The 144,179-nt window shown below is 41.4% G+C and overlaps 1 protein-coding gene and 1 long non-coding RNA gene across 6 annotated transcripts in view; both read left to right on the forward strand.

Annotated features, from left to right (window-relative positions):
• The first annotated feature begins 19,864 nt into the window (after nucleotides 1-19,864).
• NDFIP2 (Nedd4 family interacting protein 2) lies at nucleotides 19,865-86,825 on the forward strand. Of its 5 annotated transcripts, none has more exons than XM_067563286.1 (9): nucleotides 19,870-20,065; nucleotides 36,189-36,345; nucleotides 44,202-44,329; nucleotides 50,528-50,587; nucleotides 56,691-56,778; nucleotides 74,157-74,281; nucleotides 78,736-78,802; nucleotides 83,799-83,904; nucleotides 84,948-86,825. In XM_067563286.1, the coding sequence occupies exons 1-8, from the start codon at nucleotides 20,030-20,032 to the stop codon at nucleotides 83,900-83,902; spliced, it is 765 nt and encodes a 254-aa protein (XP_067419387.1). In that variant the 5' UTR covers nucleotides 19,870-20,029; the 3' UTR covers nucleotides 83,903-83,904; nucleotides 84,948-86,825. The 5 variants fall into 5 exon arrangements, with proteins under 5 accessions (XP_067419390.1, XP_067419387.1, XP_067419386.1 ...); XM_067563285.1 differs by having other exon boundaries at nucleotides 19,872-20,065; nucleotides 44,196-44,329; XM_067563288.1 differs by lacking the exon at nucleotides 50,528-50,587 and having other exon boundaries at nucleotides 19,873-20,065.
• Nucleotides 86,826-142,080: 55,255 nt separating this feature from the next.
• LOC137162887 (uncharacterized) overlaps nucleotides 142,081-144,179 on the forward strand; it is a 22,882-nt gene continuing 20,783 nt past the window's right edge. The window contains exon 1 of the long non-coding RNA XR_010922549.1: nucleotides 142,081-142,926. This is a non-coding gene — a long non-coding RNA (uncharacterized lncRNA). The remainder of the gene's footprint in view (nucleotides 142,927-144,179) is intronic.

Here is a 144,179-nt window from a genome sequence, read left to right on the forward strand (position 1 = left end):
AGTGTCCCTATGGGTGCTCCACTGTAGGTGTATCTTCATTTCTGCACTGTTGATTGGAGAACTTCAGTAGCAGTGTCCGTTGGGCCTGAACATGTGCTGTCATTCCTCGTGCTGCACCACGCGGCTAGCCCGCACGTGCAGGCTAACCGTCCTCAGTTCCTTCTCAGTCACTGCTGGCTAAGGCTGTCGTTAGTGGATCGTTAACTCTCCCTTTCATTTGTTAAAGTTTAGCTTTTAGAAACCTTATAGCTTTTTTTCTAACTCTTTCTTTGGCCATGTGTAGCCGGGAGGTGTGGCCTCCCGCGGAGATTGACGGCAAGGGACGTCCTCTGGGGGACGGAGCCTGGGAATATGACAACACCTGACTGGAAGCAGGAAGGCAGGGCAGGAGGTATAAGAGGCAGGCCTTCCCGCTCAGTCAGGGAAAGGCGACCAAGGGAGAAGGATGTCTCTCCCTGGATGCTGGGGCCTGAACCTGCACCCGACCATTACCTGGACAAGAAGCTGCCAGAGCTGCCTCTGCCTGGGACCCGGAGAACCTGAAGGAGCTTCCTGAGCCTGGTAAGCCAGAGGAGACCCCTGGATCCTGCAACCTGGAAGAGCTACCTGAGTTGCCAACCCCCTATGGGCCAGAGGAGGCCCCAGGACCCCGCAACCTGGAGGAGCTGCCCACTGCAGATGAGTCCGAAGAGTCGGAAGAATTCCCAGACCTGCCGTCGAGTGACTAGGCTGAGGGCTTCTGGAACTTCCCTCGGGCAGAGTACCCCGAGGAATCGTCACTGCCAGGGCCCTGGGCTGGGACACAGTGGAGTCGGGTGAGCCTGCATCCCTCTCCCCCATTACTACCCTGACCTAGGGGTGATCACCCGCTGAGGGCCAGAGCCCGGTCCCTGCTGTCTGCCCTGCCCTGCCTAACAGCCAGGGCTTTGGGACTGCTTGCTCACCCCTCGGGGGGATAGAGACTGTTTTCACCATTGCCTGCCCGCCCTGTCTGAGGGCTAGGCCTGAGACTATTACCCTGCCCTGCCAAGGCTAGAGACTGTTTTCCCCACGGCCTTCTCGCCCTGCTGAGGGCCGGGCCTTGGACTATTTCCTCGCCCTCTGAGGAGCTAGATACTGTTCCCATTGGCAGGCCCTCCCTGCCTAAGGGCTGGGCCTCAGAGCTGCCTACTCGCCCTACGAAGGTCTTGAGACTGTTCCCATTTGCCAGCCTGCCCTGCCTAAGGGTTGGGGCCTTGAACTGCGTGCTCGCCCTACTAAAGGGCCAGAGACTACTTCCCCGTTTGTTTGGCTCACCCATCTAAGGGCCAGGGCTGAAACTGGGGCTCACCCTGCTAAGGGCAGGAGGCAGCCCCTTTTATTTTGGACTCCCCACAGGGTGCAGGCACTGGGAGGTGTGGCCTCCCTCGGAGATTGACAGCGAGGGAGAGCCTGCCTCGAGGGCACCGAGCATCACCCAAGAGCCTCCCCGGCGTGCTGCTTCTAATTGGACACAGCATTGCTGGCTTCAGAACCTCAAGAAATGGAGGAGGAGGAGGAGGGAGACACAGAGGAGACACCTCCACAGAAGAGGAGGTAACACCATAACTTCTTCTTCACTGGATGAAGCGGTCATGCCAATACACCTTCTTTGGCAGATGATTTATGCTTGTTCCAGGAGCTGGCAAAAAGAGTGACAGACATCCTCCACATACCATTGGAGGAGGTTAAAGACACGCACCAACAGCTCATAGATATCCTCCATGCTTCATCCGCTTCCCAAATTGCTCTCCCAATTAACGAGGTTATCCTAGACCCAGCTAGAATGGTGTGGCAAACCCCGACTTTGGTGGCTATGACGTACAAACTGGCAGACTAAAAATATTATGTCCCCACAGAGGATTCAGAGTTCCTATTCACCCACCTGTTCCGACAGGTTAGTGATTCCCCAGAGTCAATAATGAGTCGGAACATGGCATCACGAACAGGATCCTCAAGTGTCAATAATTATGGTTGCCCGTGGAAAAATGTCACGGAGGAGGCTAATGAGGAACACCAACACAAACACCTCCAGTTTCACCTCCTTACCAGTAAAGACCAACAACACACCCTTGAATGGGTGTGTTCCATTGGTAGGGGGCAAGCTTGTAGGTCCTATACGGTCCCCTTAACAGTATCGGATGCCGGGTGCTTAATGTCTTCTCACCTGTAGCTCCGGGCAACGCCCGCTGACAGCAGCCTCCAGCCCAAATGCTCCTCCACGGGCAAGAGAGCTGCCGACTCTGACCCCGAAAAACTATGGGCACACTGCTCCAGAGTGTTAAAAACTTGCAGGGGCAGCCCATCCAAATTGGACCCAAGCCCCCAAGTCTATCCCGGGTCCCCCGGGCACTCCCTCCTTGTGCAGTTAACCACGGCCATGGAGGACATTAAAACAACGAGAAAGCTAAGACCAGAAATCTATAAGCCCGAGGATGTAGCCTCGGTACTAAATCAAACCTTAGTGCGGACGCTGGACAAATTAACTGTAGTTCACAGGGCCCTTGTAACTGCGGTCCGCGAAACTCCCCCGTCTACCAACGGGTCCCCACCCACCTCTAATGGCACTGTGGAGGCGGGCCCGATTAACTCCACACACCCCCATCAGAGTTGGCACTGAGAAACCCCATATCGGATTCCACTAAGCCCCCACCCTATGAGGACCCATCATTAAACCCCCAGTTTAAAGGGTCCCCATCACCCGAAGTACCCTCATTGTACCCATCCCTCCTGGAGAAACCTCACCCATCTGCCCCAATGCCTACGGTTGAGGCATTACCAGTAGTGGTCACACGAAGTAAAACAGATGCCCAAGGGAATACAACCCCGGTTACTGAGGCGCCTACCCGAACCAAACCTGAATTAAAAGAATTCATGCGTGATACGGGCCGCGGACCGGACGAACCGCCACTGGTTTGGTTGGGACGCCTCATCCTGGAAAATGGGCAAGACTGGGTCGACCAATCAGAGGCGACTGTCATAGCCCGCATCGCCAATTGGTCCTGAGGGTTCCCAGGACATAACGTCACCACTAACAGCGTCTGGGCGTTATCCACCCTGGCCGTCGCGTTTTTACACCTTTACATGACAGTCCGAGTCCTTCACATCCCATCAGGAAGCATAAAACCCCCCCAAGATTTAATCTATGCTATCGCTGGGGCCTCCGTCACGGTGTGGGACCCGCACAATCACCCAATAGGCCTAACCCCAGTCCAGGCGGCATCATTCCATTCTTGTATGTTACCGACACCACCCTAATCCCCATCAATGAAGGAGCTATCGACATGGCCTTGGAGGAGTGCAACCTAGTTGACACCGGCGCATTGTTATGGTTGTGGGGATTTAATGGACGCCCTGTCAGCCAATTATACGAGGCCGTAGACCGCGTTAAGTGGCCCACATCCCCCAAACAGGCACTGGTGACCGAGCTGCAGCTGCCCCTTTTAAACCCCCCACCCCTACCCGGCAAACCGCAATTTCCCGAACGGACTAAGGCCGAGCGGACCATGTTCGGGTTCCTCCTCAATCAAGGTCTAATCAAAGAAGCCCTCTGAAAAATGTCAGACGAGCAACAAAAAGGGTTGGCCCTCAAACTAGGGTGGACTGACCGGTCTAATCAATCAGGGGACCAGTCAAAAAATGAGCAACGGCCGAGTGTCTGGCGGACCACACGCAGTCCTCTCACGACACTCGGCCATATGCCACCCTTAAGGATGTCAATGGGCAACCGATTCAATTCCGACTGGACACCGGAGCCCAGGTGTCCATCGTGACCCCTCAAATTCCGCACACTCCTACCAAAACTGCCATGTATGTACAAGGACTCAATAGTGTTGAGTCCCGCGCCCTTGTCCGGGTAAGGCTCACCTACGGCCACTTCACCGCGGTCATCAAGGCCCTTCTGGGTAGTCAAAATCTCCTTGGGTCGATGAAATTCGGTTATTTAGACTGGCGGACAAGGTGCGCAGCGTTCTCCCCGTGATAAAAGTATTTAATAATCCACCCCATTCCCCGCAGTTAACATCTACCATCCCTTGGAAGTTCCAATCCATTCCCACGCCTGCAGCCGGTCAACAGGCAATTCAACTTATTGCATCTCTCCTAGACCAAAGTAAAATTGAGCGCACTAGCGCAAGCACCTATTTGTCTAGCGCTTGGCGGGGGTCCCTAAGCCCCATGCACCCGACAAGTATCGCATGGTTATCGATTATTGGCAAGCCAACCTGCGCATACAATCGCTAGCCTTTGTGGCCCAATGGGAAATCCCCCAAATCGAATGCGCCCTGTCCAATATTACCAACCAGTGGGGCTGCACACTGGACCTCAAAGATATGTTATACCAAATCCCAATCATGGATCAGACGGGGGTTTCAACTTTGCATTCGAAGGGGCCCAGTACCGATGGTGGGTTTGCCCCCAAGGGTACAAAAATTCCCCGGCCTGTGCTACCGAGGCGCTAAAACGCACGCTGGAAAAAGTCCCCCTCCCCCCCAAGGCTCAGCTCATTCACTATGTGGATGGCATCCTAATCTGCAGGCCAGATTCTGGTACAGTCCACCAAGCTACCCAGGCCACCCTGAACCAGTTGGCCAAGGACGGGTGGGACATCAATACTGAAAAAAGCACTCTCGTTCCCTCTACCTCATATTGCTTCCTGGGACTTCAGGTCCAAAGAAATAGTGTAAGCCATATAGTACCGGTCTCCATTTCCACCTGGATTGACCAGACGCCCACTTCCAAACGGCATGTCCAACAAATCCTAGGCACCCTCAACTATCATTGCCAATTTATTCCAGCCTCACTAGTACCTAGTCTGGCGATTCTACAACAGTGCGTAACCCGCTGAAAGGGGACAGATCTTTGGACCCCCGAGGCAGCTGGCGCCCTTCGGGAATTCGTCACCTGGTTCCAATCTCACCCTAGTTTGGCACACTGGGACCCTAATTCCCCTTTGCACATAACAATTTTTGTTTGGGAATCCCACATAGGATACACCGTATCACAAAAGGGCCAAGCTGTGTTTAATTGGTCACATAAGTTACATGGGCCGGAACACCGCTATGGAGCTGTAGGTAAAATGCTCCTGGCGGTAGAGGCCGCCAGGCAATGGGATAAGCCCTCGGCAGGAGACCTACAAGGCCCTCATGCGGGCCTTATCCCCTGGCTTACGTTCACCCCGGCCGCGCAGTTCGGGGGGGTTTCCGCCACCTGGGAAAAACTAGTTTATGTGGTACAGAAAACATTCCGAAATTGGTCATTTAAATCTACACCCGCCCAACAGCCTCCCTCCGCCCCGCTGGCGGAGGAAAGTAAGTTTTTACCATGGATTGTATCCGACTGGGGGAACATCCCCCACGCCCAGAGCAGGAATGTTGTGCTCCAAATGTTCTACATTCCAAGCGGAGGCTCTGCCTTCAACAGCCTCGGCTCAATTGGCCGAGGCCATGGGGGTCCACCTGGTGACCCAGCACCTGTCCCGGTCCCACAAAACCAGTCAAGTGGTTCTGGGGATCGACTCCAGTTACTGTTTAGCCATCCTTACTGGGGGAGGCAAACCCACGGCGCATGTCGCAGTATGGGAACAAATCACCATTCTTACCCAAGGGACTAAGCATCCCTGGTTCGTCACTTATTGCCCCTCCCACCGGCCAGGTTCTAACCCGCTACATTCCGAGTGGGACCAACGCCTCCGCGACCATGTTTTTCCCGAAGTCGCAATGGTAAGTGACGCCCATGAACCTTCCCCCTCAGGCTTCTTTGCCCTATGGCTGCATACGGAATGGGGTCATCTTCCCCCACGAGCCATGCATAATGTTCTCACAGCACATGGCCAGCGGTCTTCAAACGTATCCCTCAAACAATGTATCCACAGTGCGCGGGCCTGCTTTAATTGTAACCAGGCTCGAGCCATGAATCAGGCACGCCATGAATGCGGGGCTTTTCATCCCAAGCATTTTGTCTCCGGCCCCACCTGGCAAGTTGATCTAATCGGACCCCTCCCCGGGTCTAAATCTCACCCTAAGGGCATCGTTGTCGTGGACCTCGGAACACGCCAGGTGTGGTGCCAGCCATTAAAAACCTCCACTGCCAGGGTCGTAGCCTCCGCCCTCTTGTCCCTTGCTGCAACCTGGGGGCTCCCTCAAGAGGTTCAGACTGACGGTGGGCCCCCGTTTATTGGAAAAGTTATTGAAGCCGTAATCTTATCCTGGGGGGCCTCCCTCCATGTACACCTCTAATACCATCCCAAAAGCAATGGGGTTGTGGAACGCAAAATCGGAACCCTCAAATCCCTCCTTCGGTCCACCATAGGGGCGGGGATTATAAAGGGTGGGAAAATCACCTTCCCAAAATTCTAATCACAATGAACCAAGCCTATTCACGATGGCCACACCTGACCCCCTTGCCTCAGGACCCATGGAAGCCGGCGTTCGCCCCAGGGCAAAAAGTGTGCCTCAGCCTCCCGGAACCCTATTCCCGGAAAAATTCAACGCTCCGGAAAATACCCCAACACTTACCTGGTTCGGTTGGGTGATACCCCGGCAACCCTACTAACCCACCATAACTGGCTCAATGTTCGTTCATAATCGGCGCTCCGCACGGGGGCATCCGAGCCATGTATATCTATTTTGTCTTACAGGAAATCGTTCCAGTCGCATGGCTAGTTCAAGTCCCCCGTCAAAATCCCCTCCAAGCCTGGGAGGAAGCCTTTGTACGGCAGGAGGTCCTCGCTGGAAATCTCACCCACGTGCCTCCAGAATATGAATGTATTGTCTGTTTGGCCCCCATGGCACTGCGTGGCAGCATCCCCTTTTAATGGAAGTTTCACCCCTTTGATCTTTCAACCACTCTGTCTAGCAACCTATGTACCACCAGCCCTTTGGCTCAGGAGTTCGCCTGTGTTTCTGCTGTCACTAATGGTATGCCACCCACTGTTGTGGAAGATCATCTCCCCCGCGCCCCCTGCATCGCCTTCCTGGGCAAATTTCCTCCCACCTCCGTGGGACTCTATCCCAATTGTACCTCTTTGCTCATTGGGCCGAGTCCGTTCTCCCGTTCCACCGCATCATATAACCAATCGTATACCAATTTCCTTAATAGCACCCTCCCTCTTCTCCCCCGTAATATCACCATAGATCCGTTTTATATCAACCCCGATAACCCCCCCCCCCGATGGATGCAAGAGCGTTTTGGTAATTCAAATGCAACACCCCATCCCTTACCCCTCCGGGCCGTGGCAGTGTCTTCCCTCACTTGGGTAAATGGTTGGAATCCTGTCCTATTACAATTATATCCCCAATTGTTAGTGTTTCTGTCCACCTCATCACAGTCCCTTGCTTTACCCCCCGGAACCGTTTGGGTCTCTGGGGACAATGTCGCCCCCCCCCCCCACCTTCCCTGTTACCCTTCAGGTGTGTGCGCCATAGGCCGGTTGCAAATCTCAGGCGGTGAGCTCTATTCCCACCCTCCACACCTGTTTGGGTCCTACCATTATTTAACCAAACATGACGAACAACGTGACACAAAGTCTGGTTGGGCTCGGTTTACATCCTCAGTCGAAACTACATTCTGGGGATACGTCCAATTTAATCCCGTTAGTTATTCTCTCACTTTAGGGCAAATTCAAGCCCTGTCTTTGTCTTTGGAATGTCTCACCAATCTCACGGCTCAAGGGTTCTCCCAGACAGAAACATCCTTAACCATCCTCGCAAACTATGCTGAACAAAATCGCCTCATGTAACAAACTTTGCTTCAAAAAGACTTTCGTCTGGCCCTGGAAGAATTAGATCCTCGTTTTGCCGGCCAGTGTTGTCTGCGCCTCAAACCCGGGTGGAACAATCTAACTCACGTCATTAATGACCTCACGTCCCTGTCAACAGAAGTTCGTGAGGATCGGGAACGCTGGGACTGGTGGCAAATCAGCCTCACGTCACTGGGACTTGGGTCGTGGGCTGCTGCAATTAGGCATTGGTTGTTCATCGGGTTATTAATATTAGTTGTGTTCGTAATCGGTATTACCCTGGTCAAACATATCATTTCCAAAAGAGTCTCGGCATTGCCTGTCCAGGTCAAATATGTACCTCTGCCGGTTGAGGACGAGACACAGCCCAACGTACCTGCTTGCCTACTGCCCAACTCGGCCTAGCCGCTTCGTGCCCGGTTACCCTCTCCCCCCTTTGTCCCTTCCTTCTCCCTCCCTCTCATTACCCTGGGGGGTCTGTGGGACTGCTGGGCCCGGTGGGTGCTCGGGTTGGCCACGGGGGCATGTCGCTGCACCAAATCTGCCATGACCACCCCTCGCCCACCCCCCTACCCATTCGGTGCTAACAGTCAGCCCGCGACCTGACCTTATTAGGGTATGCCAGCGCAATCGGCTGTGCCTTCAGCTCCCACATATTATATGGGAAATGAAACTTAAGTGACCATTATATGGGAAATGAAACTTAACATCAACTAGGAAATGAAACCTATTGCAAGTATCCCCCAGCCACTCTGGTGCTGGCATGAAGCCCATAAAAGGGGTCTTATCCAAGCCCCTGGTTGAGAGCTTCCCAATCCACCAGCCTGATCACCTGGTCCGGACTCTCCTGCTCCCGTGTCCCCGCCGAGCGCGAATCGCCTTTTTGCCGGCCGAGTTCGAGTTCTTGCGTTTACTATGCTGTGTGTCCTTCTCGTCTGGATGGTAAGCTAACTGTGCAGTTAACTGTCTGTGTAAAATCATTCTGTGTCTTGCAGTTAATAGTCCGTTTATAATCACTTTATGTCTTATAATTAATTGTCTGTGTCATATTCTATTATATTAGTCTATATCTTATAGTTAATTGTTTGTTTAAATGTGTATAAATAGTTAAAAATCTATATTATTCCCGTTGTTTTATAATAAACTTCATTTATTCCCTAACTGACTCATTATTGACTCTGGGGGATCACTAACCTGTCGGAACACCACCCACAGCCCAATTCCATCGTGGTGGACTCTGTGAACTCTGACAGCATCAATCCAGGACAGCGCCTTCATCTGTTTGGTAGGAGGCATACTCCTTGGCCACCTTACAATTTTCGAATTGTACACCTTTCGAATTGCAGATGGGTCCTATAGATCATCAGTTCCGGATATTCCATCCACTTCACCTCCCTACCCCTCCAAAACACCCTTCCCCATCTCTCTTCAGGGACCCGTCTCACGAGAGTCTACTATGACAGGAGATAGATCGCCTCCTTCAGTTAGGAGCCATAGAACCAGTACCTCAACATCTACAAGGCAAGGGGTTCTACTCTCATTACTTCCTAATACCCAAAAGGATGGAGACCCATTCTAGACCTTAAAGCTCTCAAGTTCAAGATGGTCACCTCATCAATGATCATTCCTGTGACCCATCCGTGCCTAGGGTAGCCACCTGAAAATGCCAAGGTCAGGGTAGGCTGTAAAAGGAGAGCAGATTCTCCCAGCACTGGTGGGTGACACTGAAGTCAGACTTCCCAACCAGCTACAAACAGTGCTTCTGATTCCCCACACTGGTTATCAAGAAGCCAAAATAAAAATATACACAGTCCCCTTTTCTGCATTTCAGTCTCTGGCTCCCAATCAGCCAGTAGGTCCAGTAAAGAGACCAGTTATTTAAAACTTATGCTCCTTACGAAAAAGGTTTCTCCTGACCTCAAAGGGTCAGCCACAGTACCAATATAAGTTTGGATATTACCCAAAATACCACGCTGCCAGCCAATCCTTTAGTAACTAAAACTAAAGGTTTATTATAAAAAGAAAGAAACAAACTAGAAGGGAAATGTTAAAGGATTAAAGCAATCAGACACATATAAATTGATTCGAAAGTCCATATATATCAGGTTTCTAGTAGAATTGTGGAGTTTGCAGGCTTGTATAGTCCCTCTGGTATACATCCAGTACCTGGATGAGTCTCAGTCTTTTCTTTCACAGCTTCAGTTCAGTTGTAGGTGAGTTGATCCAGAGGTAGGCGGTAGGCTGGAAACTGAAGACTGAAGACAAAATGGATGTGGTGCAGCTGCCTTTTATGTCCTTTGGCCTTTGCCATGCTGCTTGTGGAAATTTGCAGGAATAAGATGGAGTCCAGAGTCACATGAGTGACTGGTAACTCATCAGGTATATCCCTGGCTTCTCCCCCTGGCCCATTGTACTTGTGAATTTCCTTAATGGGCCATTAAGCAGGTGCTTGTGCTGCAGCCATTCTGCCTGGGGTGTCATCCAGACACAGCACAATTTGAAATACAGATATATCAACCATATCCATAACTTCCATTACACATATAACACATGAACATAAACGTTATCATCTTACTTAGCACATTATAACCTTTCTAACAGTACCTGACACGGCATATCTCATATGAATTATTATGATTTTGACATAGTGATGTTAAATAATATAATAAATCCCCACCCCCACCCCAATCCAGCCAGCGTGACAATTCTATCATTGGAACAGGAAGATTGGTTTTTGACTCTCGACCTATAGGACATCTACTTTCACATTTCAACACTACCGGCTCACAGACATTTTCTCAGGTTCACTCAGGGACATGATCACTATCAATACAGAGCCCTCCCTGTCAGACTTTCATTGGCCCTGAGAGTATTTTCCAAAGTTCTCTCAGTGGTGGCCACCCATTTACAATCACAAGGGATAATGATCTACCCTTACCTGGATGAAGAGCCTGATTACTTCAGGAGGCTCATTGAGCCACCGGGGTCATGATACACTTGTTCACGGAACTGAGCATACAGAATTCCCAGAAGTTGACCCTCGCACCAGTGCAACACCTGGAATTCATAGGGACCAACCTAACATGGTACAGGTCAAAGCCTTCCTACCTCAAGACAGGATTCTATCCCTGGTCTCATTTATAGACACAGATCAATGCAGCCCTCAAGTGCCAGCCAGAATCTGCCTCCAACACCTGGGGCATATGGCAGCAAGCACAGTGGTGATTACACACCCCAGACTCTACATGTGATGCCTACAGCTGTGGTTCAGTTTGATTTATGGACCAAACAGAGACTGTCTGGACAAACGGCTGTCACTATCCACAAGGATCAAGAACTCCCTAGACTGATCATAGAATCCATCCAATGCATGAAAAGGATCCCCTTTCTACTGGTGCCACCTTCGTCGCTCCTTGCAACCAACACATCCCTCACAGAATGGGGCATGCATTTAAAGGGTCTCCCAACATAAGGCAAATGGTCAACTGCAGAGATATCCCTACACATCAATCTCCTCAAACTGAGAGTGGTCAGGAATGCCTGCCTCCATTTCCTCCCACTGATAGCAGGGTCACTTGCAACAATCCTAAAAGACCACATGCAAGTATTATATCAACTGTCAGGGAGAGGCCAGATTACCGTCCCTATGCACGGATGCGATGAAACTTTGGAACTGGTGCATCTCTCACAGCATCACCTTATCTGCGGCTTACCTCCCGGGCATGCAAAACTTGATAGTGGACAAGCTCAGCTGCAAATTCCAACACAACCATGAGTGGGAAATGCACCTTGTTCACATGGTTCAATTGTTCGCCAATTACTAGAACAAGAAGTGTTCATGATACTGTTCCAGGGTAGGGATTGGACAGCACTCTCTGGGCAATGCCCTCCTCCTCCCATGGGACAAGGACCTTCTTTACACCTTCCCTCCATTTCCTCTTCTGCTGAAGTTCCTGCTAAAGATAAAGAGGGACGGAGCTTATGTAATTTTGATTGCTCCCACCTGGCCGAGACATACCTGGTAATCTTACCTGTTACAACTCATGATGTTCCCACCAATCTTCCTTCCGCCTATTCCATACCTTCTGTCTTAGGACAAAGGGCATACTATATTTCCCAATTTGGGGATCCTCCACCTCAGCATGGCTCCTACATGGTTGCAGCACCTAGAAAGCTCAGGTCAAAGGACGTGCAAGAGGTTCTACTACCCAGTAGAAAGTCCTCCACACGACTCACTTAACTGCAGAAATGGTCCAGGTTCCAGATTTGATGCACTTCCCAACAAATCTCTCCAGTGTCAGCAACTCTTCCACAAATTCTGGACTATGCTTTGACCCTTTAAAAATCAGGGTTATCCCGGAGCTGTCTCAGAGTCCACCTAATAGCTTTCGCACCATTTCACCAACCCATAGAGGGGTACTCAGTATTGTCTCACCTGGCCACTACAAGGTTCCTTAAGGCAATAACAAACCTCTTCCCTCAACCTCTGCTTTCTACCCCTCGTGGGACCTAAACCTAATGCTGAAAGGGCTGACCAGAGCCCTCTTTGAACCTATGGCCACCTATTTGCTAGCATACCTATCGACAATAACCCACTAATAGGGAACGTGAGCTGGGTTTAGACCGTCGTGAGACAGGTTAGTTTTACCCTACTGATGATGTGTTGTTGCAATAGTAATCCTGCTCAGTACGAGTGGTTTTTCTGATAACAATACCTCAGCTATAAGAACAGGGGAAATAGCAGCTCTGATGGCTCATCCTCCATATACAGTGTTCTTAATAAGGTTGCACTCAGGCCACATCCAAGGTTCATTCCTAAAGTGACCTCCTTGTTTCACATGAATCAATCTATTCATCTTCCTGCTTTCTACCCCAAGCCTTACCGAGACAATAGGGAGGCCATACTACATATCCTAGATGTTAGGAGAGTTCTTGCATTCTACCTTGATAGGACAAAAGCCTTCAGGAAGTCCCCTAGACTATTACTCGCTATGGCAGAAAGGTCCAAGGGCTCAGTGATATCAGTGCAAAGACTCTCCAAGCAGGTCTCGAATTGCATCAGACAGTGCTACCACATTCATTAAATGACCCCTCCAGACTCGATCTGTACACATTCCACGAGACTGATATCATCTGTCACCTTCTTTAAGGATGTCCCCATCTCAGAGATCTGCAGAGTGGCGACATGGTCGTCAGTCCACACCTTCGCAGAACATTATGTGATCACAGGGGACTCTGCCTCTGATGCCATCTTTGGCTCCACAGTACAATCATCTATGACTAATCTGACTGTGAAGTTCCAGCCCTACAAGTGGGGTACTGCTCAGGAGCACCCATAGGGACACTACTTGAAGAAGAAGTTTCTTACCTTGTGCAGTAACAATGGTTTTTCGAGATGTGTCCCCTTATGGGTGCTCCACTACCCGCCCTACTCCCTTCTACTTCGGAGTTCTTGCTATGACTCTGCAGTAGAGAAGGAGGGCTCATGGCACAGCACGAGGGGAGATAGCACGTGAGTGGGCCCAACGGACACTGCTACCAAAGTTTTACAATCAACAGCACAGGAATGCAGACACAGTGGAGCACACACAGAGACCCACATCTCGAAGAATCATCGTTACTGCACAGGGTGACTAACTTCTTCCTCCCATGAGTCATCAGTAAGGTTTGAATTCTCAGGAACTTTGGCATTGCTGCACAGGGCTAAAAGAGTAATGCCATTAGGATTTGACCCAAAGCCCTTTGAAGTGAATGGGAGTCTCTCACTCCATCCAATTTATATCACCTAAACTTAACTGTGTGCCCTAAAAGTGAAAAAATATATGCAAATAGCTTCTAATTAGCCCTTTCCCTATCTTCCTTAGCTTAGGGTGTCACACATTTTAATATATATTTTATACTGTGTTGTATGCATCTAAACTTTTTATATATTACTTTTGAATTTCCCCATTAAACACTCCCAGGTTCTGGTCCAGTGTTCCCTCTTCCCTACAAAACTAAAATAAGAATACTAAAAGTCATTTCTCAGCAAAGCCAACACAACAAAGCCTCAATTGATCCTGTAAGTGGCTCTGCTTGAGTGGATCCTTACACCACACAGAGCTCCATTAAAGTCATAGAAAAGCTCCATGGAAGCAGTCTGCAGAATGGGCCCCATATTTGGAGTTTCTAGGCCATGCAGCTTTGAAGATAGAAGGAAGCCAAAAAAAAAAAAGTCATAAAATATGTCAAAAGTGAAGTTCAGATACAATTTTCAAAACATCAACTTAAAACTTGTCTTCTGATTTTTTTTTCCAGATATCCCAGAAGAATTCCTCACTGGGGTAATATGTAAAAGTGAATATTTCAGGAAGAGTGCTTTCTTTTTGAGAAGATGAGGGAGGCAAATCAGTCCTATATTGGGAAGCTTGCTCTGACATTTTCCATTGCATGGCTACTGATGTTCCATAATAAATTTAAAATACTTTTAAATTAAGCAAAACAGCGAGAGTCCTGTGGCACCTTAAAAACTAACAAATTTATTTGGGCATAAGCTTTTATGGGCAGAAACCCACTTCATTGGATTCATGAAGTGGAAACTTCAGTTCAGTAGGTATATATACAAATGCAAGGATGGGTGAGTTACATCACAGTGAGGAGGGCAAGTATTAACGACATAAATTCAGTCAGGGTAGATGAGGCCATTCACAACAGTTGATGAGAAGGTGTGAATGTCAAAAGAAGGAACATTATTTTTTGTAGCGGGCTAGCCACTCCCAGTCTATATTCAGACCTAGTCTTATAGTGTCAAGTTTGCATATGAGTTCCAGCTGGGCAGTTTTGTGCTGGAGTTTGTTTTTGAAGTTTTTTTGTTGAAGTATGGCAACTTTCACATCTGTTACTGAGTGTCCAGGGAGATTGAAGTGCTGTCCTACTGGGGTTTTTGAATGTTACCATTCCTGATGTCTGATCTATGTCCATTTATTCTTCTGCATAGAGACAGTTCAGTTTGACCAATGTACATGACAGAGGGGCATTGTTGGCACATGATGATGTATAACACATTAATAGATGTGCAGGTGAATGAGCTCTTGATGGTGTGGCTGATGTAGTTAGGACCTATGATGGTGTCACTTGAGTAGATATGCGGGCAGAGTTGGCAACGGGGTTTGTTGCAAGAATACGTTCTGGGTTAGCGTTTCTGTTGTATGGTGTGCAGTTGCTGGTGACTATTTGCTTCAGGTTGGGGGGCTGTCTGTAAGCGAGAACTGGCCTGCCTACCAGGGTTGTGAGAGTGAGAGTAAGCAAAATATTTTAAAATAAATATAAATACCCACCAAGTTAAAGTCTGATATCTTCCAGCCCAAACATTCTAGGTCTGTAAGCATATGTTTGTAGGATAAGTATAAAATTTAGGAATTGAATTTAGCTTAAGTTTGGTTATGGAAATATATACATGTTGTAAAGAAAGGCCTTGACTAGCAAGTAGAAGGAAGGCCTTGAAAATAAGTGATAAATAAAGTAGGGAGGATGTCTGGTTCAAAGAATAACTAATGAAATAAGGGGAAGTTTCTAAAAAGAAGGACTCGATCTGATAGATGGTTCTCAATAAGAAAAAAATAATCTCTCTTAAAGGAAACCAACATAACCCTTTCCACCCCACACACCAGTGTTATCTCCTATGTGAACCCAGGTGCAACAAAAAAGCTGTTGATCAGCAGGAAGGACATGAAGAAAAAAGAAGGAAAGGCTTTGGGAAGAAAGGAGGTTGTAAATCGGATCTGGATTAAGATGGGAAATAAGAGTGATCTGTCTCAAATTGGTGTTTAACTGAAGCCAGTAATTGGCAATGACATCACTTGTTTGTTAAAGGGTATAAAAAGTAAACTGTTAAAGGGTTCATTGCTAATACCTGCCTGATCACATTGGAGCTAACCAGTGTGGGTCTAAGTCCCTGGGTTTAGCCATTTGTAAGTATCTTGATCAAATGCTTATAAATGTTTTATTACTATTTGGATGTAGTAAATTGCTTACTAGTTAGGCTTTTTAAGAATGTTTAGAGCAACTGCATAAAGTACCATATTACCTTTTAATTGAATAAAGAAATGTATGGTTAAATTGGTGTTTGGTGATTTCCCCTATTAATAATTTCAGATATTAATTCCAACAATGTTACATATCCCACTGGAAAGCTGGTAAAACTCCTCTTTCCATGAAGCTTGCTTCTGATAGCACAGAGGCAAGAGATATTGAACCTTAAACCTAAACTGACTATCCCTTCCCTGTGACATTTGGTATTGTAGTTCAGTGATTTGACAGTCATTCAGTAAAAATACATATGGTATTCTATATATGCTATTTATAAAATCAGTAATAAACCTTTCTCTTAGGCTAGAGTAGTTAAACACAGAAACCCTCATTACACATGGAATTGAAGAGGAAGGAGCAGAAAATCCTGACAGGAAAATAAGTTCATTAGCTAATTTCTAAACTATATTCCAGTCCCAACTTCATTTTTGTTCTGTTAAGGCTCCTGATGGATGACAAAATTCCTGAATGAGGAATATAACAACTACCACAAACAATAGAATAGGTAGTAATGACTTGATGTGACAAAGTAAAAGGAATTTATTTAGGCACAGGTTCTCAGCCTGGGAATCACAATCACCCTTTCTTTTCATCATGGCTGGATGGGAAAATGGTCTCAAAATATCTTCAAACATGCAGTTGTCATAGTATGGAAGAAGTTGAAAACCACTGCTTTATGGTGAGATTTTTAAAGGCATGAAGGGCAGTTATGTCACTGATTAAAAGTCAGTGGGAACTGAGCACCTGTCATGTGTCTTTTAAAATCTCCCACTTAAAATATTAACTTATGCACTAAGTATTAATGAGGGACCGTCCCTATTATTCTTAAACTCTATCCCTCTGGAGTCCTCAGCCCAGTGCATAATACTAAAATTCAAAGGGAAGTCCCCACTTTTTTCTATTAATGTCTCGATATCTATCTTTCCAATCTTGGTAGCTAAAAATTTGGCTTTCAGTAATTTAAGTTTCATGATTAAGGTCAGCAAATGGCTGTAATTAAAAACAGTGAATTTATACAGCTGGGCCTACACCATAAAAATTAATCATATTTGCCAAGATCTGTCCAAGGCCTAATTTTCCATTGCCTACACTTTGTGTAATCATTTACCCATGTGGGAAAAGGTGTGCAAATGTTGTGCTATGTGTGAATGGACAATTCTGTTAGGGTGGTGTTGTACAGGTGTGAATGACTACACAAGGCCCAGGAGTCCATCTACATGAGAGCTAGGATGTGAAACACTTTCCAGCGAACTCCAACTCCCCCTCACTCTGTTCAGTATCAAGTGCTTAGCTGGTGGAGGTAACCTGGCAAAACTGTACTGAAGCCAAACAGGGGTGTCAGGGAATGCAAATTCTGTTAGGGTTGCCACCACTGAGGAACAAAAATACTAGGATATCCAGACTGATCCTGAGCCCATAAAACTAAACAGCTGGCAGTGTGTCCTGAATACCCTTACAGATTTCAAAGGCCATTCCCTCAAAAAAAGGGATAAGCCGTGGAAAGCCTGATGAAGCTGGAACCCTAGTTAAGAAGGAGGTGCCAGATGTGTGTGACTGTACTGAAAGGGACTGGAGATGGTTGGGCCATAGGATAAGTCTCAGCATGCCAACTCCCATGACTGCCAGTACACCACATGTGCTTGCAATCTTGCAATTTTTATCATGACTCTCATGATAATTGGTGTTTTTCTTAAAGCCCCAGTACCTGGAGTATCATGAATAAGTGAAATCTCAGATTTCATTTTTTTAAAATAATATGTTTCTAGCCCTCATGATTGCAGGGAAAAATATGAATCAATCCCGGTATAAACCAAAGGCTTAGAAACTACAAGGCAAGTGTGTATGTGATGGGGGGCTGGGCTGTGAAGAGCACAGGTGTGTGTGTATGTCTGGTGCTGATCTATGTGAGAGGTATAGATGTGTGTGTGTGGGGGGAGCTGGGTTGAGGGGCACAGATACATCTGTAGGGAGCTGGTCTGTCTGAGGGTCACAGGTATGTTGTGTGTAAAGGGCTGGGGCACTGATGTGTGTGTAAGTGTGTGTGTGTGTAAAGTGCTGTGAGGGGCACTGATGTATGTGTCTGTGTGTAGGGGACTGGCTTTGGTTAGGGGCACAGAGCGGTGCATATGCGTGAACAGGTGTGTATCGGGAGGTGGCTTGGGGGCCAACAGTGTGTGTGTAAGGGGCTGAGAGGGGTACAGGGATGTGTGTGAAAGGGGCTGGTAGGGGCACAGGGGTGTGTGTGTGTGTGAAAGGCCGGGAGAGGAATGGGTGTGTGCGAGAGGGGCTGGGAGAGTGACACACTGTACCTCAAAATGACACCCTGTACCCACATATTCACAACTGTTATATGATTATGATATGTTTTGTACAAAGTATGCCTTGTGAGGTATCAATTGAGAAATCATGATCTGTTGAACATTGCTGTCCCGTTGAATTATGTGTATTACCATTGTAGGTGAAGTTCTGAATTTTGGCCATCTGTTTGTTACTGAAATATGTTATGAGTCTGGGAGACACCCACAGGTAGCCTTTCAGTGGCAACAAAGGAGCAAATAACACCCCCAAGGCAGATTTACATCAGGATTACATAGAGCTAGCAATGTACTGATGGTCCATTAAGGAGAATCTACTCTCCCAGTGGGCCCCTCCTGAAGACTCCTGAGAGAGCAGGAACACAATGGAGGCTGTCTAACCCATGTGACCCAGCAAGGATATTTCTAGCATCTGGAAGAGAATATAAAATAAGGGGCAAGAACATCATCATTTCTCCTCTATCCTTCATCATCTCAACACCTAGAAGCAAGATCGTTTGGGAAACAAAGGGAAGCCTCCTTGGACTGGAGAGAAGGGATGGTCTTAAGTAGGCTTTCTAGTAAGTATGAACTGTGAACTGAATTCTGCATATAACATCCAGTGGTTGGGTGAGAAAAACTGCTTGATTCAAATCTTGCTTACTCTACTAGTTTAGGATTTAGACTGATTTTATCTTTAATTTCTTAAGTAACCAACTGTGACCTCTATGCCTAACACTTATAATCACTTACCTATCTTTCTGTAGTTGATACACTTATTTTAATGTTTTATCTTTACCAGTGAGGTTTTCTAAAGTGTTTGGGGAATCTGTTCAGATTACAAAGGCTGAGGCATGTCCACCAGCCTTTCAATATCATAAGCAGTGTAAAACTGTACATTTCTGGGGTGCAAGTCTGGGGGGATTTGCTGCTGAGAGGTAAGAGCCTACATGTAACTTTGTGTGTGCCCATTCACATGGTACTAATGGCTGTGTGACAGCAAAGCCAGAAAGGGTTTCCCGTTCATCAGCAGGGCAGGGTGAGAGGTACCCTGAGCCAGAGAGTACACAGCTGTCCCATGGTTCAGGTTGTAAGGGGGGGTGGGTCGTAACAATAAGGAGACAAAATAACAAGTGTGAAAAATCCAGACAAGGGGTCGGGGGGGGGGGGGGTAATAAGTGCCTATATGAGAAAAAGTCCTAAATATCAGGACTGTTCCTAGTAAAATCAGGACACCTGATCACCCCGGGGTGTAAGAGAAGGGCAGGCAGGGATACAAGGGGTATGTGGGGGACAAGGTCAGGGCATAGGCCCTGAGAAGCAAGGGTGAATGGGTGTGTATGTGAGGCCAGGGGACTGTGTATGTGTGTGGGGCACACGGGCGTGAGGTAGGTGGGGTACAGAGGCAAGTGTGTGAGAGGCCGCTGGAAGAGTACAGGGCGTGGGCGTGTGTGTGACGGAGGGGAGGGGCACGAGGCAGGCGAGGTGAGTGTTGCGCAGGGGCTGAACTGCGACGTGCAGCCTCCTGTATTATGTGCGTCAGTCACTAGGAGTAGGAGTGGGGGCGGCGGCGGCGCCTTCGTGCCCCTCCCTTCCCTTCCCTTCCCTCTCCTCCGCAGGGAGGCCGCTGCGGCGCCCCGCCCAGGCCGGAAGGTGGGCGGGTCTGAGGCAGGGGGCGGGGCGGGGCAGGGTGGTGACGAAGCGAAGCCGCCGGCTGGCACTGGCCGGTCTCGGGTTCTCGTAGGCAGCCGCATCCGGACGGGGCGGGGCCGCGGGCGGCGGAGGAGGAAGGAAGGGCCCGGCCGCTGCGCCAGCGCCAGCCAGGGACCCGGGGCGGCAGCCGGCCGTGAGGGGAGAGCGAGCGCGGAGGAGCCGGGGTTTGGCCGCGCCTGTCTGTCCGCAGGCGGCCGGGATGGATCACCACCAGCCCGCCAGCCGCTACCAAGTGGTGAGTGTCCGGCCCGCCTCTCTCCTCCTAGGCGGCTCTGCGCGGGGGGAGCGCGCCGCGGCCGCTTCCTGGCTGCGGGGCCGCCAGGCTCTGCCCGGTGAGACTGGTCCGGAGCTTCCCTGTCCTGGAGGTGGGGGGCCGGGGGCGCTGCCACTGAGGAGCCGGCCTGGGTCAGTTTAGTTATTCTGTTGTTGTGTGGCCGTGTCTCCCCGCCGGGGCGCTGCCGCGGGAGCCCGGCTTGTCTCCGGGTCGGGGGTGGTTCATTCACGACTTCCGCGGGGTTGGAGGCTTGGAGGCCTCGGCGAAATGGCTTAACCTTGATCCGCTTGCCCCGGCCGAGTGACTTGGCACGTAGGTCGCCGTCGCCCAACTGAACCTCCCTGCTCCTCGGTCCTAAATGACCTTATTTTTGGAGAGCTGGGGGAAGGTGACTTGACTTGGCTGCTTCTGAAAGTTAAATCACAGGCCGATGTCTCCAGTCATGGCTCGACAAAGGTTTGTCCAAAGGGGCGTCTGCCCAGCCTTGTCAACGTAGAAGGGAAATGAGAGGGAGGGGGGAATTTCCCCAACCCTCCTTTCTTAATATGTGAGCTGACGTGAGACTGTGTTTCCTTCCTTAACTTGTTTTCTGGGGAATCTGTAGTTGTTTGGGGATATAATTTGGTATATATAGTCTCACTGAGAGAGTTATTCTACGGATTTTCAAAGAACCCTGTTCAGTTGCTTCTAAATTAAATGTCCAATTCTTACTGTATTGCTACTCCCCTCCGCCAAAACAGTGCATCCAGAGTCAAATCTGACAGTCGCTCCATCGTGAATTGATTGTGTTGTTTCTCTCTAGTCACAGTACCTATATTTAACATCACATAAATTACAGCTCTAAGATGTAGACTGAGCAATAGTCACAAGAATGTGTTAGACTCAGCCTGAAGTTTTAGCCTTACCCGTCAACTTCTTGTTTTTGTGGCTTTTAATCCTATTTTTAAAGGAACATAATGTTAAAAAGGTTAATCTGTGTGACTAGTCATAATTTGCAATAATGAAATATAATTTTAACTACCTTTCACTGGTTATCCAAACTGGGAAGTAAATAACAAAAACAAACTAGTCAGTTTCACTTACGTTTAGTCCATTTCCTAGTTTTTCTGGATTTCAAGACCTAACCTATTTCAAATTCTACTGCATTGTTTACAATCCAAAATATAACAGATATTTGTATTCAGGTAGATTTTTTTTTTAGAATAACTCTGAAAACATTATTTGTTCAGAACCCAAAATGGGGTAGATGTTAATTCATCCGTTGATGGATGATGTGTGCCTTTCATTTGTTACTTGAGCGTTTAACTTGCGGACAGTGTTGGATCCCTATCTACTTTTGGATGATCACACTGCAGCAGTGTCTTGAAACACTTATGCCAACTGCACTTTTGCCAGTAGTCTATTTCTTTTTGACATAGACCTTGCTTCTGTGATCTGTGCCTTTGACACATTGAGACTGGATTATTGCAGTAAGTTCCAGAGCAACATCTGAAATCTTTCTAAAAAATTTGAAATGGTCCAATTGTGGCAGCTTGCTTGCTTAAATAGTTCCTCTTGGTTGCAGCATATGCTAATGATGCTCTGGTTTGCACTGGCTGCTGCTTGGTTTTCAGGTGGAATTCAAGTTTTTATTTTTGAGCTATAGAACACAGAATTATTTTGGACCTACCTGAGAAACTGCCTCTCTCTTTGCTGTATTACCACAGTTGCAATGCATATGAGGAGAGATTAAAAAGACTGGGAGTATTTTTCTTGGAAAAGAGATGGCTGAAGGGGGATATGATATGATGTGGAGAAAGTGAAATTATTTACCTGTTCACATAACACAAGCACCAGGGGTCACCTGATGAAATTAATAGGCAGCAGGTTTAAAACAAACAAATGCACCGTCAACCTGTGGAATTCATTGCTAGGGGATGTTCTGAAGGCCAAAACTATAACTGGATTCAAAAAAGAATGAGATAAGTACATGGGGGATAGGTTCATGAATGGCTATTAGCGAAGATGTTCAGGGATGCAGCCCCATGCTCTGAGTCTCCCTAAACTTTGGACTCCTGATGGTTCTGTTCATTCCCTTTGACTCATCTAGCATTGGCCTTTGTGAGAAGGCTGGATACTTGGCTAGATGGACCATTGCTTTGACCCAGTATGGCCATTCATATGTTCAACAGAGGCCTTGCATCTTGATCCTCATTATTATAAAAAGGGGAAAGGGCTGCTGGTAGAGCATTCTCCATATGGATCCCTTCCCCCTGGAATACTCCATTGCTCCAAGGCCAGAAATAACTCTCTGGGCATATTGTAAAGCCGATCTGAGTAGAATTGACAGAAGGTGGAAGTTGTTGGAAGTGTAATTTATGTGGTAGGAGTTTGAAGTTGTATTAGTTTGTTTGACTGATGTATGTTTCATGGAAGGAAGAAGTGCTGCTGTTTTGCTCAACTTTTGTTTTATATGTCCCTTTGATGTTGTGTTTAAAATATGAGGAAGATGCCCAAAATTGTGGATGTGTGCTCTTTGGGGAGGGGTTTTTACGAGTGAAATTGAAATAAATGTAAGATGTAGTTCAAATAGTTCACTACATAAACTGACTGCATAAAGGTTAATGTGACATAATTTTGTAATTATAGTAATGTTTTCTGTTAACTTTTAAACTTTTTTTTTTTTTTACATTTAAAGTAGGATGCTCTGAACTTGGACTAGGTCACAGTGAGAATAATATGCTTAATATGCAGTATACCCCAACAGGAGCTCATTTTGGTTTTATAAGCTTCTCACTCCTTATTTCTAAACTCATTAAATCCAACCAGTATCATGACTGTATTTTGTGTATTTTTTTCTTTTATTCTGGTATGTGAATAGCAAACATGAATTTCTTTTCTCCCCCTCCTTTGTGCCTTCACTCCCAACTCTTTGAGCTGTTTTCTGCCCAACTCTTCCTCTTGCTGTGACTCCACGATATCTTTTCTAGTAAATTCCTGGGGAGAATGATTTAATTCTGACATTAATTAACTGAATAATAGTAATAATACTTAAATGGCTTTAGAGGAAATACATCATGAACTGCCTGTAAAGTTTTTTTTAAAGTAATTTTTGTTCAGTTTAATGAACACTAAGTTAAAGTGGACAACAATTTTTAACTCAACACAAACTGTTCTGTGTAAGAACTTTAACTCAATATTTGCTTGCTTTATTTCTTTGTCAGAAAAAACTTATTGAAGGGTAAACATATTAAAAGAACAACTTTCTCTGCCATTTTTGGCTAAAAATCACAGATACATTTTGAAAATGTTTTAAAAATGCAGCTTTTTTTTTTTTTTTTAATGGTTGTGTGTGGAGGGAAAGGGGAAGTTGCAAGCTTAGAACCATCAGCGGATCAGCGCATTATGTAACTATATCTGTCCTAGGACCTGTGATTGGTACTGCTCTCTACACCTACTTTTTCTGTGCAACTAAGTGTTGGGTAGGATTTTGTCATCCTCTCCTTAAGGGATATGACATCAGAGGTAAATCAGCCATTTGTCACTCTTTTCTCATCCTTTCCTCTTCTCCCCTTGGTAACTTGTAAACTGCTGTCCTGTTGGTTCACGTGCTTTACAATTCTAAAATCTCATTATACTCATGAACAGTGCTGCTATGCCCTTTTCTGTTTCATCTTTGTCTTCTTTTTCCTGATCTGTTTGTTGTTAGGGTTGCTGTCTCAAGTCAATTACCTAATGGAATTGTAACAAAAAAGAGAAATTTTTTTCAGTAATCAATTTCTCCGCAACTTATTTTTATGCTCTTTTACTTCTTTAATTTGGATACTATTATCCATGTATCGTAAATGTTTTAATTTTTTTATTCAAGCATGCCTGCAGAAAAATATGATCTGAATTACATTTTTGTCCCTATCAGAGCAGAACAGTAGAACTGGAGTACTAATGACAAATATATAGAAACTGGTAAACAGTCGAGTGTTTATTTTCAGGATAGCTTTTATGTTTGTGCCTTTTTCTAGGAAATTTGATTTGCGTTACTAACGAATTCCAGGGTAAAGTTTTCAGAAGCAACTGACTGATTTAGGTATCTAAGTGCTTAAGTCACTGAGGAATCTTTAAAAAATTTTACCAGTAGCACTTGACTTAAGTCCTTGGTTATCTTTGGGCAAGCAATGTTTTATCCCTACTGAAGAGTTGCCCTGAGAGCCAGAGCTAGGTTATTGTGGGGCCCAAAGCAAAGTAATATGTGGTTCAATCTGCCTTCCTCTTCAGCTATGAATAAATCCACCATGTTCACATACACAGTTATACCACCGGCAACCGCCTGTCTGCCCATGAGTACCCTCAGTAAGTTCTGAGGTTCATTGATCCCTGATGAACATGCCTTTCCACTTCCAACACACAGTGGGAAGCCAGGAGATGTAACCAAAGCATAACTCTCTAATAGGGTGGTCCATCTCTGAGTCACATAATTCCGCATATGGGAATTAGGGATGATGCTCTGGCTGTTAGGTCAGACATATGTGATGTGAGGCTCTCCAGGATGCTGTGCAGGCTGTGTTTTACTTTAGTGGTAGACACATTCATCAATCTACAGTTTCTAAATAACTTATCTATCTTGATGAAGCTCATTGTATAAATGTAAGATCATTGTTCCGCAAGGTACGTGCATTTGGACCTCTTGACATTCCAGCAGATGCAGGTGTGATTTAGAAAACGTAACCATGTTCATGAAGCGTTAAAAATAAAAAATGGTTAAGTAAATATTCTTGTTTCGTTCACTTTACATGCAGTTATAAATTGTGATGGGCAGTTATTTGTGACACCCATCTAAGCAAACTTTCAACCTTTTTCACACACTAAATTTACTCAGTCATTTTTTCCATTCTCTGAAGTTGTCCATCTTTCTGTACCATTACAGTGTATTAAGTGGTTGTAGGGTTTTAGGTTTATGAAACATGAATCCAGTGCAAAATCTGGTTATATTTGCAACTAATTAAAAATGCTACACGCTAGAAATAATAAAATACATCAGTCAATTAAGCCTCTTTAGCCATCAGTATTAATGCACTCAGATGAAAATCAGCTTACTCAGGAAACTTACTAGGAAAAAGCCTTAGTCAAATCTCCTCTCTTCTCCTTTCCCTCCCGCTCCCCATGGTACTAAGCCTAAAATGTGATGGCTAAAGAAAGAGATTGGTTTTACATTTTTATTGCTTTATGATCTATAAAGAGAGACAGGTTATTTTTACATCAGAAATACAGATCCTGTCAACATTGGAGAACCTTCTGATGGCCAGTATCACTGAAGAGATCAAGCTAATTATATAATGAAATGCCACTGTTTTCCATTGAAGCAATTGTGGTGCTGCATCATAAATTGAAGATAGTGTTTTGCTTTTAAAAATCTGTTTTTTAAATAATGAAACATTGCCATATCCCAGTAACATCCCTTACTGTCTTCACTGTAATGCCTAAGACAGTCATACTGACACTTTTAATTTGTATAAATCCACTGTCCATTGAAGATGAAATTATCTTCAATTCAGTGGACTTGTGTAAGATTCTCTGCCCCACTTCAGCTCCATCTTAAGGGCTTAAATAGCACAGAAGAACTTGCATATTGAGTAAAGTTGCACCCACAAAGAATAGGCCTCTTTCTCACTAGCTTTGTCTTGAATTTAGTATTAAAAATGGGAAATACATAATATAACTTTTTAAAAACTCTTAGAATGAGAAAATAAATTGATGTAATTATGAATGGACAATACTTTCAGCTGCAGGTAAAAGCATTTTTTGTTTGACCCGCGCAAAGTTTCTCAAACAGTTGTACCTAATCAGTTCCCCCTCGCCCCCAACTGAAAAAGGCCTTCTTACTAGTGAATGGAGGAAGATACCTGTCAAATTTCCTCTTGTTATAACCTCAGATATGGTGCTGTTTTTAATCTTTTCGTGTGACAGCAGATTATTAACACAGCTTTGGCAGTCATTAGTATATTTAATAATTGGCATGTTCACTTCCCAAAAGTAAGTACTCTCTTTTGATAAATCCATGCCTAAATGATACCTTTATCAGGAAAAGATAAATAGATGGGACTAAGGAGGTATTGTTCAATCACTTCTTTAACGTTCAGAGCCTGTCATCACATTCTGAAATTCATTTTTTCAGGGCAGTGAAATGTTAATATTTTGACACCTTAAGGAATTGATTGGAGCAATTATACTCGTATGAAAGAAATCCCAAGCTTGCTTGATCAAGTTCACCTTTTTTCCAGCCTGTTATTACATTTATTGAAAACTGTCTTTGTTTTGGATCCACTTTAAGCTCTAAAACATTCAAGTTACTTCCTATAGTTGGATGTCATTCCATGTTGAATTAATGGTTACTCCTATAGATGCAGTCTCTCTAGTGTACTGTTCTCCAAATGTCTTGAATGGTGGGCTGACTGTAGTGTTGTGTACTCTAGTACTATAGTTCTTAGCATAAAATTACTCACCAATTTTTTTATCTCAGATTTCCAATATGCTCTCCAGTGTCTCAACACTTCACTAAATGAGAACATGATGGAATGTGGAATCACTTCTCAAATGTAACTTAATAATTTTAAACAAAGCCTTTTCTGAACTGATAGAAATGATCTAATGATATGTGACTTTTAAAATTAATGTCAAACATTTATTGTGTAGGCATTATTAAAGTCTGTGTGCTTCCAGCATTATTGATTGACACAGTTAGGCTAAACACACCTCTGACCCCTCCTAGTCTCTTTGAATGCACATCCTCAGGCTGCTAGCTGTCATCTTTGTTAGGATAGAATCATGTGAGTCCTCCACTCCCCCACTGGGTCCTGGGTTGCAGTCCCTTAGGTATCAGTTGTGATTACCCCAGCTGGTCTGACACATGCTCAGCACCTAAAATCTGTTTCCTTTGGCAGCAGTGATAGTGGTAACTAGTGACCCAAACAGCCTTCATAGCAAAATTTACTTAGAACAAAAATACCTCAGCAAAAACATTTTAAAACAATAAACACTCTGTATGCATGCTTGCTTCTTTCTAAGCCTTAGAAAGCATGCACATAGATTGCCAGTTGCCAGGGGCTGTCCAGGAAATTGACAATGAGCTCAGATAGCCACATGTCCAGCAGAAGTGTAAACAAGTCTGGGCCTTCCCCAGTTCCAGAGACATGTGGCCCTCTGAGCTCACTAACAAGGTCCTGGACAGCCCCTGGCAATTGGCAATCAACCCATCTCTTGTCAGAGGCTTTTAACTCCTTCAATATCCTTTTGATCTCCAGGATCCCGGCCTGGCAAAAATAAGGCTTGTTTATTTGCTGGAGACAGGACAGAAGATTGTCGAAGACAGTAGTTTCATCTGTTGTCTTTCACCTATGTGCTGTTATATTTTTATCTGGGGAGCAATTGGGTTGCCTCCATAAATAGTCTGCATTGCATTCAAGCATTATAGGTGAATAATAAACATTGTGACAGTAGGATAAGTTAGTCTGTTTCAGTAACTAGGTTATATACCAGATATTAGACTATTAAAAAGCATCTCTACATCAATTACACTTTTATTTTAAGGAGGAATCTCATCTTTGACTCTCTGTCACATATAAACATTCTGATCTAGGAAAGGACTGTACTTGATGCAGGTCATACACTGCATGTAGCTTTCTGAGTCAGGTAACTGCAGTCAGCTACCTATTACTGATAAAGATTGAGCTGAGAAACACAGGTAATTGAAAAGTCAGAAAATTCAGTGGTGGAAGCCAATTCAGTTTGTCTTCCCTTAAGCAATAGCTTTATACAATTATTTCTATGTACATCAGCAAGCATGCAAAATTAAGCCAGCTTCAAGAAGATTCCTTTTCTATAAGTAGTTTTCATTTCTAAATTAGTATGTTAAATAGTAGAATTTCAGATTTAAATTTATAAATTAGCATGTGGTTTAAGCTGCTATACATATTAAATTTAAAAACAATCAAAGTAAATTTTTATTCCATATGTAACTTATATCTAATACCCTCCTTATTACCTGATACACTGAAACATTTACAGGCCATTTTATAAAAACAGTTTCTCCTCCCCATTAGTTTGGGTATGTAAAGACGAGCAAAAAGTTGAGCTGTGTGCATGCATGTAAGAGGTGTGCTTTATATATAAACACGTGATAGCAGTAAGCTGGAGTTGGAAGTAGCAGGAAGTTCTGCTTAGGGAACCTAGCCATCAGACAGCAAAGATAAACCATTGACAAGCGTAAGTAGGATTTGTTACAAATGTCACTTTTGCTTAGTAAGGGCCAAATCCTGCTTGGTTTACTTATGTGGGCAATCCTGTTGACAATTAGCATTAAATACAGTACATCAGAAATGATGCACAATTATTTTATTCATTTAAATTGCAAGGATCTTGACTGCATAGATATTTTTCATCCTGGCCCATAGGCACAGTTCTTGGGCTAACTAGGAGGGTCAGTAAAATTTTATGGCTCTGGTATTATATACAAATCCATTTGGCTGGCTAGAACACAATTTTTTTTTTCACAAAAACAGAATTTGTAAGCTTTTACATTAGTTTCCATTCTGATGAGGAAATTTTGAGAGATCTTGTGCCTTTCCAGAGTAACCAGTAGCCTTCTGGTTAGGGCTGTTATTTGAGATATGGAAGATTCAGTTACAGGTTTCTGCTCCAAATGGATGGAAAAGGTTATAATGTATATGTACAGACTTAAGCATTTTTAAATGTTCATAACACTTTAAAATAATAAACCAACTTTAAGCAGACTTGAATTATTTCTCCATCCTAGGTGAGGAGTATGAAATAAATCAAATTTGACATTTAATATCATCCTTCATTGTCCTAAGCAAAAAGTCACCTAGAAAATGTGGGAAAGTCTCCTGTGTGGTGGTTTCTCCTGGATTTTGTAACTCAGAGTATTTAAATATTTTGCTGAAACTTGCCAAATACATGTCACTTTTTGGCTGAGATGAAACACTGAAAACTTCAGCCCAAATTAATTTGGATTGGGGGGGGGGGGGGAGAGAATAAGTCAAGCTAAAATAGAAGCTGGAGCTCAACATTAACTATAGAGTTCAGTACAGTGAAGCTTGTACAGGCATATCTTGATGCTTGCAAATTCCACTTCTTCAAAATTGTGTTTAGTCCAAAGTATCTTGTGTGTTCCCCAGTCTTATAAGTTACCATATCCCCCTGATTTCATAAAAGTTCTGGTTTTCCCCCCCCCCCTCCCCCCGCCCCTCAGAGTTTGATTTCACAAAAGTTTACTTGTAATAGCCTAAGAGAAACTTTGAACCCTGGCACCATAGAAATGCTTATTGGCAAACATAATTAATTCTTTATGTGGAACTCCTGCATCTAAAATTAGTAGGTATTTAGAATTATATTTCTTAATTTTATCCAGATTTTCTACCTGCCAAAGGTATATGCCATCATTGAGTTCCAAATGGGTGGTAAATTGTGTTAACTGGCAAACGTCAAATGCTTTTTTTAAAAAGCAGGCTTGTTTTAACTGCACACATTTTTAATTGCAGCATAACTCCACTTGATCGTGCACAAACTTACCAGAAATATTTCTTCAACAGTTAAAATATGACAAATTTTGGCACAAACAGCCTTTTTTACATAAATGATTAAAAATAGTGGTTTACTATTTGACTCTGACAGCTTTGATTTATACTAAGGATCATGGGAATTAATATGCAATAGAGAATACTTATGGGTCTCTGAAAATTATATATGAATTACAATTTCTTGATAAATAACCATATTTTGATGTTTGATACTTGAAAATTGGAATTTTGATGCAATCCAGAGTTAAAATTGACTAATTGTAATGCTTAGGGAAGAGACATGTCTGAGTAAAGTGAAGGAGAGAAAAAGGAACAGTTAGAAAAAAGGAGAAAAATAATGGTAATTAAAGATATTTGCCCTTGTAATTCAGACTAGAAATATTGTTTTCTGAATAGAGCCAATTTAAATATTGATATGCAGTGGAAGTATTTGTGGGGAGGAGTAAGTAACCTTAAGGTAAGAGTGGAAAAGGAACTTTTTACATGACCTTTACTTCTGAATATTGACTTCCCTCCTCCCCCTTTATGGATGGGTTACTCTCCTGATTTGTCAAACTTCTAAAAATGAAGCCTGGTATAAATTAAATTTATATGAGCCATATGGACATTAAGGTCTCCTTACTTGGTATGTCTGAAATTTATTTTCATGATCTCTCTCTTTATCCAAATATTAATACTGTCCTAAAAATCCAGTGTGTATCACAATGAGACCTCTGAGTTGTTTTTATGAAACTTACTTAATGGAAGTCTAATTTCAGCATAAAAACCCTTCTGTTGCAACATATTTCCAACAATATTCATTACAATATCCCTTTAGAGTCTCTAGAACAGACATTTTTCATCCAGAGGTTCTGGATTTCCACGGCATCTAGTACATACTTAGCTGACAAGTTTGGTATTTCTACATAACTGTGGAATGCCAGCGCTGGCCTTCCGTTCTGTTCCCTTGATTGTGTAGATATTGTACCTATGATGGTAAAATGTTGCTGGCTACTACTGATACTCCAGCAGAGCGGTATCTAAAAAACAAATGGTCAGCAGAGGTATATCAAATCCAGATATGTGTAATGGTGGACACTTGTGGAAGGAGGGTGGGGGAACTTGCATCAACCATTTGAGCTAACAGTTGTGCTCCCAAAACCAAAAGATTGTGCATCAGTTTTACACATCTTAATATGCTTTTCAATGTTTTATTCAGTAATTTTGTTGCATGATACATATACACAAGCAGTAAATGCACCAAGTTGATAGGAGCCAGTGGGCTCTTGTGAGCTGTTTTTTGTTTTTGGTTTTTTTTTTGTTTTGGGTTTTTTTAATACTTGTTCTATAGCTAAAACATTTCAACATCTTTGATTAGTGTATTAGTAGGGAATTAATGCTTTGGAAAGGTCCAAGACCAACATCCCTGGATACTAAATTCTTCTCTGTAGCCACAGAACAAATACAAAAATGTAGGAATTGCCATAGTAGAACAGAGTGGGGGTCTTGCATAGTAGCCAGTACTAGATATTTCAGAAGAAGGTGCATTGCTCAGTTGTGAAATAAACTACCAATGGGGGAGATTGCTTCCTAACTCTTGTCAGTTAAGGTTTGTCTACACTGCAGCTGGGAGGGTATTTCCCAGCGTAGGCAGACTGACGTGCTAGCTCTGCTCCAGCTAGTATTCTGAATACAGCATTGTGGCCACTGTGGTACAAGTGGCAGCTCAGGCAAGCTATCTGGGTACAAACTCACCTGATGTCATAGGTATGTACTCAGGTGGTTAGCTGCCGCTGCTGTGGCCGCCCTGCTATTTTTAGCACACTAGCTTGAGTGTGTCTGTCCATGCTGGAAAGCACCCTCCTAGTTGTTGTATTGATGTACCCTTCGTGCTTGAAACCATGGTGCTGCGTGGTATCATAGAAGAAAAAGGCAGTGCTTGATGGGAGGTAGGAATCAAGGTCCTCGTCAAGTTCTCATGGGAGTCTGCAAGGAAAAATGAGTCTGCAGGACAGATGAACCCTATTCTGTAGCGGCTGGTCTGGTTGATGATGGCAGCTGTTGCTGTGGAGATTCATAGATTTCAAGACCAGAAGGGACAATTATGATCTGTTCTAACCTCATGTATAACACAGGCCATAGTTCAAATAGGAAGTAATTCAAGAAGTTCTAAAACACATTTTTTGAAAACAAATCCAGTCTTGATTTAAAAGTTGTCAGTGATGGAGAATTTGTAAATTGTTTGTGGTTAGCTACCCTCACTGTTAAAAATGTACATCTTATTTCTGGTCTCGGTTTGTGAAGCTTCAACTTCCAGCCATTAAATCTTACATAAACCTTTGTCTGCTAGATGGAAAAAGCCTAAAAAAGACTCTCCAAAAGACTGGTTTGTGTTGGCTATCCTGAAAGAGAATTATTTTTTATAAAGCAATTGCTTTGTGAAGGTCTTTGGAACTGGTATATGGCACGCTATCTCTTAGACATTTTTTATTTAATGTAACTGAATATTCTCTTTAGCTATATCTTATTTCTAATTGTATTTAATAGCTCATTGTGACCCAAATGCACTGGAGGATGACAAATCTAGTTTCAGGTCACTGTTTCATGAGATTAGCCAAGGTGGTAAAATACAACACTACATTATGGCAACAGCAAAAAACTGCTGTTTAAAATCATGTAAGAAGCAGATAGTTTGAGGAAAGGGTTGACAAGTGACAACCACATCCTGTATGGCTTCGTGATTAGTTATGAAGATAGCAAAAGTATGCTAAGTGACTGGACACCAATAAATGTCAATGACCAGATTTATCTCTGTAGTAACTACCAGATCCAGTGGAGTAACACCAGGGATGAACTGGACCCCATGTGTCACAGCATATGTCCGGTTCTCTCGCTGTATAATTACTTGGCATTTTTTGGCTGTCATGGGGTATAACCGTGATTAAAAAGATTAGCAAAATGTCACCACTTTCTCAGTAAACCGAGAATTCGACACATTTGAATGAGCTCCTTATTCAACTGCATTGTTGTTCTTTCAGCAGTCAGTCAGCATTACAACAGAGGAGAGGCAGGCTCAACTTACTCAAGTAATGAGATTTATGCAAAACACACAAAACCTTCTGAAGGTAAATGAAAGGTATTGACAGAGTATAAAGTATAGATTTTTGTTTCACATTATATAGAAGTAGAAATATAATAGGCGAAGCAGGCCACCTGCAGCCATTTCCTTTTCTTCCTTCACCCCTGCCCTGAAGATTTCTGCAGGAGTAAGCAGATGCTAGCTCCATGTTTTTCTTGTGTTCTATTTGAAATCATAAATCATTTGACATCACATCTAGTTGCTGTGGAAATGATTGATTGTGACTCAAATAGAAAATGAGGACTTCAGTTAGGAATGATTTAGTTGGGGTTGGTCCTGCTTTGTGCAGGGGGTTGGACTAGATGACTTCCTGAGGTCCCTTCCAACCCTAGTCTTCTATGATTCTATGAACGAATTGTAGATTCTGCCACTGAAAAACAGCCTGTTCTGGAATTGAGTATGGCAGATCATTTTAAATTGTCTGAAGCACAAATCCTTTATAGTATAACTTAAAATTATTCACAAAAAAAGAAACTACTTGTGTGTGGAAAAAATTGTGTATGACAGAAATTAATGATTTGGTCTTTAATGTTCGTTCTCCAGTGATCTCCATATGTCTCTAGACCTTAGGTTTAGCAGTGATTCTTCTGAAATCAAACTCAAGATCCATTTAAAAATCCAAAGAATTAATTTAGTCCATATAACGTGACCTTGATGCCTCCTGAACATGCTGTTTATGGCAGTTTTGAAAAGGCGATGGGAAATCGTGCATCATATACTCATGCAAAAACAGTTTAAGGGGAATCTAAATCTGCTGAAAAAGAAGCATGCTCTTCTTTAACAGTCAGCAAGATATCGTGATAAGCACAAGTGTGTGACTTCCCATAGAATGTATGTTAACTGCTATCAAGCACATTGATTTTTGCTGGAGATGGCAAACTGAATTAAGGTTAGGAAAACAAAAACAAAAAATTCTGTTATCTGCAGCATTTAACAAACAGAAAATTGTAGGCATGAAAAGAGAGGAATATGCCACTTTTTAACCTGTACTTAAAATGCATGAAAGAAATCTGGTAATTAGAGAGTTTGTTCCCTAACAAATTTATTTAATTAGTTCTAGGAGACTCCTTGACACAAAATTGTTAGCGTAGAAAGCAATGCACTTTTTATGATTTGGGTGGAGGGAAATAAACAGAATCTGCTTTCTCTTAATGAAATGGCATAAATCAGATTACTATTTAAAACCGTATCCTGATGTATTTTTTGAAAGTGTTAATATTAATATTAAATATCAATTTACCAGAATGTAGTGGCTTAAGCATCATAGGAATTGATATACCATATCAAATCAGTTAGTCCAGGAGGGCCTGTCTCTGCCAGTGATAGCATCTTTCTGACTTTCTTCTCTTAGAGCTGTTTCCAATATGACACTCAAATATTTCTTCTGACAAATTCTAGTTAATTCAGAACCCAGAAGTTTGTATTAGTGCAATCTGTTGGTTTTTGTTGCACTTTACTTTGGTTGTCATAATCACATTTTCAGTTTGCTGCTTATATGCCTAAATTGTTAGGTCATTCTGAAGTTCTGCAAAATTTTCTCTAATCTTCACTAAACTAAGTAATTTTGTGTCATCTGCATATTTTTCACCTTACTATTCATTCACCCACTCTCCTGGATCAGTAATAAGATACTACAGGTCCTGTAATATATCCTTGTGGTACTCCCGTATTAACCCTTGGTCATAATGAAAGTTGATCACTTATTCCTACTCATTTTCTGTTTTACCCACTTCCTAATCAGTGATGGAATTTTTACCTCTCATTTGATGCATACATAGTTCCTTGAATAACATCTTGTGAAGGATTTTTGGCCTAGACTTTTTTATTTTTTTTATTTTTTTGAAAGTCCAAATAAAGTCTATCTTATGAAACATTTAAAGAATTCTAGTAGATTAAAGAGAAACCAGTTTTCCTTTACGGAAACCATGCTAGCTTGTTCTTGTCATATTTTTCAAGGTGTTCTATAATTGTCTTGGTAACTGTCACTTCAAACAATGTACCTGCTACTGAACTAAGTTTTATTAGTCTGTAATTCCCACACTACCTCCTAGTGCTTTAAAAAAAAAAAAAAAAAAAGGTAGAAACCAGTACAATATTTGTAACTCTTCAGTCCTCTCTGGTATATTGGGTAATCTGTTTTATTTTTAAAGTTCCTCCAGAATGTTTGCCATCTGCTTGGGGACTTTGGTCCCCTTGGGTAATTTGTTCAACAACCTCCCCAATTGATATGTCAATCTCCAACAGCACTTTTACTCTTAAGAAATAAAGATGGACTGAGATATATCACCAGTATCTCTTATGGTGAAGGCTGATGTAAAGAAATAACTTTTCTGTAATGTCTTTATCCTCAACTCTGTTAATCCAAAGAAACCTCCAGTTTTCTTCATATGCTTTGCTTTTGACATATTTAAATAATTTCATGTTATGTTTTTTAGCTTTTTGCTCTTCAAATATTAGCTCTCCTAATTTCCAGTTTAGTTTCTATCTGCCATAGTTTGTGCCCGTTTCTGTTGTATTCGCTAGATTGGATTTTCATTTTCTGAAATAACCGGAAGGATTTTCTCTGCTTAACAGTGTTACCGCTGCATCATGGCCAAATAAGGTTTTGTTTGATTTAGATCAATATACTTGCCTATCCAAATTCTTCTCTTATAGATCACTTACTTGTATACTTAACTGTAAAATATCTCTAAGACACAAGCTTAAAAAAAAGAAATCCTTTCAATACCATAACTGATTATTATAAAAGTAAGTGGGAAAGAGATTATTGGTAGAGGCAGGGGTTTTAGCAAGAATATTGACTGTCTCAGAATTTGAATTGAGAAGACCATAAAGCACAATATGCATGGATATAAATCCCAAGTAATAAGTAGATAAACAGAATAGGGTGTATTACTTGCCTTTGGATTAATAGAGAGATTAAGAGTGGTTCACCTATTTTGTTTTTAAATGGATTAATTTTGTTCATCTACATACACATGGTTATCATGTATTGGTTAAAAATTATTTAAGATTATAAACCACTTTGGACTTTAGTATTTAGTGAAACCTATCTTAAGCATCAGAAATGAGTTCAATAGCAGAGGAGGTTTTAAAATAGAATGGAATTGTACTGAGCACCTTGAGGTACTTTTGAAGTGGTTGCTTAAGAAAGGTTGGCTGTTTAGAAATATTTCAATAAAAGTTTGTTTATTAAATCTTAACTGTTGGGTATATTAGCTTAGTCCCTGAATGTATTATCAGAAGCTTTAAATTATTCTAGTAACCTAAAAATAGTGCTAAATTTCTATTCTCTTGTAACATCTAAAGGGGTTACTGTCAACATTTAACTTCTATGTAAAGAATTCTCTGAATGCATTTTTGAAATTTTTGGGTGTGTTTTTTTTCTTTTTTGAAGCTTCACAATGAGGATGATCCTCCAGAGTCATCGACTGTTGAGCAGCCATCCACTTCTGCAGAAACTGCACAAAATTCTCAACCAGCAGCTTTATCTGAAGCAGATGTTTCTCCTCCACCTTATTGTAGTATTGCTGTAGAAGCAGCTGCAGCCTCAGGTATTTTTCTTTTATATAACCGCTCTAAGTAGTATTACTGCTGGAGAGGTCCATATGTCTTGAATCAGCTACAGAATCAGGGTAGTATGATGCCATCATTTTTTTTTCCCCCCCCTGCTTACTGTTCTCTGGTTAAAGGTGACCCACAGATGTATTTTTCTCTTTTGTGTGTCTCTTTAACCAAAACCCAGACAATGTTTAGAATTGTGCTGACTGCCCCAAATTACCAGACTCATGCACATAACATATTATTAGCTCAACATATCCTTTAATTTTTGAAGTTCTGTGTACTTTAACTCCACAGTCCTTTTTTGGCTCTTATTCAAAGTAGTGCCCTGATCCTGTATACATTTCCCAGATGAATAAATGTCGGCATGTATGAAGTATTTGCAAGGTAAACCCCTCTCCTGGCATCTTTAATCAGCAGCAGAATCCTGTTATATGCTGATGATAGAGTATAAAGGGAAGACAAGTACTAAATTCTTTTTAATATTGCGTGGTTTTGCAATTTATAATTTTCTGCACTTTGGTGTATAAATAGTAATTAAATATTCTAAAACAAGTTTTATTCACATTGGTATTGAAAATATATTGTGTTTATTTAAAAAAAAAAAAAAAAAAAAAAAAAAAGTAAAGTAGCAAATTGAAACATTCTAAGAACAAGTCAATTGTCTTGCCCTTGTGGACTAGCTGCAATTTTCAGCAGGGCTCTGCAATTGATGAAATATGACATGACCAGGATAGGTCTCAATTCATTTTTTAATATTAAGAACCTGACACTTTTCTTTTAGGACAGGGATAGTCAATAGATATACCAAATACAGACCAGCAAATGCCTTTCAGTGGACTGCATGTGCTGAAGCTGAGCTGGAGCCATGCCAGTCCCCCCAGCAGGGGGTGGGCGGCTGAGCTGCACTGCGGGGCACAGTGTGTCTTTTGATGGCTGCTTGTGCAGCCTCAGCCCCACCAGCAGCAGCTCAGGGATGAATGGGATGGGGGGTGGCAAGCGGTGACATTTGGGGGGCGGGGTGTCTCCATGTGCAGCCTGTCTCCCCACTACACCCTGCCTTCCAATCAGGGAGCAACGTGGTGTCGTGCTCACTTTGCAGCCCAATCAGAGGGCAATGCTGTCCGGGCCCAAATTCAAACTCTTCTCTGCCTGTCCTGGAGACAGCAGGGCTGGGACAGGAGCTGTGACCTGTGGGCCTCAACCCTTACCAGGCAACTCAGCTGGTAAGTGCCTGGCCAGGTCCTGCAGCATCCGCTTGTGCTGGGGCACTGAGTGCTGCAGCACATCCCTCCCTGGATCCCCCACTTGGCCTCATGCCCCCACTCCTGAGCGGTCCCGGCAGTCCACCCTGGCCTCGTGTCCCATCCCCCATCCTTCGTGGCCAGTCCTCCCTGCCCCTACTAGCCTCGTTTGCTCCCCAGCCCGCCTCCAGTGACCCACTTCAGCCACATCCCGCTCTCTCCCCAGGGCTGGTATCTGGAGTCTTCTCAGTCCTTCCTGCTACCTGCAGTCTTTTGTCTGGATGGGGAGCTGGCGGACGATCGGGGAGCTGACGGTGGGGGGGACAATTGGGGGAATAGGGGAGGGGAACTGGGGGTGGTCTGAACCGGGACTATACCTCGTCCAAGAAATTTCAACCTTTACAAAAAATACACTGCCTCCGTTTTACAATGTTTCTTTGCACCCCTGTTCCACCATTAGATAGATACAATAATTTGCATATGAGCGAAACACTTGCATTTACTTTTCAGCAGAATGTAATCTTCGTTCCAAAACCTTTTGCCCTTTTGCAGTATCTAGGTAAAACTGTAATTTCATTACAACTTCAAGTGCTTGATCATGTCAATCCAAGTAGGTGAGTGCACACTGCATGCACATCTCTGGAAGGTTTTTCCCGTAGTGGTATCCGTAGGGTCGGCTCTGGCGCCCCGTAGAGTCATGCCTTCATGCTTCATGGTGCTGTATTAGGACTCTGCCAACTCTCCGCCTCTTCAGTTCCTTCTTACTGCCCGTGACAGTCGCTGGAACATCAATCTTCTCTTGCTTGGCAAGTGTCTTCCTAGTGGTTGTTGAATTGATACTTGTAAATATTCAAATAGTTTGAGTTAGTTTATAGTTTTAGTTAGTCTAGTTAAATAGGATCCCACTTACTGGGATCATCTCCCTTTCCCTGGGGATGGGGCATGCCTCATTCCCCCCAGCTTTAAACTATGTGGGGCTTGCAGAAAGCCCATGCCCAGGAGCAATCCCCACTTGTCTTAAGTGTCTCAGGGAGTCCCATCAGAGGGATGGCTGCAAGATCTGCAGGGGTTTCTGCCTGAGGACAAAGAAGGAGAGGACCAGAGATTGAAGTTCATCCTAATGGATGCTGCTCTCTGGCCCTCAGCACCAAGCCCAGCTGAGCTTCATAAGAACTTCGTAAGAGAGATGGCACCTAGGAAGGACTCTGTCTCTAGAGACCCCCTGGCATTGTCACAGATCACCAGCACTGAAGGACAGCACAGATGCATCACCGCTTGCATTCCCCTGTACCACATAGAAGCAGAGGAAGATGATGGGGCACTCGTCAACACCCAAAACAATGGGGCATAAGGGCTTGAGTGGAGTGCGATCTGTGTCTGGCCACCATTGACCGCGGTACCCTCGACTCTGGCCCCAGGAAGGGGTCTGTCGAGTGTGGTGCCTTTGGACTCCCTGCCCAGGGAGACACGCAAAGAGGATCCACAGCTCTCCTCCATGCTGGAGACCTTTGAAATGGTCACAGAACTGATAGAGAACATGGCACCGCTGTCCCCTCCCAGGTGTGAGCATGCTCTGGACACCAGGCCAGCGGTGCCGAAGAAGCAACCGGGGCCCTCCAAGGGAAAGCCAGCCATGATCGCCATCTCCCCAGCACCACTCTCTTGCACCGACAGGAACCGGTGCAGAACTCTGAAGCGGAGTCTAGATCCTCTAAGTGAAGCCAGCACTGGTCAGAGAGGTGACACCAGAGGATTGAGACTTGGGCAGTCCTTCCCTATGCCTTGGCCGCCATAGTGACAAATGCCCAGCTCAGTGACCTTTTTGGACCTCTCAGGCTTTCCATCAGGCCCAGGGGTTGCAATCGGGACGGTTGCTATCGCTCACCTCCAGAACCAGATGTCACCTAGCTCCATCAGAGGACATGCTACCATTTGGTACCAAAACCGGCAACGAATACAACGTTGCACCTGGCACCAAGTGCAGCGTTCATCCCAGCACTGAGTTGGAAGAACTGGCATCATGGGACCTTCTGGGAGCAGAAGGTCAAGAGACTGCCCTGAATAGAGCGTCATTGTCTTCGTCCCCAAATGAAGCAGTTGTGGGATCCACAGTGGCACCAATAGGTACTATTTTAACTCTTAGGGGGTCTATGTCAAAGTTCTCAAGAGTCTATACCATCTGACTTCATGGCGGAGTTCACACCCCTGATAGAGGAAGGCAAGGCGGTTGCAAGGGCCTCACTTTAGGCGGTGCCGGATGTTGTGGATGCCGAAGCTTGCACCAGATCATTGGTGGTAGTGATGTGTCGGAGCTCATGGCTACAAGCCTTGGGCCTCCCACATGAGGTCCAGCAGACAATCCAGGACCTTCCTTTCGAAGGCCAAGCACTGGTCTCTGAGCAGACATATTCAAAAGTGCACAGTCTTAAGGACACTTGGGCCACTTTAAAGTCCTTAGGCCTCCACACTCCAGTACCGCAAAGGAGGCATTTCAGTCCTCAACTCCTACCTCAGTTCTACCAGTCCCAACTCAGACAGGAGTACAACTGTAGAAGAGGTAGGAATTATAGGAGGAAACTCTGTCAACATTCTACCAGACAAGGCCCTGGAGCAGAAAGACAATCCTCTGGTCCCCAAATGCAACTTTTGAGGGTGCACCTGAAGACGGCGTACCGATTCAGATTCTTCACCCCTATTCTTTCCAGACAGGTTGTCTGGACCCAGATCATGTTGGATTGTTGGGTGCTATGCACGGTAGAACTGGGCTACTCCCTTCAATTCAGTTCCCCACCACCACCCTCCACATCCCTTTTCAGGGACCATTCTCACAAGCAACTTCTAATCCAAGACATGTAGATGCTCCTAAAGTTAGGAGCGGCGGAGGAGGTTCTTCAGGAGCTAAGGAGTAAGGGGTTCTTCTCTCGCTACTTCCTAATCCTGAAAGCCACAGGTGGACTCAAGCCCATTCTGGACTTACGAAACCTCAGCAGATTCATGAAGCTGAGGTTCCGCATGGTCTCTTTGACCTCCATTATTCCTTACTTGGATCCAGGGATTGGTAAGCCACCCTTGACTTGAAGGACACGTATTTTCACATGTCGATCATTCCATGTCATAGAAGATTTCTCCAGTTCATAGTCAACCAGACCACTACCAGTTCCTCGTACTTCCATTCGTCTTTTCTGTGGCTCCTCAAGTGTTTACCAAGTGTATGGTGGTTGTCGCCCCATTCCTGAAAAAGCGGAAGGTGCAAGTCTGTTTGTATCTCAATGACTGGTTGATCAAAGGTCACACCAAGGCGTGGGTGGAAATAGACGTAAAATTGATAAGGTCAACTTTTGCCAAGTTGGGTCTCCTGGTCAATGTGCAGAAATCAACCTTAGCTCCCACTGAGAGGATAGTGTTCATAGGAGCAGTGATAGATTCAAACCAGGCCAGAGCTCTTCTTCTGGAATCTTGATTCCGGACTATATGCTCTGTCATGGAAGAGTTGAAACGATACCCCACCCCCATGGCCTGAAACTGATGGGACACTTAGCAGCATGCATGTATGTCGTTCTGCATGCCAGGCTATGTCTCACACTGAGACTAGCCAAGTGCAGTGGTCTATCAACCATCCTGAGACCACATGGACAGGGAGGTCTTGCTCCCCCCTTCTGTGTCAGAAACCCTCCACTGGTGGCTCAATTCAGTCAGCTGTGCAGCAATCGCCTTCTCCACACCTTACCCCTCACTGTCCCTGGTCACCAACACCTCTGCGATGGGCTGGGGAGCTCATCTAGGAGGACTCAGGACCCCTGGTCCCAAGCAGAGCTCTTATTCCACAGCAATGTGAGAGAACTGGTGGTAGTTTTGGCCTATCAGACCTTCCAAGCCCACCTGGAAGGCAAATGTGTATCAGTCATGACACAGTATGATAGTGATGTTCTATATTAACAGACAGGGTGGAGCATGCTTCTCTCTCCTGTGCCAGGAAGCCCTCGAACTGTGGGACTCCTGCATAGCCCTCTCGATTCACCTCGAGGCATCCTACCTGCCTGGGTCACAGAACAAGTGAGTGGATCACCTCAGCAGGTCTTTCTTCAACCACCAATGGTCTCTCTGCCCGGATGTGGTGAATGACATCTTCCAATAGTGGGGAGTTCCCCACGTAGACTTGTTTGCGAGGAGAGGCAACATGAAGCGTAAGCAGTTCTGCTGCTTCCAGAATCACAGCCGAGGATCAATCAAGGACGCATTCCTCATCCCTTGGACAGGCCATTTGGTGGAAACGCATAGAACAGTCTCACTCATTCACAAGGTCCTGCTGAAGATTAGGAAGGAAAGGTCCTTCCTAATCCCTGTAGTCCCTGGTGTGAACATGGCCGCACCATCACTGGTACACCATCTCCTCAGTCTCAGTGGAAACTCGGATCAGTCTACCACTGGTTTCAGGACACAGCCACCTTCATCACTCCAAACTAGAGTTTCTTCTCATGGCATGGAAGTTCCATGGCTAAACCCTCTGAAACTAGAATGCTCAGAACGAGTCAGAAATCCTCCTTGGCAGCAGAAAACCTTCCACCAGGGCAGCTTACCTAGCTAAGTGGAAGAGGTTCTTCATCTGGTCAATGCAGGAGGATACTCAGCCCGCACTGTCATCAGTGCCTCTCACCTTGAGATAACAGATAATCCAAACAGCAGGGGCTGTGGATGATGTCAGTCAGGGTCCACATGGCCGCCATCTCCACATTTTCATCCCTGGGTTGCAGGCTGTTTTGGTCTTCGCCAACCTCATGGTGGTGTGTTTTTTCTTAAAGGTCTAGAAAGCTTATACCCACAAATGTGTTAATGGGATGTCAGCCTTGTACCATCAGGATTGATGGGTCCTCCGTTTGAACCTCTAGCAATATGCTCCCTTCTCTATCCATCCTGGAAGAGGTAGCCTTTCTAGTGGCCATAACTTCAGCCAGCAGAGTCTCAGAACTCAGGGCCCTCATGTCTGAGCCTCCTTATACGGTTTTCTTCAAAGACAAGGTTCAGCTGCCCCCTCATCCAGATTTCCTTCCAGGTGATGTCACGATTCCACTCAAACCAGAACATATTCCTTTTGGTTTTCTACACAAAGCCACACACTAACAGCCAAGAGCAGAAGCTGCGTTCTCTGGATGTTAGATGGGCCTTGGCTTTTTATATCAAGTGGACTAAATCGTTTAGAAAAAACATGTAGCTCTTCATAGCAATAGCAGGCAGGAGGAAAGGCTTTCTGGTGTCATCACGAAGAATCTCTTCATGGATCACGTCATGAATCATGACGTGTTACGACTTGGCAAAAATACCAGCCCCAGCACTGACCGCTCACTCCATGAGGGCACAGGAATCCTCGGTAGCATTCCTCACTCAGATACCGATCCAAGACATTTGTAGAGCCAGTTCACACTTTTGCGGCACACTATACTATTACTCAGCAAGCCAGAGATGAGGCTGCAGTTGGTAGGGTGGTACTGCAATCTGCAGGTCATTGAACTCTGACCCCTCCCCTTGTGGATCTGCTTAGGAGTTGCCTACTTGGAATCGACATGAGCAAGCCCTTAAGAAAAAGTAACTATTGTTCTTGGAGATGTGTTGCTCATGACCTTTCTAAGACCCACCTGTGTACCCCTCTGTCAGAGCCAGCCAGAAAGAAGTAATTGAAGAGGCAGGGGGTTGGCAGGGCCCTATATATGATGCCATGAATGTGACTCCAGGGGGCTCTAGAGCTGACCACACAGACACCACAAGGGGGAAAAGCATTCCAGCGACTACATGCAGCACGTGCATACCTACTTGGAATGGACATGAGCAACACATCTCGAAGAACAGTATGGGAAGTTAATAACCAATTTTTGGGGGTGTTTTGAGTTGCAGCCCGGGGCATCTTTAAATTGTGATTTGCCCTTTCCTGTTTTTAAAAAATAAATAAAAATCCCAGAAAACTTCAGTGTCTGTAAACATAGGTCAAGTTGCTGTAGAACAGACTGAAATTAATGACTGCACAATTTAAATGTCATTAGTCCTAGGTGTTTTAGAATCATAAGATTAGGGTTGGAAGGGACCTCACAAGGTCATCTAGTCCAACCTTCTGCTCAAAGCAGGACCGACCCCAACTAAATTATCCCAGCCAGGGCTTTGTCAAGCTGCACCTTAAAAACCTCTAAGGATGAAGATTCCACCACTTCCCTAGGTAACCTATTCCAGTTCTTCACCACCCTCCTGATGAAAAAGCTTTTCCTAATATCCAACCTAGACCTCCCCCACTGCAACTTGAGACCATTGCTTCTAGTTCTGTCATCTACTATCATTGAGAAGAGCTTCGTTCCTTCCTCCCTGGAAATCCCTTTCAGGTAGTTAAAGGCTGCTCTCAAATTCCCCCTCATTCTTCTCTTCTGCAGACTGAACAAGCCTAGTTCCATCAGCCTTTCCTCATAAGTCCTGTGCTCCAACCCCCTAATCATTTTTGTTGCCCTCCTCTGGATTCTGTCTGTTACTTTAGTGAACATTCTTTTTTGAGATTACTGTAGTCTATGGTTCTTGATTTTTCTGGGATACAAAGCATAAATTTCATTTTTTGTTTTCAACAGAAACAGAAACACACAATGAATTTTACCCTGTACCACCTCCATATAGTGTAGCTACCTCTCTTCCTACTTATGATGAAGCAGAGAAAGCCAAAGCTGCAGCAATGGCAGCTGCTGCAGCAGAAGCTGCCCAAAGGGTAAGTGAAATATCTGTGTAAAAATCTTATGGGGAATCTGTAAATGAGGTTGACTTTAATAATGTACAGTACTCTCAAGTAGCATCAAAGAATTTAGGCCCATACCTGGACCTTTTTATAATCGTTGTTATGCAGTGATGTCTTTTGGCTGCTAAATAGTTTGTACAATTTAGTTAGATATTTGCAAGGCATTCTGAAGATGTGAAGTGCTATAGAACTGTAGAGCATTTCTTTGAAGTACAGCTGTTTGCTAAACTCTTTAAAAAGCCACATTCTCTGTTAGATTTGACAATGTTGCTATTACATATCTTGGGTGGGGGGGTGGGGGAGGAAGCAGGTTCATTAAGAGTTAACCATTCCAATTCCTGGGATTGTGCTGATGTTATGAATAGTTTCTGATGGTAGCAAAGAGGTAACTAAGTCAGAGGTATGTTGCTTTTTATTGCTGACAAAGAAAAAAAGTTGACAAATAAAACAGGAGGAAACTGAAATATTTTGGATCTTTTAGCATGTTAAGGATGATGATGCCCCACTTTTTATGTTGTATAAATCTTTTATTATTCAAGTATTTTAATACTCCTAGAACTCTTGTCTATTTGACTATATGCCAGCTGAACTGACAATGCTATGTTTAAATTCTGATTTTTAGAGTGCTCAGAAATGTTAATTCTTAAACTACCACAAACTCAACAATTGAGAACTAAAAGTTGTAGTAGCAAATCACTAATTCCTCCTTCAAAAAAGGTAGATACCACAGGCCCCCCCTCCCCCACCTCCGCTGCCCCTCTTTTATATTGTGGAAAGTATTATGGAATGTAGACTGCTTTATGGTCTGATCCTTCTTTAACTGAAGTCAGTGGAAATTTTATTATAATCTTCAGTGGGACCAAGGTCAGGTGAAGGTGCTGTTAATGTGCATTTAGAATCCTGGCTACTTGAATGCATTCAACAATAAGTTAAGCAACTAAATGTTGGCAAATGTAAGCTCAATTGCCCCTGCAGTTTTCTGCCCACAATTAATTGTAGGGCAAAATTATGCTGAAGTTTTGAAAGCTGAGTTGGGGCCCAGGTGAAATTGAGGGCTTGTTCTTCAGTATTTTGGGGAATTTTATCTGAAGAATTTTTCTATTAACTCACTTCATATCAGAAGATAGGAATTCACTTAAAGTTCTTTTTGCAGGCAAGACTGGTAGCATTGCCTCCTGTTAAGGTTGCCTGACATTTATTATTCTAAGAACTTGTTTTCAGTTGCTTATAACTTTGACCAGGGTAACCACTTGTGTTGAAATTTTACATTCTGTTGTCTGCCTTGAACCGAATGTTTTAGAACTTCACTCAAAATGGTTGACATAGCCTTGCTCTCAAAGACAATTCAAAGTGCTAAACTAGCCCATGTTTAAAAGTTCTGGTGACCTTTTTTTTTTTTTTTTTTTTTTGAACAGCTCTAGTACTTTAGGGCAGGGGGTGGCCTTTGTGTAAGGGATGTGCCTCTTGCTGTCCCTATGAAAAATCTGTCTAAATTTGACCAAGTTATAAGCCTTTGAAAAAATGCAGTTTGCACGTGCTCAATAGCAATTTCAAATTTTAGCAGCTAAAATCTAATGATGATGAGGTCCTTGATGAGCATACTTGAGCCCCTCATCTCCTAGTGCTGACCACACTGCACGTGTGCCATTCCTATAGAGCAACTGAGCATGTTCCCTCAGGGGTAAAGCTGGACTTTACCTGTGATGAGTGCTGTCAACTGCTCTAGGCTAGAGTGGGACCAAGCACTGGACCTGAGAGCAGGGAACCTGTGCTCTCAAATTCTGGCACTCAGGCAGCATGGAGGAGGAAGCAGTTTGATTAAAAAGCTGGGAAGGGCAGAGAGCCTGATGAGACAGGCAGGGACTGAAGGTTTGTGTAGAGAGAGACTTGGATTGGCTGATCAAGAAAACTTTGAGGCAGGTGTGGGGGAGGTATGACAAATGTGGTTGAGTGGGGATGCTGGTAATGGGATCTGGAGTGAGAAAGCAGGCTGGAACTGGGTGGACAAGAAGATGGTGAGGGGGATGGGGAACTGGTTTCTTGGGGCTGGGGAGTACAGCTAGATCACACAAGCAGTTTCAGGGAGGTGGGGGAAGATTGCGACAGGCTGGGCGAGGAGATGGGAATTCGAGACCAGTGCAGAGGGAGAATAGGGACAGGGTAGGAGACAGATCTGATAAGGATCTGGGTTGGGGCAGTGGCTAACTGGGGTAAACTGGACATAGATTAGGACAAAATACCAGGGATGGGAGACTGGGCAAGAGGAGGGGTTCAGAGTGGGGAAGAAGGGGGTGGATGAGGAGTGCAGTGAAGGAGAATGGAGTTGGGAGGGGGAGTAGGTTTGTAAAAGAGAGAGTGGACAAGGAGCTGGGAGGGGGAATTGGGGCTAGTTGGGCAAGGAGACATTCTGGAAGAAGGAGCCATAGGTGGGGAAGAGACAGGACTGAGATAATGGAGTTGGAAGCAACTGGACAGAAGAAGTCAAGCTTCTGAGGAAATAAGCAGAAATCTGTGCCCATGAAAGCACACTCCCCTTCAGAGCCTGAAACGGAACCCCAGTTTGCAGAGTCTCACCATTCCTTTACTGTTAAAGATCTGTGAAATCCACTGGTCAATCCTCTCTAGTGCTGATCCGCAAAGCAAGTGACAACCTGTTACTGCTATCGGTTACTTCATTAGCAAAATTGGCAGAAGTCTTTGTTGGATCTGAAGTTTTCAACCCTGCTGATGACCCCTGTATGTATTTGTGATGCAATTTGTCTGCTTTTTAAAAAACCTAGGAAATTACACAAAAAAAGCCCCCTACATTAAAAGAACATTATTAAGATTGCAGAGGATTGCAAAGTCAAGAGCACAAGTTAGGAAATGGCAGAATTAAATTACCTGTGCAATCTTAGTTTGTGGCCGTCTTGTGCTTATGTGTTCTGATAGTCTTTAATTATATCATCACGCACTGTTTTGTTTCCCTCAAGACCTCTTCCTTATTCAGTAGAAAGGATGGATGTAAAAAGTGATCCAAATAATTATAGGTCTGTTACTTTGACCTCAGTAGTATGCAAGGTTTTGGAAAAAATTTGGAAAGAGAAAATAGTTAAGAACATCAAGGTTAACGGTAATTGGGACAAAATAGTTTTACAAAAGGTAGATTGTGCCAGATCAAGCTGATCTCCTTTTTTTGAGACATAACATATTTTTATTTATTTATTTATTTATTTTTTAGACAAAGAGAATGTAGTGGATCTAATTTACCTAGATTTCAGTAAGGCATTTGCTATGGTTCCACATGGAGAATTATTAGTTAAATTGAAAAGTTGGGGGATTAATATGAAAACTGGAAGGTGGATAAGGAACTCATTAAAAGGGAGACTACAGTGGGTCATACTGAAAGGTGAACTGTCAGATTGGAGGGAGGTTCTCAAGGGATCGGTCTTGGGACCAATCTTATTTAACCTTTTCGTTACTGACTAACGCACAGTGGGACTGTACTAATAAAGTTTGTGGATGATACAAAGTTGAGAGGTATTGCCAATACAGAGAAGGATCAGAATATCCTACAGGAAGATCTGGACGATCTTGTAAACTGGAGTAATAGAAATAGGATGAAATTTAATAGTGGGAAGTGTAAGGTCATGCATTTAGGGACTAATAACAAGAATTTTTGCTATAAGCTGGGGATATATCAGTTGGAAGTGACAGGAGTAGAAGAACCTGGGCGTATTGGTTGATCATAGGATGACTGAGCTGCCAATGTGATGTGGCTGTGAAAAAACCTAATACAGTCCTAGGAGGCATCAGACGAGGTATTTCCAGTAGAGATAGGGAGGTGTTAGTACCATTATACAAGGTGCTGGTGGTAAGACCTCATCTGGAATACTGTGTGCAGTTCTCGTCCCCCATGTTTAAGAAAGACTTAATTCAAACTGGAACAGATGTGGGGAAGGGCTACTAGGATTATTTGAGGAATGGGAAACCTGCCTTATGAGAGGAGACTCAAAGAGCTTGGCTTGTTTAGCCTAACCAAAAGAAGGCTGAGGGGAGATATGGTTGCTCTCCATAAATGCATTAGAGGGATAAAAACCAGGGAGTGAGAGGAGTTATTTAAGTTCAGCACCAACGTGGACACAAGAACAAATGGATATAAACTGGCCATCAAGAAGTTTAGGCTTGAAATTAGATGAAGGTTTCTAACCATCTGAGGAGCAAAGTTCTGGAACAGTCTTTCAACAAAAGTAGTGGAGGTAAGAAATCTTGCTGGCTTCAAGACTGCGCTTGATAAGTTTTTATGGAGGAGATGTTATGATGAGGCAGCCTAATTTGGCAATAACTGACCTTTGACTTCTGGCTGTAAATATGCCCAATGGCCTGTAATGGGTTGTTAGATGGAGTGGATTCTGAGTTATTACAGAGAATTCTTTCTTGAGTGTCTGGCTGGTGAGTCTTGTCCATATGTTCAGGGTTTAGCTGATTGCCGTATTCAGGGTTGGGAAGGAATTTCCTCCGGGGCAGATCAGCATAGACGCTGTGGGTTTTTCACCTTCTTCTGCAGCATGGGGCACAGCTCACTTGCTGGTGGATTCTCTGTACCTTAGTCTTTAAACCATGATTAGATGACTTCAACAACTCAGTCATAGTTTTAGGGGTCTATTACAGGAGTGGGTGGGTGAGGTTCTATGGCCTACATTGTGCAGGTCAGACTAGATGATCATAATGATCCCTTCTGACCTTAATAGTCTGAGTCTATCCTGAGGATGAATCAGTGTGTAGTAAAGGATGCTGTCGGTCACCTGCCTCCTTTGTTGCAGAAAGCGGAATGTGCGTAGGAATGAGGCAGGAAGCAAAAGGAGGGTCTCATGATTAAGGCAGGTGTGTGCTGCCATGGAGAATTAGATTTTATCTCTGCCTCTGCCACAGAGTTCCTGTGTGGTGCTAAACAAGTCACTTCTGCTATACTTTTCACAGATGGTCAGTAATTCTGTTCCTCACTTTCTGGGTGTCCAGCTTGAGCCTGAGATCTGATTTGCAGAAGTACTGAGCACTTGCAGCTGAAGTACTTTGAACATACAAAACTTCTTTATATTGCTAAATACTCTGAAAATTCAGGTCCTCGTGTTGAGATTGGGCATGGAAAATTAGTGGATCCTTCTGACCTTCATTTCTCTGTGCCTCAGTTTCTTATTTGTAAAAAGGGGATACTACCTCCTTGCCTCACAGGGGGTTGTGTTCTGAAGATGCATTCATTCATGTTTGTGAAGCACTCATGTATGATAGTGATAAGCACCGTAGAGAACCCCATGAGGAAATTGTCTTCACAGCAGGGGTTGACTGGGGTACAGCAAATAAGGTCTAGGGCCACACACTGAACAATGAGGGGGAAAACATAACGTTGATTGGCTGTTTGAGACAGGGTGGCTTGCCCTTTGTGTGGAGAGCTTGGGACCAAGCTAGCCCTGATTACAGAATTAGCTGCACTTCAGGGGAATCTTCAGGGGAATCTGGCAATTTGCAGTAAAGATCAGAAGATGATTTCAGTAACAATCACTTCACATGCTGTAGTGAACTGCAGATTGAAAAGCTCCTGCAGGGAAGACCCGGAGATCAGGGGGAGCTGCTCCAACTAGGGAAGAGTGGGAATAGCCTGCTAAGGCAGGAAGGGCTCTGCCAAGACTAGAGGAGTCTGGGCTGTACGTGGCTGGAGTGAGGACTTCTGTGTTTTGGTTTTGAACTTTAATCAGACTGGAAAAACCCTGTGTGAAGTTTATTTGGAGATTTAAGAAGGGAAACTGAGATGTGACCGTCTGCATACAGTCCTGAGGCCTCCAGCAGGCACTGTGAGGCAGCTACTTGTCTACAGTACACCGCTCATTAAGTCAGCACCATCCATTATGTGCAGTGAATGAGGCAGAGGTCCTGTGGGGGAAAAATTGTATGATCATGTGTAACTGAAGACTATCATAATACATATGCACAAAGAGGCTGAATTAAGGTTGCACTGGCACAGGTTTTCATTATACATTTTCCTTTTTAAATTCTAACCTAAGTGTCATTTAAAAGATCATTTAAATGGAAACAGTATTTAAAATAGTTAAATGCTTTGTTTGTCTGTAATAAATGGCTTTCACTTAACTCTTCTTTAGTTCTTTGTCTTATGTTTTTTCTGTTTTACATGCTTAGCACGGCCAGTTTAGGGATTCTAGGAGTCTGTTTGATGAAATATTCCTCAGTCCACCAGAGGTATGGTACAGTTCTATGTAGTTTAGACATTGCTGTGAACTTTCCTGCTGGTAAACACTGTTGGGTTCCTCTTACCCACTTCAGAATTATTTTATCACCATTGAAATCTCAGAATTGTTGCATATGCTAAAAATGTGCCATTTGAGAATTGTGCTAATATTTACATCAACCCTTTTTTCAGGGGATTATAAATCCAATTTTTAAAAAGTTATTCTGCAAACCACTTGCATTGTATAGAATTGCACCAGTTAAACTGTCAAATGGGTTCTTTAAGACTCAGCTGTCTTAATTGACTAGCCAATTTTTCTCAGGGTAGACCCTACATGCCAAGTTTCAGTTATGAGACAGTTATAAACCCCTGAAAAATGTTCATAAAGGAGGTGATGACAAAACCTTGATCATAGTGGCAGTAACAGGTGTCACTCTAATTAAAGATGCTGGCAAGTTAGTGTCTTTGTTTACAGGATATGTGACTGTACATGTAGTACTTACCCAGATTAATTTATTTTACATCTTTAAATGTTGTAATCCTGTAGTTCTGGTTTTAGAAAACAAATCAGTTTGAGTCATAAGTATATCATAAGATCTGTGACAATTTAAAAAAAAATGTATGAATCTTTCGGGCAGCATAATCCACAATATAAACGATATAATAAAAAGGGCTAAGTGCTTTAGAGGCATCAAGGACATACAGTTGTGAAACAGACCTGTCTTTAATTTTTATAGAATGGTATTGAATCAACATTATGCATAGTAGCAGTTACCATCTATTTTTAAAAAAAATTATGAAAAGATATTAAGCAATATCTGGCAGTGTGGCTCCTGGGGAATTTGTTCAGTTCTGGTCACCATATGATTAAAAAATTCAAAGACTCCACTAAAAACACGGCTGAGGAGCTGGAGATATTTACTTTTGAGGAAAGACTGGAATGTCTAAAACAAAACCATACGAACCAAGATAATGTTCTGTAGAGGACAAACCTGCATTAGTGGGGGCATGGACCACTGGCCTTAAGTGTTTTCCATCTGTCATTTCTATGACGATAAAACCTTATGCTGCCAAATGGCTCCTATAACCTGGGTCTGCTTGGGTTACTTGAAAACTTTATTTGCAGCTATAACCACTTGATTTAAGGTTGGTATCAAAGTTCCTAATTTTTAAGGTTATTGAATTTAATATGTAAATATCATGACAGAGTTAATACCGCTTTGTCTTGTATTGCATTATTCATACAATAAGAGACCTCAAATTTTACAAAATAGATTCAAAATTATTAGAACAATGTATGTGAATTGTGGGAGCTAGACATGTAAAGATAACATTTTAAACTCAGATTTCATAGATCTAGGAAGAATTTTATTATTTAATTTTAATGTTTTTTAATAAAAACACTGACAACTCCTTTTTGCTGTTCAAAATGTTTTAATACATCTGTGTAGATACACCATGGTGCATTATGATTAAATAATGAATGTAGAGCTGTCAAACAATTAAAAAAAAAACAAAAAAACCCTCAATCATGATTAATCAGTTTAATCCCATTGTTAATAGAATGCCAATTTAAATTTATTATAAATATTTTTGATGTTTTCTACGTTTTCAAATATATTGATTTCAATTACAACACAGAATACAAAGTGTACAGGCAAATATAAGGCCCATCTTCAAAAAAGGGAAGAAGGAGCAACCTGGGAATTACAGACAGGTCAGCCTCACCTCAGTCCCCGGAAAAATCATAGAGCAAGTTTTCAAAGAATCCATTTTGAGGCACTTGGAAGAGAGAGGTGATCAGGAACAGTCAACATGGGTTCACCAAGGGCAAGTCATACCTAACCAACCTGATTGCCTTTTATGATGAGGTCACTGGCTCTGTGGATGTGGGGAAACAGTGGATGTGATATACCTTGATTTTAGCAAAGCTTTTAATATGGTCTCCCACAGTATTCTTGCCAGCAAGTTAAAGAAGTATGAGTTGGATGAATGCACTATAAGATAGAAAGCTGGCTAGATCATCGGGCTTGGTGCAGCTTGATAAAACCCTGGCTGGGATGATTTAGTTGGGGTTGGTCCCGCTTTGAGCAGAAGGTTGGACTAGAGGACTTTCTGAGGTCCCTTCCAACCGTAATATTTTATGATTCTACAGTGCTCACTTTATATTATTTTATTACAAATATTTGCACTGTAAAAAAGATAAACAAAAGAAATAGTATTTTTCAGTTCATCTCATACAAATCCACTCAGTCCTACTTCTTCAGTCAAACTCTAAGACAAACAAGTTTGTTTTCATTTGTGGGCAATAATGCTGCCCACTTATTTATGATGTCACCTGAAAGTGAGAGCATGTGTTTGGATAGTACTGTTGTAGCCGGCATTGCATGGTATTTGTGTGAGATGGGCTCAGCATTCATATTCTCCTTCATCCTTTGACTTGTAGGCTCTAAACTTTTACTTTGTTTTTGAGTGCAGTTATGTAAAAATAATTCTACATTTGTAAGTTGCACTTTCAATATAGATTGCACTACAGTACTTGTAAGAGGTGAATTAAAAAATACTCCTTTTTTATATTGTAATAAAAATAAAGTGAGCACTGTACACTTTGTATTGTGTTTGTAATTGAAATCAGTGTATTTGAAAACCTAGAAAAAAAGTGAAACGTTTAATACATTTAAATTTGTATTTTGTTTAACAGCACAATTAAAATTGTGACTAATTGCAACTTTTTAATATAATTTGTGTTAATTGCCTGCATTAATTGCAATTGACAGCTCTAGAAGAATGTGATTCTTTCCACCTTTTCAGCATTATAAATAAATCAACATTAACATTTTTAATTTAAATAGAGAAGAATTATCTTTTGTGCTGTCAAAGGCTGACAAAGTAAACCATGGCACATGACTCTGAGAAATGTGCACATTGAATGTAAACTTTTGTGTAATGTAACTTCAAAAACATGAATTAATTTTTTAGCTATAACAGCAGTTGGGCAAAATTTTCAAAGCTATTTAGGTGCCTAAAGATGCACATAGGCCCCTAGGCTGCCCATTTGGGCACATTTGGCATTTACAGAGGTACTACACCTGCCTAAATTCCCTAAGTGCCTAATTTTCAAAGCTAACACTACAGCTTCCTCTGTGCCCAGCAACATTTTCAAAGCATAGTGATTTCTCTGCACCCAGGGATATTTTTACCATGAATTTTAAAAAGTGGCTGAGAGCCACTTAGTAGCCATTTTAAGGCACTGTGCAGGGTGAAGCTGAGCACCTTTGTAAATTTGTTCCAGTTGTCTATCCTTTCTTTTGTAAAAATAAGTTACTTGATAAAAATGAGTGCTCCTGGGCCTCCTGTTACCAGGAGATGCATTAATCAGATGCCTCATCTACGGAACATGTAGTGTTACTTTAACATACTTTTTAAAAATATATGCTTTTGATATCATGAAAGATACAAAGCAAAGGTTAGAACAGAATCTGCGAAGTATTTTGATCATACCTGATAAAATATTAGTTCATTTGTACAACACCAAGTTTATATTTGCTGTGGATAAAAACAGTAAATAAGCAAGTAAATATGAATCTTGCTAGTTTGGTATTGTATGTCTCTATTCCCCTTAATGTAGATGAACTAAAATATTAATATTTTATATTAATATTAATATAAGATGAAGACTGATAGGGAGAGACTCTTTAAGAGCTACAGGAATTTATATTTTCTTTCCTGATCTTTGCTATTTTCATTGAGGAAGCCTGTCTTGCCACTGTTAAATAACTGCATCATCTTTTTTAGTTTCATATCACCTTTTGTGCCCATAGCTTTAATGCAAGTCTACCTAATTATTTTCAAACCTTCTATTAAAATCCCTCTGATCAGTTAATACACATTTTACATGTATGGATAAGAATTTTATTGTGTGAAAGTTGCTGTTTCTGGGTTAGCATTTGAGATGGGGCCTGGAATAAGATCAAATAACAATGAAAGGCTCAGTGTTTGGGTGTCCAAAGTCACATGAGGTTGCTTTAAAATATGTGTATTTTCTTTTTATTTTGAAGAGGACTGTTAGTATACTATCTTTTGCTCAGTTACAACTTTGCATTTTTTGCCATGTAAGTTCATAATTATCAAATGTAATGAATATATTTTTCCTCTGCATTTATCATAACACATACAAGTCTGTGTAGACAAGACAAATGCCAAATCATGTGTATATATCTTGTCTCCTATCAAAACAAAGATTGAGACGAGGCATTTAAAAAAAAAAAAACTGTTAGGGATTTCAGTGTGTTAACATGAATGAGGAACTTTGTGGATCATTATTTTGTAAGTGTTGCCTTGTACGTGGCTTGACTTCTTAAAGAAGTTGGAAAATGAACTGACATACTTACAACCGTAACCCAGTTCTCAGGGTGTTAGTGGTCTGCTAGGGCCAAATTTTAAAGCCGAACTTGGATTCCTCACCCCTCTCTGTCCCCCTGCTGAAAATGTCAGCGCCACCACCTTGTCCTTTGGGCTTAGCGTGGTGGAGGCTTTCTGTGTCCGTGATCTGTCTCTAGCTGCCTCCTGCCCATGGAGTTGTGCGGTAGCAGCTGCATGCCTCATTCCTGCCCATCCACACCTCTCTGCACTTATATGGGCGGTGGAGTGAGAGGCACTGAGACTCATCAGCACACACATTCCTCAGTGTGCATCCTCAACCCTAACATTTGTAATTGGTTCCTGTTGCGTGCAAGTTGGGTTGCAAAACTCTAGGTTGTGTCCCCTGGTGACATCATGTTAGCACAGCTTTTGCTTTGATTCTTTATTTTGAAACATACCAGTATATGTGATATTGTCTAGGATGGCAATGGTTACTGTAACAGGAGCTCATTTTGTGCTCATGACTGTAGTTCATGCTAGAATTTTCATTGTGTGCTATACTAAACTGACTTTGTTTATTTCAAATACTTAAGCTCCAGCTTTTAAGCTTCTAAATTTACCTTACTTTAGTGTTACATAGCATTTTACACTATGAAGTAAGTTGTCCCCCTGTGCCCCCCGCAGCTGTAGACTGTATCAAGATATTACTTTAAAAAGATTAATTAAAATACTTCCTTGCGTCTTGCATATAAATAAATACCTTAATACGTATTATGTCTTAAGTTTTTCTAGGTCACACAACCTATAGAAATACAAACTTGTTGCTAATGCTGGGATCTGAGGCTCCAATAGACCCTTAAAATCTAGTCTTCACCAACAATATATAAGCGTGATTGAACTGTAGTTACTTGAAAACTATTTAGAAATAGGGAGCTAAAATGGCAGTCACAGCTATGGGAGTGTTTAAATGTCTCTATAGTAGACCTCCCTGTATATAGTTTGTGAAGTATGTTGTGATGAAAGATGACATTTTACTTAAAACAGAAAAACCCCAAAAACCTCAGTCAATTTTGTGGCTCTGAAAATTTGAGTTCTTGAACATCAATTTAAAAAAAAAAAAAAAAGTAAAGTATTTTTAACATGGTAAATATTAGTCAACATACAAAATGTGAATTTCTTGGTAATTTAGTGATCTCCTCTCAAGTTGGAAGAGAAGTATTATCTGTAACATGAGCATAAATAACACAGTGAAAATGGACATTAGGCATTGTTTATATATTTGATTGGCAAGTACACTGCAAATACTTTTTTCCATTTACAGTGAATACATGAATAGGGTATGTTAAAATACATTGGGCTAAATTCATCACTAGTATAACTCTACTATTGAAGAAAGGGAGTTGCATTGAGGATGGTTTTTTTCTGCTAGGTGATGAACATACATTTATGTCTCAAATAATGGTCTTAGTTCAATTTAAATTGAATATACCACTTTAAATGTACGTATTCCAGTTTCTTTCTCCAAAGTTTATTGAAGAGTTTCAAATATAACTGGGCTTTATCATAGTAAATCACACTTCATTTGTATATAGTTTAATAGATTTAATAGTGTTTTGCTTTTTTTGAGGTTCATTTATGTAGATGGCAGTCTGACATGTTTTTAAAAATACAATTAACAGTTTAAATATACAAGAAAATACATTTGGCCTAAAATTAACTTTCCACTAAAATATCACCAACCTATAAATCCAGGAAGAAGAATATCCACCTCGGGATGACTTCAGTGATGCAGATCAACTTAGAGTGGGCAATGATGGCATCTTCATGTTGGCATTTTTCAGTAAGTTATTTTCACATCCCAGATCTTTGAGGTGTATAGTTTTTCTATTGAAACAGCAAAATATGAATGATAGCCGCAGTAAATTGCATGAACACACTGTAACAAATGGAATCTTTTTACTTGTATACAGATATAAAAAAGTACCTGTTATTCAGAAAAGCAAGTATGTTGTGTGGGGTTTTTTTAGTCACTTCTGAGAATGATGTTAAAACTAACTTACACCTGTCACAGATAAGTCTGAACAACTCCTCAGTTGATAGCCTCAGGCATATCAAGATTATACAGTGGCCCACTTAATAAAGTTTTAACACTTGCAGAACTGCTAACTTGAATTAAAAAATCTAGATGGCAGAAATCGGACTACTCTTCTTCCTGAATATTTACCTGTGATACTTACATGGGTGGCCTGCTGGACTAAATAGCTATGGAGGGATTTGTTCAGCCCTACATAGTATTAATTTTTTTCAGGTTGAACTAACTTAGGTATGTAAAATATAATTTTAAATTATGATGATCAGTTAATAATGTAAAAGCACTCTGTCTCCAGATAATCTTTTGATTGCCACCAACACTGACTTAGTACTTACATTCACTTAAACTGTGTGTTGTGCACCATTTCTTTTCTATCAGATATGTACTATGTATTAAGTAAATCTGTTTGTTGTTCTAATATAAATTACATATTGAAAGACTTTAATTGCCTCTTTTCCAATGTTTATGAATCCAAGCTGTTTTCCATTCTTTCCAAGGTAATTTATATCATGGAGGTAGCATTGACAGCTCGTCCTCATCACTCGAAAGTGACAGGGCAGTGATTTTTTTTTTTTTCATACATCAAGCTTAAAGGAATTTACTGCTAAATAATTCCTGTTTCCATTAATCAGATTAGATAATCTTTGGTTTTGAATTGGATTCCTATTAAAAATTATATCTTCCACAGTTTCTTGATTTGACTGGAAGATGAAAGCTACCAAGTTTTCCAAGTCCTTCTAGCTGTCATTTAAACATATTGTATCCAATTCAGGGGTTTCCAGTTTGGGATAACAAAGCTTTTGTGTGCATAAACCATATAGTTTTAAAATGTGATCCATGCTTACTCAACGTTGCTTTCTACCAGAGGGTGTAATAGACATTTTTTGAGTCTGCTGCAGCCTTTGAGTAAACCGACTTGGGTCTTTAGGGGTATGTTTTAGGGGGAGACAGACTTGTACTAGCTCTGCTCGAGCCAGTGTGCTAAAAATGTGTAGCTATTGTGACTTGGACTAACCACCCGACCTCACCACTCCTCCCAAGTCCACCAAACTCCTTTGTGACTAGCTTAAGCGGCCCTTGTTGTAATCCAGTTCAAACTGCTATTTTTACTGCACTAGCTTGAGCAGAGTTAGCTCAAGTCTGTGAAGGCACACTCCCAGCTCAAATTTCTGTATGGGCTATGACTTGTAACACGCGTTGGGATGGGTTGTGGGGATTGAACCAGTGACCTCTGGATCTAAAAGCATGAACTTCTTCTGTCTGAGCTAAAAGATCCAGACCTGTTAGCTCAAAGCCAGTAGTAGTTTCATAAATAGAGGCACACAAAGACAGCATGGGTTATTCAAAGCAAAGATTTAGGGCCTCCTACATCTGGTTACCCAAAAGTCCATGCTTTGAAACTTCTTAATCAACTTCAGACATGCAAAATTATTCTGCTTTTGATAAATTGTCTCTAAATGTTTCCAAGGAGGCTAAGACTTACCATACAAAGAAGCAAGCATTTCTCTCTTCGCTTTTACATATTTAGACTATATTTTTGTCACAAGTCTAGGTACCTACTGCATTATTCAGAAAATGTACTTTCTGCTCAACTTGGTTCCTTCATTTTAAGAGACAGGCACGCTAGGAGCTTGTTTTTCAAAATCCGGCATATTGCAACAATTTTCACGCAGGTGTGTGCCTGCTTTGTGTATTCATTTACAGCAGTTGTGTGTACAAGTCAGGTAACACTATGCATAAGTGTATTTGTATGCACAAATATTTGACTTGCACATGAAACCTCAATAATGCCTCATACATATTCATATAAAGTGCAGAACCAGGGTGTTCAGCTCTGAGTACTTCCTTGCTAGAAAGTTGAGGAGCTAAAGGAATTAAGTGGGTAAGGGGGAATATAAATCTACAAAAATGAGAAGTTTAAACACCCACATGGAGGAGGAAAATGATTTAAAGTTTTACAAGTAGTTACTTTAAGGAGGAATAGGGTGAAATAAAGAAAGGTGTACTTCAGGATGGAAATTAAAAAACGAACACCTTCCAGATGGTGATATCTGTGAGAGCTTGGAAGAGTGCCCCAAGAGTTGACATACCATTGCTTGTGGTATGTAAAAATAGATGGTGCTGATTTGTTCCCTACAGTACGTTTTCTTGTGGTTTTGACCTAACAGGGACATGTAGGAGAACTCATTTTCTGTGACTACATCTGCACTACACACCACTAGCAGTGGTGTGTAGGGTATGTTTTGGTACACACCACAGTGAAAGTAGGTTGCATCCACTCTGTGCTGTGAAGCAACACATTTCTGTGAAAGGCTTTGACAGGGAAGTCAGCAAGGAAAGGCTTGGCAGTGAGGAGCTGTTTGAACCTTTCCCTGCTGCCGGAACTTTTCCCTGCGGCAGGGAAAGACTGCAGTAGTGGGGAAACTACACTGCTAAAAATAACAGCTGGGAAGTCACTGGTTGGGTGAGTAGGGTACATACCCACAGGGTTCAGGTGTGTCCCTACTCCACTCACCTAAGCAATTCCTCACCATCTGTGCTGCTATTGATACTGATATTGCTAGGGGTCGTATAGTGCATGTGTGCTCTTTACACCATTGAAGGAGTGTGTGGTATAGATGGACCTTATGACTAACTTCCAGCATTACATTATGATTTTGAAACCAGACTTGTCACTTTTGGTTTTAATTGTGTAAAACGGCAAAGGAATTTGTTCATTATCTAAACTTGTTTTAACCTGAATGAGAGATAATAAAAAACTTTTATTGTCAAGCTGCTATTTAGAATCAGCAAAAACGAGAGTTCTGTGATACTTTAAAGACTAACAAATTTAATATTTGCAGGCATAAGCTTTCGAGAGACTTCAGCTCTCTTTTTCAGATGCAGTTTTCTGTATTACTGCATCTGAAGAAGAGAGCTGAAGTCTCTCGAAAGCTTATGCCTGCAAATATTAAATTTGTTAGTCTTTAAAGTGCCACAGAACTCTAGTTGTTTTTGCTGTATACAGACTAACACGGCTACCCCGCTGGAACTATTTAGAATCAGTTTATGATCTGTAGCTACCATCTAGTGGTAAATCTCTGAATTGCATTGAAAGTCATGTTTCAAGCCATCTAGTGGCCATGTCTGTATTTTAGAAACTGAGAAAAAACCCTCAGTGTTAGTATATTAAATACATTCCATATGATCTGGAGTTCTATATAAGCAACTTGTTTCCTCGTTGAAATATAAATACAGCATGTGCTGGACATTTGTCCACACATCATCTTCAGCACAGGTAGTCCTTCTAGTAAACCAATTATTGTTAAAACCTGCTAAGGCAATTTGGCAGATCCCCTCTACTGGATCCCACAACAGATAAGAGAGCAGAGAAAGTGCCACGTTCCGGCTAGTCGCAGTGGTTCTCAAACTTTTCGTATTGGTGACCCTTTCATACAGCAAGCCTTTGAGTGTTACTCTCCCCTCTTAGAAATTAAAAGGACTTTTTTTATATTTAACACTGTGAAATGCTAAATTTAAACTCTGTTGCTTAAATTTGCTCCTGGCCTTCATGGGCACCTCACTCCCTCTTCACCTCAATCCCTCTACAGTGCCGCCTTCGCCCCTAACCCCTGCACACCTCCCCCTCCTGCACCCACATGGGGAAACTGACCTGCATGCACGGAGTGGCTGATATTGCTGCTTGCCCTCTCCGAACACTGCTCCTCTGTGCAGCCCTAAGAGGCTGTGAGGTGGGTGGGAGCGAGGAACAATGTCATGGCTCCTTGCATCAAGGTTACTTTCCCCGCATGGGTTGCGTAAGGCAAGGGCAGAGAGCATCAGCTCCTGATGCTTGCCTCACATCAGCACCAGGTGGGGAAATTAACCTGGATGTAGGGAGCCCTGGCATTGCTTCTCACTTCCCCCCCACCCTCCCCTTCACAGCCCCCTAGGGGGCTGTGGATGAACCTGGGGGGGGGAGGGGGGTTGAGAGATCAGTATCTTCCCATTCTGCCCCAAACACCTTAGTTCTGGATTAAGTAAATGACTACAATAGGCAATACCATTTCAAGGCTATCCCAAATAATAAAGACCACAAGTGCTTACATCTCTTTGGTTGCCAAAGTGAGTTGTCTACCACACTGCAATATAGAATTGCTAATTACCAAGTGATTTTGGCAAAATATTAGCTATTCAAAATTTAATTCTTTATTGAACACCTCCCACAAGAACAGAGGCCCTCATCACAGAGGGATAGCTTCTTGCGAGGACACTTTTGCAAGCTTCTCTTGATTCTGTGAACAGCAGCCCACTCTGTCTTCACAGATGTAGTTCTGTCATGTCATGGCTGCAGTCCTCAGGATTTCCACACGAGGCCCAGAACACTGTAGAGGACCTCCCCTGTGATGGTCTTAAATTATTCGAGACCCCAATGATTCTTTTCATTTGTTGAAGGAATAGAGGGCCACTCATCAATTGCTGGGCATATATATGCCTGTAAATTAAATTTAGTTCGTTTCAGACAGCTCAGTTTCCCATCTGTATAATAGAGTGCTGGAGCCACCTAAAATGAAATCCAGAATGCAAAAGGGAAAGTTCTCAACCATTGCACTTGGATTAATGCAGCAGCCTTCATCTACAAAGTGTTCATTTTGACCTCAAACATCCTTGTTATCTGGATCTGATGCTGTATGTCCCTGTCCCCTCAATCCTATCACTTTTGGGCATCATCTCTCCCATTTCTGTAGCTCATGGGAGCAAATTATCTCCACTAAATGGGTCTTGGAGGTTATAAGTTATAACAACATTGTGTTCTTCCATCCATTTTTCACTCCGTGCCTCTCCCCCACTCACCCCCATCCCTTTTCAGTGACCCACTTTGAGCTGCTCCTGCAATGAGGTTCTCTCCCTCTTCAGCTTAAGAGCAGTGGAACCAGTTCCCACTTAATACACAGGAAGTGGATTTTACTCCTGGTGCTTTCTTGTTCCCAAAAGAAAGGAGGCTGGAGATCAATTCTAGATCTCTGGTACAGAAATTCAAGATTGTAATGCTGGTAGCTATTATTTCATCCCTGGATCCAGAGAGACTGTTTTGCGATCCTCAGTGTTCAAGTACATTCCTCTTACAAGAGATTTCTATGCTTGTTGTAGGTCAGGACCACTATCCGTATAGGCTCCTCTTTTGTATTCCCTAGTGTCCCTGCACAGCTTCTCCAATGGGGAGTAATATTCTTCCACCATCTTGATGATTGGTTTTGAAAAGAGAGTTCCTCCATTGACATTCAGACAATGATAAAGAAGGCTGAGCTCAGGAAGAGACATAGTACTTCTACTCAGTACTTCAAAATCCTTCTCTTCTGCTATGGATAGCGTTTATAAGAGCTACTCGCAATGCCACGGCATCTAGAGCCTACCTGTAAGGATCCCAAAACAAACAGTCAAGACTAAGGGTCCGAGCAGGGGCAAACCTGAGATGGGGAGTAGTATGGGAATTCATAGTCAGGTTCTAGGCCAGGTTCAATACGAAGAATCAATCAGATTTCAGGGTCCGAGTCAGCAGGCAAAGTCCAAATGAAGCTGAGATCGAAGCCAGGCATTCAGGAGCAGGAAATGGTCCTTCGACACATTCTTTGACACACTTAATCGCACCAGTCCAAATGAGCCCATGGTTTGCTGCCAGATCATGTCTGCAATGCCTCAGATACATGGCAGCATGTTACATGCCTGTCACGTTGCATGCCTGTTTACATTTACACTGCTTTCAAGCCTGACTCAGGGCAGTGTGTACTCTCAACAGACAGTTGGAACAAGTTACTCTGTTCTTACCCATGTGCTAATTTCCTTCCACTGGTGGAAGAATCTGAACAAGGGGTATGCTCAGGAGTTCCCTTCAGATCCTCTCTCCCCCCTTCACAATAGTTTTGGGTGCATCATTCCTAGGATGGGGAGCTCAGCTACAGGACCCTACTGTCTAGGGCACATGAGTCCATCCAGGAATCTGTCCTACATATCAACTTTCTGGAGCTCATGGCCATGAGATACTTACCATCATTTCCTCCCCATGACAGAAGGTCAATCTCCAGTTCAGAAAATAGTTTATTGGCATGGTCCTGAACTCAACTGCTAAGCTTTCTTACCTCAGGCGAGGTTTCATACAATTCAAAGCTTCATTCTAGACTTAAAGGCTCATCCTCCCATCTCTGTGAGAAACTGTTCCAGACTACAGAGTAGCATAGTCCAGTGTGCCAAACTGCATTTCAGATTTCTGCAGCGCTGGTTGGCTAAGTTTACCTTTGCATCACATAGACAAGTTAGTGCACATTTCAGACCGGAATTTATCCTCCCTAGATTGGAGGACGGCTCCAGCCCATGTCTGCAAGTAACTTCCCTTTATCCTGTCTCAACAGTCTCTTACCTTAGTCACAGGTGTCTCAGACCTGGAATGGGGAGTTCACTTGTGACCCCTGCAGATGCAAGGTTTCTGGTCTCCACAAGATTCCAGACTACACGTAAATATCAGGGAGTTGTGAGCTATCTGATTAGTTTGCATCGTGTTTCTTCTGTGCATCAGGGAAGAGACACGTTGGTGCGGATTGACAATGCCATAACTATAGTTTATATAAACAGACGTGTGGACCAGGCCACCTGCCACTACTTTGCTCCAAAGCTATTGTCTTTGGAACTTCTGCATTGGCAGCTCTATGCTCCTAGGGGCTCAGAGTAGTCTTACAGATTGCCTGAGTAGGTTGTTTATCAATCACCACAGGTGATTCCTCTGCCCAGAAATAGCAAGTTCCGTTTTTCGACTCTGGAGAACTCCCAAAGTGGATCTGTTTACAATAAGACAACAGAAAATGTCACCAGTTTTGCTTCCAGGCAGATTCATTAATGGATGCTTTTCCATTGTCGTGGTCAGAGGATTTACTGTATGCTTCCTCCCTCCCCCGCATCCCACTCTGCGCACAATCCTGTGCAAGGTCAAGCAGGACAAGGCCCATCTTATACTGATCACCCTGGTATGGCCCCATCAACACGGTTTTTCAGAACTCTTGGACTTTTCCAGCAGCCTCCCACTGTCACTCCTGCTTCATGCTGACTTGATTTTCACAGAATCATGGTCATCACCTCCACCCCAATTATCAGGCCATTTACTTGACTGCGTGGAATCTTAAAGTTTAACATTAGCAGAGGAGTCCTGCTCTAGAGAAGTTTAGGATGTGCTGCTGAATAATAGAAAATCAACTAGAACTACTTACCTGGCTGAGTGGAAAAGGTTTTCAGTCTGGTCCAATTCAGCACATGCTGAACGATCTTCTGTCTCTAAAACGTGAAGGATTGGTAGTTAGCTTGATCAAAGTGCATCTAGTGGCTATATCAGCATTTCATCTACCTGTTGGTAACCTCTTTTCCAAGTTGGTGGCTATAAAATTTGTAGAGTTTAGACAGACTATTTCCATAGGAACAGAACCCTATTCCTTTGTGGAACCTGAATCTAGTCTTAATAAAGCTGATGGGTTCCCCCCTTTTGAGCCTCTAGGAACCTCTGTTGCATCTTTTGATGAAGGTGACGTTTTTAATAGCCTTTATGTTGACCAGGAGAGTGATGGAGTTGAGGATTCTAGTATCCGATCCTGCCATGTATCATTTTCTATGTAGACAAAGTATCTTTGTCATTGTTCAAGATTTCTTATGAAAGTGGTCTTCAATTTTCATATTAACTAAGCAATCTTCTTAATGACCTTATTCTCAAAGTCTTATGATGAGGAGGAGAAACTGCACACTCTAGATGTTCAAAGAGCTTTAACGTTTTGTCTGGAATGGACTAAACCTTTCAGATCTTTAACTCAATTGTTCATTGCGTTTGTAGGCAGAATGCAGGGCAGTTCTGTTTCCACTCAAAGTATTTCTTCTTGGATATCCAATTGAATTTGCCCGTTACCAGTTGGCTAATGTGAAGCTGCCTGATAGCATTGTGTCATTTGACTAGGTCCCAAGCAAGTTCCATGGCTTTTCTCGCCAGCGTTCTCATATTGGACATTGGCAAAATGGCATCCTTGTCATCATGTCATGTGTTTTGCCTTTCACTACGCTACCTCTCAACTATCTCAAGACTATGCTGAATTTGGACAAGTGGTTCTCCAGTCCCTGTTAAAATGGATGCAGAACCCACCTCCAGTTGGGACTGCTTGTGAGCTCCCTATAATGGAATGGACTTGTTCAGTCACTCAACCTGTTACTAACTTTTCCGTAACTGGTCTTTGAGAGATATCGAATATGTCCATTTCACAGCCTGCCCTTCTTCCCGTTTCTATTGGAGTCTTCCACTAGGAAGGAAGTTGGGAGAGAGCGGAAGGGGGGATGGTCTGTCCTTTATGCTTGAGGTCTGTGTGTAAGGCAGCAGAGGGTGCTCAAGCCACCCCAGGAGATAGGGCTAAAGGAAAAACTCTGAGAATTGTGCACTGGGGTATGCACACACTTACAGTGGAATGGATATCTTGAGCAACAGTTATGGATAGATAAGTAACTTTTGTTTTTCAAGGGAAACCAGTCTGATACTTTTTCTTCCCAATTTCTCTGATGCTGCTGAAGTTGCTTAGGAAGACTGTTGTCCTAACTTGGCTCCCTAAGTTCTCTAGTAGTAATGAGAAGGAGTGGTTGGGAATCGGAGTAGTGATGTATTTTCATGTGCTTATTTCTCCTTGAGCAATTCTATAAAGTCTCTTCATACAGCAAGTATTTCTGTGTATACTTCAGTATCCTATACAAAAGAGTAAAATGAAAATAAAAAATCATGAAAAATTGTTGATATCTTTTTTTCTCTTGGCTGCTGGATGTGATCCCTTGTCTTTTGCCTGGGCCATGGCTCATAGGCTAATGCATCACTATTTAACCTCACCATATGGCTCACTTCCAATGTAAATGTCTACTAATGTACTATTTCAAAGAAAAATGGAGCTATATTGCACTGTTGGGATATTTTTACATCTTTCACATCTTTCTGTGAGAATCCTCTTGTTAGGATGGTTCGGTATTGTACTACTACAATTTCATGAGCCTTAGCTTGGAATTGAGCACTAATATATCTAGTGTTCAATAGGAAATAGAGTGGAGTATTTTCATTTTCAGATCCAAAGACTGCAGTAGGTTTTAATTTTGTAGGAGCTTTTAGTGAGAATTCTAGTTGGTACTTAGATCTTCATCTTTAGAACAGGTATCATTCAAAAATGTAAACAGTGTCGAAAGGTGTTTTTTTGTTTTTTTTTTTGGGCAGGGGGGAATGGCTTTAAAAGTGCTGCAGAGCACTTTTACTGAAGTAAAATATTACTTAAAGTAATAGTTTAAGGCCAGGAGGGCCCACTAGATCATCTAGTCTGATCTCCTGTATATTACAGGCCACCAAAATCACCCTGCACCCACACCCTAAACCCAACAGACAAAACTAGACCACAGTGTTACAGCCCAAAGGAAACTACAATATTGTGTGCTCAAAGAGATTAGGCGTGACCACGGTGCACCAATGCCTGAGGACCCTGCAATGGCAAAGTGAGGTATACCCAGATGATTGGGGTGAGCAACTTGAATTCCATGCTGCAATAAGGTGAAAACCCTCCAAGGTCTCTGACCGGGGGGGGAGGGGAGAAATGCCTTCAACCCACATAGGGTGATCAGTTAGACCATGAGCATGTAGGCAAGAACTTGAGGCAGGGGGGAAAAAGGGGGAATTGGTGCCACTTCAGAGCACTGACCCATCCTATCCAGTGTCCTCTCTCTAGCTGTTGTAACCTCTGATGCTTCAGAGCAAGGAGACCAAAACAAACTAACAAAAAACAGACTACACTGGCAGTGGGGGTGAGAATCCCTTCCTCACCTCTGCAGCTGACTGCCTGAAGCATGAGATTTTAGGGATATTGAGTGGAAGGAACCTCCCAGCACTGCTGAGCCCTGAACCACATAATCAAAAGCAAACCAGTGATGTGATCCTGCTCATAAATCATTTATTCTCTCTTAAAACTAATTAAGTTGTTTGTTACCATAGCTCCTAGTGGGAGGCTGTTCCAGAACTTCATTCTTCTGATGGTTAGAAAACTCCTCCTAATTTCTAGTCTGAATTTGTTCATAGACAGTTTACTCATTTGTTCTTGGGCCAACATGGTCCTTTAGCTTAAATAGCTCTTCACCCTCCTTGGTGTTTACCACCCTGATATATTACAGAGTGATCGTACCCCTTCTTAGCCTTCATTTTGCTAGGCTAAACAAGCCACGCTCTTCTAGTCTCCTCTCATAAGAGAGACCATTCTAGTAGCTCTCCTCTTCCCATGTTGCTGTTTCAATTCCTGTTTCTTGAAGATGGGTGCTCAGAATTGTACAGAGTATTCCAAATGAGGTTTCACTAATGTGTTATAGAAAGTCATTAATATTGCTCTCTCTCTCAACTGATGAGACCCTAAATGCACAATCTTGCACTTTGTGCTATTGAATTTCAGCTCATCTCTGTTACTCCAATCTTCATGGTCTTCCACTTTGTATGATATTCCAATACTCTGTATCAACAATGCCTTCCAACTTTGTACCATCTGCAAATATCATTAGGACATTCCTACTTTGGGACAGGTCATGAATAAATATTAAATCAGATCGGGCCAAGACTAATCCTTAAGGAATTTCATTAGTCACCTGCCTGCAGTCTGATAGTTCACCTTTCAGCACAACTCTTTGCCTTCTTTCTTTAAGCAGCAACTTACCCACCTTACTGTTCTTGTACTAAACCCCATTTTTTCTAATTTAATTAATTTCCCGTGTGTACTGTCAAATGCTTCACTGAAGTCTCAGTAGATCCAATATACTTAGTTTTTTTTAAGATGTGAGAAATCATCTTCTCAGAGGGGAATCAGGTTAGTTTGGCAAGCTCTACCTTTTCCATTTGCCTCCATGAATTTAATTTTCTTTCCTTCACCATTTGTTCTAAAGCCTTGCATACTACTGAGGTCAGACTTAGCAGATCTGTAATTGCCCAGATCACTTTTTTCCCTTTCTTAAATATAGGTACAACATTAGTACAATATAACTGGAGAATAATACCCCTCAGTAGATAGAATTATTAAAAATCCTTGCTAACGTACTAGCAATGTCATGTGCCAGTTCTTTCAGTGTTCTGGGCTGTAAATTATCATCTTCCTCTCTGACTTCAGTGCATTAAGCAGTTTTTTGAATTTTTCTTCCACATCGGATGTGATCATTTCCATTTCTATACACACATTTCCATCAGCCATCCTGTCTTCATATCCATGTTCTGTCTTACAATTGTTGAAAACAGAGGCAAAGTATTTTGAAACTCTTCCCAATCCACATTGCAAGAAGCCCAACCACATCCATCCATCCATCCTCTTTAAAATAAGTAAGATTTTGTTATAAATGATTTCTTTGGCAAGAGCTAATTCAACTTGATTTTTGGCAGTTCTCATTTCATTCCTATGTTTTCTAACCTCTATGATATAGCTTTCTTTATTGATCAGTCCTTTTTTTCCATTCGCAATAGGCTGTCTGCTTACTCCCAGTATCCTTTTTTTAGTTGGATCTGGAGTAGAGGTTCTCAACCTATTTATCGTTGTGGGTCTCATATACAGCTCTGTGTTGTGTGCTGCATCCACACAATATATATACTACCTTCATTGCCCTGAGGATGTCATATAGGCTGCAGCTGTGTGCTGACTGGGCTGCAAGTGGACTCCAGGCTGCACGTTGAGAACCACTGGTCTGGAGCCTTTTCCCTACAAGTTTTTGCCTCTTAATTACAGTAGAAATTGAAGATAGGTTTTATATACGTGTCATGGTGTCTAGTATAGGGATCACAACTGAGTGCCAAACTCAGGTCAGACTGTCAGAAAACAGGGCAGACACCCCAAACTAGTGGTATATTCTATAATTAGATTTTACCAAACTAATAACAAGCGTGCACTCCTGGATTACTATATTATTCTTACCATGGAGCCACAGATGGTCTCCTTAGGCTCTCTAGCACATCTTGCCACTCAGACAAACTGGACTTTGTGATTAAAGGTTATTAAAACCAAAAATCACCTCACAATAGATTCTGCCAACCCCATAGGGTTGGTCCACTTATCCTTTGTCAATGGATGCTCTGAATCTCTCACCAAAAACAATGCTGACAGCCAATTTCCTTAGTAAAGAAAAGATTTATTAGCTAAGAAGAAGAAATGAGTTATTGAGAGGTTATATCAGGTAAAATATATAACAGGTGAGTCAGAGTTTGTAAGTCCAATTGATAAAGATGAAGTTTCTACTAGTTTCCATAAATCTCTCAGGATTGCACAAAATGGCTTTGGGGACCTCTGTCTTATGTATCTGGAATGCTCCCTCATAGCATCCGGGTGGATCAGAGATGCAGAATCACTCCCAGGGTTGTTCTTAATAGCTGAAAAGAGTCTGGCAAGCGTTTCCATGACAGAATGGGTCTGTAGATTCCCCATTGTTGAACATATGATGACCACACTTTGACGTCAACATCTTCATTCATTTACATTTCCAAGGCTCCAATCTCCAATACGTATACATAATGTAAACACAATGTGGCTGCCAGAAACAATTCTTCATTAGTTTTTATGTAGCTCTACACATCAAGTAAAGTCACATTTAAATACTAACACACCTTTCAATCTAAGGCTAAGTACAGGATACAGACAGATGAAAACAATACAATCAACATCTCTCTTGATTTCTATTAGCACAAGTGAATTGGCCTGATATTGATATGAATACATATTGACTCATTGAGCTGGTGTGTGTCACTGAGCTGGTAACCTGTTTAAACATTATCACTACTTGAGTTGAAGAAATTCCAAGTCTCTTCCACATTTGTCCCTTGAGTTTTTCAGTCCAGTTGACTACTTTAACTAAAACCATTAATTTCCCAAATTTCCCCTTTTGAAATAAACCATAGTTGACTACATGGTTTTGGTTATCCTTCAGTTTCACATAAACTAAGTCAACTCATGATCACTTGATCCAAGGAAGTTTATCATGTAACCAGCTCTTTATCTTTTTATCATGTCCTCACTACTTACCAAAACCACTTCTAGAAGTGCATAGCCTCTTGTTGGTTCAGTGAGTATCTGATGAAAACTGTAGTCTATCACATCCAGGAATAATTGGGCCCTAACAGTATTAGTTGCATTTATTCTCCAGTCTATAACAGGAATTGTCAAATGTTAGCCAAGACTTAGTTGTTATAAAAATCATGAAAATAAGAGTTTATAACACTGAAAAATCTTTAACTATTCTTGAAGAAAATAACTTTTTTTTCACATATATATGTTGTAGTCTTTTAGTGTGGTGTTTTATTGGGCCTGGTGTCCCAGGAGTCATCCACATCTACTGCTCCACCCAGTGTTCATAGAGAGGAAAGCATAGCAATGCTTGTAACAAAACTGCATGATATGACATATCCACCATTAATTAAAGACTTGTTTAATCCACCACAGTCATCTCCCCTCATGGCGCCCGTTGTGGAAAAGTTTAACAGGTGAGGGATTTACGTTAAAGGATACATAGTGAGCAGAGACGTGACAACAGGCAAAGGCAACTTATGATAACTTGCTTGAAAATTTCAAATTAGCAAAGGTCTAGGAGTGATGTAATGTAGAAATGAAAACTTGCAAGAAGTGAAGACTACAAAGGTAAAAAAGAAAATTGCATTTAGCCAGGAAATATATGCTGAACACTACCTCTAATCAGGAGAGGGCTTTGGGTGCAGAAATAAGATTTTTTTTTTTTTAACTTGCAAGTTTTAAAATGGTAACGTGGTGGAAACAAGGTTCAGTGTACCTTCTTATAAGCTTGGTAAGGACTTGGGGGTTTTCAGGGCAAATTTTTGTGTTGTATTCAATTTCATTTCATCTGTGCACTTCACATGTAAAGTAAACAAAGTTTAATGACAAATAGGCTCCACTCCTTTAGATAGCAAGAGTGCTTTATAAAAGAAAATAAAGGTTTTTTCCCTTCATTGGTATGCTTGGGAGATTTTTTAACTTTGAGGCATTGTGTGTTCATGTTTTGGTAAAATAACTATAACTTTGGCCTTCTGTCATTTTCCCCTCAAGGTATTTAGGTGTTTGTGTATCAAGGAGAGAAATTTTGTCATACTTAATTTTCACTTCAGTTTTCCCAAATAAGTGTATAGACGTTTGTAATAGTTTGAAATTAAGCTCTATATTTTTTAAGTAGAACATCCACAACTTAATATTTATTTTCTTGTCATTTAAACTATTTTTTCCCATGGATATTTTTATACAGTTCTTTAAACCAGATTTTTAAAAAAAGGCTTTCAAGAGTTCCAAGATATACTGATATCTAGATCTACCGTGCCATACTATAGAAGTGCTACTTATTTATTATTGTTTACTATTGAGTGTAAAAAGTCTGCACTTAATACTGAATAATTTGTCTGAATAATTCCTCCCATTGAAAATCCTATACTTTTCAAGAATGAATAATGAAATAGAAGGGCTTAAATCAATGTAGTTGTGAGAGTGAGTGTCAAAAGTACTAATTTTATTTTGTAAAGCATCTTTCATGTTTCTCAATTCTGTTTAAAAAAAAAAAATTAGATTGCAGCAGCTCAAATAAAACTGGTGAGATTGACTGCAGAAGTGACATAAGACAAAAATGAATGGCACCAGCCAATAAAGAAAGCAGGGTACAAGTGCATTACTGAGTAGCTGGACTAACTAACTGAAAAGGGAGTGGTCTCTATTGTAGAGTTGCTTGATTTTTTTTTTTTTTTTTTTTTTTTTTTTTATGAGAGCATCCAACACAGGAACATATGGGCGATATGCCTGGAGCCCAGAAGCCTCTTGAGAAGGAGCGCGCAACAGCTGCTCTCTCAGCTTCAGCTTGCCTGTTTTGTGTAGATGCTGTCATGGCCCAACTACCGTGCTGTCTGATGCACCAAAGAGGGCAGTGCGGCTGGCAGGCGGGCAAGGGGCTGCCAGTGGGGCCTCTTGTGTTGGTGGTTAGGGCTGGTGCCTAGATAGTGGGGCCTGGCATGTGTCTAGTCTGTACTCACAACAGGCATTCCCATAGCATGGAATAACATGACAGCTGTTTCCCTTATGTATCCAGCACATGGCCCAGCCTCCTATTCTAGCTGTATGCCTCCATTGCTGGGAAGAAGAGGTCTGGAGGGAGGAGTCACCCTCTTGTGCTTGTACACTGTCCTGTCAATAAAGTTATTGCAATAGTAACTTACGTCACAGCTGATGCCTGAAAAGATTGTTATGCTTTAACAAAGATAGCACCTATGACTCATGAACCCAGCTTTGCCTTGTGACCATGCCCCATTCAGGGGAAAGCGTCCTCTTGGCTTCACCTGTTGTCCCTAGGCGGGAGGTTGATTTAACAATTACGGGATAGGAGCCAGTGTTGCTGCTGAATCTGTTGGGAGAAGGAGGAGAGGCAAGAAGCAAAAAGTAAGGGCAGGACTAAATAGTGAAGAGCCCCCTGTGGGGTCTCAGTATCAAAGGCAGGAGGGGAAGTCTGGAGCCTCTTTTCCCAGGGATCTTTATCTAACCCTGGACTGGGGGTGCAAGGACTTGTCTTGTGGAAAGGGACAGGCAGAGGGTTTACAGATTCTTTCTAGGTCTTGGTGTTCTAGGAGAGCACTTGGGAAAAGCCATGGCTGAACTGGAGAGAGGGGCATGAAGGGAAGGTCAGATGGGGCATGGGAGCTCCTATGATGCTGGGAAGAAGATGGGAGGTGGGGGGCAGAGGGAGACGGGGCGGGGCTAAGATGGAATGAGGAGCCCCTGTAAATTGCTTCCCTGGGTGTCAAAGCTCACTTGGCTGGCCCCTTTCTAGTGCTATTCCCTTTGCCTCAACCCCCAGGCCAAGGGGCTCTGGATCTACTCTGGCAGCACTGTCTTTTGATTAAAAAACAGAGAATTGGCGCATTGCCTAGTGCGTGCAAGCACCTCCCAGCCACACGACATAGTTTGAGAACGTCCACTTCAAACAATCTGTAGACAAATGGGGCTGATAATGTATACATCTGAAAACTTGACTCTTGAGCTGAAGGTAGGAGAGGGAAATTAGATAGGTTTATGGCAAACTGTAAATACTTCCTTCTGTGATCTCAAAAATGTCTTATTTTCTTCTGATGTCATGTATTGTTAAGTTGTAGATATATTTTCAGAGAACAAATATAAGGGTATATTTTTCAGTGTGTGGGGATATTAAAAAAAAAAAAAAAAAAAGTTCCTGTTTAGGAAACATGGTCCTAAAATGAAAGATACTGTATTTTACATTTGAGTATCTGGAAGATGGTGCGGCAGGGGGGGAAGAACTAAAAGGGGAAAAACTGTTTGCAGTTACCTCCAGTGTATTCAAATATCCAGAAAGCAAAACATTTCAAGTGCTGCTTTCCTGACAGACATTAACTGTAGCTCCAGTTAGCTAAGTTACAATGCAAAGTATATTGTTTTACATTAGATTTCATGTATGGCTAGAAATTCTCACAACTGAAAGACTGCTGCCTCTGGAATATAAACGTACTAGGCAGTAATCAGGAGAGGATAACCTCAACTCACATCAACCCTGTGTGGATAAGTCATTAGAGCTTCAAGCTAGACAAATTCCAGCAAAGTAAATCTAAATTTTTATCCAGACTATGCAAATCTCTGCAGAGAATTGGTCAAGTGTTTGTGTAATTGTATTTAACAACAATAAGGAAATCTTGCTACGCTTTAAATAGTTCTAAGACAAATATATTGCTTCATGTATTTATCTAATTCATAGTGCTTATTTGATGATCATTCCTGTGGTTCTGTATCTTCCAGAGTTCTGTGGGAGATACAGCTTTTTTGGGGGGGCGGGGGAATGTACTCTTGTTTGGTGTTCTTCTCTGTTTAAAACAGCTGACTGTTGGATATTAGCTAGTATTTTTTTTAAGGTATATACCGTTAGGAACATCTAAATTTCTGAAGAATACTATTTTTATCTGAAATACTGATAGGGATCTCCAATCTTGTAAATATATTTGCTTATTAATGTATTAAAGTAATTTATATTTATTTTCTGTAGCTAAACAAGAGTGCACTGTCACTAACACAAGCTACTGTTTCTCTTGGTTTTAGTGGCATTTATTTTCAACTGGATTGGATTTTGTTTATCCTTCTGTATAACTAACACCATAGCAGGAAGGTATGGTGCAATCTGTGGATTTGGCCTATCGTTGATCAAATGGATTCTCATTGTGCGGGTAAGGTTCTTGATGGATATTGTATGCCTGTGTCCCTACGGAATGAAACTAGAAAGATGATTCACAGTGTCTAGTTTCTTTAAAATACACTTTAAATGCTATATTGACATCATTAGATGTTCTAATATTTAACAGTTAAAGCAATAAATAAAATATGAAAGTGGAAATTGCAAAAATTTGTTAGTGAAACTGCTTGTTTTTATTCCCTTATAACAGCTTTTACTGTCTTGTAATATGTAGGTTCTTGAATATTGAAGTTGCTTTTTATCTGCTATAATAGTTTTATCTTGCTATGTTCCTATTTCTTTCAAAAAGGATTTAGCTATGAAAGATTTGATTTTGAATAAAGGTGCATAATAAACTTAAGTTTTATATTCCATCATTTCTATCTGTACAAGAGCCTATATAAAATAGAATAGAGCACTTTTTAAAATGGTTCAGGGCCTCCTTGGATCTTTTGGGAGGTGAAGGCATCTTAAGGCTCTGTCCCCTTTCTTAATAGCCCCACTGCTGTTTTCCATGACATTCTCAGAATCTAACGACACAGACTCCACTAGCAGACCTTTGTTATCCCACTAGGATGTTTGCATATACATCTGTCTGTTTAGATTCCCCAGGGATTATTTATATTAAAAGAAAGGAGACTAGAAGGAGACAACGTCATAGGGAGTGTGTAAAATAATGAATAGTAGAGAAAAGGTAGATCAGGAGCTTCTGTTCACCTTCTCTCAGAATACAAGAGCAAGGAGGCATTAAATGCAACTGAAAGGTGGAAAATTTTAAAACTAAAAAGCAAAACACTTCTTTAAAAAACAGTCTGGAACCCATTGCCACAGTCTGCTCTTGAAGCCAAGAACTTGGCTAGATTCTAAAAGGATTTGGACATTTATATGGATAACAAGAATATCCAGAGTAAATGCCAAAAGGGGCTTGGAAGGGATATGCAGCCTCATTCTTCAAGGGTTAAGCAAGGCTCTGGAATGATTCTTTATGTATAATTAAAATACTTACAGTGAGATTCACTTGGCAAGCTGGTCCATTCAAACAATGTGTCTTAATCCAATCAACTGAAAAGTTACACATCTAGGAACTAAATGCTGCCCACCCCTACAAAATGGATGACTATAACAGTGAAAGTAGTGACTCTGAAAAGGATTTGGGGGCCATGGTGAACAGGCAATTTAACTACCTGTGCAATTCTGTGGCAAAAAAGGCTAATGCATATATATAACTGTAGATTAGGAGCAGGGAGGTGATTTTACCTCTTTATGGAGTATTTATCCAGTTCTGGTGTCAACATATATTAAAGGATTTTGAAAAATTGGAGAGTGTGCAGAAAAGAGCCACAAAAATCATTTGTTGACTGGAGAAAAAATGCCTTACAGTGAGAAACTTAGAGCTCAATCTCTTTAGTTTATCAAAAAGAAGATTGAGAGGTGCCTTGATTAGTGTATAAATATCTTCATGGGGAGAAAATGCAGGAAAAGGTATAATAAGAACTGGAAGTTTAAAGCCAGACAAATTCGAATTAGAAAAAAGGCACATTTTTAACAGTGAGGATGATTAACCACTGAAATAAACTAACAAGGGATATGGTAAGATTCTCCTTCTCTTGATGTCTATTCTGGATGCCTTTCTGCTTTAGCACAGCACAAGTTACTGGGCTCAATACAGGGGTAACTGGGAGCAATTTAATATCCTGTGATATGCAGGATAGAAGATTATCTTATAGTCCTTTCTGGACTTAAACTCTATGAATTTGTGAAACTGCAGCACCTTTTCAGAGGCATAGTACAGAACTGTCAGCCCAATCTAAGGAAGGTGGAGGCTTCGGCATTAAGCAGTTTTTTGTGCCATCCCAATTCTGGGCTGTTCCACGGGTTGCAGAAGCTTTTGGTGTAATTTAGCCCTGGAGAATTGTCTAATGTGGCATTATTGTCCGGAATATCTGTAGTGCTAATTGCTGTGGCCCCTCCCTAATATATTCTATTTATCCCAGTTATGCTTCATCTCCAGTACTTGTGACTGCTCCTCAAAAAGACAGCCTATAGCTGTTTCCTCACTTTCTATGCCAGGGGAATTTTCTCCTGGCTGATTTGGGGCTTTTAGAGTCCCTTTAGGCTACTTCGGTCCTTTTTACTTAGTATACAAGGACCAGAGAAGAGAGAGTGAGAATCTTATTATTAAAGGTTAGGAGGAGGCTCTCCTGAGATTATCTGAAATATGCCTACTGTGGGGTTTCTTGCATATGGATAGCCTAGATTTACTGGGTTCTGCCTCAGTGCAGGGAGCTGTACTTGTGACCTCTTAAGGTCCATTCCAGCCTGCATTTCTATGATTCTATGTGTTTGAAGCATCTGGTGCTAACCACCGAGACAGCATACTGGATTAGTTGAGCCACAAAGGTGGTCCACTATGATAAGCCTTTTGTTCCTGTTTGCCTGACAATAGACTTTTTCTTATCCTATAATTGTGTTTATGCACAAAGTTATAATGTGTATGAAATTTCTTTGGAAAATGTGTTCCATTGTGCAGTGGCTGACATTTAAATCTTGTCCATTGCTATCTAAATACCAGTTCTTTGTCAGATTTCATAGTATATATCAAATTTTAATAGTTCTAGGATGCTTAGAAATCAATTTTCCTGGGTTTTTTTAATACTCTTCAGCTTAAAATTGAAAAGACAAGTTGAAGTCTTTAGTTTCTCTTTTTACCTAGCAAGGGATCTCGCCTCCCTGCAACTCCAGAACTTGGTAGGGGATGGGTTTGAGGTTTTATTTTTGGTTGTGTATCATCATTCTAATTTTTGTTTAGTGCTCACTCTCTTCTTCAGAGTGCCCGTTGCCTCTGCATAGTAGTGATCCCCCAGCTGGATCAGTAGTACAAAACTGGATAGAAGTGGGACCATCCTAATCATTTATGCTTCTGCAATGTTAGTTGCCACCAGTGAGAAAATGCTGTACAAACAATTGTTCTGACAGAAGAATCTGCAGCTGTTTCTTGCTGGCATATGGGTACAGAAAAAATGTGGGATTCCCATAATCCTGTGCCCTGTTGCTGCTCTTACTAAATTTTAGTTACCATTTTAAATGAAATTATTAATTCCTGAAAATGTAGGTTCAGTTGATATATTTAGAGAGAACATAAAGTATTAAAGAGAAGGGGGATGTTTAAAGGTATTTAACTCCCTATTGGGGAGTTAGGCACCTAAATACCTTTAACAATCTTCCCCAAGAGACTAATGCTAATACCCGTTTTAGAAACTGAAATAATTATAAAAATCTCAACTCCCACTTCCAATACTGACCCTTCCCTACATGAATACTTACTACTTGATTTTTTTTTTTAAAAGAAGTTCCTTGGAGTGAGTGCTGTTGGAAACAGACCTTTTTGTAATTAACTTTAAACAACATATGAAAATTATTTCCTCTCTGGAAAAAATATTAATGAAGATCATAAACCAAATCCTCTCACTGGTCTAAATCCATAGAACTCCATTGATTTACACCAACTGAGGTGCTGAGCCCATATCTTCATTTTAGTATAAGTAATGTCTGGGCTTAAACATTAATTAGCTATTCTATAGAATGTGCTAGAAATGAGATAGGCAAGCTCTGTGACAGTATACATCAAGCATATTGATTAACGGTAAGACAATAAAATGTACAGAAAATTGTTGAACTACTATGACTAAAAAAATTATTTTGTTTCTTTAACTCGTCCCTAATAGTTATTAAAAGTGTTGGAGATAGGAGTAGAAAGAGATCTGAAGTGAGGTCTGGAGGCATTTGATTAGCCTTTTTATCAGTGAAGCATGCAGTCTGGAGTCTGGTAAAGGAAAAGATACCTGTCTCCAATACCATCACACCCTGCCCTCCAGCTGCCTGTTCATATTCCCACATCACAGAGAGGACAAGGCTGTCTACCATGGTCACTAACAGGAACAGTTGAAATGCCACTTCAAGGTTCATTTAGTTGTGTTCAGCTCACTGCTGGGAACTGAATGCTGGAGCATCTAGTTTGAAAATGAAAAGACTTTAATGAGTTGGGGGTCTTTATGGGACTGGTATTCTTGGCAGCGATTAACAGTAGGGGGTGTACAGAAGGTCAAAAGCTCTTCTTTTGCGGGGTCAGCAGAACATCCCCGTCTGATAAGATTAAACTAATGTGGCTTTTAGTGTTAATATCTAAAGCAGCAGGCTTCTATAGTGTGTTTGGGATGGCAGACATTGAAAGAGAGCTGACAATAATTCATTATAACAGAAAATGTCAGATTCAAATGAGTAATATTTTACAACTTTGCAAAATATTTGTTTGCTTTTTTACCCCAATGTATTATTTTATATTTAAAATTGCTAGTTCACTATTTTTTTGTCCTACCTGCATTTGAAATAATATATTAAATGTGCTTTCTATTATTGCGTGTTACTGTGGTTAATCCTTGTCTATTTTAGTTCTCAGACTACTTCACTGGATATTTCAATGGACAGTACTGGCTTTGGTGGATATTTCTTGTACTTGGTAAGTTGTAATCCAAAACAAATATTATTTTGATGGAGAATTACTTAAAGATGGGTTGTGTATCTTTAAAAAGAGAATTAAAATATTACAATATACTAAAAAGCTGTATGTTTTTTAACCATCTATTAAAATTTTTCTTTTGTACTTTATTTCCATTGCTTTCACTAAATTCTTGGTTGTTCTCCTATTCCTTTGTGAATTTCTGATTACTCTATTGATCGTCAGTTCAAAGTTCCTATGCTGGAAATATTATAATTATGCAAATATCTCTGATTTGTAACCTGTGTTTAAAACAAAAATAAACATGGCTGATAAGCGTGTAGAATTATACAACTAAAACTATAATCCTCTTTTTTGCCATTGAAATGCATCCTACATTAATCATTACTCAGTCAGGCAAGGGGAAAGGCATCATGCTTTTTGATCACAGTACTTCCGTTCAGTTTCCTTTTGAGCATGAATCTAACTAGACTTTTGAGAAGTTTTTATTGATTTCTAATTTTTGCTCCTTTGTCTCCACTTTAGCTGAATAATTATGATATAAACATACTACCATTGTAGTTTTTTTCTTATGTGAGAGTTCTGTCTGTACCACTAACTTATTTTAACTCCTGCCATTTCCTAACTGGAGAATGCACTAAAATGTGATGCTACTGAATCAGTAGGTGGCACTCTTTCCTCTGAGATGTTAGGGACCCAGCAACAACATGTTGGGAGCCTTACGCTGTTGGGTAAGATGTAGAACCAAGATCTTGACTGTTATGATCATTAAAGATCCTTGGCATTTTGTGCAAGAGTAAGTTGGTAATACACTAGTAACCTAAAATTTCTCCTTGTCCTTTCAGTTGGATATATTCACTTTTTATCCTCAACTTGCTTTTGCTTATTTGCTGTGTAATGTTGGGGCCAGAAATCAATTACAATTGCAGTTTCTGAAAACCTCTTAGCACCAGGCCTTTAAACAGCTTTCACGTTCTACCCCAGCAGGGATTGCATTTCAGAAGTGGGTTGAAATGATTCGTTGCATTCATAGTAAAATAATTTCAGGCCAAAATTTTCAAACTTGGGTGCTTAAAAGTAAGGTCTTTTACCTCATCTTTGTCAAGCTGCATAAAAGGGGGGTGCTTTTCAGAAGTTCTGTGCACCTGCAGCTCTCATCGATTGCAGTAGCATCTTCTAGGTATTCAGGATCTCCAATAAATCAGCCACTTTTAGGTGCCAGATACAAATTAAGAAGCTTAACTGCAGACTCGTAAGTTTGAAAATGTTGACGGTAATTTGTAAAGTTGTTAATTATGTTTTTAAATCCTTTTGGGATGAATGGCACTACTTGGTATTTAAGTGTATTCAATAATTATAATTCACCCTTTCTTCCAAAAAAAAAAAAAACTGGATTGACATAGCTGTGTATATATTTTAAAATGTCAGTATTAAACATCTTGAGCTGTGTATTGCAGTAACTATATTCTGACCCAGTGTTTTCATCAAGTAGAGACTCTTAACAGAACACGGAAAAAGAATACTCTGAGCTTGAAGGGACACTGTGAATTTAATGTTTTTCTGAGTACTTTATAAAAACAATTTTCTGATTGGAACACCATTTTTGAAGGGCGTGATCTGTGGTATTTTTCTCCTTTTAAAAAAAGAAAAAACATCTGAAAGGTTTTCTGCTCCCCTGCTTACGTTCAGAAGGATCTTTCGGACTATACTTTTGAGTCACACCACCAAACGCGCTGAGGCTTACCTGTCATCTCCCTTTCCTTTTTTGCATGATGGAGACACCTGCTACATATTCACTTTCCTTTTTTAGGGCCTGGAGAAAGGCTTTTTGAGTACTATCCACAAGAGAGTCAGACTGACTACTCAAAGTACTGTCAAATGCACAAAGTAAACAGGCTGAAAAAAGAGAAAATACTAATTTTTAAAAAGTTGCTTTATGTTCCTCAGGTGAAGGGGGGAGGGAAAAAAAAAAAAGTACTGATGAATAAATTTCCCAACTGGAAGAAATGCAGAAAACTGACTGAGCTTGGATATGCTGCTCAGTTTACACACTATGTAAAAATGAGCTTTCAGTAGTGGATAATGTAATACATGGCTCCTTGAAAGTCACCTGCCCTCCTCCCTTCCTGTTCTTGCGCAGCTCCTACAGCTGGACATGGAAGCAGTTTGCATTTATGGCTGCAAGTTCATGCATTGGAACACCAGTCTGAACTTTACTTATCTGTTTCCACAGCATTCAGCTTAGTCACAAAAACATATGGCCTGCTTGCAGGTAGAGCTGAATGAAATGTTTTGGCTGCAACTTTTTTTTCACCAAAAATGCAGGTTCAAATCAACCAAAATATTTCATGAATTCATGTTGATTTTGGTTAATTTTTTTCATTGAAACAATTCAATGTTCATTGGAACAGAGAGCATGAGTGAGAGTGACTGTATAGTCCATTTAATATGGCACTCACCTTAGGGGATGTGGGGGATAGGTAGGTTCCAGTCCCTGCTTGAATGAATATTTAACTTATACAAAGTGGAATAGCTTCAACAGGAGAGCCTGGTGGTTAGGGCACTCACCTGGGAAATATAAGATCTGGGTTCAAGTCCCTGCTCTACAGTGGAAATTTGAAATTCGATCTTCTATATTCCAGGTGAGTGCTCCTACCACTTGGCTGTTGGGCATATGGAGGGTATCTCTGCATCCTCCGTCTTGTGAATGGCAGCAAAGTTCCCCTATGAATCTAGCCCTTTGTTTCCAAATTTCCTTCTTTTTTTTTTTTTTTTTTAATTTTAAAAGGTTAAAAATGCCCAGAAATGAAACATTTAATTTCAGGTCAAACAAAATGTTTAATTAGACCCTAAACTGATTTTTTTTTTTTTTTTTTTAATTTGCTGGAAATTCTCAAAAATTTCAGGTTTGAGTTGATCTGAAGTTAATTTTTTCCAGATTTTGTTCAGAACTTCCAGTGAACTATAAAATAAGTCTCACGATTGTGGTTGGGTGAATAAGTTTAATATTTTTATTGGAGGAATTACTACAACAACCAAGAGCAAAAAAGAGTTAAATGGGGAAAAAATACACAGGACAGAAATCACATTGAGAAGGAAACAAAAGTGCTAGGCAAGGATGGTGGGAAGAAATAATTGGACAAAAGAAGCAGAGCAACTGCAGTAACTGTATTTGGACATAACCTGTTGGGATACAGGGGAGGGGAGATAGTGATTGCCATTCCCATTGCAAGAAGTGGTTTGACTAACACAGAAGAAAGTTTGGGTTCCATTAGCGTATAGTCATCTTCAAGACAACTGCAAAAAGATTCAGTCCTCAGGTGAGCATTCAGTTCTAATTATGGCCTGGTCTACATTACAGTTTGGTCGATGTAAGACAGCTTACATTGACCTAACTCTGTAAGCGTCTACACTAAAATGTCGTTCCCACTGATGTATCTTGCCCACTATGCCAGCTTAAGTCCACCTCTGTGAGAGGCATAGTGCTTAAGTCAACGTAGTTAGGTTGACACAGTGTCAGTGTAGACACGGCGTTGTTTACATCGACAGTTACTGCATTTAAAAAACAGTCCCACAATGACCCACATTGGCAGTTAAATCAGGGTAAGCATTCCTGGTGACACACAAAGCATATTGTGGCTATGTAAAATCGATTCAAGTACTACAGTGGCTGTACGTCAATGTAACTTAGGTGAACTTAATTTTGTAATGTAGACTTGTCCTATGTAAACTCAGCTATACTAGTAAGAAACACATGGGCTGGTGAAATTAATTTTTCAGTATTTTAAAAGAAGCTTGCTAGGCCTATAGGAGCACAGTCAACTTAAATATAGGAGTTGCTGTACTAGATCAGACCTAGAATCCATCTCATCCAGTATTCTGTCTGTGACAATGGCTAGCAGCATAGAAAAAAGTGCAAGAAAGGTAGGTGTAGTATTAGTGTCCTCTTAATGCCTAAAAGTTTGAGATTGGTTTAAAACCAAAATCATGAGGTGAGATGTACCTTCTGTAGCTACGTTTTTCAGTATTTACTACAATAATACCACCTAGCTCTTATATATCACTTTTCATTAGTAGATTTCAAAATATTTTATTTAGCTTCTTTGTATCATTATCCTCATCTTGCAGATGGGGAAATTGAGGTGCAAAGAAGGTGAAGTGACTTGGCCAAGGTCATCCAGCAGGGGAATAGAACCAAGATTTCCTGAGTCCCAGTATACTTTTATTCTCTAGGTCACACTACCTCCCTTATACTCCTTGATACTGTTGTTCAAAAAGTATTCAGTTTGTCATTGAATTGCTAAATTGTCGTCAACATCATATACCATTTAGTTCCTCCATCTAATTATGCACTTGAAACGTGAAAAATAACTTATTGTATCCAAATAACTCCCTAAATTATTATAACTGAATGAGGAGGGAAAGAGTGGTGGTAATTTCTAAACAACTTGCCCTAAAAAAGCATGTATTTACAACTAATGCTCCAAAATGATCTTGTTTTAATCAGTCAACACTTCACCTCTTCTTTTAGTCAGCTAAAATAGTTCACCTGTCCAAACATTAAGCAGTTTTCTACTGCCATTTATTATCTCCCTGCTATATAGTATTTATTTACTTATTTATTGGACTGGCAGTACATTTACTTTCCTATATCTATATATTTCTGATATATATTTTAGAATTCAGATTGTCTTTATACAACAGCAGTTTGTTCTTCTGAGTTAGATGTTTTGTATGTCGATACTTTATATGTTTAGTAACCTGAAACCCTGAAATTCATCGTAAATTCTTTCCTGATGTTAGTGCTATCATATCTATATAATTTATATATCTAGATATAATGGGATAAGACACTCAATTATCAGACATGCGACTCATGGGTTGGTTTGTGGAAGATCAGGATTATACAAATATTGACTTTCTATTAATAATCTAACCTATTAATATCATTAGGTACCTTAGCACTTCTCATGATGTCTATTTTAAATATTTTCAGGCCTCCTCCTGTTCTTCCGAGGGTTTGTCAATTACCTTAAAGTCAGAAACATGTCGGAAAGCATGGCAGCTGCTCACAGAACAAGATTTTTCTTCTTGTACTAAAGGTAAGCAATTTTTGTAAATATTTAGTATTAAGACTTGCATCTTAATGCTGAGCACAGAGAAGCAGAAATCAAGATTTACTTCAAGGAACATTAAATCTTGGTCACCAAAAAAAATAATTCTGTGTTGTTCCATGCGTTCTGAAGGTACTTTAGAAGTATTTCTTGATGCTTTTTATAGCTCTATATTGCATTTAAAATCAGCCTAAATTAGTGGCATCCAAACTACCGTATGTCATTCTTCTCGTAGCAATAACATATCTTTCATTTTCTGAGCAATACGGTGTTCTCTACAGAGTAAGAAAAAGTACAGTAAACACTTAATGAAAACATCTAGTATCTATTTACTAAATAAGTGAGTTACGGTGATGAACAAAAATAAGTGTAGGCATAAAACTTTCAAAACAAAGAGTACTAAAAATCTGAATACAGTAGCTTTTAGGAGAAACTAGGAGTGTTTGTGATGGTTTGGTCTGTAGTTCTTTCATCTGAGATTGAAATCTGGTATAGGATGAAAGATTAGGACGAGTCAATGAGTTGACTTCAGTGGGTGCTGGGTTGGTCCCCAAACTTCTGACCTTTTCACAGTGGGCAAAAGCTCTTGAAGAGCTTTTGAGACTTAATCAGTATTTGTTCAAAGTTCTCAAGTATTGAATTGAAATAACACACTCAAAGCAAATGTCAACAAGCATAAATGAATTTATTGTTGTATTAATTTAATACAAGGAATAATTGCACTGGACAGAAAGCTACTTCTCTATCTATCAATCGGTATTAGCAGCTCTAAAATATCATGACAGACATAAATTTTTCGAGACAGACTACAGAATCTTTTGGAAGGTTAAGGTTTTTTAATCCTGTCATTTTCTCCTGTTACCCTGATTGGGAGGAGGAGGGTTATGGAGGAAGTTGCTTGCATGCTTGCTCTCTTCCTCCCCTTCCCCGCTCCACCTCTGCTGCTGCTGTAAATCTTAACTCAGTTATCAGTAATTGCTTACAGGTAATCAGTTTGATGAACTGAAGTATGATTCTTTCTTTATCTCCAGACTGCATCGACCAGACATTCCTTTCCTTTACCAATGTGAAATTTCCAGATGATCGGTAACCTTCCAAGTTAATAGGATAGAAGACTACTAAAAACAGAAGACAAATTAGTAAAGAAAAGATACAGCTTCAAAAACGAATGACAGGGTGGCTTTTGCTTAAGTGCCAGTTCTGTTCATTCTAGTAAATATTTATATTAAGTATTGCCTTGTTTTTGCACATTTGCATATGTGTTAATTAAAGGATAGGATTGAAATGAGAACAAACCATACATACAGTCTGATAGTAGCGATTAAATACAGTCAGACTTGGTTAATCTGTGCTTGCTGTTTGTGAAAGATTTAAGTGGTAGTTTGTCTCATGGCATGTATGTACCACTGTCTTGTTGATCTGAAGTTTAGTTGACAGTAAAAATGGGATATGCTAAATGATTCAGATTAACCAGGTCAGACATTTAGTTAGTTTTTATGTAATTTGGGTTCATCTACTGAATGTGCAACATACAACATTTTTGTTAAAGTTTACTAAAATCTGCAGTTCCTGATTATTATAAACCTGTATTGATCAGCTTTTTATCAAACTCCAACCAAAATATCAATTGATTTAAAAATGAAACACCCCTTTGAGCTCCTGTGTAAATAACTCTGCATAGATTACTGTTTAGATTGCTTCTTAGGAATTATGTCAAAATATATTTGTAACCACAGTATTTTCCCATTCACTGTAAAAATTGTTTAATTTTAATATGGACAATATATATATACACACATTATTTTTTGCTAATTTGGATGTTAAAGTATAATTTTATTTTAGGTATAACTCTAAAAGAGGGCAGAAGGTTTAAATGTCCATTGGAACAATTAGTTTCCACACAGTATGATTTGAATAATGAATTTGGTCCTGATCTTGAAAACCTTTATTCATGTGGATAGTCCCATTGAAAGGGATGGGGCTGTTCACACAAGCAAACATTAGGCCCTGATTCTGCAATTGGATCCATGCATTTGGACCTCTACTTCTGCATAGGTGCTACTGCAGATCAGGTCCTTAGTTTATAACATTGATCATCTTATTTAAGAAGGCTTGTGTTTTATATAAACAATCTGTTTTATTTAAAAAAATTCTCAAAAGGGCTTTTATAGCTGTCTCACTATAGTTTAGAATAAATACTTGTGTGTTATGTAAAAATGAAGCTGATGAGTAAATTTTAATGTCACTTGGAAATAACATTTTTCTTCTTCATGGGTGTTTGGTTTTTTTTAAGCCTTTACTAGCTAAAATTAAAACACTGCACTCTTGATAGTATTTACTTAGCAGTAACGGTATTAATTTTTAAAATATATCATCTCTTTAAGGGTGCGTTCTCCTATTCATACATGTACATAACTCCCATTAATGTCTGAGAGACTTATGCCTCTGCCACAATGGGAGAACAGACCTCTTTAATTCTTTACTACAACTGGAATCTCAGTTGCAACTGGTAACCTATATATTTTGCATATTTGAAAAACATTTATTTTCCTCCTGTTTTTTTTTAATTGGAGCTTTGCTTTTTTTAAATATTAAAAGAATGAGATTTATGTTGTCTTTAAGATAGTGCTACATTCAATTTTGTATCTATATTGAATGTTTTAAAAAATGCATATGTGAACTGGTCACATTGTTCATTATTCTTAATCTTTCAAAGCTACTTAAAAGGTAAATGATTATAGACTAACAATTCAGGGAAAAACTCCACAGCCTTTCCTGAAAAAAATAAAGTTAATTATGTTTAATAGTTGATTTGCTTTTCCGTTTGAATTTAATCTGTATTTTTTTGCATTCATTGTCCTTATGAGAGAGAAGCAAATAAAACATATACTTTTGGTTTTTGCACTTTACATTAGAGAATTACATGTTGCAATATTCATGCATGTAAGTTAGCATGTAATTACAAGTACATTTTTGGCTAAATGAGTACTAATCCCAATCATCTGTACTTATTCTTCCATTCATTCATTCTTTATTACTTAAAACTTACTATATTGACCTTTCTTTTCACTTAGTACAGCTGTGAAAAACATGTAATGCTGATTTCCTTTTTAAATTTACCTTGGTCACCTAGTAAAGTAAATACTCATTTTCCCAAGTTAAAAATCAGTTTTCCAGGTGATTTCTTTGTTTACTCCAGTACATTTTACAATATTCTTTTTTCTGAATTAGGATATTTATTTCCATGCTAGCATGAAAACTTTCTCCTTTTTGTCCAACAAAAATAATGTGTAGAGTTAAAGCCTACATGTTATCTAATCCTCTGTAGTTGATGTAGCACTTTAGTAGCCTGAAATCTCATCAGCAGGAGGAAAGGAATTGGGACAGTATTTTCAAAGACTGTGCAATCTCTTCCAGATGTGTCCAATGCTGTGTACTTTCTTTGCTATTTCTTGTGAACTTGGGTAGAAGCAGCTGCCTGCCTGGTTTGGAAGCACTTTGGCCAGCTTTGCTTTGTGCCTTAAAGTTAGAAAACAAAATTTATTAGAGTAAGGTTGACTGTAAACAGTTTTTGTATGAATGCAAAATAGAACTTTGAAGTTGGGAGAAAAAAAATGAAATTTGAGTAACTTTCACAAATTCTATTTATATAGCTTTCTTCTGGCCTGTTTCCTTTAACCAGGACAGTAGGAATGTGGTTCAGCCAGTCCACGGCTTTATTAACACATCTGGGAAACAATCTGGCAGTAACTTGTCCAGTGCAGATCATCCATCTGTAATCTGTACCACTCGATCAGGGATGCCTTCACCCATCCTCCCCAACCTGTTTAAGCAGGTGCCGTCACCGTTGCTGGGTCCCCACACTGCCCTACAAGGGCTAATGGGGTGGGGAAGAAGGGTTGACCCCTTGTTGTACCAGACATTAGGAGCCCCAACCCATTCCCCACCTTCTTTTGGAGGTGCCTTCCCCTAATCTAGTTCTAGTTTCAGGGAACCAGACTCTCTATTGAACAAGCACTTGTGCTGGACATCTGCCACATTGCAATAATATGAACCTGCGACCCTAGCCACTGGGTCCCTGGGTTGCTGAAAGCAAGGTGAATAAACCTCACTCCAACGCAGGTCAATCAGGCAGTGAGGAAAGTATTCTTTCCAGGCCAAAAGCAACTAGTGTGATGCCCGCTGCAAGACTGGGAAACCTAATCATACACTAATGAAAGATGGTAGCTGTTGCCTCCCCATCTCTGAGGTTTGGAGTGAAGAGCATTTTAGCCGTATGGTATATCTGTCTTTGATAATACTTGGTGTTCTCGTAACATAACTGCAGAAGGAGCCTACTCACTGCCAGCCATTGTGCTGCATTGTTTTGATATTTGTAAATGGTTGGCATGTTTTACCAATTTCTATCCGATTTGTTTTTATTACATAATATTTAAACCAATACGGGTACCTCAAGTTAGTCTCCTAGGTCCATGAGCACACTTGAAAAGCAGACCACTTATTTAGGTGGCTACATATGTATTTAGAAGCTTAATTTTAACTTTATTCTCCTATTACTGAAAATCACGCCTGAGCTTTTAACCCTCCACACAAAAATGAACTCGATCCACAATGTTTTTTTTTATCGTATGTTTCTTTTGACTTCAAGTATAATAGATTGTATTACTCCACAAAGCAACCTAGGAAGCTCTTGTCACATGTTTATGTATTTTTATAGAAAGTGAAACCATTTTAAGTATATTAGTCAAACATTTATATATCTATTTCAAGCGTGACCGCTATTCTAATGCATCTCAGTTCTATGCTGCCAACGGAAAGCGGTAATCAGCTAGTAATGTCAGATAGGTTTATCCAGGCAAATATTTCCAAACATGATTTGTATGATGGTACACGGGTAGAAGTAATACCGTGGTTGCAGTTAAGCATTTTTCTGCCAGTTTTTACTAATGTTATTGGTATTGCTCATTTTTTATACATAGATTCCTATTTATAAAAGGAACTCTTTCAAGCCAGTGACTTTTGAAATAGTGGAAATTTTACTTATAGTCACCTATAGTTGCCATTATCCATCTTCTAAATTGTTACATGTGAGTGACACTGGGAGCCAGTACTGGCTTGAGAATTATCCTTAGGGTGGGTTTTCCTTTGCTTCCACTGCATGGTCAGCCTCAAGCCTTCTAATATCACACAGCAAAAAACAATTAAACAGTGCCACGTCTCATACTTTTTTGGGGTCTTGTTCTCTCTGTAACCTCTTTCTAGACTACCAGGCTAATTAACAGTAAGACTTTAAACTATTACAAATAGCAGAGGCTATGCAGCAGTGGTTAATAGCCATCTCTTATTTAAATGAGCACAGACACCTGATTAAACAACACATTTTAAACTGTTTTTGGTTTGATACACTAAATACAATATAATGGGATACAATTATCCCAACTTTGTACCTCTTCTTCTGTCTGCCCATCTTTGTTCATTTTTCTTTTTCTATGGCCTAAAAAACAGATGTCTCTCTCTCTGGTGGGATCCTTAAACGAGTAGTTACTCGTTGATTCTTAGTATGCATGACTACACAGACAGATGTCCCTCTTGCTTACAGTTTTGTAGATCGGTATCATACTGTGACTTACAAATGTCCAGATGTGGTCTCATAAATACACAGACTGCTGCTGGCATAAATTGTTCTGTTTAAAAATAACACCGCTATAAAGCAAATTGGCACATGTACACATTCATCTGCAATACTCATTTGGCATCTCCCCATTGCTGGCTTCGTTAAAATGTGCTCCCCTTCTTCCTTCTCTGTCTGCTGTAGTAGCAGTCAGTTGCTGCTGCTGCCACTGTAGTATTCTTAGCAACTTCACAATCCAGATTCTGAAGTGTGTATTACATTTTTTCTATCAGTCGTCTCTGGGTGTTGCCGAGTTACGTTGGCAGACCTTTCTGGGGCAGCTATTGGAAGAAGGCATGCTTAACTATTGTAGAATTACTGATGGAAATGTCTGAGATGTCAGTCTGCAGCTAGTTTGTCTTCTGCTGTTTTTGCTTTATCTTACTTACCCCTGCATTTAAGAATGTCGCCTGCAATTTCCTTAACTTAATGTTCAGATTTACTTTATAATCTATATGAACAAAGGGACATGGGGCTATTTATTGCATGGGTCAAATCAAATGATGTAACTTCAAACGATGTAAATTAAATCAGTGGCAATACACTACTGCTAAATTTGCACCAATGTGTTGTATTTCTACATACTTGGTTTTCAAGGTCATTGTGCGCCTCATTGACAACTCAAAGACATTATTTGTAGTGAATTGAGAATGTAGTCTGTTCTAGAGCATAAACAATTTCAAATCATGATCTGATTCTGTGATTCAATGCAATCTGGAATTTGCATTTATCAATAATTATCTTGTCACTAGCTAGTTAACAAATTCCATTTGCCTATGTTTTGAAATGTCATTTTTGCCATTAGCATGCCGGCAAGTCAACTGTTCAGATTTGCTGGGTAGAGCATCCATTCAGAATATCTGTCCAGGTGTTTAGGTTACTGCTAATCCCTGTAAACACTCTAAGTCCAAATGTTTTGGACTTCATTAAGCAAAGGTATATATTAAATGGAAAAAATAATGCTAATGTAATGCTGTGGTTAAGAAATCCAACCATAGATATTCAGTAAACTCAATGGGACCAAATTCAGACCTGGTGGAATTACATCAGGTCTTGTATTTGGTATATTGTTTCTCATGCAGTTTTAAGTTGGCCACATTAAGCATCCTGGATAAGTTAGGGTATTGCAAACCTGAGAGATTGATGTTAGTTTATTTATCTTCCACTATTTTTTGTACCAGAAGGAGTACAATATAAATCATGAGCAGTAACTTTATCTTTCTGGAGACCAACAGCTAGGCAACACACTTCCTTGCATTCTGGATACTGAGGGAAGCTGCCTGTTGGTTGCCCAGTAGTGCTCTTAGGCTTTGTCTACACTAGAAAGTGTTTGCTAGTCTTGTTACACAGGTATAGCTTTCCTAGTGGAAACGCAGCTTATAGCACCAAAAGCACTGTTTTACTGGTATAACTCGCACTGGTTCCTGAATGAAATAAGCTATACTGGCAAAAGGACTCTTTGCCAATATAATTTGCTTTACCTGGGGCTTTTGTTTGCATAGTTGTTGGGCAGGGGTATGATCTTTTTTCTTCCCCCCCCATTCCTAACCAAAGTAGATATACTGGCAAAAGTTTTAGGAGTAAGCTGGGCAGTTGTTAGCCTGACCAATGGGAACTATGTTGCTGTACCACTGCCTCAGGCCTTTGCCAGCCCTGCTAGTTACCATGTAATTTTCAGTGCTGTATTAAACAAGAAAATCTGCAAATTATACAATATTCATTCTTTTCAACTTTTGCAATATTAAGGTTTAAATTTAACGAAGTACTTGCCAATTTTAGAGCAACTCTTTGAATGACATTTTTTCCTTGAGAGCGCTCATGTTAGGGGACTGGGTGAGTGGGTGTAATCCCTAAGATGTGGGCGTGTGTGACAGGACTGCCAAATGTGTGTCATACAAGATGCTTAGCATCCCTAATTCTGTTGACAATGTGTAAGAAGGAATAGAACCTGGCTGTCTCGCCTTTAGCTGTGTTGTCTTTGCAGTAGAGTAAAAGGGGCTGTTTTTTAAAAAAAAAAAAAAAAAAAAAAAAAAGAGAAACTTTAGTCACTAAGACACTATTATAACTCTGAAAATACACAAAGAAGAGATTTCTTGAGCAGAAAGGCATCTTTTTTACATAGTCACTTCTCTAGTAGCATACGCCAAGATTTTAAGCAATGAAGAGTGGACTCAAGTTAAAGTGACTCAGTGCATATCTACCATTTTTCTAGACTTCTTTAGAAAGACTGCCTTACACTGATAGGCTTATGAAGCTACTTATCTTAACAAAAAAAAGGGTAAGGGGTTGATTTTATTACAGTCTGTAAGTACCTACATGGGGAACAAATATTTAATAATGGGCTCTAAAGTCTAGCAGAGAAAGATATAATATGATCTAATTGATTGAAGTTGAAGCTAGATAAATTTAGATTATAAATAAAGTGTACATTTTTAACAGAGTAAATAGCAATTGGAACAATTTACCAAAGGTCATGGTGGATTCCTCATCACTGGCAATTTTTAAATCAAGATTAGATTCTTTCTGCAAAATATGCTCAAGGAATTATATTGGGGAAGTTCTATGGTCTGTGTTTATACAGAAAGTCAGACTAGGTGATCACAATGGTCTCTTCTGGCCTTGGAAAATACGAATCTGAATTCTATAACCACACAATCTTTGCATCTTCTAAACATTTCCTAATCTAAACTTTAAAACCTGGGGACTGCACTAAGACCAACCCACTTCCAGTCCCAAAGAGATCAGTTTAATTTTTGGAAGTGATTTAAAACAACAAAAATCTTAAACATGGAAAATTTTGGCTCAGAAGGAAAGAGAATAGAATATCAGAATAGAATCAAAGAACTCAAAATTAATTTGTGAATTTGTGTCTGCTGTTTGAATGATACCAACAGAAAAATAAAGTATGCTATGAACTAGAAAAACTGTCAAAAATGTATAATCTCTCTCCATATTATGGTACAGGTGCCAAAGCTCTCTCACTTGCACAGTAGGTCATCTCATAAGCATCTACTGTATCTCAAATCAATATTTAAGTATGTTACTCCTGGTATCAAAAACTCTGATAATTTCAGTATCATTTCAATGAAATAGAACTGTAGCTAAGACCCTTCATTTTCAGTTTTTATTTTGTTTAGTTTCCTGGGAATTTATCAGTGCTCATCCCAAAAATTTAAAAAAAAAAAAAAAAAAAAAATGAAAATCACTTTTAATCTTGAGGTTAATTTTTTGCACTGAAGTTAATCTTGGAGGATGGAGAAAAAAGCAAAGTAGAACTAAGAGTATTGAAAGTAAAAGTAGTTTAATGCTGTGGTTTATTTTGTGAATGGTGCTTAACAGTAAACACTGTATACTTGTGCATGTGTGTATCATCTACTACATTGTCTTTCTTTAACAGAGCCTAGTGTTTGCACTTGCACTGATTTATTTTTAACATAAACACATCTATGTAATGTGTACAGTATCTCTATAACATAATCAATATTTTCATGTACTTAAATGGTCCAAAATTCAGGTGAAGTTCAAGAAAAAACAATTTTTATAAAACCCAGGGATTTTTTAGTAAAAATGAAAACAAAAAGGCCTAAATTGTTGCCTTTGAGAGGAAGGATGGCCTTTGGTAAAGACACCAAACTGGGGCTCAGGAGATGTGGGTTCAATTTTTAGAGTACTTCTTCCGTGCTCTGGAGGCGCGACTCTGGCCTGTTCGTAGCAGGCTCAGATGCAGGCTGTAAAGTGTACTTCTCTATGCCATTATCTAAATCATTGATAAAGATATTGAACATAACCAGACTCAGAATGGATCTGTGTGGGACCCCACTTGATATGCCCTTCCAGCTTGACTATGAACCACTGATAACTACTCTCTGATGCTTAGATTCTGCTAAAAATTTGCCATCTCATAAGACTGCTACCCAATTTTTGGATGGTATTTGTAATATGGTCATTTATCAGTTGATCACTTGCTGGATAAATGTAAGCTCTAAAATGATCCAAACCCTTGAGATGCTATGGGCCACTTAAATTCCTGGATCAATCTCACTGCGTGCCAAAATAAAAAAAAAAAAAAAAAAAAAGGGGGGGGGGGGGGCACGAGGACTCGACCAGTTGAGTCCTAATTTGCAGTTTGTCGTATAGGGATTGCTGAATCCCAGTGGAAAAGGATTGCTGTGGAAATATTTGCAAGCAGTGTATGAACAGAACTTAGGAAGTTATGAGATGTTCTGTTTGTTCGTAATGAAACTAGTTTTCACATGTGTTTTGGGGGATGTTCTTTAGATCCTTGTCTGCTTATTGTAAATTTATTCTGTGACTTTACTCAGTTGCAAGTTCATGCAGGCAATCCTGGAGCAGGGCCATACACAAATTAAATAGGTAACAATAAGACTTTTAAACGCATCTCTCTCTGAGCTACTGGGAGCCAATTCAATATCGAATTGAATACACCCAGCACTAATAAAAGAGATTTCTTTAAAGCATTTCTTCAGACTGTTTTGTGTATTTTAATGACTAAATCTGAACGTTTTAATCTTCTATGTGAAATGAGAATAAGGTCAAGGAGCATGAAGACTGAAATTAATAGTACTGTAATAAAATATAGAGAGATGTCAAGCAGTAATCCACAAAGGTCAGTATGGTATGGGATCCAGGATTTGGAAATTTTAAAATATTCTATAAACTATTAAGGTTGTAAAATGCAAGTCAGGTAGCAGGAGATGCACACTAACAGGCCAATCTAGATTGCACATTCACATTTAATTTACCGTCAGGCCCAAAATCTTTTTCGATAGTAGCAATTCCTAACCAGTATTCTTGGTGTAGAACCTTAGGTGGTGTAAGTTTTGTCATGGCCCCGTTGAAGTCAGTGGGGCAGCATTAATTTTTGGGGAGTATGTAGAGTAACTTTGTGTTTTGATTGTTTTCAAATAAGGAAAGTTTCTAATTCCAATGTGAGACTATAGCTAGTTTCACAATCTCTAAGGCACCCGTCCTGGCAACACTTGCATGCATGCTTAGCTTCATACATACAAGTAGCTCTATTGATGTCAATGAGACTATTTGTGAGAGTGAAGTTAAGCACAAGGATTAGTGTGCAGGATTGGGGCCTAATTTGTTAAGGTCATTCCTTTGTTTTTCAGGTTGCTTTATAACATTTGCTTATTGGTAAGAAGCAGCATGAAGGTGACTTGTTTAATATCTGTAGCCAAGTTTTACTATTTAGGGTTTCCCTAAAGAGGAACAAAAATGATTACTGAGTTGTTTGCAAAAGGGTAAATAATAACTGAATGCTTACTGAGTAGCTAGATAAGTATCTGAAAGGTAATGTTTTATGTAAGCTTTGGATTCTGCCTGATGGTTGTGCCCACCCAGAAGGCTCAATAAAACCCTTTTTTTCTTTACGGTTGTTCAACTTAGAGGTGGCCTTCCTGAATTCAGCTATATAAACTTTTAATGAGTGACCTATTTGCAAAACTCTTCCGGATTGGCAAATAGGAGTTGATATGGAACTTCTAATGCCTTTTGTTATGTAACCTCCCTTTCCTCTATTTCCCCTCGGGCTGGAACATGACCAAGGCAGAAATAGCATAAAGTAAACTTCATAGCAATGAATATAGTGCTGACGACAGCTGTCCACAGCATTTCTGCAGTTTGTTTTCGCTGTGCAGCAAATTAGGCATTGTATTGATCCTGATGTTGTGTGCCATCTGCTTCAGTCTATATAGAAGTTTTTAGGCTGAAAGTAAATATCTCTTGCTTTATGCTGGGCCCTGTACAATTGTTGATATAATGCTAAAGTAGCATTCATAGAGCACAGTGTGTTTTTCTTTGAGGGCTTGAATCCTTTTTTTAAAAAAAGGTGTAATGACTGCTGGAACTAAAAGAGCAATGTCTTTGGAGCTGGAATGTGTTATTTAAAAGGAAAACACTAATGTTCATCTTGATCGGGATGATAATGTTTAAAAAGTCTCTTTTTCTTGCTGCAAACATAGAAAACACTTTTTAGTTTGTCCGTACAAAGAAAAGCACTTTACCTGGAGTACTGTTGACTGTACACTTATATTCTTCAGGCATAGTATATTAATCGCTTCAATGGGAATTGTGTACCGTAAATAAAAAGATTAGAATAATGAATAAAAAGTGACTTTAAAAAAATAGTTGAGTTGCCTTAGCACACATTGTTTCAAACCTGAATGGCTTCACACTATGCAGAACAACATGGGAAAAGTAGTTTCTAATGGAACAGCCAACATATCCTATGGCACTCTAGCAAATTGTGCAAGAATAGCATCACTGCACAAGTACTTACAGTTAAATTGTTTGATACTGTAGATAAGTTATAGGGAAGCAGACATCCTGACTTGCCTTGAGGTTCTACTTACCTCATTGAGAATAAAATGCCTGTTCTAAATGTCCAGTGAGACATTCTGTTAGTTTCTGGTTCCCTCCAGTCAGCTGTCCTGCGTGTGCAGCAGCAGTTCACTAAGTATGATATAAAAATATTTACTCTGGGAGTTTTAAATGATGATTTGCGCACATAGTTGATCTGTGTATGAATATTCCTTCAACCATGGGTGGCACTATAAAAGGCTTGGGGAGGCTAAGTCTTCCCAAAATAAAAAAGGCTGGCCATACAGGGGGCAAATGCTGGATCCAGTATGGGTCAGCTCCCTTTGGAGGTGCACCAGTCTGCCACCAACCCGGAGTGCCAGAAGCTCCCCCCGCCGCCTCTTCTCCTCCTCCCGCCCCCAGAACAGCATTCCAGCTCTGGCTGCCTGCAGGCATGTCTCTGCGCTGTCTATAGCACTATGCTCTGCCAGTTGGGGAGCCCCGGACAGCATACCAGCAGCGCAGTGTTAGCACAGCTGCCTGTGCAGCCTGGGGGCCCGGGCCCAGCTCCCCTCAGTGCTGACTGGGGAGGCAGTACTTCCTTTGCTCAGTTGGGAGTCTGGCATCCCTCAGTGGTGGAAACCAAATGTGCTGCGCCACCGCCCTCATTGCAAGGGGAAGTGACGGTAGTCATGGAGTTCCTGCCTATTGAGGGCCAGCTCCAGCTTAATCTGACCTCCCTGGGCAGCTGCAACCCTGAGCTGCTCTGCATCCCCGCTGCAGCACAGGCCTCATGGGGGATGTGGGGGGGAGGGGGGAGAGGAGGAAGATGGGACTGAGCCCTGGGGGCGTGCTGGGGCAGCAATGACCCCTGGGGAGATTCCAGTAGAGAGGCAGAGAGGTTAGGACAGTAAGAAGCTGGGAAGTAGGGCAGCAGTGAGGAGCCCATGGGCAGTGGGAGGGGATATTAAGGAGCCGGGGGGAGGGGGTTAAGGTGCCCCACAGCAGCATGTAAGGCTAGGGCTGGGCATCAGTGGAGGTGGGGCCTTGGGGAGAAGAGGTGGAGTGGGGGTGGGGCCTTGGGGGACCAGGCCTCACGGGTGCAGAGCCATAGTCTGGGCACCAGTGGGCCCTCCCCCACCCCACTTCTAGGGAGCTTTTGGTGCTCCATAGCCTCCCGAAGGAAAGATTCACGTGCCATCTATGCCTTTAGCAATTAACTGCAGACACAATGAGATTGTGTTTTGAAAGTTTAGCCCTAAAATGCCAGCTTTTTGGTCACTATGTGGTGCCTTTCTGTCACCTTGAAATTTGAGTTCAAATACTGGTTAGGTCGCCTGTCAGAAAGAGTTTGATAGTTTAGTTGTGTGCCTTTCAAAACCACTGCATAATTTGGCACAGGACATGAATAGCAGAGATTTTGCAGGTCAGGAATTGAGGTCAGTTGGCAGAGCTATGAGGAAGCTTGCACAATATCTCCCTGCAGCGTTTCTGGCCCTCGCCAGTACCAATAGTCCCTTACTTTCATAAACGTGAAATTCTTCACCCATAAATAAAACAAAACAAAGAAAACCCCCCAACAACTTTGTAAACATTTTTATGAAACTAAAGAATGTTAGTTTATCAATAATATGGGGATTAGAGAGGGAAAGCCTCAACCTTTACAGTCTCTTTCTGTTCTGTTGTGTGCACATGTTTGTCTCCTATAAGGTCTTTTGGAACTTCAGTGTCAGAAGTCTTTGTAAAGTTCTCTGCAGGAACAGGAGGTAATAGAGCAGAGTTTCAATGAGGAAACTGAGGGGACAGAGCTAAATTTATAGACTTGGCCACGCAGGCCATTCTTCCATATGTTGTTAGCATTAGCTGGCTGGAGAAATTAACAGTTGCACCCTGTCCACATTTTGAGCCCATGCAACTTGAAAACAGCTTATGATAAATGGAAAGGATAAAATCAGAGGCTTTGGCAAGTGAGAACTGATGGCAACTTTCCAGGCTCCAAAGTCAGAGCAAAACTTATGAGCAGTGTTCTGTGCACTGCATGACAGGATGGGACCACATTCTACTGCAGGAACTCCTAAATTATACAACAGCACTTCATCATTTTGACCTGTTCTTTATAACCATCTTCCCTCCCACAGAAGCACTCACAGCTATGGCTCATAACTGAAAACACTCATGGAATGTAAAATTCCTGGCTGTTATTTTGCAACAATACTTTCTACTGTAGATGAATTTTTTTTCTCTCTTCTCCAGTGGTTCTGGCTCCTGAAGACAGAACAGTACATGGTCCAGACAAAACAGCTCACATGCTCTTTCCCTTCATGTGGGGGAGCTTGTAATTTGGCTTCAGCAGCTCATCTCCCCATATCCCTGGGCCTCAGCTGGCCAGCCTACACTTCTGGATCCCCCCACTCATTGGTTACAAGTTGGATAGTAGCTTTGGCTCCCCAATCCCCTACTGCCTGGCTCCATGGAACGATTCAGGGAGCACACACTGTAATCCAATTAACTGTCCCTTGTAGGGAAAGCCAGAAAGTGAGAAGCAGCTGCAGGCATTTCCGCAAGAGAAAGGGAGATAGAAAATTAAATATTGTGAACCTGGCTGCAGCAAAATGGTGAATGCCATGTGGTCTTGGAAAAATGCCAAATGTCATGGCTGTAGAATCTCAGATTCAATGGAACCCTGAAGGAGCTGAGTGGAGCAGTTCATATGTCTAAGAGCTATTGTTTCAGGCTGTCTGCAGACCCAGACAAATATCACTGCAATGGTTTTGCACCATCTTCATGTTTTGAAGTTTATATCGGCAACCACAAATGCTAGAAAAATAATTCTGATTTCAATTTAATCTGAGGTTCTGAAGCATAGTTCTGAAGCAAGGTGAATTTTGGGGAATTATGGAATACGTAAAGCCTTAGTATAACTCCTGTTTGCCAACAACTGAGCTCTCATTTGCCTACATCTACCAAAAATTAAATAATTATACACCATTTTGAAGCCTCAACAAAATGATGTTGACTTGCAGACGAAGACTGAAACATTGTACCAGCCAGCATCATGATATTTCTATAAACAAATTTGCATATAGACATAAGCTTCCGTGATCTGATAATCTTCCCCACTCTAGAGGGAAAGTAAGACTCAGCTGGTGCTTCCCCTGCCCCGGCCATATGGTCTTAGAAAAAAATGGCATGATGAACCAGCCAGAAACTCCAGTCAGTAGGACCAGAAGCAGCCAAAGAAGAGTCAGTCAGAGCACTTTCTATAGCTTTGACTGGACTTTCTCTGCCCTTTGCTGATTGATTCTTTGTTTTCTCTAGCTCCCTCTGCACCACAGTCTCTTTTCCTCAGCTTTCCTGTACACCTGCTCCTTTACCCTGTTCTTCCCTGCCATGCCCCACTCAGCCCCTTCCTCTCCCTATTTTTCCATTTAGCTTATACCCTTCTAACTAGCCTTCCCTCAACCCCCCCAAAAAATTGTGGAACAAACATGTTTGCTGCTATCACATTGATCACTCTGCTTGTATGTTTGACCCCTTCCCACACCCTCTGTATCTGTCTTGTCTGTTTAAATTGACATACAAGTATGCCTGTGCAATGATTCATACTCCTTATTTTTGTATGAACTTTTTCATAGTAAATAAAATGGAGTTTGAGCCCTTACAATTTCTTTCCCCGCAATGTCTAATCGTTATTAGTTTCAGTACAGATTATGCACAAAGGAAAAAGAAAACCAACTTTCTGCTCCAACTTTATATTCTCTTCTGGGTTACAAATATTGCATTTTCTCTTCTGCCTCATTTGACAGTTTATTTGGTTTCTGTTTTGCAGCAGTCCTTAGAACAGTTATAACTAATGGTGGTGGTAAGAGATTTTGACTGTCCACTTACAAGGCATACCCCTTCTTTACCTAGGATTTTAAACTTGTTGATTAGGAAAACTCAACTTGCTAGAACAAGATCCTATTGTCCATAGCAAGAACCATTTCCTATTGTGTCTAGGAACAAAATGGTGCCAATAAAAGATGCAGTGATATAGATCTATAGCAACAGCTTCACCACTAAGCTATTAGAAAAAAGGTCTTTGTGTGCTTTTTTGCTTCACATGAGAGGAAAAATTAGCTTACCCATTGCATTGTGCTGAAACTGAACAGCATAGTTCTAGAATCTATTTTGATTCTGCACAATGCATACACTTAGATTTTTACCTCCTTATGCTATCAGAAAGTGATCTGTGCTGCCATTTGAGAGGTCAAGCGTGTGGGAGTGACTTCAGCCTGAGCTTTTGGGTGTAGCTGAGCCCAGTGGCATTGCTGCTTTCAGTGCCATACCAGAAGGGGAAGAGCACCATAAAGAGTTCTTTTGAATGGTTGAGAGACCAGGTGAGTGAGGACCAACTTCTGTTAGTGGGAGAGACAAGCTTTTGAGTTACATAGAGCTCTTCTTCAGTTCTGGGAAACTTACTCAGAGAGTCACATTTTAGAATATCCTCAAGTCTCTGGTGTCTGAAGATGTGTATCTGTGTATATCCTAAATTGATGCTCTTATATCTTCAAATATCTGTCATCAATCCCTGGATGTCATTGATGAAGGACAGCCCCATGAGTTTCAATTGTCTATATGACTCTCCCAGTCTCTTCAGACTTCTCTGTAAACTTAACACTTGCTGGAATGTGAGACTGTACTACACTTGGGGAAAGGGGAATCCAGGTTTATAGAAATATTGCAATGATTATACCTGTCTGCAGCAAAGACTGAGTCACTAGTTCCTGTATTACTTTACTTATCTATAGTTAGGAATGTCATATTTTGTCAGGACAGGAGTTACACTTTTTATTGCAATGCATCATTATAGCTCCCTTATGTGCTGGTTACATAATCCTCTGCAGAGACACAAACAGACTGCAGTTTTCCCTCACTTATGGATTCTCTTCTATCTGAATAAAGGCTGTTTAACTTCTGAGTCCAATTCAATGAGTGTTCCAAAGAGGGTTGAGGGAGATGGCATTGTTGCAAGACTGTGTTTGGTCTCTGTGGTTTTTTACAGTGAGGAAAGGAGAGTTTGGTTCTTTTATTGTAAGTAGAGCTTACTGGAGAAACGTCAATGAATCCATATTCCATCAGAATGCCTGGTTCCATTAAAATCAAAACTCTTCATGAAATCAGGATGATTTCACTGGAATTTCATTTCAGAAGAAAACTAGGCTCTGTCAGAAAGCTCTGACAATGTCTAGCTTTAACATTTTTTGAAATGCAATGTCTCAATTTTTTTCTTTTGAAATGACTTTATTTTGAATATTTTAAATTTTGTATTAGAACACAAAATAAAAAAAGTTAAGCAAATTTTCAGTTTGAAATTTTTCTTCCCTGAGAACTTAGAAATATTAGGGTTTTGATCCAATTCAGAACACAGCTAAACTTTGAAACCTCAATCTCAGAATCCTTCACAAAATAGAACTTCCATTCTCTGCACAGCTCTGATGGTAATTATTCAGTTTAGGAGCAGTCCCTGTGGCTGACCCAGAGCTGCAGTGACTTTGCAGCAGTAAAGAAGCTCAGTTGATTGTATACAGTTTGGTTATACTGAACCACAAAGGGATATTACTATTTTTTCATTATTAGTTGCATAGAATATAAGTAGAGCCCTGTGCGGATACAAAATTTTTATCCGCATCCAATCTGCAAACATGGTCTGTGGATATAAAGTGGATATATTCAGACTTGCAGGGTTCCAGATATAAAATTTGAATGCACATCCAACTGCAATCCACAAACATAGTCCACAGATATCCATGTCCTCATCCGTGGATATAAAGTGGATATCCGCAGATTTTCAGGGCTTTACATATAGGACCCCTAGTTGTAGACCAGGATTCTATTGTGTTAGGCACTGTCCTTGCCCCCAAAGAGCTTCCAATCTAAGTATAAGAGAAGAGACAGCGTATGGATATAGACAGACCGGGTAGTACAAGGGCAAAAAATGGACTATGTGGTCCGCATGGTAGGCTGTGGTCTCAACATAGCAGCAGCTTAGCCATTATCAGAGTTTTTGTAGACCTCATGGCAAAGAAGGGTTTAGAAAGAGGATAATTAATTAATTTTGTGGGGTGCTTGTCCTAGGCATGGTGGACAACCTGGAAGAAAGCATGAAGGTGCTTATTTGAAAATGTATCAAGTGGATAATACAGAATGATATCATGGGCTGATTGGAGGCCTGCTGCGGGACAGGAGCCAGCAAACAGAGCTGAAAACTGGGGCGTTTGAGTGGGCGTTTGGGGAAGGAGTGTGTGGTGTTCTGGTATTGTTGGGGTGCTCATTGGGGGTTGTTTTGGTGGGTTTTTTTGTTTTTGTGTCTCTCACTGACAGGAAAGGCTATGACAGATACAGAGGCAGTAGTGGTAGTCACTCATGTAGTGGAAGAGAGAATGAAGATGACTGGATGTGGAAGTTGTGTGATGTACATGATCCTGGAGGGGTACCTCAAAAGAGCTTTGTTTGTATGAAGTGCTGCCTCATAGAGCTAATGGAAAAGAAGATTCGAGGGTTGGAGATGCAGGTGAAAACTCTGGTTGAGTTTAGAGGGGGGGTTTGAGTAGATGATGGAGTAAAGCAATGAGGAGGCTGAAGGGAAAACCCCAGATCTGCAGATGGAAGCAGGACCAATGAACTCTGAGGGGAGAATTCTGGGTGAGGAAAGTGCCCAGTGGAAGCATGTGACTGTAAGACACTGGCAGAAGAAAAGATCGGCTAGTGAAGGAGAAATAGAGCTGAGAAACGGGTTTGCGGAGTTGGAAAATGAAGAGAGGGCACAGCAGGTGGTTACTGAAGGTGGGAGGGCAAGGAAGTAGAGAAAAGCAGCTAGTCCTATACAAAGAGTGGATGAGCCAATGGAGATACCACCAAATAAGAGCCCCAGGAGGATACAGGAATGGTTGCAGGGGATTGCAAAGGAGAATAGTAGACGAGATGACTTGCAGCCAGAAAAAACGGGGCAGGCTGGAGAATCGCATCATCACCAGGAAAAGGGAGGTCTACGTGATTGGGGATTCCCTCCTGAAAAGAACAGACAGGCCTGTAACCAGAGTTGATCCAGAGAATAGAAGGTGTGCTATCTGCTGGGTGCTAAGATATGGGATGTGGACCTGAGGCTGAAGAGGATCCTAAAGGGAGCAGGAAAAAATCCACTGATTGTTCTTCATGTGGGTACAAATGATAGAGCTAGTTTCTTGCTGGAACATATCAAAGGAGACTATGCCAGGCTGGGGAAGACTCTGAAGGATATTGAAGCTCAGGTGATCTTCAGTGGGATTCTCCCTGTCCCTAGAGGAGGACAACAAAGGCGTGACAAGATTCTGATGATCAACAGATGGCTCAGGCAGTGGTGCAATGAGAAGGGCTTTGGGTGTATCGTCACTGGGAGGCATTCATAGACAGAGGACTCTTGGGGTGGACTTCACCCGAGTAGGGAGGGAAATGCACTTCTAGGATAGAGACTGGCACAACTGATTGAGAACTTTAAACTACAGAGTTGGGGGAGATAGTTGGGAGATGCCCAGGTAATCTCCATGCCTGATGTTAGCATTAAGAGGGAGGAAAATGAAGTAAGAAAGAACACCGCAATGGGGAGCAGAATGGACATTAAGAGGAAGGGTGGTGTAGATCCCAGTTCTGTAGGCAATATTGGCAGTAGAATGACTGTGCCAAATCAGGTAAGGAACGTGAGCGAAGCCAAACAGCAAAAATTAAGATGTTTGTATACCACTGTGAGGAGTTTGGGTAACAAAATGGAGAGACTAGTGTTACTGGTAGAGGAAGTGAAACCAGATATTATAGGAATAACAGAAACATGTTGGAATAATAGTCATGACTGGTGTGCAAGTATTGAAGGGTATGTGCTGTTTAGGAAAGACAGATGTAAAGACAAAGGTGGTGGAGTAGTATTGTACATCAATGATGAGGTAGGCTGTAAAGAAATTAGAAGTGATGGAATTGATAAGATAGAGTCTGTTTGGGTAAAAATCACATTGGGGTAGAAAACTACTAGTTTCCCCTGGGATAGTGCTTGTGGTGTGCTACAGACCACTGGGATCTGATTTGGACATGAATAGAGACCCTTTTAAGGCTTTTTAATGAAGTAAATACTACTGGGAACTGTGTGATTATGGGAGACTTCAACTTCCCACATATATAGACTGGAGGACAATTGCTAGTAGTAATAATAGGGCCTAGATTTTCCTGGTTGTGATAGCTGATGGATTCCAAATAGTTACTGAACCAATAGGAAGGGATGCCATTTTAGATTTGGTATTGGTGAGTAGTGAGGACCTCCTAGAAGAACTGGTTGTAAGGGAAAACCTTGGTTTGAGTGACCATGAGCTAATTCAGTTTAAACTAAATGAAAGGATAAATAAATAGATCTGTGACTAGGGTCTTTGACTTCAAAAGGGCTAACTTAAAAAACTTAAGGGAATTAGTTGGGCAAGCAGACTGGACTGAAGAACTCATGGATCTAAAGGTGGAGGAGGCTTGGAATTACTTCAAGTCAAAGTTTCAGGAACTATCTGAAACCTGCATTCTAGCAAAGGGGAAAAATTCATAGGCAAGAGTTGTAGACCAAGCTGGTCTACGGGTGATTGAGACAGCAGAAAGCCTACAAACAGTGGTGGATGGGAGGGATTAGCAAGGAAAGCTACCTATTGGAAGTCAGAATATGGAGAGAGAAAGTGAGAAAGGCCAAAAGCCAAGTAGAGTTGGACCTTCCAAAGGGAATTAAAACCAAAAGTAAAAGATTCTATAGCCATATAAATAGGAAGAAAGGAAAGAAAGAAGAAGTGGGATTGTTAAACAGTGAGGAAGAGGTAGAGGGTTAAGGATAATCTAGGCACAGCCGAATATCTAAACAAATACTTTGCCACCGTTTTTAATGAGGCTTCTGATGATACTGGGGTCAGTGGTAGGGTGGCTAATGGGAATGAGGATATGGAGGTAGAAGTCAAACTCAAACAGCTTAATGGGACTAAATCAGGGAGGCTGGATAATCTCCATCCATGAATATTAAAGGAACTAACACATGAAATTGCAAGCCCATTAGCAAGAATTTTTAATGAATCTGTAAACTCAGGGGTTTGTACCGTATGACTGAAAAATTGCTAACATAGTTCCTATTTTTAAGAAAAGGAAAAAAAGTGATCCGGGTAACCACAGGCCTGTTAGTTTGACCTCAGTAGAATAAAAGGTCTTGGGGAAAAAAATGAAAAGAGAAAGTAGTTAAGGACATTGAAGTTAACGGTAATTGGGATAAAATACAACATGGCTTTATAAAAGGTAAATCGTGCCAGACCAACCTGATCTTCTATTTTGAGAAGATAGATTTTTTTGGACAAAGGGAATGCAGTGGATCTAATTTACCTAGATTTCAGTAAGGCAATTGATATGGTTCCACATAGGGAATTATTAGTTAAATTGGAAAAGATGCGGATTAATATGAAAATTGAAAGGTGGATAAAGAACTGGTTAAAGGGGAGACTGCAATGCTTAGACTGAAAAGTGAACTGTTAGGCTGGAGAGAGGTTACCAGTGGAGTTCCTCAGGGATCGGTCTTGGGACCAATCTTATTTAACCTTTTTATTCCTGACCTTGGCACAAAAAGTGGGAATGTGCTAATAAAGTTTGCGGATGACACAAAATTGAGAGGTATTTCCAATACAGAGAAGGATCGGAATATCGTGCAAGAAGATCTGGATGACCTTGTAAACCGGAGTAATAGAAATTAGGATGAAATTTAATAGTGGAAAGTGCAAGATCATGCATTTAGGGACTAACAACAAGAATTTCTGCTATATGATGGGGGCACATCAGTTGGAAATGACAGAGGAGAAGGACCTGGGAGTATTGGTTGATCACAGGATGACTAGGAGTTGCCAATGTGATGTGGCCATAAAAAAACCTAATGCAGTCCTAGGATGCATCAGACGAGGTATTTCCAGTAGAGATAGGGAGGTGTTAGTATCGTTATACAAGGCGCTGGTGAGATCTCATCTAGAATACTGTGTGCAGTTCTGGTCCCCCAAGTTTAAGAGAGATGAATTCAAACTGGAACAGGTGCAGAGAAGGGCTACTAGGGTGATCTGTGGAATGGAAAACCTGCCTTATGAGAAGAGACTAAAAGAGCCTGGCTTGTTTAGCCTAACCAAAAGAAGGTTGAGGGGAGATATGCTTGCTCTCTATAAATACATCAGAGGGATAAATACTAGGGAGGGAGAGAAGTTATTTAAATTCAGCACCAATGTGGACACAAGAAGTAATAGATATAAACTGGCCATCAAGAAGTTTAGACTTGAAATTAGATGCAGGTTTTGATTGAGAAGTTCTGGAATAGCCTTCCAAGGAGAGTAGTGGGGGTAAAATACCTTAGCTGGCTTCAAGATTGAGCTTGATAATTTTATTGAGGGGATGGTATTATGGGATAGCCTAGTTTTGCAATTGCCTGATCTTTGACTACTGGTGGTAGATATGCCAATGGCCTATGAAGGGATGTTAGATGGGGTGGTTCTGAGTTATTACAGAGAATTTTTTCTTGGATGTCTGGCTGATGAGTCTTGCCCACATGCTCAGGGTTTAACTGATCGCCATATTTAGGGTCAGGAAGGAATTTTTCCCAGGGCAGATTAGCAAAGGCTCTGGGGTTTTTCACCTTCCTCTGTAGCATGGGGCATGACTCACTCGCTGGTGGATTCTCTGTATCTTGAAGTTTTTAAATCATGATTTGAGAAATTTAATAACTCAGTCATAGGTTAGAGGTTTATTACAGGAGTGGGTGGATGAGGTTCTTTCGCCTACATTTTGCAGGAGGTCAGACTAGATGATCATATTATTCCCATTGACCTTAGAGTCTATAAGACCTTTCAGTACTGAATGAAAGATGATAGGTAAGGTGGGAATAGGTCATGAAGCTTCTTGAAAGTGAAGACAAGTAGCTTAATTGATATGGGAGAGAAGAGGGAGTCAGTGGAGAGAGCCAAAGAGAAGGGTGATGTGGTCAAAGTGATGGGCTTGGAAAATGATCTTTGCAGTAGTATTCTGAATGGATATAAGTGGGTGAGGACTGCATTTGTCAAGCCCAGAAAAAAAGGATGTTCTAGTAATTGAGATGTGAGAGTAACACTTTTGAAGGTGCTTTTGAAAATGTAATCCCAAATCTTACTAGAACAGTGTCTTAATCACTGGAAGCGGCTGTCTGCTGTACTCTGCTAGAAAGCTGTTCTCTTTTAAACATCAGCAGCAGAATTTAAAGCATGGCTCTTCTACTCAGTGTAAAGAGGTTAGAACAACGGTGAGTATCTATTTATCTGTCTCTCTGTTGCCTGCACTCGCATTCTTTCTCTTTTTCTTTAATGTAATAAATGTTGGGAATCCAGCAGCAAACAGTAATCTAACTATATGAAGGTATTAGTGAGATGGATAGTACATATATTTTCCTTTTACCTGCTCTTGAAGAGCTTCTGCGTTTTTATTTTCTTTTTTTACCGAGAGCTATTTGACCATATTGTTTTCCCTCATCACATGAAAGGCACATGGACACAATCAATAGTTTGCCCTGCTCACCCTTGTTTTCTACATCTCTTTCTTGGCTTTGTTCAGAAGCATAATCTTTCTCCATTGTATCTGAAAAGAGAGGGAAGAGTATCTTTACAGACAGGCTGGCTAACCTAGTGAGGAGGGCTTTTAACTAGGTTCGATGAGGGATGGGGACCTAAGCCCAGAGACAAATGGGGAAGTGGGACACCAGGAGGAAGCAGAAGGAGGAGGGTGCAGCAGGGGAGGCCTCCTGAATTGCACTGAGAAAGTAGGGCAATCGCCAGTTATCTCAAGTGCCTATACACAAACACAAGAAGCCTGGGAATCAAGCAGAAGGAATTGGTATTCCTGGCACAGTCAAGGAACTATGGTATGATTGGAATAACCGAGACTTGATAGGGTAACTCATCAACTCACACACTGTCATGGATAGGTATAAACTGTTCAGGAAGGACAGGCAGGGGCGAAAGGGTGGAGGAGTTGCACTGTATGAAGAGAGCACTATGATTGCTCTGAGCTCCAGTATGAAACTGGAGATAAGCCAGTTGAGTCTCTGGGTTAAGCTTAGAAGCAAGAACAATAAGGGTGATGTCGTGGTGGGTGTCTGTTATAGACCACCAGACCACGAGGATGAGGTAGATGAGGCTTTCTTCAGTCAACTAGGGAAAGTTTCCAGTTCACAGAACCTGGCTTTCATGGGGGACTTCAATCACCCTGACATCTGCTGGAGGAGCAATACAGCAGAGCACAGACAGTCCAGGAAGTTTTTGGAGAGTGTTGCAGTCAACTTCCTGGTGCAAGTGCTGGAGCAACCAACTAGGGGACCTGCTCCTCTTGACCTGCTCCTCACAAACAGGGAAGATTTGGTAGGGGAAGTAGAAGTTGGTGGCAACCTAGGCAGCAGCGACCATGAGATGGTAGGGTTCAGGATCCTGACAAAAGGAAGAAAGGAGAACAGCAGGATATGGTCCATGGATTTTGACTTTGACTCCCCCAGGGAGCTGATGGGCAGGATCCCCTGGAAGGCTAATATGAGGGGAAAAGGAATCCAAGAGAGCTGGCTTTATTTTAAAGAAACCTTATTGAGGGCACAGGAACAAACCATCCCAATATGCAGAAAAAATGGCAAATACAGTAGGCACCCAGCTTGGCTTAACAAAGAAGTCTTTGGTGAGCTTAAGCACAAAAAAGAAGTTTACAAGAAGTGGAAGCTTGGTCAGATGACTAGGGAGGATTATAAAATTATTGCTTGAACAGGCAGGAATGAAATCAGGAAGGCCAAGTAACAATTGCAGTTGCAGCTAGGAAAGGACCTGAAAGGGAACAAGAAGGGTTTCTACAGCTATGTTACCAACAAGAGGAAGATTAGGGAAAAGTGTGTGCCCCTTACAGAATGGGCAACCTAGTAACTGAGGATGTGGAGAAAGCTGAGGTCCTAAATACCTTTTTTGCCTCTGTCTTCACAGACAAGATCAGCTCCCAGACTACTGCACTGGACAGCACAGAATGTGTAGGAGGTGAACATCCCTCAGTGCTGAAGAAACATGTCAGGACTATTTAGAAAGATTGGACATACACAAGTCCATGGGGCCAGATGCAATGCACCCGAGGGTGCTGAGGGAGTTGGCTGATATGATTTCAGAGCTGTTAGCTATTATCTTTGAAAACTCGTGGCAATTGGGGGAGGTCCCTGATGATTGGAAAAAGGCAAATATAGTGCCCATCTTCAAGAAAGGGAAGAAAGAGGATCCAAGGAACTACAGACTGGTCAGCCCCACCTCAATCCCTGGAAAAATCGTGGAGCAGGTCCTCAAGGAATCCATATTAAGGCAGTTGGAAGAGAGGAAGGTGATCAGGACCAGTCAACATGGATTCATCAAAGGCAAGTCATGCCTGACCAACCTGATTGCCTTCTATAAAGAGGTGACTGGCTCTGTGGATGTGGGGAAAGTGGTGGCATGATATACATTGACTTTAGCAAAGCGTTTGATACAGTCTCCCAAAGTATTCTTATAAGCAAGTTAAAGAAGTCTGGGTTGGATGAATGGACTATAACATGATAGCGAGCAGGCTAGATCATCGGGCTCAATGGGAAGTGATCAATGGCTCGATGTCTAGCTGGCAGCCGGTAACAAGCGCCCCAGGTTTTGGGGCCAGTTTTGTTCAACATCTTCATTAATGATCTGAAGAATGGGGTAGATTGCACCCTCAGCAAGTTTGCAGATTACCCTAAGCTAGTGGGAGTGGTAGATACCCTGGAAGGTAGGGATAGGATACAGAGTGACCTAGACAAATTGGAGGATTGAGCCAAAAGAAAGAAAATGAGGTTCAACAAGGACAAGTGCAGAGTCCTGCACTTAGGATAGAAGAATCCCATGCACAGCTACAGACTGGGGACTGATGAGTTAGGCAGCAGTTCTGCAGAAAAGAACCTGGGGGTTACAGTGGATAAGAAGCTGAATAGGAGTCAGCAGTGTGCCCTGGTTGCCAAGAAGGCTAATAGCATATTGGGCTGCATTAGGAGGAGCATTGCCAGCAGATCGAGGGAAGTGATTATTCCCCTCTGTTCGGCACTGGTGAGGCCACATTTGGAGTATTGTGTCCAGTTTTGGGCCCCGCACTACAAAAAGAATGAGGACAAGTTGGAGCGAGACCAGCGGAGGGCAACAAAAATTATTAGGGGGCTGGAGCACAAAAACTTATGAGGAGATATTCAGGGAACTAGGCTTGTTTAGTCTTCAAAAGAGAAGAATGAGGGGGGATTTGATAGCAGCCTTTAACTACCTGAAAGGGAGTTCCGGAGAGGATGGAACTAGGCTGTTCTCAAAGGTAGTAGATGACAGAACAAGGAGCAATGGTCTCAAGTTGCAGTCGGGGAGATCTAGGTTGGATATTAAGAAAAAGTTTTTCACTAGGAGGGTGGTGAAGCACTGGAATGGGTTACCTAGGGTGGTGGTGGAATCTCCAACTATAGAGGTTTTTAAGCTGCGGCTTGACAAAGCCTGGTTGGGATGATTTAGCTGAGGTTAGTCCTGCTTTGATCAGGGGGTTGGACTAGATGACCTCCTGTGGTCCTTTCCAACTCAAATATTCTATCATTCTATGAAAATAGGTTTTCCCAGAATGAGTCAGAAAGAAGATAAACTGAGGTCAAAACATACAGAGGAGAACATCAGGCTATTCTGTGGAGTCTCTGCCTCCATTGTCTGCAGGATTCCATACTATTAAATGAAGCATCCTTGGTGGTACCTATTAACCCAATACACTCTGCTTAAGCAGTAACTCAGAAAAGCCTCACCACAGTAGGTTGAACTGGTTCTTTGCAGCACAAAGAGAGGTAAGAAACAGTCTTTTCTATTTTTAACTTCTCTGTGGGGCAGTAGTATTGTTATCAGGGATGCCCATGACTTATATTGGTAGCCCATGGAAAGTTAGTGCTTAAGGTAATCCTAACTTGTGAACTTATTATGTAGTGTATTATGGTGGTTTCCATATACAGTATCAAATGTTACATAGTATTTGTGTTTTCCCATCATGCCTCCTTCTTTCCCTTAGGCCACACCTCCATTAGATTTTGTTTCTTCAAATCATCTATAGCGGTGTCACCGTCTCTAGACATAGAAACATTGAGAGTAATTTAGAAATAAGCTGCAGTGCTGCTCTTCACTCTAGCACCTGAGCCCCAGGGACATATGAACCTAAATAATTCATTAAGCAGCCCTTGAATTGTTGTGTAAGCTGATTTCCTAAATTTAAGATACCATTAATATTTTATTTTTCATCAGGGGAGAGGCTGTGTGGACTAATGGATAAAGCGCCTATGTTTTATTCCTCGCTCTGCCACTAACCTATTACCTGATTGTGTGGACAAGTCATTTCATCTTTGTTTTTCCCATCTTTTTTTCAGTCCTGTCTATTTAGATTGTGAGTATTTTGAGGCAAGGTTTGTCTTTTGCTAGGTGTATATAAAACAATGGTGCCCAGATCTTGGTTGGACCAGTTACAGGGGAGCTGCACCTGTGTTTTCTTTGTGGTCTCTGTGAATGCGTCCCCTCAGATGTCAGGCCTTGTGCCTTTGCTTCTCCTGAATTCTCCCACTTCTAGACCGATCTCCGGATGACAGTATCCGGTATATCAATCTTGCTTTCCCGGCATATGAGACTGTATGCAGGCACCTACATCTCTTCCCGTGGGCGGTATGTGACCAGTGGAGCATGTAGTCGTCAGACAGCCTTCTCAAACTTAAGTATTGTTGGTTTAACAGTAGGAACAAAGCATTTAGAGAGAGAGGATTTTACAACAGTCAACATACATGTCTATCTTACCTAAAGATTTGTCATCCCCTGATGATAACCTCCGTGCTGACAGCTCACATGATGTTTTCACGAGTGACATAATTTTGGCTGAACCCAGTCTTCAGATGACCCAAGAAGCTCCAGCCTTCAAGTGAATGGCCATCTGCTCCATTTGCCTGCCTCTTGGGGCTCAGCAACCAATCAGAGCTGCTAGAGTCAAGGCTCTCTTTTCCCACTTCCCACCTCTCAGCAAGCAACCTAAAATCATTCTCACAGAAGGGGAGGAGAGAGTTGAAGAGTCCAGTAGCTTGAGGTGTTTCCACTCCCTTCCCTTCATGGGAGCAATGGAGACATGAATCTGCTTTTCCACCACTCTCTGCAGCACCCAGTCTGGGGAAGGGACAGGGCTGGGTGCGAAGAGCCCTTGGATTTGCCTGTTCCAGCCTGGGAAGGAGGAGGAGGGATCCTGCTGCAGCCCCTTCAAGACTGGGAGGCGGCTGAAGAACCCCAGGAGGAGGAGAGTGGAGACTAGGGGGCTGAACTGATGAGTGTTCGGGTTGGGATGGAATCAGGTCTGATGGAGGGCTAAATTGATAAAGGGCTAAATGGAGGAAGGCAGGGGTTGGATGGGGACAGAATTAATTGCTGAGCAGGGGATGGGTACATGTATGGGGCTGAGAACTGTCAGCAAGGGGCCAAAATCACCTTGCCCAATACATTTGGGAAAGTGAACAACACTAGTTTTTTCTTTTATCTCTATCTCTCGCACACATACACACATGGAGTTCAATAGTAACAATAATAATTAATTAATTAAAAAAATAGTCCTTGGCCAAGAAATGAGTTTTTATTACTTGTGTTTTTTGGAGGTCCAACTCATGATTTTTTATCTTGAACTTGGCAATATCATTACCTCAGCAAACTCAGTTTCTTCAGCCACCCTAGTCAGGTCCCTGTGTCTGTCTGATTTTCGCCAAAACATTTCCTCCCTGCCCCTTGAGTGAGTGTTCCTTTTTAAACTTGCCCCTCCCCCCCCTTTTTTTTTTTTAATTTCCTCTGATCGTGGTCCTCTTCATGTCATGGTTCAAGCCAGTTTTTTAGGTTAGCTGGACAGGAGGCAAAATCTCCAAAGTTAATACTCCAGTGTTTGCTGAGGGACGGCTTATTTTGAGCCATTCTCTCTTTTCTGCTTGTTTTTTTCTATAACCAACTCCCCATTAAACTAAATAAATATATTCAAACAATAAAACATCCCAATACCAGGTCAACATATGGTATTCTTAAACTATTTCAGAGCAGCTCAAAATCTGCCACAGCCTCTAGGTGCTACTGCAATACAAATAATAATGAATAATTTAGAGATGAGCCTAGGCTGCAAGATCTAGTGATTGAAACACCCATATTTTTAAAATTTGGATATACTCCTAGCTGGGGAGTTTGACCCATTGTGGATGTTGCTCTAGTTCACTAATTGCACAACACTGAAATATAAATCTGAACACAAATCTAGGTTTACTCTGAGGAAGCCTTGGAAACTTTAGGGGGAGGGAATTAGTTGGATCTGAGATTTTAATTTGGTCCAAACTCTGGGTTAGCCTTATTCCAAAAGTCTTTAGATAGTAACAATTAGGAAAACCAAGCTTAATAGATCAGTGTGCTTGGACACTTTTTTTTTATTATCCCTAATGAAAATTAATGAAAGTGCTCACCCCAGTCGTGTGCGTGTGTGTGTGTGTGCACTCAATTCCTCCCTCTCTCAAGAGTAATTTCCCAGTAAGCCTCTCCTGTTAAATATGTGGTGCCCTTGGAATTTCAGAAGACTAAAGTATGATGAAATGAGACATACAAAAAATCAGTATTACATCTGGTTATGAACATTTTGACTCAGTGTGACTCAGTCTCTTGCTGCTCTGGGGGTGTTTAGATTTAGCCTTTTGAAATGGTTCATTTTGTACTTTGAATTAGTCATGAGAAGAAAAAAGTGACATTTTCCAGTGTACAGTCTTTTCATGCATTACTCTGCATCTTTTCTGTTAAAATAGGCGGTAATGATGGAGGCAGCATGATACATAATAAGCTGCAAGCTGTCCAACTAAGAATTCCTTTCTCACGCTATTTCCTGCAGAGTGAAATTGTATGGACGGCTGCAAATATCTAAACTTGGGGCAGTGTTTGAACATCCCTATTACCTTTCTGAGCTTTAGAGCCAGTTCTTTGATATGTTCTCTCAAGCTCCTTAAAGCTACTTCTCTGCCAGTTTGGATGGTATGTAGGAGTCTGTGATGAATACATTCATTATCTAATACAAAGTGGCATAGAACACTCATGCCATGAACTCCACCACACAACTCTACACCGTTGCAATTCTCTGATTCATGTTGTATGAGATTAATAGCATTTATGTTATTCATATATCTTGGTTGACCTTGATCTGCCAGGAACTCCCTCCTTTTTATCTCTGTCCCATACTGGGGAGGTTTTGTCCCACATTAACAATGGATCTTTTGTACTTCAAAGCACATTCCCCCCAAACTCAACATGCTGAGTTTTAATTTTCCTTACATATATCTGTTCCTTTCTCTTTCCCTCTCATATTCTTACCTATATTTAGCAGGCTGATAATATCTCAGGAGCTGAGATCTTTTATTTGTTTGTTTATTTTTTAAAAACGTATTATTGTTAACCCTTCAGATGCTAACTGCAAAAAAGACTTAAGATCCAGTTTTCTTTTTCCACTTAAAGAAATAGGCACATCCTTTCTGAAGAGAAAATATTTGTTGTTTTTCTTCCAGTAGTTTTTGGGACTGTATATTATGCCAGATGGTAAAATACATAGAGTGAGGTGTATGTGTGTGGGTTGGGGGAGAATGCCATATGTATGATTTCTCAAGTGGCTCCTTGGGCAAGTTGCAAAACTCTGGCATGTTTGTGTTTTTTCCATTTACGCTGAAAGGGATGAATTATTCCCCATACTCATTCAGCTTTCACTCTCTCCCATCCCAGCACACTGTCCTCACTTCCACCAAAGGCAAAACTCTCTACCCTGAACATAGAATGTGCAGCGGCTCTCACTCCAATCTGATTCATGAAATAATAATTTGGAGACCTTCACAGGGTCTCTCCACTGCTGCTGCTCCAGGAGAAGGTTCAGGTGCTGGAGGATGCTATCAGGGCCTCAGGAACCACTTCTGGGGAGGCTACTGCCATTGTAACTAGAAAGGGGAAAGAAGGCCAGATGGGATCAATGGCTCAGGGGGAGAGGAGTTGGCCTAGAGAGCATAACGGTGCTGAGATTCCAGGGTGATTGCTGTTACTAGAAATAGGTGGACAAACAAACACAGTACTGGGTCTGATATTGGGGAGTGTGCCTTTGAGGACAAAGCTCTTCGGACTGAGAGTCTGGGCAGGGTGCTGTGAAGCTCTTCTTATGCACAGCCAGTAACATGGAACTAGAAGCAGAGTAAAGCAGATCTCTTGCATGCACATTAAGCACTGAGTAATCACTTACCACTACGGTGGGCAGCAGCGGCTGAATGAGGACTTGGGGGAGGGGGAGAGTGCTGAGTAGTATGGAGCTGGACAGAAACCAAGAAGGATGGGGAGGGAACAGAAACAAATGGCAGAAGTATTGCTAGTCCTAAAGGTCAGCATATCTTCTCAGTGAGGTATAACATGACACTAAAGTACAGTGCAAACAATACAAACTGAATGTTTGTTTAATATATAAAGGCCAGATTCTACACTTGGCATTTGAGCCAACCTCCCATTGTTGCCAGTGAGGGCTCAGCTACGCACTGAAAGTAATATGCAATCCTGCATGTATACTGGCCACTGAGCATGATTAAAAATGGAATCCCACTTCTTCCACTGAATGAGTTTCGCATACCTCATCTAAAGCAATTGCTATAAAATCAGCATTGGTACAAATGGGAGTTCTAGTTCCTGTCCCCTTTCTCTCCTCCTCCTCAGCATATGCCTGTGTTTGCAGCTGTCAAAAACAGGTATACTCCTGCATCAAAAAATGTAAAATTGGCTCTAGGCAGGTATCATTTCATTCTTGAGCTGAAGTTATAACAAATGGGAGGATCAGCTTTCTGCTTTATTTATTTGTTTCTCTAAGCCCTCTGGCTCATGATCAATGGCTTATTAATTTTTATTTCCCACATTCTTTCTAAGAGGTTGGAGCTGTTAGAAGAATTATGACAGCCCAGAAAGTCTGATCTCATATATCTTGTTTCATAAGAGATTGGCTGAGAAACAAAAACTGTACCTGGCAATTAATACAGATCCTGCTAGTATTTCATTGCAGTGAATAAGGAAGTTCTGCAAATGTGTCCTGTTGTCTTCCAGTAATTTACAGTGCATGACTTACTGTGACCAATGATTCCAAAGCAGATAGGACTTTTGATGCCATTTAGGGTCATTATATTTGTTGTCCCTCAGGGCCACCAGCATATTAACTTCGAGTGCCATCTACGCTGTAACCTGCAAATTAAGTTGGAAGTGGGCGAACCCAATGAAACATACTAATTCTTTTTTTAAAATACGTGTTTTAATTCTGCAAAGGAAACATGAAGAAAATTCTTTTTGAAGAAAATTCCTGGGTGACAACCTTATCAGTGTTAGACAAATAGTTTAACTGTGCTGCGTCTGTTAAGGGAAAACACTGTTGATTCTGGATTTGAAAACAGAGCATGTATTACTTTCACTGTATTAGAAGCCCATGTATGTATGTCTTGTGGAATTGTTTTGCTTTCTGTGCATGTTCTAATGTATTGGGGAAGAGAAGGACTTCCCCTGTGAAAAACACTGCTGACTTCATTTCTTTGTGCTTCAAGTTTCTTAGAAGTTCTGTTCTTTATTCATTTTAGGTTAGTTTATAATTTTTTATCTTGCGTATTTGTGAGTCCTCTCTTTATTTTGGCTCCTTTTTGTTTTTAGCTTTCTCTTATTTCCACAGAGCTAGACCCTCAAATCCTTCCTCAGGGCTAGACTGTTCCTTTAGGGCACAGCTCTGCAGTTAAGTTGAGTAAGGGAGTACAGAGGGGACCACACTGAAGGAGAAGCCCCAGGAAGTGTGCTAGTTGACTCAACCCCCATCCCTCCAGGGTCCTGGGGGAGCTCTGCTACCCTTTCCCTCCTCCCCCCGAGTGCAGCATGCGCTCCCTTTTGAGCCTTGCCTCAGATTAGACAAACAGTTCCTAAGTCTGTGACCCACCACAACTCATTGAGCTTTAGGCCTGACCAATGGGTTTGGGTTAAGGCCCTTTAAACCCTGTGTTTTGTCTCAGTTGAACCGTTGACTCAATGCGAAGAATTACTGCAGAACTGTTCATTGTCTTGCAGTTAGTCTGAGTTCAGATCCTAATTATAATACTTAGCTCTTTTTCATAGCATCTTACATTTTCAAAGCCGTGCAAAAGCATTAATTAAGCCTCAAAAGTTTTTGCATGGTAAGCACATAAAATGTGTGGCCATTGGTTTTTTTATGCTAGCAAAAATGTTTGCAATTTAACTGTGTGTAACTTGGTTGGGAAGTATGGTGGCCATTTTTGTATGACCTATTTTGCTACTAGAGTGTTATCATATGATCATTTTGGATCAAACCTAAATTAAATATGAGGCTGAGCCAAACGGCTTTAGTTTTGCCCAAGCTAAGAACACAAATAGGAAAAAAGACAGCATTAAAAGAACTTGCTAATATTATCCCCCCTCTGCTAAATGGTAGCAAGTTCCTGCAAGTTGGTTCCCATTCAAGGAGAAATCAGCAACACAGAGTCTGGGTCTTTTCTTAGTATAAGTTGCTTTATTTACACATGCACAACAGTCCTGGAACAGAGATGGCCATAAAAGAGAATGTAGGAAAATCCCCCCTTTCATAACTCACCAACACCAATGCCCAGTTCCCAGAAAGCATCTCCGCCCCAGGAACTGACTCTTGTTAGAGAGATTAAGGCAGAGAGCAAACAATCTTGCTGGCTTGGAACAGCTCCCCAAAAGATTCATCATCATAAAACTATCAACACCATAGGATTTCCTTCAAAGACTCAACGCTGTTCACTCACTAAAAAAACATAGTACTGTGTACCACTGCCATTGGTGACTCCACTCATGCCAATATATTGTAAAATAACCACCTGTTCATCTTTTTTGAATAGTTTTAAACAAAGAAAATTGTGTTTAAAAAAACAAACAAACAAAAAACCACATACATGCCAACACACATCCCATCCCAACAAAGACAATCTTGTTTATGAACCTCTTTCTAGGACATTGCTTTTCCAAACAGCAACATCTGAGTAATTCAATTGGTCATCCCTTGGCATTTTCTGTTTCTGAAAGAAAAGATGTATAGTTTTGTTTATGCTATTGTTAAATGTTAAGAATTGAAAGGGGATTCTAGTCTAGGAGTATTGATGTATGTATTTTTCCAAAATTTGCTCCAGGGTACTTTAGACTGGATCGCTTACAATATATTCAGCAACATTATTATAGAAAGCAAGAACAAATACAAGTAGGTGTGACAGTATTTGTACCTGCAAAACGTGCTAGATTAGAAGTGAATACTACAGAAACCTTTGGGCAGGGTTTTCAAAAGCACTTGGCTTTGGCCTACCTCTGGTCCTTTTGCAGTGAATGGTATAGCTCTTATTGACTTCAAGAGGAGCAAAGTTAGGTCAATGTTAAGCACTTTTGAAAACCCCACCCTTTTTGTTCAGTTGAAAAAGCAGAGCTAGGCTGAGCTGCCAATGTCTGGAACTAGATGTTACCAAAATAAGAATTCAGGAGGGTTAATTTTTATCTGAATCCTGACAGTAGTCCAGTTTCAAATGCAGATCTAACATGTGAACCAAAATGGTGAAAATGTCATAAGAACACATTTTTCTGATGAGAGATCCCTCATTTCTGCCTCCCCCAGTATCCTCCCTACCCCTTGTTCCCTCACTCCCACCTTTGTTGTCTTTTGAGGGTCAGGTCCACAGACCTCCATCATCCCTCAGGGTATCTCTAGAGGTGCCCTTTCCAACTCGTCATTCAGTTGGTCTTTCCGGTCAGACCTTCCCTTCTCCTAATTCAATGAAGGGCTTCCATAGGCTGTTAGTAAGTCCAGCATAGGTCTTTTATGCACTGCATTTATGGGTCAGGGAGAGTGGGGATGACAGCATAATCTGCTTTCCACTGCTTGTGCCACTGACTAGAACTAAAAATCCCAGAAGCCTTTGCATGGCCCTCAGAAATGGCCAAACAGATTATACTCAAACTCTTGAAAAAAATTCACTTTGCAGGCAGAGGTCACAGACTAAGCCCTAAAAGAGAATTCTTCACAAAGTTATGAGTGAGTGAAAATGAGGTTATAGTGAAAGTCTGAATCATCACTGTGTTACCTATTATTCAGCAGTGTAGCTCCACTTAAATCAATGGAGTTACATGGCATGACACTGGAGTAATGCATTGGTGAGTCAGGCCCTTTGTGGTGTGAACTCTAGCAAAATTCACTGGTGCCAGCTGTGTAATATATATCATTTAGAATGAATGTAAAATACTTTTTGCAAGAAATTCTAGGAAATGAACTGAAGTGGATTAGCTGCTATTTTCATGAAACCAAAGAATTGGAATGCATTTTGCGTGCGTGCGTGCGTGCTGTATTTTTGTCCCTGACTCTGAAATGCACAGGCTCTTTCCATGCATCTGACGAACTGGGTTGCAGCCCACGAAAGCTTATGCCTGCAGAAATTTGTTAGTCTTTAAGGTGCTTCAGAACTTTTGCTGTTTTTGCTGTATACAGACTAATAGGGCTACCCTTCTGGAACAGGCTCTTTTGATTTCTAATATTCATTGTTTGTGATTGGAGAGCGTTATGTAACATTGATTTGGAAGATCTAGTAGATGGGTAGATTTGAGCTTCCCCAGTGCCTAGCCTCCAGTCACAGGAATGATCTGATTTATACCTATCCCTCCCTCTGGCTCCAGCAAGGACCCCAGTGCCTATGGACCTAGTTGGAGCTCTTCACTATGCTCCCTGCTACAGCCAGGGGAAAGGGGAGCACTGATCTCACATCCCCTTGGCTGCGGCAAAGGGCCTGCACTGGTCTTTTAGCTTCACGGAAACATGCTCCACCTGGGTTCTTAGGCAGAGGATCCCTTCTGCAGCCAGAAGGAGGGGAGCTGTGGGTCACTTTGAAAGCCCCTGTGGGCCACTTTTGGCCCCCAGGCCACAGTTTGGGAGCTACTGATCTAACTCATCTCCAGGAGCTCAATCCTTTACCACTGAAGTCAATGGGAGTTTTGTTATTGAATTGTATTGGAGTTGGATCAGGCCTTAGCTCAATAGATTGCTAAGATTTCTTTGCAGAACACTATGGAATAGGTCTGAGTCACTTCTTCTGTAAAAAATCTGTAAATTTGATAATTTACTATGCACTCACATACTGTAGGCACTGATATTTTGTAAACAGAAATCTAATAAATTGTTGCCCTTGATAGAGTGGTGAACAGTATTATAAATCTCGTATTATGTGTTTACTTTCAATTTATATTGTTAGCACTGTTTATTGCCTTTTATTAAAGCTCATTAAGATGATTGGTTTAAGTTCCTATTATGAGATGAGAGATGAACACTAGTATGTAGAATGACCACAAAATAAACTAAAAGTGGTTGAAAGCTTCTATGCTCAAAAGTACTATATTTGTGTTTCCTGTGTGGGAGTATTTACTTAAAAAAGACAGGAAATTGATGATCAAACATACAATTAACTGGAAGGATTCTGTACATGTTTTATTCGAACAAAAATATATTGCACAAAGACTCCAGTGATTTTTTTACTTGTTCTAATATTTTTTAAGTTGCTTGTATAAGTAAGTTAACACTAGATGGTGTTGCAATATGTTATAATAAAAGTTGAATAAACAAACGGCAAATTTAGCAAAGGAAAAAGCAATCAACTTTGAATTTTGAGCTTTAGATTTCTGTGGAATCTTTTAGGGAAACTGCTATTTCCTCATCTATATGAGCAAATTTGTCCTTTCAGTATAATTTATACATGGCTTTTTCATAGAAATTTCAGGTGATGAGACCATTAAGATCCTTCCCTCTGACCTGCTATGTAACATAAGCCATAGGAAGTCATCCAGCAGTTCCTGCACCAGGCACAGCCTCTAAATGAGTGAGAGCATATTGTTTAGCAAGACATTCAGTCTTGATTTACACTGTTTAAATGCAGTACGCTATTACTTTAATTTTAACTAGTCCACCCGTCCTTCAGGGACATAGCCCCAGAGAACGGGGCATGCCCCAGTCCCCAGGCTTCAAACTATGTGCTTCATATAAGAAGCCCATGCCCATAAACAATCCTCACCAGAACTACTTAAAATGCGTGGGTGAGACCCATATTCGAGATAAGCGCAGGATCTGCAGAAACTTCAGACCCCACATTATAAAGGACTGGGACATCAGGTTACGAGCACTCCTGATGGAGTCTGCTCTCAGACCGGACTCTGAGCCTGGCTGCTCAGACTCCACTCCCAGCATATTGACATCAACTTGAAGTGCCCCACCGGCACCAAGTTCATCCTGGCACTAGCCACCTGCCCAGTGCTGAAGAAGTGGCACAAGAAGCTGCACACTGGAAGAAGGCTCTAAGAAGGACAAACAGGAAGCGGGGGATGAGCCAAGACCCATGCTGGGCCACTCGTTTTTCCCAGAACTCAGGTTGGCTACGGCCTCACCCATCAGAGCTCCCAGTCCACCCCAGACCAGCCTCTGACTCCTGACAGTGGTAGGGATACCCGGCACCTCGTGGTGCCATCCATGCCCAAGACCTTTCAAGTGGCCCAGGACTTCCTCTCACTTCTTATGCTGCCCACTCCTCAAGAGGAAAGACCTCTGTGCTGAGACCCCGTGCTGGGGCAGCTGGCCAAAAATGCATCCAGGGACAAGCCCATGATGGGGGCTCCATAGAGATTTCCGATGTCTCGACCAATCTTCGACCCCTTGTTGGTCACCGATACCCCAGTAGCGGACGCCAGGATTCCATTACTGGTCCCAAAGCACTGCTGCTGACAGCTGGAATTCCAGTACCGATCCCCGGACCTTTGGTACTGATCCCAAGAGCCTTGATGCAGGTCACCAGGGCCCTGGCACTGATCCCCGTAGTCTTGGTGTCGGTCTCTGAAGTGCTGCTACAGCCACCAGAGTACCATCATCAGTCCCCAGATGCTTGGCACCGATCAACAGAGTCCTGGCACCACTCCCTGGTACCAGGACACTGCACCTACTGGTGCACTAAAGAGGTGGAGATGAGGTCATCACCACCATAGTCCCCAGAAGAGGACCCTTCAGATTCAGAGGGAGAGGAGATCATTTTGCCCAGGGGTCAAGTAAACCTAGCCATGGCTGCAGTTTTCCCCCGGGCTTACCACCGAACTCATGGTCACTTATACAATGGCCTGGACCATTGCAGTTCTGGAACCCGTGAGGATTACCTCCTGCTCCAGGGTCCCAAGTGCAACAATTGATCTCGGCAACATCTGAAAGATGCTTAGTGACAGTGTTGCACCTGCCCCCATGCTTGGATGAGGAACCAGACCTAGCTGTGGGGGCTTCAGCCATACACTTGGAAGAGGCTACCCTGGCTACAGAAGAACAGACCCCCATTCCACCCTTACCTGCCTCATCATCATTCTCATCACCTGATGAGACGGTACTGGGTTCTTCTGCCATGGTCCTGCAGGACGACCTCAGACTGCACCAGAAGCTACTCAAGAGGGTAGCCGTGAATTTGGGGTAGGAAGTGGAGGAGCTGAAGGAGCCTGCTGTTGCACTCTTTGACATTTTGGCAGCAGCAGCTCCTTCTAGAGTGGCCCTTCCCATCCACAAGGGAGTTGTCAAATTTGTCAAGGCCTCCTGGCAAACCCCCTCTTCTCTGCCCCCTACATTTAAAAGGGCAGAGAAAAAAAATTGTCTGCCAAGGGGTTTGAATATCTGTACTCTCATCCATCCCCTGGGTCACTGGTGGCGTCAGCCATCAACGAAAGAGACAGACAGGCAGGGGCAGTCAAGTTCGACCCCCAAGAACAAAGATGCAAAGAAGCTTGACCTTTTCGGCAGAAAGATTTATTCAACTGCTGGCCTCCAGCTCCGCATATCAAACCAGCAGGCCCGGCTGGGGAGATAGGACTATAATATATGGCATTCCATGGCCAAATTCACCAACTCTTTGCCCCAGGAGCGTAAGCAGGACTTTGTGGCTATTTTTTGGAGGAGGGTGAATCAGTGGCCCAAGCTTCCCTCCAGGCAGCTTCTAACGTGTGAGTCAGCGGTCTCTATGAGGAGGGCCTCATGGCTACGGATGTTTGGTGTATCTGTGGAGGTCCAAAAGTCCATCCACGACCTCCCCTTCGATGGTGAGATGCCGTCCTCTGACCAAAAGGATGCCAGGCTGCACGGCCTAAAGGATTCCAGGACCACGCTCTGCTTCTTAGGCCTGTGTACTCCATTAGCTTCCAGGAAGTGTTTCAGGCCCCAGCAACTGCAGTGGTTTATGGGCCAGGCCAGGTGTGAGCCCTTCAAGAAGAAGAAGAGGGGCTATAAGTACTGTCAAGGTCAATCCCTGCCAGTGCTTCCCAATTGGGCTCAAGCTGCTACCCACCAGGCAGCAGGCAGACCTTTTGATCCAGGCTTCTCCCATGAGATCACAGCCAGATTCCTGAAAGGCTTGGAAAAGGCTCTTTACGTAGGTCAGAGATCTGGTTTCCCCTATGGGACCTCAACCTAGTTTTGTTCAGACTCACTGAGCCTCCCTTTGGGCCCAGGTTGTTCCACTGCTGCTTTGCTTGTCATGGAAAGTTACCTTTCTGGTGGCAATTACATCGCAAGGCGAGTCTCCGAAATCAAGGCTTCAATGTCGGAACTTCCCTATATGGTGTTTTACAAAGATAAAGTTCAGCCTTGCCCTAACCCCACATTTGTTCCAAAGGTGGCTTTGTAGTTGCATGTCAGTCAGGATATCTTCTTGCAAAGCCTCACAGCTCTAGAGAAGAGAGATGCCTGCGCACCTTGGATGTCAGGCAAGCACTAGCTTTCTACATCAAAAGAACTAAGCCTTTCCCGAAAAACCATGCGGCTCTTCATTGCAGTCGCTGAGTGAATGAAAGGTTTGCCAGTCTCATCACAGAGGATTTCCTTCTGGATCACCATCTGCATCCAAACTTGTTACAAGCAGGCAAAGGTTGCGCATCCTGCCACTTTGACAGCCCATTCAACAAAAGTGCAGGCTTTGTCAGTGACTTTCTTAGCTCAGGTTCCAATTCGGGTCACTTGAGGGGCTACGACTTGGTCTTCTGTTCGTATCTTCATGTCCCATTATGCCATCATGCAACAGGCCTGGGACAATATGGGCTTTGGCAGATTACAATCAGCACGTCTGTGAACTCCTGGCCCACCTCCAGGGGCACTGCTTGTGAGTCATCTGACATGGAATGGACATGAGCAAGCACTGAAAGAAGAAATGGTTACTAATCTTCTCTGACCGTTGTTCTTTGAGATGTGTTGCTCATGTCCATTCTGTGACCCACCCTCCTTTCCCTCTGTCAGAGTTCTGATAAGAGGGAACTGAGAGAAAAGGGCGGCCGGCAGTGCCCCTTATACCGGCATGTAAGCTCACCACTGAAAAGGGCGCTAAAGCCGGCCCTACGGATACCATTGAGGGAAAAATCTCCAGCACCAGTGCATGTGGCGCACACATACACCTGACATGGAATGGACATGAGCAACACATCTGGAAGAACATCAGTTAGGGAAGGTTAGTAACCATTTTTGTCTTCACGTCATCCTCTTCCATTGTCAGGCATTCTAGTACTCCAGTTTTTACTTTATGGTTCTCACAGTATGTTACAGACATTCATTGTGCTTAACTCCTTCCTCTGACATCCTGTTGTTTTTCTTCCTGCTACTTTTCTGGAATGCACCTCTGTAATCTCAGTCTTTCCCTCCTTCTATCCTACCCTACCCTTTACTACCAGATACAGAGTCACTTTTGTATTATCAACATCTTTAGCAGATGTCTTTGTCTGACCTATGTGCTCCTCAGCACCTGTCAGCTTTTTCCCAGGTCCTAGTCTTAGTATTCCCCCTAAAAGTTGTCAGTTTTCTGGACCAGCAACCTGGCTCCACCCTTTTTAGAGCCATCCCTTCTGTATGAGCTTTTCACTTCCCAAAAAGTTCTTCAATGCACTTAACCCCCTTCTCTTTACAACATCTTCCTATCCACACACTAAGGCCAGGTCTACATCATAGGTTTTAGCTGGTATAAAAACGTTGGTTGTGGGGAATGATTTTTTTGGAGACATCTCTGCACTGCCAAGACCCCCAGCGTCAACAATGTTATACTATGAAAAAGTCCTTTTGATGGTATAACTTGTTTCAGTCAGGGAACTGGTATAAGCTATACCAGCAAACAAACAAACAAAATTGCCAGTGTAAGCTGTGTCTCCAAAGAAGGGTTTGTCAGTAGAGCTGTACCGGCAAACCCTTTCTACTGTAAAGTAGGCCCAAGACCCTGAAGTTCCCGCTGTCCAGCTGATTCTGGAAGGATTTAAGAGAAAATGGATGTAGAGATCCTGGACTTAAGCCTTCTTCCTAATAATTGAGGTGTGGCTTTTGTGACTTCTCTTTTACACCTCCCTGTGTCATTGGCACCAATATGTATCATGACGACAAACTTCTTTGTACTTGAAGCCACATTGATATTTGAAGTGATGTCAATTTAGGAACCAAGAAATACCTGAAAATATTCTTTAATACAAAGTATAACAATGGGGCTAATATTTTTTGTGGTCAGCACTTTAATATACTTTTATCATTGTTAAATGTCACAGCATAGTTATGAGATAAACAGGAAAAAGTAAGTAAGGTAACCCTCATTTTGGACACTCTGCATAAACAGTGGTTTAGCATGTAGAATAAAACAGCATTTTTTAAAGCTGAAGATGATTTTTCTCTTTGCACCTATTGTGAACTAAGAAAATGTTTGTTTCTTCTCACACAAAAAAGAATGAGTTGATTGTGAGAAAAACTGCAAACTACTTGACCAACCACCCTGTCGCAAATTCTTCTTCATGTTGCAGGTGGAAATATGACTTTTGCAAATAGATCTAGCAATTGTATTTAAATGTTAACAGGACATCTCAGCATTTTTTTTAAAGATATGATAATGCAGTATAACTGAGATGCTCATTATTGAAAGGTTTCTCATGTTTGGATTCAAAGGTGTTTTGGAGCTCAGATTCAGGGACCCTTTGGGAGATTGTATCTATTCTGCTTCCAGTCATTTTACAGCTATTGCAAGGAAGGGCAAGATTTTGCCCTTAATTTGAAGACATGGAATATTTTTCTTTGCACAATGACTTCCCCTGGACATTAGCCCTTGTTCAGTGATAAGTTGTGCATGTGGGCTTTTATTTGTTTTTGTTTTGCTAAGGTTTTTTTAATGAAGTGCAGAAATACATGGAAGACATTGGAAGGGAGGGAGGCAGGCAAATACCCACATGAGCGATCTACCAATTATTTTAACCTTACCGGGACTATACAGCTAATTCTCCATATTACTTAGCAGATGTAGGGCACATCTGTTCAGGGCCTGCTGCTGCATTGACCTTTGGATTATGACATCAAGAATGGCATTTGTACAATTAAAAATGTTATCACTCAGGGCAACCCCTGTTGCCCTCAGCCACCTTTTGGTAAATTGTGTTGTACGAAAGATTTAAAAAAAAGTTGCTGGAACTGATTCTTTTGCTGAAACATCTAACAAGTATGTCAACTTTCTCTGATCTTGGCCATGGTAGAATATTGCTCTAGTTAACATCCTGTGCTTTAACTCACTGTCTAAGGTCCTCTTTCCTGCAGCGTGTTTTCTTCATCAGTTTGTATTTCTGCCAGTCAGTGTCACAAAGCACTTCCTGTTTCATCCCCACTTGACAAGGTTAAGCCATGCTGATGATCCACAGTTGTGTGCAGCTTCATTTTTCATAGATTCTTTCTGATAACCATAACATGAACTCTGGGGTATGTGTTAGGAACTGAAAACAGGCCAAGTGTTTTGTATTAGAGTCTGTATTCCCACATTCACCAATTCTCCAAGGGATGAAAATCCACCAATGACATGTATGAGAAAAAAGGATCAAGGCTAAAAACAATTTTCTCCCCTCTATTTTACATTAAACAAAAATAAAAGCATAATGAGCTTTTTTCTCCTTTCACTTACATTGGTTTCACACTGGTAAAACTCCACTGACTTGAATTGAACTACTGTTGACTAACACCCATCTAACTGGGAGGGCGCACAGGCCCAATACTGCAGACATCTATGTCTTGAAAGCAAATTTATACACAGTATTTCTGTTTTTGAAAACACAAATATATATTTAGTCTTCCTATCTTTACACATTTGTACAGACACTAGGATATCAGATTAACACAATCTTTAACTTCTGAAAATAAACCATTTGACAATCATAATGACTGCTACAGAAGAGTGCGGTGCTAAACTGTTAATTTCAAAACTATAGTAGATAAACATAAGTGAAACAAGATTTAAAAATACAGCCGTAAATAACAAAGCTCTTTCTTATCTCTGGTTAGTATTTTATTTATAGTGGGTTTCTTTGTATTGCATTATACAGCCCTTGCTTCCATTGACAAAAATGGAACGTGAAACCACAATGGTTCTTTAAACACAGTGGAAAACCTAGTTTTTGTGCATGCACTATTAATAGATGTCTCTTCCTAGAAAATGATCATTAGCTGTGTTTGTTCCCCATAACTCACAACCCTCTTTCAGAGCCACATTAACAATTTTGCATCACTGGCTGTCAGGTGGATTTCCTGTGGCCCATTTTTACCTGTGCACACAGCCAGTTACTGTATATTAGTCACTTCTTTTAAAAATTAACAGCCACTATCATCCAGAAGCATAAATTAACCTGTGCTTTGTGGGAATTTTGATTTTCTTGGCATGTATCCTATTGCCAGCAGAAGACTACCCCACAATGTTGAGAGCCAAAGAATTGAACATAATCAAAGGTGGTGCAATGCTATCGCGCTTCAGCTACTCCTCTACCATCTAACTGTGGTACTTTACATCAGATCTTAGGCTACTCTAGTTTATGCTAGGGCCAGGGCTGGCATAAAAGTGGCCCCCAGAATCAGGCAACTGTTGCCATCTCCCTGCTTCAACTATGTCTCAACCCACTTAAAGGGGTTCCGCTGAGAATCTAGTCCAATATTTGAATTAATATTAGGTTGTATATCATGGATACATAGAAAAGTCCAATTATTATAATATCTATTGCAATCAAAAGTGGTTTAAAAGTCCCATTTCTTTGTCATGTGGCAAACACACAAACTAATGTATCAGGAATGTAAACAAAGGGGCTGAAATGTATTTTTGCAAGCAGCCGTAAATGCTTGTGCCATAATATTTTGGATTTCTCAAGGAAGTCAATATGAACAGAGGCAAATGAGATATCTGGCTTTGGCAAAGTGAATGTTGTTTAAGCCATACATTGATGTTGTAGGATTAAAAAGTTACCACAGCCATAAATATAGTAAAAGCAAGAGTATCTGAGAGACTGGCATGCATGGCTAATGTCTAAATGTTGCAATAAAGGTTTTCAGGCTTTTCTTGTCAATCTATTTGCCTGTCAGAGACAGTACTAAAAATCTTCTACATGCGCCAAACCTTTTTAGAGAAGGACAAAGCACCAGAAAGATTTAATTATTAGGGGAGATTTCTTCCAGTGTATCTGTGCCTGTGGATTCAGGCCTGTTTCCATTACTGTCAATGGCAAAACTCCAGTTGATTACAAAAGGAGCAGGATGGGGCCCTACATGGATTCTTCTTGCATTTTAAGCCTACATTTTCAAAAGGGTCAAATGATTGTCTCAATTTTTTAGGTGCCCAACTTGAGACACCTTAAAATTTCCTGATTTGTAGAAAGTGCAGAGCACCCAACTTTGGAAAATCAGCCCCCTTTAAGATAACAGTTAGATATCCAAAATCATTAGCCCCTTTTGAAAATTTAAGCCCAATTAGTGAAAGTAATGCCCTTGAAAGAGAGGCGCTTGATGGCCATGGTGACTTAATTCCTCTATTTATTTAAAGAACTGGTATAGCACTGGCAAGGGCAATAAACAGGTCATCAATCTGCTCTGCTATTGCATCTCAACCTTCTTTTGGAAGGACAATCTGAATGGGAAAGGAGGTATTTCAGTCTCCATTTCCATTCAGTCCTTAAGTGCTCTGCTGGAAATACTAGCAAAGATGCCAATCAATATCCAATGCGACAGCAGTAGTTTAGTAATGGGAATCCCTGTGAACTGCTTCTCATCTCACATAGGTTTTTCACCATTGTAACTCCATTGATCCCAGCAGATATACTCCTGATTTACACGGGTGTAAATCAGATCAGAATCAGGCCCTGAGACTTTGTGCCATCAAGCCTTCCATTGACTGCCCAGTGTATTTTCACATGACGTATGAAGATCAGCCTGATATCCATGAAGATCAATAACTGTGAGGTGATCAGCGGCATCAAACTCACAGCCATGCCACTGATCACCTCACAGTTATTGATCTTCATGGATATCAGGCTGATCTTCATACATGTCATGTGAAAACACACTGGGCCCAGTTCCGTTGTTACACTTGTGATACCCCATTGATTCCAGTTCCGGCCTTGATTGCCTACATACAGATTACCACCTACCAGTCAGGTTAAAACTACTAGTGGCCTGCTGTAGCTGCCTACCAAGTTTGTTGGTATCATCTCTCAGTGTAAGTCCAAACAGCCTAGCCCTTCATGCAAGTGCCAGATGGCACCAGATGTGGAGGAGACCTTTCACCTCATGCTGACTCCTCTCACACATTTACTTTTGCTTGGGGATTAGATTCAGATGCTATGATTTTGTCAGTGTTGGAGCTGATTCAATGTGCTTTACTTTCCAAGATCCTGAACATTTTTCACATATGTGCTGAGTAAACTAAGGAGTGAAAGTTCATTCTGCTTGGAGGCAGCAGTAGAAGAGCTCAGGATAGAAATTGTATCAATGCTGATTAGCTGAATTTGAGTTCAGTTCAATTTGTGACAAAATCATAGAATCTGAATCTAATTTTAAAAACCTTGAAATAATAGAGGATCTGTCCTCTTAAGGGACAATACAATCAAAGACCTTCCCACACAACATGGGGCAAAAAGCATTTGGATGCTTAAACAAAAGGAAGGGGCTGGGCAGGGAGGTTGTTTTATAAAAAGATTAGGCCCTGCTTTCTCAAATGATATGTAAAGGAGCGGCTGAATTTTTAAAAAATACAATATTACTTGGGCTGCACGGATTGATGCGGTGGGATCGACTGAGCGGGCTGTGTAGACCCCCTCAATCAATCCTGGAAGTGCTCTCCAGTCAACACAATAAATCCAGCCCCCCGAAAAGAGTAAGGCTGCATTGACCAGAGGGCATCTCCCATTGATGCAATGCAGTGGAGACACCGTGGTAGGACAATGTAAGTACATCAACAGGAGATACGCAAGCTACAGTACGTAGTTTGTGTATCTCCCGTTGACCACCAACGGCAGTGTAGACCAGGCCTCAGAGAGGTTGAAAACTAGTGCTCGCTTCCTAACTGCTGCCCATTAGCAAAGTTCCAGCTTTGGTGCTAATAGGGCATTACCATAGTCTCTGAGAGTCTCTTATCTTTAATGCTTCTAGCCTCACAACCCTCCTGTGAGGTAAGGACATATTATTCTCCTCATTTTACAAATGGGGAGCTGAGACACAGAGGGGCTAAGTGACTGGCCCAAGTTCACCCAGGAAGTTTGTGGCAGATCAGGAACTTGAACCCAGGTCTCAGCCACTAACCAAACCACTGGGTCCTCCTTCCTCTCTATTTATAGTTCATGTCTGTAGAAACAGGCACAATAACAACTATTGAGGTTAGAAGACATTGAGTAAGTTTTTATTTTAAATGTGGTTTATTTATAAATCTGAGGATCTATTAATGTTATAGTGAACTCACAAATAGGTGATGCATTTATGACTGAGTCCTGACTGAGCTAATATGCAAACTTAACTCTGAAAAAGGGCTTCTGGAACTCTTGTATGTCTTTAATGACTGCTCTTAAAAATGAACAGAATTTAAGGCCAGACGGGGACCAGCAGATCATCTAGTCTGACCTCCTGCATATCATAAGCTATCAAAACCACGCAACCAACCCACAGACTAAATCCAACAACTGAAATTACACCCAAGTATTACAGTTCTCTGGAGGCTACACTAAGGAGTATTGCTCCAGCAAAGCTTTTAGTGTTTTTTGGGGACTTTGGGAGGGTTTTTTGTCACTGTTAGGAAAATAATCAGAAATAGGCTAGTTTCATCTGTAACTCCCTAGGATGCTTGGGTAAGGGTTGCTACAGAAGAGGTGTTATTTAGTGATGGCTACTAAGTATGCAACCTTGAAACAGACTATTGGGATCTAAATCAAGTCAATTCTGCTGTTGATTAAATCTGTCTGAATTATTCCCTAAAGAGACCATTCTTGTGAACCAGTATTGACTGCACAGTAAAAGGCTTTAAAATGAGGAAAGAGCTACCTTTAGGGTAAAAATTGAATTCAATGACTAAGCTAATTTTGAACCCAGATGCTTTCACCGAGGTTTAGAATTCTTTAAACTATTGTAAGAGTGTGGCAGGTCATACTCATTGGAAGCATGGTCTAAATTAAAGCGAGAAAACAATAGTTTCCATTGTGGGTTTAAAACAAAAAAATTAGGGATGATAAATATAGTGGGACACCTGCCCTTAGCTGAACCTGCCTGGCAGGGAAAGAAAGACCTTCCCCAGGCTTGAACATTTCATATATATAGTTAAAGGTTTTTGAGTTTATCTATTGTGAATAAAAGTGAATTCTGATAACTAAATATCAACATACAATAGAAATAGAGAGAAAATGTGTAATGTTTTAGTCTCCAGTATAAATTAATCTCTGTATGCTGATCAAATCTGTAGGTTTAGTTAGGAGGAGACCAGAATAAGACACAAACTGTCCTCTGACCTTAAGTGTCAGTTGCTGTTTTAGCTAGCAGACTACTGCATATAATGCACGGAGAAGCAGCATGGCCTAGTGAATTGCTGGGCTTCATGTCACCATGGTCTAGTGGATGGATTGCAAGGAATCAAGAGAACCTGGTTCTTTTCCTCACTCTGCCACTGACCATGAGCAAATCACTTCATCTCTACGTTGCTCTTTCCTCCTAGATTATAAATGCTTTGGGGAAGGAACTGTCTCTTCTTCTCCAACTAGTGTCCCCATGGGTACTCCACATCAGATGCACATGCCCTCTATGTACCATTGATTGGAGATTTTTGTTAGCAGTGTCCATTTGGCCCATGCATACACCCAACTTCTTTTATGCTATACCAAGGATGTGTAGGGCAGTGCAATAGAATTGTCCTCCGTTCTTTCTCAATTGCTTTATGGCCTAATACAGAGCTTTTGGCAGTGTCTGCCTTCTGCTTCGTAGCTATAACTTCAAGTTCTGGTTTTGAAAGTTAGGTTTTTAGTTTACCTTCATTTAACTTGATTTTACTTTGGGGGACTCTGGTCATTGGATTCTGAGCAAACACAGTGCCTTGTTGACCTTGGTATCTAGACCTTTGCTAGGTGAGAGCTCTGATGATTCTTTTAGAACTTCCAAAAAGAGGCTCCATTACCAGTAACTCATCAAAGTTCTTGAGGTCCTCAAAGACTTATGGTACTGCACATTCCTTGGTACTGAAGTCATTGATGATACTGTCTAAACACGACTGTTCCAGCAGAGATCTGAAACATCTTCAAAAAAAAAGTCTGCATCATCCTCAGACTTTCCACTACCAACCCTGGACCTAGGCTGGTGACTTCTGCAGCACTGGTACTCAAACCAGCATCTGTGGTACCCATTCCACTGGATAAGCAGGGACCTTCAACATCCTGGGAACCTATTCTGCTTATTATGCAGCCTATCATGTTTCAAGCATAGATTCACTCAGTGACACAAGAATTTAGATTATTTAAGAACTTTTCTGTCTCTGATGAGCCAGAATCTCCATTACTAGTGGGTACCAAACACCCCTTAGTACTTAAGTCTGCAACATATCCTACACCTTATTCCTCTCCAGTCCTCCATTGCTTGCTGGTATCAGGCAAAGAACCATTCTCATCTCCAATGTCTGCTCCTCTTCTAGACTGTCAGAGCACCACACAGGGGTCTCCTACATATCACGATAGGTATACTTTTCTAGGCACCTTTACTGCGAAAGAAGTTACAAGGGCATGACATTTTCATGCCCTTTCCCACTGGAATGAGTAGTGCTGAATGTCTCCCCTTTTACCTTATCGTCCTCCTCAGTCTCTCTGTTAGAATCCAGGGGCAGCCTATTGTCATCAGTTTTCGAGAGCACCATGCTGTTCTTATGGGGATCTGATGCTTTTCTGCTTCATTTCTCCATCCTCAACAACTTCCATTCCAAGAGGAGACTTTTGAAGAGCAAGAGACTAGGATGGATATGGAGGTGACACTGCAAACTAAGATCTCCCCATCTTCTGCTACCTTCTTATGCTAATGATTTTAAACCGTTTCAAGACCTGTTGAAATGGATCGATGAGTCACTCCAGAGCCCATTGAAGGAGGTATAAGAGTCATAACATATGCCCTCGAATATTCTTCATATGACTTCTGCTCAAGTAGCCTTGCCAGTAAATGGAGCATTACTGGATCCTGCTAAAAAAAATCTGGCAGACTCCAGTGACTGCACCATCTACATGTAAGAGGGCCTATAGAACACACTATATTCCCACTAAGAACTCTGAATTCTTATATTCAGACCCTTCTGTCAGCTCTTTAGCTGCGAAGGCTATAAGCGTGGTAGACAATACCACACCATGTCTACTCCATGTGATAAAGATCCAAAAGCGCCTCAACCAGTTTGGATACAAAAGCTACTCTTTTGCAACCCTCTAGTTCAGAATAGCTAATTATCAGGCTTTGAAGGAGAAATATAATAACACAAAGTATATCAGGTTAAACACTTTTATTGAACCTTGTCCCTGGAATATTGGGAGCAATTTCAAGCCATCATAACTGAAGGGTTATCTCTTGGTGAGGACAACATTTCAAACCTCCCTAGATGCAGCCAACTCAGTCCATCTCTACTATGGTCATTGTGGGCTGAACAACTTGGTTGCAGCTATAGGGTTTTCCAGGAGAAATCCAAAATACTATAGAGGGCCTCCCTTTTGATGGTCTGAAACTAGTAAATGAATTCACTGAAGAATCCTTACACACATTAAAGGATTCAAGGGCCACTCTCAGGTCTTTATACACCTGCAAGTAAAAGAGAGTCTGTCCCAGATGGCACAGAGATCCCATCAATTCAATTCTTAAGTTCTCATAGACCAGCTGATCCATCTAAAAAAAGGCTAAGGAATCAGAAGAAGAGGCCTCCTGTTATTACCAGTACCACCTAGGTCTCCTCATTATCAAAGGGTCAATTTTGATGGTCTTGTCAAGGATCAAGAACCACCCCATTGGCAATTTCAGCTGCTTGTTACCTCTCTATCTTTGAAGACCGCCTATCCCATTTTCAACCTGCACAGGAGCAAATTACACCAGACAAATGAGTTTTAGAGGTCAGAACATCAGGTACTCCATCCATTTTACCTCCATCCACCCTTCCCACCCACCTTCTCTATCCTTCTTCAAGGGATCCTCTCTTGAACATTTGCTGAGACAGGAAACCGAGTCCTTTCCATGCAGAGGGGACATAGAACCAATTCCAGTCCAGTACAGAGGGAAAGGATTTTATTCTAAATATTTTTCTGGTTCCACAAAGAATGGGGAATGGAAACCAATATTAGACCTCAGACTCCCAAACTTCTTCGTGAAGTCACACAAATTCAGGTTGGTAACTCTTGCAGCTGTAATTCCATCATTGGATTCTGGTGACTGGTTCACAACGCTCGACCTTCAGGTAGCATATTGTCATATCTCCTTTCAACACTCTCAGAAGACGTTTCTTCATTTGTAGTCGGTCAGGATCAGTTTCAGTATGGAGAGCTTTACTTTGTCCTCCCATCTGCCCCCAAATGGTATTATCCAAAGTCCATGCAGCAGTAGCTGCTCACCTGTATCTGTGGTGAATAATAGTCTTCTCCCACCTTGATGACTGGCTGTTCAAGAGCAAGTTGTATATTGAAATCCTCGCTGCAATACAGACCATCTTGTTCCTAGTAAGAAAATAAGAACTGCCATACTGGGTCAGACCAAAGATCCACCAGCCCAATATCCTGTCTGCAGCAGGAACCAGTACCAGAGCTTCAGGGGGTTGCATACAGAACAGGGCTGTTGGAGTGATCCACTCCATCCTCCCTTCCTGACTTCTGGAAGTCAGAGGGTTAGGGTTGCCATGAGCATAGGGTTGCATCACTGACCATCTTGGCTACTAGCTATTGATGGAGCTATCCTCTATGAATGCATCTGGTTCTTTTTTGAACCCAGTTATACTTTTGATCATCACAGTAATCTCACAGCAATGAGTTCCACAGGTTAGTTATGTAAGATGTACTTCCTCTTGTTGTATTAAATCTACCATTTTATTGGGTGACCCCTGATTTTTGTACTGTGGGAAAGGGTAAATTCTTACCAATTCACTTTTTCCACACCAATCCTGATTTTATAGGCCTCTATCATATCCCCCATTATTCATCTCTTTTCAAAGCTAAATAGCCATAAACTTTTTAGTTTCTCCTCATATGGAAGCTCTTCCATACCCTCAATCATCTTAGTTACCCTTATCTGAAACTTTTCCTGTTCCAGTATGTTTTTTGATATGAGGTGACCAAAACTGGACACTGTATTTAAGGTATAGGTGCACCATGGATTTATATAGTGGCATTATGATATTTTCTGTCTTATTTTCCGTCCCTTTCCTAATAGTTCCTAAACATTCTGATAACGTTCTGTTTTTTGACTGCTGCTGTGCACTGAGCTGAAGTTTTCAGAGAATTATCCATGGTGATTCCATGATCTTTTTTGAGTGATAACAGCTAACTTAGAACCCATCATTATGTAGGTGAAATTGACATTATTTTTTTCAATGTGCATTACTTCACACTTATCAGTGTTGAATTTCATCTGCCATTTTGTTACTCTGTTGCCCAGTTTTGTGAGATCCCCCTTAAACTCTTCACAGTCAGCTTTGGACTTAACAATATTGAATAATTTTACAATTTAGGACATCAAGTCAATATAGAAAAGTCTGTTCTAACTCTAGTTCAAGAGATAGACTTTATAGGGACTTCTTTGTATGCCACAACATCCAGAGCTTACCTTTCTGTGGACAGATTTACAACACTGACAAATCTTATTACCAAGATTCATATAAGTCCCCAAACTACAGAAAGCAACTGCCTCCAGCTGCTGGGTCACATGGCAATTAGAACTTTCATAACACAACCCACCAGGCTACATCTTTACTGTTTTCAGGATTGGCTCAGAAGGGTTTATATTCCAAATAAACACAGTTTAGACTAATTCATGTCTGTCCCCCATCAGGTGTTAGATTCTCTCAATGGAATTAGGATCCATCCAAGGTCCATACCAGAGTCTCTTTCATCCAGCCTGCACCTACAATTCCTATAACTTCAGATGTATCGCTCGTGGGGTGGGGAGCTCGTCTGGGTTCACATACCATTTAAGGCAAATGGCTGCCTCAAGAGTCATTCCTTCATATCGATCTCCTTGAATTGTGAACAATCAGAAATGCCTGCATTCATTGTCTTCCATTAATCAGAGGGCAATCCATCATGACAGACAACATGGCCTGCAAGTTCTACATAAATCATCAGAGAGGGGCAAAATTCATTTCCATGTGTGCCAAAGCAGTAAAGCTGTGGAACTGGTATGTAGCCAATCACATTTTCATTTCAGCCTCTTAACATCCAGGCATACAGACTATCAAGGCCAGTGATCTGAGCAGACATTCTCTGGACAAGTGGGAGTTGAACCCTCAAATCCTCGACAGATATTCCTGACTTGGGGGTTTCATCGAGTGGACCTTTTTATGACTGCCATCAACAGGAAAAGCAAAGGATTCTGTTTGTTTGAGAGGAGGTCAGGGTCCTCAGTCCTTGGGACATACCTTTCTCATCTCTTGGACCGGGGCCTTCTTTATGCGTATCCTCTGACACCACTGATTTTGTTTTGAACAGGATCAAACATGACAGAGCCAAGGTCATCGCAGTGGTATCAACTTGGCTGAGGCAGGTCTGGCACCCTTACACAATTTGCCTTTCTGCTTGTCTGGCAAAGCAGCTCCTGACCATTCCCCATCTGCTGTGCCAGTATTCCAGTTGGTCTTTCCCACCCCAACGTGGCCATCCTCTGAGCATGGCTCCTTGATGGTCCTTGGAAATAGAGGATTCCTATTCACCAGAAGTAAAACAAAATTATTAAACACAGAAAGAAGAAACACATTCTGTGTTTAATAAATTTGTTTTCCTTCTGATGAAAAAGAGAGAATTTAAAGAAGTCATCTCTATGAGTTCAGTCAGAGTTCACTTGCTGGCTTTTACCGCCTTTCATTCTCCTAAACAGGTATTTTCCATTTTTGCTCATCCCACAATGGCCAGATTAATCAAGGGTTTGAGTAACCTTTTTCACAAATTAGAGAGCTTACTTCTGTACTTGGTCCTTAATGGTCTTATCAAACCTCCCTTTGAGCCATGTACTTTCTGATGCATTTATCTGAGCAAACAGCATTTTTAGTGGCGATCAACTCTGCCTGCAATGAATCAGATCTGGTGGTCCAGTGAGAAACTCTGTGGCTTGTATTAGTCTTGTTCTATGCAAGCCATGTCCATCAGCAGGGTTCTGTCCACAGATCAATAGCAATGTATGACCTTAATGTCATAAAGGGACACTTACTTCTACACTTAAGTATTTTATCATATTGCATCTCTTACGATCTGAAAGAACGAAAGTCGACTACTACAAAGTAAAAAGAATCCTGTATCTTCCCAATTTTCAGATAGGCCAGTGCTTGAGATCATTACTCACTTCTTTAAGTAAAAGTGCTATTGGTCTTGGAGAGTGGGAGAATTGCCAGAGGAAGAATTGAGTGAGGGGCGGAAGACTGGGCCCTTCAATTTTACATTACACTTGCTTTGTTTGTAAAATGGGATGGTTTACATTTGTTGTATGTTAATTAAAGCTGTGTGAAAGTAAGGGTACTTCTCGTGAAAAATGTCTTTCTTCCTTAATAGGAGGTTTTATGCCTCCTGACATTCTGCTTTTTTTGTGATATTTCAGGGCAGCGGCTGTTGTCCAAGTTAAAAAGTCACTTTTATTTATTTTATTTTATTTATGTAAAATGTGCTTGTGAAATGGGCTATGAGCTGCAGAACTGGCAAGCAAAACAAGGATATAAGCAACCTTTGACACCTCTTTTCGAAGAGGAGAGAGAGAGAGTAACATCATGTACATGCTCATAAAGTTGACTGTAGATGAGGTCAAGGGATACTTTTACCTTGAATTAGGAACGGAGCTTGCAATGCTTCACTAAATGTATTGTATGAAGGCCAGAGGTGAGTCCTGAGACATGCCTAGGAACTACAGCAACAGTCATATGATTCAAGAACCTTCCCAGAAAGTGGAGGTTGATCTTTTCTTACTCTCTTTAGGATGTGTAGAACATTCTTTTGTGAAGCCTACATAATGAATACAATTCAATTCCAGTAAAAACAGTGAGGCATATGAAAGAACACTGAATGCTGTAAATTTTCTTCATCGTGTGACCTTGACATGTTTCATTATTTTAAACCCTTAATTGTGCTCTTTAAAACTTTTTGTAAGCTTTCAGTTCTCTTGAGGAATAGTTATGGTTTTTACACAAAACTCATGTATAGACCGTTGTGCAATTATTGAGGAAATCCTGTGAAATACTATATTAGAGAATCATTATATGGGTTAGTTATAGTATAATGACTATGGCATTGTATGTACTTGCTAGTTTTCTGTTCCTTCATAACTTCTGTGCTTTTCATAATTACCAGTAGGAAACTGTAGTTCTGTGGAGTTCATAAAGGAAATATAGCAACACACAGCCCAAAAACTGTACTGTTCCATTTACCCAGTTTTGCAGCCCTAATATCCACCAATTATTATTTAGTATTATATTGTGGTAGCATCTTAGGTCCCAGTCAGTATCAAAGACCTATTGTTTTGAACGATATAAAAATACTTCAGTAGTATTTTAGTGCTATTTTAGTAATTTAGGAGCATTCACTGCATCATAAAGCTATCAGTCCTTGTGACTAGGTATGACGCAGAACAACTTTATCTCTCGTTGAAGTCAGAGTGCTCGGCAGTTAATAATAATCTGAAGGACAGCCAAGCCTTTTCTCCTTCCCCATTATTGGAGTAGCTCAGATGTACTCTACATGGCTAGTTGGTCTGAAGATCCAACCCACTCTACTCCACAAACCCTAAGATTTACACATCTGAGGGTAAATTTATATTGGAACCCTGCTCTCTGGTCTATCCCTCTAAAACTGGACACCTTCCAGCCCCCTAACAATTTGTGGGGAGCCAGGGGGAAAGGCAGTAAGGAGAGCTCTGACCTGCCCTTCTTTCTAGTCTAGATTCTGGGGACTTAACAAACAAATAATAGGAAAATAAAACAAGTTTGTTAACAAACTCTGGCTTGTTCTTTAAAAACCTTTTCCTTGTCTTCAGTGACAGATTGCCCTGTCACATGCCCTTTATGGCTGGAACACGCTTCCTGAACTGTTTTGCAAGTCTCCTTCCCTCTCCTCATTTAAATTCCTCATCAAATTCAATTTCTGCCACAACATCAACATAAAAGAAGCCACCAATGGAGAAAGTCAGAAAATGTTTTTTTTCCCCTCATAGAAAACTTCAATTTCAATGAAAAGCGAAAAAGTGGTGGTTGAAAACTGTTGGATTAAAGCAGAAATTTTTTTATTCAGAAATGCCGTGCTCATAGGAATTAGTTTGGGGATTTCATGTCATCCTTCTCTATGGGGTGGGTTTCTTTGCCAGACAATGTATTCCATGATGCATCATAATCTTCCCTCTTGCTGAGCCACTGCATGCATCATGGCAGTCCCAGACAGTGATGAATCATGGGAGTCGTAGTCCAGTTGGGGCCCCAATCTATAGAGGAGAATGGGGGTATGAAGCACCCAAATTACTGCTCCTATGATGCACTGTGGCAGCATATCTGAAAAGAATTTTTTTAGTTTCCAGCCAAAACCAGAAAACTCTTTGGTTTTCGAATATTTGGCTATTCAATGAAAAATCAAAATTTTCTGTGCCAGCAGATGCTTTCTGCAAAAAATTGTATTTAGTTGAAATTCTCCCATCTCCTCAATTTTTCTTCCACTGCCTCCTCCTTACTGTCCTGTTTTCCCTTTGTTATATCATGTCTATTTTAGGGTCAGATTATTCTACCTTAAGTTAGGCGGTATAGTACCTCATTCTGCCATTAGTCCCATTGATTATATGCAAAGTAAGATACTACTCAAAAGGAGGCAGAATCTGACCCTTAGTTTATGAACTCCTTGGGGCAGAGTTAATGCTTTTTCTCTCTTGGGAGGCAGAAATAATAAATACTTATAATTAACGAAGCATCTCAAGTCATCTCTCTCCTCCTTTTCATCTCATCTAAGAGATATCATGCTTTAATTTTTTTCTCGTATTAAAGCTCTTGTGTGTTCCCCACTCTTTCTTATGGTCCTTTGTTGTTTTCTAATCTCCGCCATGCTGTTGCAGTAGTGCTGAGTGATGATGAAACAACACCAAGGCATTACATGCTCTGATATTATCCTTAGAAGTGCTACCTTGCATAGACTGGACCATGATGTTCATTTGAGGAATGTCCCTGGCGAAAGCAGATATTTTAGAGGGCAACTGCCAGAAATGAGTGGTTCAAAACCCTTCACCTCCATGTTTAAAATAATCAACATCTTCCTCTTCCACAGTAGTTTTGTTTTATACATGCTTTAGATTAGTCAATAGCAGCTTTATTTGATCAGACTCTTACATTCAGCTGAATTATATCGAGCTGGGATTCTATTTTACAGCCCCCTCTTTTTTGTGAATACAAATATTCCAGCATTAACATTTTCTAAATTACTTTACTGAGATTGACCAGCATGAGAATTTTGCTACCACGCAGAATGAATGCGTCTTTCCTACAAGGCTCATACTATTTTAATTCCCATTTAAATCATCAAATTGGAAATGTGATATGTTCAGTTAATCTTCAACAGGCAATTTCTACTTATATGATAGATCTACTTATATCTTGTGATGAATTACTTCAGTGTTTGGCAAATATTAAATAACATTTTTTGTTGACATAGAAGTGTGACCTGCAGGTTGCAGCTGGTTCCAGCATTCGTTATTGTTCATGTCCAGTCCGTCTGTCTCTTCTTCTCTCTATTCTCCCTTTCTCGAAGCACAGCTGGTTTATGTCTGTCATGAGCAAAGGAAGGACATTTCCGAGCTGGAAATTACGGAAAGGATCCGGTGCTGATGGCTTTGGCTGCCAATCCAGAGAGTAGCTTTTGGCTCCTGCTGAGTACAGTATGTCTCTGCACTTTGACCATTTATCTCACTTTACATACTTGAGCTGGATTTAAAAAAAAAAAAAAAAAAGGTTTGTGCAAACACTCAGCTCATTCCCTCACACCTCTTCCTCCCCACCCCCTTGTTATCAAGTATTGCAGCAGCACTAAAATGTGTCAAATAAGATGAATGAAGTTGTCTAATTTTGAGATATTAACAGGGGATTATGTCAAATGTAGGACTTTGAAATGATCATTGGCTTATGATTATGTGAAAAAACAGTACAGCTCTCCCAACCACAATGAGCAATGCCAGACTAAATTACAGTTAATTGCTTTAGGCCCAAATTTTCAAACGTAGGTGCCTAAAGCTCAAAGTGCTTCAGATCAGCTGGTGATGGGCTCACCTGGGAGCGGAGGGGGGGTGGAAATATCAGGCCATATATTTAGATGTCTAAATATGGATTTAGGTTACTAACTTCAGGCACCCACATTTGAAAATGTTGGCCTTCAAACTATCTGGGGCTAAAGGAGAATATCTCCAGCTTCTAAGCTGCGTGATAAAAGTGAACTATATATTCCAGGATTTTATTGCGGGTGTAGAAGAAGAAAAAAGCAGAATTAATAATGGTGAGGCAATATCTCTGCACCAAATACATTCTGTTTTTCTTGGTCTATCCAGCAACTAGCAGATACTTCTATAGAGGAAGCACATCCTCCTTTCATTGGCTCAGTAGAAGGTCAGGGATTTTTGAATCAGACTACACCAAGGTTAAAGAAGATCTGCTATAATAAATGCTGTTACTGTTTGCACTACCTTTTTTATTAAATTTAAAATAGATTCTTAACATTCCTTTGACTTAAAGAGGCCTTGTTTGTCTGCCCAGTCATATAAAACAAAAGTAATCATGGCTGTTTAATCTCTGTGATATAGTTGCTTATGCATTCTTCTAATTTTCAGTCTCTCCGATGCCCTTTGTTAAACTTGCTTTAGGTTTAACCAGTTGCTACTCTCCATTAGTTTTCATTTCCTCTCGCTCTGCCACTGCAGTTACTTGGTGAAAAAGTTTGTTTATACAAGGAGGAATGCTATCTTCCTGCCCTGGGCATTTTTGCTCACCTGTTGGTCAAAACCGTTCACATCCGCCTGCTTCTCAGACTCCATGGAGACTGCATGTAAAGCTGAAATGAGGTGACAAAAACATCATAAAAAGGTCTGTTTGCTTCAGGTCAGATATTGAGGAACTCCTGATATGTAGCCACCAGGTAAGTGGAAGTAAACATCCTTCTAACTATAACAGGATAAAGAAAGCTCACAATAATGTCTCCTGTTTCTTATCTTTAGTCTTCAATGAGGTGTCACCAGATGTCAGGAACTGGATTGAGCTTCACTCCCCGCCACCTGCCCCACCCGCCCTTTTCATTGGCCAATTATAACAGCTCTGTATCAACTGAGTTCAGGTGTGTACCATTTGTAATGTTTGACAGAGATGAAATGCCCATTTATAATTTCTTTAATCAATGCTTTCTTTCTCTTCGACTGTAGATATAGTCAAAACAACTGCTATGTTTTGCAGAAGCTGTGGGAAGTGAAGCAGCCTACTTAAACCACACGCCCCTTCCAGCTGATGTTCAGATATGCATGTAAATAGTGTGACATACTATTTGTAAATATAGAGAAAGAATGGCGAAAGATCTGTCCGCCCGTGTCTATTATACCCCACACTAGTGCATAGATTTCGGGTAGGACTGCATTGAAGACCTTGCAAGGGAAGGAATAGTTCAGCTCACGTTAAGCACTAAAATAGTGGAAATGCTCTTCACGAATTAACTATTTGCAGATTTACAGGAAACATTTGGGAATAATTTCAGTAATATTCTTTGCTCTGTGATGCTGCAGGTTGATCAACAGGGTGGGGGGGGGTGTTGTTTGAATAATTGTTTGAATAGATGGAAAAAATTCATTAAATAAATCACTTCTAGCCATTAGTCAGACAGGTCTATTTACGATTTAGCCTATAGAAAAGCTCTCTAAGGCCCTGATCCTATAACTGAATACACATGGGTGGACCACTGAGTCCAGGCAGAGCCCCTTTGTGGTCAATTGGGCTGCAGGCAAGTGCAAGGGTCTGTCCATGTGGGATTCAATTGCAGGAGCAAGCCCTAGCCTCCCTCAGTCTCTGAGCAAGTGGGAGTGCTTGTTTCATCATATACATGTGGGACTTTTGTAGAGAAGACTCAGGGCATGTCTACACTGCCACGGTGGCAGACATCAATGCAGCGGCATCAATTGAGGGGGCCTGTGTAGACCTGTTCAGTTGATGGGAGAGCGATCTCCTGTTGACTGAATTAGTACACCTCCCTGAAAGGCGGAAGGCAGTGTTGATGGGAACGTGTCTCCTGTCAATGTAGCATCCTGAAGACACTGCACTGCATAGATGTAAGTACGTTGATGTGAGATACACTAGTTACCTCAGGTTGACCCAGCGTGACAGTGTAGATCAGGCCTGAGGCTCAGTTAATGCAGTGTTGAGGGCAATATAATTAAAAGTTGGTATTTGTATCTTATGTCTACTCCAGTTGCATACAGGTTGTAAGTAAAATTGTCCATAACTAAAAGAGGTACTGTGTAATACAGCCCAAGCAAACCTGGCAGAACGACATCAGCCATCCTTTTAAATGATCAGCTAGGGAGAATTTCACAGACATGCTGA

This window comes from Emydura macquarii, unplaced genomic scaffold (assembly GCF_026122565.2).
Source record: "Emydura macquarii macquarii isolate MOO-44397 ecotype Brisbane River unplaced genomic scaffold, CSIRO-AGI_Emac_v2 contig_2473, whole genome shotgun sequence".
In the NCBI taxonomy this organism is placed as follows: domain Eukaryota; kingdom Metazoa; phylum Chordata; order Testudines; family Chelidae; genus Emydura; species Emydura macquarii.

Coding starts and splice junctions, on each gene's coding strand:
- NDFIP2 (XM_067563285.1), top strand. CDS start 20,030: ATGGATCACCACCAGCCCGCCAGCCGCTACCAAGTG. Junction 44,330..50,527: donor CAGCAGAAGCTGCCCAAAGG/GTAAGTGAAATA, acceptor TTACATGCTTAG/CACGGCCAGTTTAGGGATTC. Junction 78,803..83,798: donor GTGGATATTTCTTGTACTTG/GTAAGTTGTAAT, acceptor AAATATTTTCAG/GCCTCCTCCTGTTCTTCCGA.